The sequence below is a fragment of the Notothenia coriiceps genome, unplaced genomic scaffold, assembly GCF_000735185.1.
Source record: "Notothenia coriiceps isolate Sejong01 unplaced genomic scaffold, NC01 NC01_scaffold00014293, whole genome shotgun sequence".
Classification (NCBI taxonomy): domain Eukaryota; kingdom Metazoa; phylum Chordata; class Actinopteri; order Perciformes; family Nototheniidae; genus Notothenia; species Notothenia coriiceps.
In genome coordinates, this window is record NW_011346994.1 from 132,250 (window position 1) to 237,863 (window position 105,614).

General features: G+C 39.5%; 12 protein-coding genes and 1 long non-coding RNA gene across 20 annotated transcripts; 7 read left to right on the forward strand and 6 right to left on the reverse strand.

Annotated features, from left to right (window-relative positions):
* Positions 1–2,608: 2,608 nt before the first annotated feature.
* On the forward strand, positions 2,609–10,968 carry cilk1 (ciliogenesis associated kinase 1). The gene is made up of 14 exons (XM_010774624.1): positions 2,609–2,779; positions 4,402–4,655; positions 4,749–4,803; positions 5,947–6,068; positions 6,159–6,238; positions 6,332–6,464; positions 6,550–6,721; positions 7,187–7,354; positions 7,441–7,821; positions 8,423–8,631; positions 8,795–8,937; positions 9,240–9,356; positions 9,456–9,563; positions 10,167–10,968. The coding sequence occupies exons 2-14, from the start codon at positions 4,555–4,557 to the stop codon at positions 10,316–10,318; spliced, it is 1,941 nt and encodes a 646-aa protein (XP_010772926.1). The 5' UTR covers positions 2,609–2,779; positions 4,402–4,554; the 3' UTR covers positions 10,319–10,968.
* A 1,525-nt stretch (positions 10,969–12,493) lies between these two features.
* On the forward strand, positions 12,494–14,603 carry LOC104948425 (glutathione S-transferase 3-like). The gene is made up of 7 exons (XM_010774625.1): positions 12,494–12,576; positions 12,680–12,797; positions 12,908–12,959; positions 13,206–13,338; positions 13,426–13,561; positions 13,681–13,806; positions 14,302–14,603. The coding sequence occupies exons 2-7, from the start codon at positions 12,711–12,713 to the stop codon at positions 14,437–14,439; spliced, it is 672 nt and encodes a 223-aa protein (XP_010772927.1). The 5' UTR covers positions 12,494–12,576; positions 12,680–12,710; the 3' UTR covers positions 14,440–14,603.
* Positions 14,604–14,687: 84 nt separating this feature from the next.
* Positions 14,688–17,770, reverse strand: tmem14a (transmembrane protein 14A). Of its 2 annotated transcripts, none has more exons than XM_010774627.1 (5): positions 17,671–17,770; positions 15,780–15,862; positions 15,580–15,681; positions 15,407–15,494; positions 14,688–15,224 (listed from the first exon to the last, which is right to left on the reverse strand). In XM_010774627.1, exons 2-5 carry the CDS (start codon positions 15,853–15,855, stop codon positions 15,182–15,184), a joined length of 309 nt encoding a protein of 102 aa, XP_010772929.1. In that variant the 5' UTR covers positions 15,856–15,862; positions 17,671–17,770; the 3' UTR covers positions 14,688–15,181. The 2 variants fall into 2 exon arrangements, with proteins under 2 accessions (XP_010772929.1, XP_010772928.1); XM_010774626.1 differs by having other exon boundaries at positions 17,647–17,719.
* A 1,100-nt stretch (positions 17,771–18,870) lies between these two features.
* Positions 18,871–29,593, reverse strand: agpat5 (1-acylglycerol-3-phosphate O-acyltransferase 5 (lysophosphatidic acid acyltransferase, epsilon)). The gene is made up of 8 exons (XM_010774628.1): positions 28,825–29,593; positions 27,852–27,921; positions 27,655–27,770; positions 27,441–27,530; positions 26,529–26,619; positions 25,195–25,356; positions 22,048–22,171; positions 18,871–21,132 (listed from the first exon to the last, which is right to left on the reverse strand). The coding sequence occupies exons 1-8, from the start codon at positions 29,041–29,043 to the stop codon at positions 20,907–20,909; spliced, it is 1,098 nt and encodes a 365-aa protein (XP_010772930.1). The 5' UTR covers positions 29,044–29,593; the 3' UTR covers positions 18,871–20,906.
* A 1,331-nt stretch (positions 29,594–30,924) lies between these two features.
* Positions 30,925–63,340, reverse strand: mcph1 (microcephalin 1). The gene is made up of 13 exons (XM_010774638.1): positions 63,320–63,340; positions 62,884–63,002; positions 62,531–62,615; positions 61,999–62,110; positions 61,791–61,922; positions 61,609–61,689; positions 60,152–61,231; positions 57,305–57,426; positions 53,985–54,022; positions 53,699–53,861; positions 53,530–53,607; positions 31,440–31,677; positions 30,925–31,149 (listed from the first exon to the last, which is right to left on the reverse strand). Exons 1-13 carry the CDS (start codon positions 63,338–63,340, stop codon positions 31,037–31,039), a joined length of 2,382 nt encoding a protein of 793 aa, XP_010772940.1. The 3' UTR covers positions 30,925–31,036.
* angpt2a (angiopoietin 2a) lies at positions 35,652–47,412 on the forward strand. The gene is made up of 9 exons (XM_010774629.1): positions 35,652–36,129; positions 39,966–40,121; positions 41,168–41,289; positions 41,369–41,607; positions 41,917–42,044; positions 42,399–42,500; positions 42,923–43,089; positions 44,443–44,573; positions 46,084–47,412. The coding sequence occupies exons 1-9, from the start codon at positions 35,860–35,862 to the stop codon at positions 46,254–46,256; spliced, it is 1,488 nt and encodes a 495-aa protein (XP_010772931.1). The 5' UTR covers positions 35,652–35,859; the 3' UTR covers positions 46,257–47,412.
* A 549-nt stretch (positions 63,341–63,889) lies between the features above and the next one.
* Positions 63,890–64,380, forward strand: LOC104948430 (uncharacterized). The gene is made up of 3 exons (XR_798685.1): positions 63,890–63,955; positions 64,055–64,146; positions 64,342–64,380. It is a non-coding gene; the product is annotated as an uncharacterized lncRNA (long non-coding RNA).
* A 3,269-nt stretch (positions 64,381–67,649) lies between these two features.
* Positions 67,650–71,532, reverse strand: npy4r (neuropeptide Y receptor Y4). Its single transcript, XM_010774631.1, has 2 exons — positions 71,440–71,532; positions 67,650–69,220 (listed from the first exon to the last, which is right to left on the reverse strand). Exon 2 carries the CDS (start codon positions 69,148–69,150, stop codon positions 67,795–67,797), a length of 1,356 nt encoding a protein of 451 aa, XP_010772933.1. The 5' UTR covers positions 69,151–69,220; positions 71,440–71,532; the 3' UTR covers positions 67,650–67,794.
* A 3,252-nt stretch (positions 71,533–74,784) lies between these two features.
* On the reverse strand, positions 74,785–80,989 carry LOC104948432 (sphingomyelin synthase-related protein 1-like). 3 transcript variants are annotated; one of them, XM_010774632.1, is made up of 6 exons: positions 80,906–80,989; positions 77,537–78,195; positions 77,353–77,448; positions 77,096–77,213; positions 76,774–76,924; positions 74,785–76,210 (listed from the first exon to the last, which is right to left on the reverse strand). In XM_010774632.1, exons 2-6 carry the CDS (start codon positions 78,154–78,156, stop codon positions 75,906–75,908), a joined length of 1,290 nt encoding a protein of 429 aa, XP_010772934.1. In that variant the 5' UTR covers positions 78,157–78,195; positions 80,906–80,989; the 3' UTR covers positions 74,785–75,905. The 3 variants fall into 3 exon arrangements, with proteins under 3 accessions (XP_010772934.1, XP_010772935.1, XP_010772936.1); XM_010774633.1 differs by having other exon boundaries at positions 77,537–78,160; positions 80,906–80,984; XM_010774634.1 differs by lacking the exon at positions 80,906–80,989 and adding an exon at positions 80,382–80,614 and having other exon boundaries at positions 77,537–78,160.
* A 384-nt stretch (positions 80,990–81,373) lies between these two features.
* LOC104948437 (dual specificity protein phosphatase 13 isoform A-like) lies at positions 81,374–82,509 on the forward strand. Its single transcript, XM_010774639.1, has 3 exons — positions 81,374–81,535; positions 81,644–81,839; positions 82,388–82,509. The coding sequence occupies exons 1-3, from the start codon at positions 81,374–81,376 to the stop codon at positions 82,507–82,509; spliced, it is 480 nt and encodes a 159-aa protein (XP_010772941.1).
* A 392-nt stretch (positions 82,510–82,901) lies between these two features.
* Positions 82,902–86,884, forward strand: LOC104948433 (dual specificity protein phosphatase 13 isoform A-like). 4 transcript variants are annotated; one of them, XR_798686.1, is made up of 5 exons: positions 82,902–83,116; positions 83,282–83,499; positions 83,595–84,771; positions 84,974–85,099; positions 86,114–86,884. XR_798686.1 is itself a non-coding variant. In XM_010774635.1 (3 exons), the coding sequence occupies exons 1-3, from the start codon at positions 82,992–82,994 to the stop codon at positions 83,804–83,806; spliced, it is 555 nt and encodes a 184-aa protein (XP_010772937.1). In that variant the 5' UTR covers positions 82,902–82,991; the 3' UTR covers positions 83,807–84,930. The 4 variants fall into 4 exon arrangements, 1 of the variants encoding a protein (XP_010772937.1); XR_798687.1 differs by lacking the exon at positions 86,114–86,884 and adding an exon at positions 85,237–85,348; XR_798688.1 differs by lacking the exon at positions 86,114–86,884 and adding an exon at positions 85,321–85,335.
* A 657-nt stretch (positions 86,885–87,541) lies between these two features.
* On the forward strand, positions 87,542–90,151 carry LOC104948434 (dual specificity phosphatase DUPD1-like). Of its 2 annotated transcripts, none has more exons than XM_010774637.1 (4): positions 87,542–87,694; positions 88,470–88,660; positions 88,736–88,959; positions 89,792–90,151. In XM_010774637.1, the coding sequence occupies exons 2-4, from the start codon at positions 88,482–88,484 to the stop codon at positions 90,013–90,015; spliced, it is 627 nt and encodes a 208-aa protein (XP_010772939.1). In that variant the 5' UTR covers positions 87,542–87,694; positions 88,470–88,481; the 3' UTR covers positions 90,016–90,151. The 2 variants fall into 2 exon arrangements, with proteins under 2 accessions (XP_010772939.1, XP_010772938.1); XM_010774636.1 differs by having other exon boundaries at positions 88,473–88,660.
* Positions 90,152–90,474: 323 nt separating this feature from the next.
* On the reverse strand, positions 90,475–97,739 carry LOC104948438 (adenosine kinase-like). Its single transcript, XM_010774641.1, has 10 exons — positions 97,624–97,739; positions 95,894–95,980; positions 94,154–94,232; positions 93,848–94,023; positions 93,420–93,528; positions 93,033–93,203; positions 92,882–92,917; positions 92,680–92,791; positions 92,086–92,172; positions 90,475–91,983 (listed from the first exon to the last, which is right to left on the reverse strand). The coding sequence occupies exons 1-10, from the start codon at positions 97,737–97,739 to the stop codon at positions 91,859–91,861; spliced, it is 1,098 nt and encodes a 365-aa protein (XP_010772943.1). The 3' UTR covers positions 90,475–91,858.
* Positions 97,740–105,614: the final 7,875 nt, after the last annotated feature.

A 105,614-nucleotide genomic window follows, 5' to 3' on the forward strand; every position in this document is an offset into this window, starting at 1 on the left:
ACTTTGCATGAAACACGGATCTTTCTTGCACCTATATACTCTCCCGTTCTAAGTTAGTCTCTCACGTCGGTTGGTTTGACTCCGGACATCTGCGAAAGTAATGAACGTAACAGTACCTTTGATCGTCCTTTTGACGTTATTGCCTCGTGTGAGACGCTGCTCAATTATTCTCTGGCCGAGCAACAACACCAAAACTCTCTGTGGTCAGATCGACTCTTCCTACGTCAATCTGTTCCTAATACTGCGAGCTTTTTCGGTCAAGTTTATATCGGTCTGTCCAGGCTTCCACTACGGGAACATCCGTCGTTTGTCTGGGCCAGATCTCCTCCCCCATCTTACCCCTGTAACTACGGTATTTGGTTTCCGCTTCTGTTTTTGGGTAAGTGGGGGTTTCAGGGGGGTGAAGTTGGTTACGTGGGTAGTTGTTTTGGTATGTGTCGCGTTAGGTACGACTAAGCGGTCAGGTACGATGTCTTACTACCCTTTCACGGGACCAACGTAGACCGTACGCTGTCAAAGGGTTCGGTCCTCCACCGTACGCTAAGGTATCGTACTACCAGTTTCTCTCCATAAATGTCATTTCATAAATCAATTTCAGTTATATTGTTTCGTCACGTATGGACAGTCTTTGTCTTCAAGATACTCTACTACTGTGAGGGAAGCTAAGGAATCCGAGTCAATCTACGTACTCAAATCTGTGTATCCATATCGACTAACACTTTGATATTCTCCTGGTATTCCCAGCCTATAATTTGCATCTGTGTGCCTCGACTACAAGGGATGTCAATAATACATATGTGTCGGGTCTGTGTTATGATACTGGTAACCTGACTTCTCGGTTGTGTTCGTTCACAGTTCTCATCTCGAGCTGTCTGGGTGATAATGACCGCGCGTCGCAGCGGGGTACGAAGATGTAGAAATAGATATCTCGTCTAATGTCCTCTCAGTTGATACGGTTTACCATCTCCTTCTCATACTTATGTCTCCTACTAAAAATAGTACATACAGTTTACTGAAGTTTGCGATCGGAACGAAATTACGTCTAGTCGTTCACATGTTACGAATTTGATCAAGATGTCTTCCCGTCTGTCGTATTACCTGTTCTCAGTCTTCTCCCTTTCAGATGTGTGGCTTTTACCGAAGTGTACTGCTGTCTCTGTGCGTCGGATAGATCATGACCCCGTAGGATGTCGTCTGCTTCATCCCCCATGCAGTAGATCAGCGTGTTCACCTGGTTAGCTTCTGTGCTAAGATGGAGGTTGCTGGCCAGTCTGAACCTCTCGAACCTGCGTATCCATCGCTCCCAGTCCTGAGGCTTTGCAAAGTCGAATGCTTCAGGTGGTTGGATGGTGAACGTAGCACTCGGAGGAGCGTTAGCATTAGCCTGTAGCTGGGGAGGTTGTGGAGGCTGTGCAGCCGGTGCGGCTGCAGCTCCGTCGTCGTCTAACATCTCGCCGCCTGCAGACGTTAACTTTCCACAACCCTCTTTCCAACTTCAACCTAGCTCTTTACCGCTGCCCACGTTCTGACACCATGTCGTGGTAAGCGTAAAGTAATACAGACGGTTTAGAGCATGGTGGTTACTTTATTCAGGCTTGTACTCTCCATGTCATTTCGTAGTAGCATGACCAGTCGTGTCCACATCCGGTCTCATATATCCTGTTAGCTCTATCACAATAAAAGCATAACAGCTACCACCACATGTGCGTGCGTGCGTTCGTGTGTGTGTGTGTGTGTGTGTGTGATTAAGTGTATGGCTATGCTGCTTATAGTAGTAATTTTCGTTAAAAAAAAAAGAAGTTAATTCATCGAATCAGAACTTTTTTAATTTATGTATTTTACCTTATCTACTTAGGATAAACATTGTACCCACTGCTGTGTGTGTCAGTATGGAGCAAAGTATATACCCTACCTTGCTTATGTACAATTTTGATATAGTTTGATGTCAGATACTTTTGAGTTTTTTACACCACTACATTTCAGAGGGACATTCGAAGCATGAAAATAACCAAAACTAAAAATGAATGATCAATATAACCCCAATATTAAAATACTGCTTGTGCACTAGAGTCGACTCCTTCACTTTTAATTTGATCAGAGAACAAGAGGGTCGTACAAGAGCGTACATACTCGGTCACTTCCGGCTTTGCTTTGTGCCGAGAAATCTTTCGTATACAGTGGTATTTTTGGTACACAGTTGTTTTTGTATTATTTTCCATGTTATCATGAACAATATTCATTATGCCATGTAAGTCTACCGACTATGTTTTAGATTGTGTATGAGTCTGGGAATCCCTGTTTTGAATTGAATGTAATATTACATAAACTCTGCGAGGTAGGCATGGCCCGTATAAAGGCAGCGTGTGGACTAAAAGAAGAAAAAAAGAAAGACATGAATTGCCTTTACATATTCAAAATATTGTTTCATAGACATTAAGGTGTTCGGACCATAGACTGTATAAAGGTTCTTACCGGTTCGGACGCTGGAGAAAAGGATGCAGTGATTTATTTCAATCCCGTGTTGTGTCTTTGTTGACGGAGCTGTGATTTGTTGAAATTACACCGCAAACAATTTTTACAGCATCGCGAGATTATGATATGTTCTGTGACGAAAGGCCCTAGATGAAATTGTATTTATGTTGTGTGTGGATGCACTGGATCTTGATGCGGTTATCTGCCTTCTTTCGCTGTCAGACAGCTGATTATTCCACTAAGACAGTCGTTGAACATCGACTACAAATGATCTGCTATGTCTTGTTGTCGATTTGAAGCGAGGACGGTGAGTGCTGTCTGCTGCTTTTCGTTGTGTTTTGAATTATGAGCCCATTCAGTGCAAACAGGCCAGTTTTCTCTCCTTTAGCATTTTAATGTTGTCAGCAGCTGGGCCACCACCAGCACCATAACTCAATTAGAAGATAGCGTTAGTTGCATCATGTTTGCTACCAATAACTGCACAGAGGATTCGTGAAAGCTGAGCCTAGTTACAAAATGCAACATAACGCATTAAGCCCAAATCTTTAGATGAGTACAGTGGGAATTATATCGGATGTATACATATTTTTGTGCTTAAGTGCCGTTGCGTTAGCGTTCACTCTGCTTTACTAAACTAGGAAACACACATGCTAGTTTGTACTTTTGCTGACAGAAAATTAGGTAGTATGGTAACATGTTGGGGAAGATGTAATTGACTATATCAGAAATCTATGTGAGTCAGTAAACATCATCACTGACTATAACAGCTGCTACCATTAACTTTGATAAAGGACATTTGCACTGATAAATTTGGGCAATTTTCATCCTTATTTCTTTAAAAGATGTCATAAGGTGAGACACTTGTACTTTGTACAGAATGTATTTTGTTAGTTACCAGTTGAAGTTACTCCTGACATGTACATGTTGTGTTTGTTTAAGCTTTTTTTTCCTTCAAAAATTATGATGACCTTTAGGTGAAATTGCATCTTCTATCTTACTGAAAAGTCGACTCCTCAACTGGAGGTCTCAAGTTTCCACATCACCTTGTAAACATATGAAACTTATGAATATATGAACATTTCCCTCTTCATAAGGTGGTTTTAAAGAAACAGACAACATACGGATATCATTATGCACATTGAAGTTCATCTAAGTGATTTCACAACAAGTAAACCACATTTCTTCAGTGGAGGGGGATTGTAGTTATATAGACTATACCTCACAGGGGTGCTGGGATCGTTGCTTAAAATCCTTTATTATCCTAAATTCAGAAAAACTGTGGTCCTTTAATAACCTGCCTTCTTGGTATAAGGTGGATTTCTTGATATGTATATTTTATAATGGTTTATAAAGAGTGTTAAATAAACCTTGTAACTTAGATTGAGGCGGTCCATTTCAAATGTATTTGCACCACTAAGAAATGTTATATTAGGCAATATTGCTAAATCGACGGCAAATATTTAGGCAAATACTTACAAACCAAGAATACTATGTACAGTAATGCATAACATGAAGTTCAGGAAACATTTAGAAACAATAGGTTCATCTCAATGTCCCTCCTCGACTCCTCTCTTCTCCTCCTCCCGTACTTGACCCGGAAATCAATCAAGACACGCCATGTTGAAGGACGTCCCAATTGCTGAAATGCACACGGAGGAATCGAGGAGAGGTGAGGGAGGAGGCTTCCAGAGGAGACGAAAGGGAGGATACACGAGAGCAGACTACGCGGCAGTGTTTTCACTACTCGCGTATAAAAGCCCTGCCCCCACCTTTACAGCCTCTGCTCACTGCAGCTGATCTTACCGTTAAAGGAGGATCAGTTGGATGCATCACATGATCCTACTTTGTATAAAATGAGCCATGTACATTTGAGTTCATTTGCCTACAAAACTAACTTGTTCTTTTGTTGTCCATCCCTCACCTTCTCAGCCTGAAGGAGGCAGGTCCAGGACACCATGAGTCCTCCAGCTCTGCTCTGTTGTCACAGGAAAATCTGGCTGCATTCCGCAGCAGGAGGCAAAAGCATCTCTTCTGACCACCCAATTAATATCTTCTCCCGGATGCTGTGGCAGAACGAGCACAATGAATAGATACACCAACATCAGACAGCTCGGGGATGGCACCTACGGCTCCGTCGTCCTCGGCCGCAGTCTGGAGTCAGGAGAGCTAGTTGCCATAAAGAGGTGAATATCCCCAAAAATGTTATGTTGGCATCTTTTTTCTGTAGATATACAATATGATGTAATTTTCAATAAAATGTGAAAAATACATTTCAGAATGAAAAGAAAATTCTACTCCTGGGAAGAATGCATGAACCTTCGTGAAGTCAAGGTGAGTTTTTTTTCTACATTTTTCCACACTATTAAGGAGCAAGTGTTATGAAACAAATCTACCCTAAAACCAACCTAAAGGAAATGCCCTTTTCTTTACTTGAATATTACATTACATTACATTTAGCTGACGCTTTTATCCAAAGCGACTTACAATAAGTGCATTCGACCAACAAGATACAAACTTGAAGAAAACAGAATCATATAATTACATCAGGTTAAATCTTGTCTTATGTGGAGTTTCAGCTCCATTCTCCACATATTTGGGGTGAAATATCCCAACGCTCTGCTGTATTACTAGCTTATCTTAAAATGTATGTTTTGGAGAAGTAGAACAACCTGACAACAACAACAACAACAACAACAACAACAACAACAACTGCTGATTTTAGGTGATCTGTATACCTTCTCCCACAAAATGTGTTCTGTATTTCTCCTGAGTCTTTTATAATTAAGTACATACATTATGAACATCAAAATGTAATACCAAACATTACATTTCACAGTAGCTGTTCTGATGCAGCGACCACATGATGTTGTGTTGGGGCCCCTCCTGTTACTGTCTGTTTTGAAAATGTCAAATACTCTTTATTGTTTTTTTTCACACCATTTCATTGTGTTACTGTCTACATTTCCTCACAGCTCAAAGTCACACACCAGCTCTAAGAGTTGAAGGTGATTGTTGTGTTTTGAGCTTGGGCTCCCATCCCTCCTTTCCTAGAGCTCCACCTTAACGCAGAAAACATGTACAACACGCTGGTCCTTAGAGTCCTGCTAATTGGATCATAATCACAGCATGTCACATCAAAATCTGAGAATCCCATTGCAGCTTCTTTCCCCTTTACTTAAATGTAGCATGGTGAACCTATAGCGTCCCAGTGCATGGGAAAGGTGTATATTTCTCCACCCTGCTTTCTATTTTCCCTCTTTTAAATTGTAAGTTGAAATCCCACCTTTGCAGCATTTCTCCCCCAAACTCCATTGTGTTCTTACAATAGCCATGTTTTAACAAGAAGGGTTTGTGTCATAGTTGCAGGGCGTGCTTTTGAATGTGCTGCAGTGACCTGTGTGTTTTTTCCAGCATGGCTTTTATTTCTACTCCTTTGCATTTCTCATATTCTAACATTATCTGTTTCTCTTTCAGTCCTTAAAGAAACTCAACCATGCCAACGTGATTAAACTCAAGGAAGTCATTCGAGAAAATGATCACTTGTACTTTATATTTGAGTACATGAAGGAGAATCTATATCAGCTCATGAAAGACAGGTGTGTATATATTTTACTTGTAGCATTATTTAATCGTGTGCTTAGAGTTTTTTAACCACTGGAGTTTTCTAATTGTTCTTCTTGCTGCAGGACTCGATTGTTTCCTGAATCTGCTGTGAGAAATATAATGTTTCAGATACTACAGGGGCTTGCGTTCATTCATAAACATGGTATGTCTTATTTACGACTCTGATGCTACATTTATCCTGTGACAAATTGGACATTTTGTACAATTTGAGTAATGCAATGTTTCTTTTTTTTAGGTTTTTTTCACAGGGACATGAAACCGGAGAATCTTCTGTGCATGGGCCCGGAGCTGGTGAAAATAGCCGACTTTGGGCTTGCCCGGGAAATTAGATCTCGACCACCATACACAGACTATGTCTCCACCAGATGGTGAGTATCTCTCAGAATATATATAACACACTGTTTAATACATTATTTACTCAAGTCTGAGTACCATCTCTTGTTCTTCCACCAGGTACAGAGCCCCAGAGGTGCTCCTCAGATCCACATCCTACAACTCACCCATAGACCAGTGGGCTATCGGCTGCATCATGGCAGAGCTTTATACCCTCAGGCCTCTTTTTCCAGGCTCCAGTGAAGTAGACACCATATTCAAAGTGTGCCAAGTCTTGGGTACACCAAAGAAGGTAAGATCTTTCACATGTGTGCAGCAGAATTATAGAGCACTGTATTTGACAAACCCAGTACTGTTGAGTAATCCTTCTCACGGTAGAGATACACTTTTTTTAAAGAAAGTATACATCGGCTATTCCACTGCATTTCATAAATACATTTGAGACCAGAGGCTTTCTTTTTACTTTGACTTGTCATTTTTTTTTGGAAAAACAAAAGTTCTATGTAGTAGTAATACATTTTTTTGTACATTGACACAAACATTGTATATAAAAAGTTGACATCGTTTTAGACTACCCTACGGAATCCTCCAGATTATAATTTCCCCCATCTTGGTTTAAATCAGAGTTCAACCAAGTGCAGTCATTATTCAACTACTACTATTGTAACAGTGAATACAAAAAGGATTTTGTTTTGACATTTCTTAATCACGTTACATAAATGTGGTGTGTCAAATGGCCTGTGTCTTCTCCCTCTAGAATGATTGGCCGGAGGGATTCCATTTGGCGAGTGCTATGAATTTCCGTTGGCCTCAGTGCGTTCCCAGTAATCTGAATACTCTGATCCCAAATGCCAGCCCTGAAGCCATTCATCTGATGACAGACCTGCTCCAGTGGGATCCCAAGAAGAGACCAGCCTCTGCCCAGGTAATGTCTGACCTCCTCATAGCTTCATAGCTCAACATGCAGAATGAAAGCTGACGTTGTTTTGTTCAAACCTGGATGTCTTTCAGTCTCTCAGGTACTCATACTTCCACGTGGGCCAGGCTCTGGGCACTCCTCAGCAGATCCTGGATCAGGGCCGGCCTCAGCCAGGCCTCGTGCCGCTGCATGTCCCTTTACAGTCACAGCAGTCTCTGCAGCAGCAACCCCTGCTGCTGAAGCCGGTGCCCCCCTCCCAGCCTCCCCCCCCCAGCCAACATTGCTCCCCCTCCAGGCCCCTGCAGCAAATCCAGCCCTCCGCTGTGTCTGCGGTGGCCCAGGCGGCAGCGTACCAGCGGCACACAGAGCTGGTCCGAGTGCAGCAACAGAAGCACATCCTGAAGCAGGAGCAGAGCGGAGGAACGCCACAGAGCCATCTCCCTTACATCGTGGACAAGAGTCTCCAGAGCAAGGTGAGGCTGGAAACATAAGAGTGTGTATTTATTATATATCTGTTTCTTTTGATGGCAAACATTCCATCTCAATATCTTCAAGTGGATGAATAAATATATTAAGCCGTTGCATGGAAACATAGATTAAACCTTAGGCTAGCAATCATATAAATCTGACCTCATATACATCCCTGATAATGGCTGATTGATCTAAGGATTATATCTACTGAAAAGGGATTGGATGATATGGGATTTTGTTGTGCATCGTTATAAAAAACATAAAACAGTAAATGAATGCTGGTGAATTTCCTCTATCCAGTTAATAGTTGATATCCTTACATGAGTGAACAATAGAGCCTTATTAACTTATTTAAGATTGTATGTTTGTGTTTCACTAAGCATTTTTTATCAACAACATGTAGGTACATATGTAAATTACATTTAGAATGCTTAAGTATCATTTAAAGAGGTTGAAGCCCATTTTCACATCACCCCATGTCTACTTATTACTACATCACTTTATTTTGATGATCGTCACTTTACATTTTTTAAATGATTATCCCTTGAAAATGAAATTGTTTAAAAATCCTCCTCATGCATATGGTTGATGCCGTTCTTTTAGCAAACGAGACAGGAGTCAGAAAAAGAACACCTACTGAGCTATCAGGTGAAGCCTAAAGGGGGGCGGCGGCGCTGGGGCCACGGCACGGGACACCACAAGGGTGAAGACTGGGACGACTATGAAGAGACGGATCTGACATCCATAAGTATTCTGGGAAAAACCAACTTCTCTGCAGAGCAGTCGAGGCAGGGGGAGGACTCACTGAGCAGGTGAGGCTATGATCTGTCATCGTGCGGTACCTTTTTATAAGAGAAAGTGGCTGTGCGAATGTGCAAACTAAGAATAGAAAAGAGAGCTGAAGTGTTTACATCAGTATTACTACAAGCAGGTAACACACTACCTCTCTCTCATTTAATGCCTTCTGTGTTTCAGATATGGAAACGTTTTGGATTACAGTCGACCCAATGGAAAGGAAGATGCGCCTTTAAACCTGAAGAAGAGTTCAGCCTATCAGGAGCCTTCAAGAACCGCTTCTGCCAAACAACATTACCTGAGGCAGTCAAGATATTTACCTGGTAATATATATTTAAAGACTTCCCTCAAATAAACATCAACTGTGTCAACAAGTGCTTTACACCCAATTAAATATATGATTAATGCAGGATTTAAAAAAACTACAATTTAATTCTGATTGAGATCTGTTAAGGAAGCAATCTTAAATGCAGTCTTTACAAATGTGAACAGTATATATCACTACAAAATAGTTGGTAACCTTAAAAAGCATAAAGGTAGATTGGAATTTGTTTGTCACTTTCTTCTTTCTATTTATAATTCTTCTTGTAAAATGTGTGTGATAATCTCTTACTGTTTTTTTCAGGTATTAGCACAAAAAAGAACGTAGCCATAAATGCCAGTAAAGACTTTGCAGGAAGCCATCTTTGGGGCAACAGCAGTATTCCATTTGGAGGGACTCTGCCGAGCAGAGGCGCTCACGGTAATGTCCCAGGACCTCCTGCACTTTACTACATGGTAATCATTGCAACTTCACTAGGTTCTAATGAAATGATCTGCTTTTGTTTGATGTAAATACCAGGTACCAATACAATTCCAGGGGGATACATGCCATCGTTTTACAAAAAAGACACGGGATCTGCGGGTCACAGAGGACCTCAGGGTCCTTCAGTGGAATCAACAGCATCAAGTGAGGACACATTTCATCACTTAGAGCTCTCTGCTATAGAGTGCTGCAGGAATGGGTCCTAAAACCCATCTAAGACCCGTCTTAACAAAGGTTTACAAGTGGTGTAATAAGACTACATCGATTTTCAGGGACAATTAAACGCGATCACACCAAACTTGGGAAACTCATGTTCTTGCTAGCCTGCGTTTACAGCCAGGTTATTCGTATACTCTCAAATGTTGTAACTCACAAGCTAGATCAAGCTTTGGTAAAAGAGGCGAGCTCTAAAAATCAATGAAGTTGGAAGCGTAGTAGTGATGTTGGCAGTCGTGCGATCGGGGTGTAGTTTGTTTATAGGTTTGAACATTTCATTAAGATTATCTTGTTGAACAAATTAATAAGCAAGTAACCTTTCCTTGCCCAGACATTTTTTCTGATTTAAAACAAAAATGGAAAAAAAAATCCCTTTGGCTTTTTTGTGATGCTTCCAGTTTGGCCTACAAAACATCCTCCCTGCTGCCCTTTACATTCAGCTTTCTATGTGCCAAGTTTTCAGTGCCCTGCCACCTAACATTGCCTCTTTTTTTTTTACATTTGATTTAACCTGTTTTGATGCCGTTTTAGATTATGCAACATGGCAGTCTGGCCGGAGTCCGATGAACACCTCAACCAACGTGCCGTCACCCAACAAGAGCACCCCCGGTCTGCTGCCTCGCCCACCGACACAAACCATCCACGGGCGAACGGATTGGTCTGCCAAATATGGACACCGCTAGTGCCCTCACTACAAACTCTTTCACCTCCAAAGAGTAGGCCTAGTTGTTTTATAATATAAGTCTGTACATACATCTTACACAGCAATAACCTTTAATGTTTTTCATTATGTGTACTATGAATGTTGTGAGATGTAAAAATATCTGAGATGTAAAATGTATATTTAAATGCAAGCGGCCAAAGTTTGAGCCCAGATTTGCTCCTCAGTGTTTCATTTTGTATTTCTATATTAAAGCTACAGAGGTCACAACTTCAGTTGTGTATCAGATGTATCATTGAATGTTCACCAACCTGTATACATAATATGCATATTATAATTGTATGGAAACTTCACTGTGACCTGTGTTTGGCTGCAACTAATTACTTTGCCTTTGTACAGTTTGGTGTGTTTTCCTTTTTCCCTGCTGTTTTTTTATGATGGTAGCCTTGTCAATCAGGTTACTATTATTTGTGCATTATATGTTTTTAATAAAATGTAATGCCTTGCTCTATTTTCAATCAAACAATGCAAATGGTTGCCACAATGTACAATTCAGTTTTATTTCTGAATTAAAATGATCCAAGACAACACGTTATACCCCCTTGGCCAAAGTGAGTGTGATTATTGAATTGCCTGTTATTGAATATGATTAAACTGTTGACTGGGAAGCCATATGTCCAACTTGTGCATTTTTTCACGGTACCATGAAAGTGAATGTTTTTATTAATTAAATAAATAATGTTTTTATTTAATTCATATTTTGTACTAGATGACATATCTGGCCATTTTCCATGTCCAGCTGCTGAGCATTCCAGCCCGGGTATATTCTGGCCAGCTGTATTAATCAGAAGCAGTTTACTGTTAATGCTATACTTGCATGAATGCATTGCTTCTGGTATTCTACAGTGGGCACATCATGTAATTAATTGTATCTATCCATGTTTTGGTACATAGTGTGATTGAAAGAAGGATGTTGCAATTGAATCAACTAGCAATGCACGAGGCCCTTTATGGATAACCTCGCTGCATTTGTCCTGAAGATGGCATAAGTACATAACCCAATATTATGGTGTCAAATAAACGGTGCTGGAGATGGAAGAGGTGTGGGACATGAGGTCAAATGCTGAGATGGCACTCAGATTTTTTGCTTAACTAAAAGTAGAAGTACAAATTTATATCGGTACTTTGTTACAAATAAAAGCCTCAATTCAAAATCTTAGTATCTGCATCAAAATATACTTAAAGAACCAAAAGTAGAAGTATTCCTTATCCGTAATAGCCCATTTCAGAATCATATTGAGTAACTGGGTTACTGTAATGAATATTAATGTGTTTTTATCACAGCTGGTAGATGTAGAGCTAAATGTTCAGACTGTATATAAAATAATCTAAATCTCAAAAGTAACTAAAAGCTGATTAACTGCCGTACTTTGTCCACTCAATTGTAATTAAAAGTCATAGTAGAATATGTCCCAACAATTGTCATAATAAAGTCAAAACAAAATGTCGTGTCATACATTTGAATCAATCTATAAAAGTATTATGTTTGTATTAACCGAACAGAAGAATAAATTGAAAGTAGTACACAAATTGTAAAAGTAAGGCAGACTGCCACGTGCAGCGCCTCATTTGGATGTGTCTGACGCTTGGAGCTTAACTTCCCTACGTTTCTCCTACAAATGGGCCTTGAGCTTGTTTGGAGGTTCTAGCAGGGGAGCGCAGCTACTGGTACACCGAAGGATGGTCATCATCCGCCGGGGGAACCGTCCTCTTCCACCGAGCGCGGGGCTTCGGGAGGGACACACATGGAGCGGTGAGGGAGGAAGGGGACACCCGCCTAGCCAGCCAGATCAGCCGAATAAACCCTAGCGATCAATGGGGTGACAGATGTCGCAGCCAGATCGCCCTCACATCCAAAGAGAGTAAAAGGGGCGTGATGTATATAGAAGGGAGAAAAACGCAACCGTTTACTGTCACGGTGTAGAATATCGACATAAGCGTTTATAGTTGGTATAATAGTTCACCTTATCTTCCCATTTATGTTTATTAACTTAAAATGTACAAATACTTAAAAGTTGCTGCAAATAGTCAGTAAAAGAATAGCAGTTAGTATTTTTCCCATGATGTCTAGCGCCAACATGTAAATAGTCCGCGTTTTCATTGGCTAAAATCAACCAATGAAACGTCTTCAAATTTCGTTCCCACCATAACTTCATCATATGATGACCTATCTTAACTTTTGTTGCTCACATTTCTCCACGACATCGCTGTGGTGCACAGTTAAGATCCAACACATTACAACTCATTTTGGGTATCATTTTCCGTGCGTATTTGGATTTTGTATTACTAATGTGTGATATTAATTGTGTGTTTTTTTTTTTAGATTAATCGATCCACTCCGAAATACTATCGCCATGGCTGGGAAAGTTGTACTTCACTATTTCAATGGGAGAGGGAAAATGGAGTCAATCCGCTGGCTCTTGACTGTTGCAGAAGTGGAAGTAAGTAAAGGGTGTGTGGTGATATTAACATGAGAATATCCTTATTGATTTTAAGGAACTTCAAACCTCCTGAATATATCCTAAATATGTCATGTGATCTCTGTTTACAGTTTGATGAGGTGTTTTTGACAACTCGGGAGCAGTATCTTAAACTCCTGAGTGGTAAGTGTGTTTCCAAAATGTTGTACAAAGTTTAAATAAACCTCTTGATTCTCTCTGGCCAATTTCCAAGTCACACCTTTTAATTTACAATGAGTTTATCATGTGACTTTTACCCACTTGTTATCTTTGTTAAGGTGAATGATTCGAATGTTTTATGACCTTTTGACAAAGCTATTATAAAGCTATTATACAATATAGATTGATGTTTTACCACACGGGTGTGCCGCTGCTGTGTTTCTTTTGCAGATGGAGACCTCATGTTTCAACAGGTTCCATTGGTGAAAATGGATGGCATGAAGCTTGTTCAGACAAAGGCAATCTTAAACTACATTGCAGAGAAGCACAACCTTCATGGAAAAGATCTCAAAGACAAACTCATGTAGGGTCCATTCTTTAGAAGAGTCATTACAAGAGTCTTCTTTTACATGTGATTTTAGTTGATGAAGGTGTCAATGCTTTCCCTCAGGGTTAACACCCACTCAGAGGGAGTGATGGATCTCATGGAAATGATCATGATGTTGCCCTTTGCCGCAGATGTCAAAACAAAACTGGACAACATTCAAAATAAAGCAAAAGACCGCTACCTTCCTGTGTTTGAAAAGGTACCACCATAAGTGTGATCAAATAACAGTTCAAGCTTGGTTAAAACATTTCAAATTGGAAAATGTATCTGTTAATTTGTATAATATGAAAACTAAAGTATGCGTTGTGTACATCTCAGGCTTTGAGTGGGCCCATATACCTGGTTGGAGGTAGACTGAGCTGTGCAGATGTGCAGCTGCTCGAATGCACCCTGATGTTGGAGGAGAAGTTTGCTGATATCCTTGCCGAATTCCCCAACCTCAAGGTAAATTTTAAAAAGAAACACACTTTATAACACTGCAGGTCCTTCCTTCCTGCAGCAGTCAGGCTGTTCAACCACCACGGCCCCTGCTAGACCCCCAAACACACACAACAAAGACTATAACACCCCATTTTGTGCAATACTGCTTATGTGCAATTCATATACCATAAATAACCGTGCAATATATACTTCCACCTTTAATACTTCCACCTGGCTGCTATCTCAAAACTATACTGGTACTGGATGTGTATTTTGTAAATTGTGTAATTTCTACTTTTATTTTAAATATTCGTATGCATGCTTCCTAATTATATTAAGCTATCTTTACTTAGTGTAACAATGTACATTTCCTCCTCTGTGGGACAAATATAGGTATTCTGATTCTGAAGACTGGATTTAAGTAAAAAACAAAAAAACAAATCTTAACTAAGAAATCCCTGTAAGTTGATCATTATTATAACAACAATGCACTGATTGGTTTTTATTTGATTCCTCCAGTCTTTCCAGGGCCGGATGACCAGTATTCCCGCCGTCAGCAGGTTCCTGCAGCCCGGCAGCAAGAGGAAGCCGCAACCAGACGGTGTATACGTGAAAACCATCATGGAGGTTTTCGACATCAAATTACCATTTCTGTGAACTCTGTCCTCCTCACACAGGCAGGGAGAATGATTGATGATGCAAGGACAGCATTTTGTCCACGAGGATCGACTATATTGCAATACTTCACTAACCACCACGAACGTTAGCATTAGCTTGACTGGAATCTATGTAGTTTGCACTGAATACATATTTGACAAACATTTAATGGCTGCTGTGTTTCTTTGTTCCGTGTTCATTCAATGACAGGATTTGTATAATATCCACAGTTTACATAAAAAACGTCATTATTTTAGGATTTGTTTATTTAGTTTTTCCATGAATACAAAAATCACTAACTTATTGACAGTAAATATCATTTGAAGTTAAAGACATGGCAAGTGAACCTTCAAGAATAAATATGTTGGCGTTCCTTTTTCTGTAATCTAAAACCATGATAGTATTAGCAGCCAGCAACACCAAAGCTGTAGTGAATAGAGTTAGCCCCCTGCCAACATAAGCTCATGTACATCTGCTAATCTTAGAGCATGACATTTACATTCATGAACATATAATACAAGAAAAAGCAGTTATTTATATGACATCACCAAAGCAGACTTACTGCACTAATATACAGTATGTTTTTAATCTTAAATCTGTAAAACACCCACTGGTGACTTTGTTTCTGGTCACATGTTAGTTAAGTAATGATACCAAACAAAAGGCTTGTTTTAGTATGCTGGGAATGCTGTTCATTCTAACAAGGCTGGTCCATTGATAGAGAGAGAGTCAGTCCAGCCTGTCACATCATGAGGGATAGTAACAGCCGAAACACCATCAACAAACTGTAAGAAAGAGACAGAAAATCAAAAGGTAATACATCATTGTCTGATACTTTTACAATATAATAGTAATATTATATAAAATATAGAAAGAATATATATAAATTGTGCAATACCTAGTCCTGGTTAAACACATTTACATTAATTAATTAACTTGTTGTCATGTTTATCAAGTTGAATCACACCTTAGCCCTGACATGATGCCAGCAGGCAATATTTTCCCAGATTTCTTGTATCTCATTCCCATCAGGACCGAAAGGACTCCAGCAGTTACTGAAAGTAAGAAAAATACCATGAACTAAATTCAATACTCTGATTTATATTTCTATTTATTTGGGACATGCTCAGCTGTACTCACGCAAAGAGACCTTGATGTCCTTTGGGTCATAAGAGATGTTGAATGCACCATAAGCAGAAAACCCACCAAAAACTAAACCGGCCATCAGGGACATCACGCTGCCTACGATCACACAGAGACACACAATGATTATCAGGGCTCATGTTTTACCTGACACATACTTTTCGTAAAGATTTCTGCCAAAATGAAAAGGGTTTAACCTTTTCTCGAGTAACCCATATATCCTCCAAAGGCAATGGCGAGAGCATAGCCGAATCCAATCCAGTCCACTGCCATCTCAAAACTGGGAACAAGTGCAGTACAGGGTGAGGTACGATTAGTAATAATGTTGAATTAAGACTTTATTTATTTTATTTTATTTAATCATTTATTTGGCGGGGAAAATGGACAGTGATGAACACTTAAAACATTTAAATGTATCAAGCGTAACAGTGCCAGATTTAGCTTTGAGCTAATTTCCATCCGCAGTCCCTCACATAAAACATTTAAGAAAATTACATTTTACAAACATAGCAGAAACAAAATACATGATATGCAAAAAGTGCAAAAGAGCAAGAGCAGCATATACAAGTATTTACCACATGGCAGTACAATATAGCAGCAACGACATATAAAGTGCAAGAGAAGATAAAAGAGCTACTTAAAGTGCAAGAGGAGATACCTCTGTATTAAAGTTCATTTAGCAATGATTGCACGTCTGTTTGTTTCTCAATCATTCTTTGAGTTGACCTTTGAAGCTATTGAGAGTGGGACAATCCCGTATCTCAGTTGGGAGGCTATTCCAGAAAGAACTGCTTTTAATGGAGAGTACATTTTGTCCAAAAGTGGTCCGTCTACGGTGGACCTCACAGTCTCCTCTGGTTTCTGACCTAGTGCAGCGTCCAGTGTGTTTTTTGTGGATGAATTCCCCTAAGGGAGAGGGGGCCAGTCCATGTAAACATTTATACAAAAACACATACTTTTAAAAGACTTAAAATTGTCAAAACTCAAGAAATTGTGTTTTTCAAGGATGGTACAGTGGTGGTATGAATATGGCTTTCTGTCAAACACCTCTCTCGTACAGCTGTTCAATGGGTTTCAGGTTTGTGGCAGAAGCAAACGACCCCTTTGTAAAACAGTATTCAATGTGGGATAGAATCATACAGTGGAGGTTTGACTTTGCAGTATTGACAGTTAAGAAAGGTCTAATTTGTTTAACATTTTGCAAGTTGAATTTAACGGTATTGGATACTTTCTTATGTTTCTTAAAAGTCAAGTTTGAGTCCATTATGACTCCAAGATACTTGAAGTGGGGGACTAGTTCTATTTCTGCTCCGTTTAAAAACCATTTGGATCCTTCGATTTTGACTGGTCGTTTACTGAACATTATGCATACTGTTTTTTTTGCCTTTAACTGTAAGCAAATGTTGTTCAGCCAGTGTTGAAGCAGCAAACCAAATCAAACAATGCCAAATTAAACAGTATTTTCAGCTTATTGAATACTGAAGTTAAGACATTTTGGAGAATTAAGTCCCTGCAAACGAGCAGCAAAGCTAGGATATAGGCGTAGTAGATTTTAAAACTGGCAAGTTTATATTTTCCTAAACTTTAAACAGAAAAATAAAAACAACTCTGATTAAAAAAATAAAAATTACTATTCTTTGTTACATGTAATGTTTCAATAGAGTTCTGACATCTATTTTAGAAAGTATGTGAGGTTTAGTCTAATTGTATTTGTGATGGAAGTATTTTCAATGAAAAATAAAGAGTTATAAAATAATTGTATAATCAATATAATTCTTATTATATATATATATATCAGCAAAATAACATGTTTTTTGTTTCCTAAATGAAGGATCAAACCCGTTTTGTCAATGCAAATCACCCTTTTTTCCACTGCACAATAACACTTGAACTTTGACCCCAGATTATCTCCCCGCAGTAACTGTGACAAACCTCTAGGTGTCGCAGTGAGACTCTAAAATCACAGCAGATGAAGAAACAAACAGCTCTACACGCACGTATTTTAATAATTTACCTAAAGTGACGTACGTTTTGTTATGATATTATCTTTCCGCATTAACTCACCTGGTCATGGTAAATATTACATACCTTTAGTCGAAACAAGTGAACAGCAGCACTTAGAAACCTCCAGTCTGTGACTGCACTTCCGTGTTACTGCCACTGCCCACAACACGCATGCGCAGTTCTGTTTGTGCTGTGTTCAAAGACTTTTGATAAAGAGGGAAAAATGATACACGATTGAAAACATTACAAATCAATACCAGTAGAGGACTAGTTTGTTTAGCTATTTAGCACCACTTCCCCTAAGAGTCAATATTTGAAAGGTATCTTGCGTTATACATGTAATATTTATGGAACAGAGCATTCCTTAAGTAAAAGTGAATTTCTCGTTGGCTTGATTTGTTGTCAGTGCATGTTTTGGACTGAAATTGTTTTACTAATTGTGGAGATTAAGGTCAAATAGAAACAAATGGGGAACATTTAGTATGAATATCACATACATAAATCATGATTTCTTCAGATTTTCACTAGAAATGTTTTATACTTGTATCATCAGAGATGTTCTGAATTGTGCAGAACCAATACTGCAGACATCTTAACTTCAGTCACCTTCTGTACAAAACAAAATGTACTTACATGTAGGTAGTTGTAATCACATCGTTTTTGATCAATATGAAAATTATCATTCTTGAACTAGTCATTAAAAAAAAACTGGATTACCAACCGGGCAACTTTTACAATTGAAAAGCCCAAGATTCACAGCATACACATTTGTTAGAGAATACTTAATAATAATAGATTTATTTTGTTAGCGCTTTTACAGGTGCTCAAAGACGCTTTACAGATATAATGAAAAGAAAAGAAAGGAACAACCGATAAATATATAGTTAATATAATTAATTATTAATTCATACTTACCACCATCCACTGAAGTAGGCTACACTCTGGTCATGCATTTACTTCTTGCAAAGTAGATTTGTGTCTCAATCCAGTTGTAAAACCTAAACGATTAACATTTGGCTCATAATTTAAATTACCATTTCATTTGCACATACGTAGTATTATTTGAACACTGTGGTTCTGGTTGGTCCGTATCAATGCCCACAGTAAAACTGCATGAACTAACCAGAGTAATACACAATGCACAGTAGGCAGTCACAGTTAGTGGGGTGTGCAGGTGGGGGGTGGACATTATGGGACAAATAGAAAATGTAATCTGGTAATAATCTCTCCCTCTTGACGCTTAAACCCATTGTGCAGCAGGATTTTTTTTTTTATTCTTGCTCTGTTCATTACATTTCTAAACATAAAAAACATAGTTCAGTGTAAATAAAAGAAAGGCATGGAGTCGTGCATAAGGCATTTCCATTTTTCATTTGATGTGAAAAATGGCACCCTGGCATGTTTACCAGCACACAGAAGTAAAAAATTGTGCCAGTAGTAATCAGATATACATTTAATAATTATGTTTTCAGAATAGTAAATCAACAAGAGAAAACTTGACTCTCCCCAAAGAAAACTATTTTATTTCACTCTACCCCATTTCCAGAAATCACATACATTAAAGGATTCATCGTTTAATAATAATAATCTTCAAAAAGTGAAAATCAATGCATTCTTCAAGCAAAATAAGCCACTATGAACTGTAGACAATGTGACCGCAGGCTTCCATGCAGTCACCCGGTGGAATAGAGCCACGGTGGGCCTCCGTGAGAGAGAGGGCTGAGGACAAACTCCTCCAAAGAGAAGGCACACATTTCCAAAATCCGTTGGCATCTAAATTCTGTCTACATAGAGATTTCCTGATGAGGTACAGTCTGATCTTGTCTGGATAAAAATGACTACAAAATGGCTGACAAGAGGCATTTAAGAACGAGGAAGGATATTATTCAAGTGAGGTATCGGAACGACATGTAAAAAGTATGACCTATTGTACCATGAGAAAAACATATCAGACTAACTCTACACAAGGACGAGACAGCAAAAACATGTAAAGTGACTCGTGGAAAAATGCAATGGTTTCAGTACAGTAAACAACAACAATGGACATACAGTGCTTTAACATTACAGTGACATTTATAATACAAATGGCTTCGAGTGCACAGGAACCTGTGATATACATGGCTTTGTCAGCTTTTTGCTAGGTAGACACTTTCGTGTGAGCTGTAACATGGTATTCAAAGTAATAAATGCATATAAAAGTTATGGAACTCTGAATAAACCATTATAAAATAACTCCTTATTATGTATATAGGCCCCAAGAAAGTTTCTTTGCTGTCATCCAGGCTGGCATTAAACAAGTATTGCTCAAAATAAAACACGTGTAGAACATCATGGTAAATAACACCGGGTTTTGGCAAGGATCTACGTTTCAAGGTTAAAGCAATATTGGAACAGTTGTTTTTAAACACGCATTCTTCCATGTGAGCTCACTGTGGTGTCTGCCAGTGTTTCTGCAACAAAGACTTAAAAGAATATTTGTCAAATCAAAATCTTGGAAATAAAAATAAAAGATTTACTTTATCATATATGCATAAATGAGGCTGTTTAACAGCTACATTCATCATCAGAATATAAAACAAAGTGACGTCTCGTTAATATTTATGGTAAACAATGCAGCTGATGTTTATGAGCCCCTATAGGGGACTGCATGCTATCTATTTTTGTTTTACTCATGTAAAAATATCACTTAAAATGAGCAAAGTGCATTAAACCTCCGAACATGGGACTTGGCATAAATAACATTGCAACCAATGTCAAAGAGTCAGTGCACTTTAATAATTAATGATGCATCATCAGTAGGCTGGTGTACTGTCAGCTACATGGAGCAGCTGAACATGATCATTAAACATGTTTGGAGCCCAATTTATTCTCATATATATATATAAGTCATATTTAAAACTGGCCAATGCTTGATGGGAAAGTAAGCATGCATGAATACTAATTTGGCTAAATCTGATAAGGGGGAATTCTTTTAAGATAAGTATAAATCATTTTTTTTGTATTTGATAGTAGATTACAAGGGCTGCTCTGAGGAATCTAATACTTTTCACCATATCCACTGATTCTTTCCTTTTCCTCATTTCAGGCTGCAAATCCAAGTAACGCGAGGTAACAAGTAGCACAAAAAGCTTGATATTTCTCCGTATCTCTGTTCAACTTTAGCTCAAGGTCAATACTGAGCAAGACATGAGGGGTAAATCTCTGAGCCTCTTAGCAGTCGCTGCATCTGGAACACACCTCGTGTTGTAGCGATGCAGGGAAATGGCGAGGTCTCTCCATGGCCTTTGTGCGTCTCATGGTGGCAGCCGCTGCCTGCCTGGTTACGGGAAAGCGTTGACCCACAGCCAGCCCAGCAGAGTCCCGTACAGCCAGGTCCCCACGTACACCTTCCTGCCGCTCTCCGTCAGCAGCAGCGGCAGTGTCAGCCCCACCAAGATCACCATGGACGGGAGGGTTTTAGAAAGGCTCAGAGGAGAATGTTTGCCTTCCCCCGGGAACGTGCGTATTTTGTCTGCATCCTCCGACTCGTAGAAGTCCGTCAGCAGCCTTTGAAAAGACAGATAACTCTCTTAGGAATTCAGCACGTCTCAGAAAAGCACAAGGGTTACACAGGTTAAAGAGGAGGTTGCAGAAATGTGTCCGGGTTAGGATTTCTACAGCAGTTGCAGCACAAAAACTGCACCCAGACCCCAGTGTCACTTTGGGGGATTGATTGGTGTTGTCAATGTTGGGATCAAACTTAGCACACTGAATATATGAACAGCTTTTATTTCATTACACTTCTGTCCTTTACAGTCCATATCAATGATTTCTGGACTTTTTATGTCAAGCCCCTTGAGTAAAACAATCTTAGGGTCGCAATTATTTTTATCCTCAGATAAATCAGAGGATTATTATTTTGATTACTCAACATTTTGTGTGATAAAGACATTTGATATACCAGGTTAATGAATTCTAATGTGTTGTTTTGTCTGAACAGTCTAGAGTCAAAAGGCTTAGAAGAATTAGAAAGGCAGAACATATTCATGTTGCAACAAGAATAAGATTAAGTATTTATTCCTTTAACAAAAAGACTTAAACTATAAATAGATGTATTATATTAGCTTCAGATTCATCCAGCAACCACTTAAACTGCAATTCTATCTGCCATTAACTATTTTTGGCAAACCAACTTATATTTGAATATAATATTTAAAACACGTCCTTTGTTTGTACCAATGTTACTGGCCCCCGAATCACAGGTCTATACAAAAGGGAACTGCATATACACAGATTTAAAGAATGAGTTAGAAGACGGTATTATTTTTAGGATATGTTTTTGAAGCCGAGCTACACATCTGTGCATAACACTGGTGGTGTGCGGAAGCAAAACATGTAAAAACATAACTGCAGTTCACTTATTGATTGAATAACATGCAATTTCAAAATGATTAATTGTTCCACCCACACATACACACTTACCGGTCCTTGATTTCAAACCGCTCATGCAGCCACCTGCGGAAAAACAGTGGCTCTGGAGGAATTTCCTTTATGTCCACGCGGTCAAAGTATATGTGGACTCGGGGACATTCTTTGCACAGGAATTCTGTCAAACACAGAAAAATAAAGAGACTAAACAAAAACAGGAAAAGCCTTTCAGCAAAACGGCACGTAGAGTAAGCACTTAAAATCAACACGAGGTGACAGTGATGGAGTGGAGCTGCTGGATGTGAAGCCAAGGCACTTCGATTCCAGAGAATAAAGACCGGGCACGAGCCTGTTGGTCACTCCGGTGAACCACAGTTTGATAAGTGATTCATAGACCAATACGTATCTCATATCTAATATAACATCAGAGGAAAGGTAGAAAAGTGATTATTTGCATGAGATCAAAGTGATTCAGTTTCAGCATCACCTTATTATTTTATAGGTCTTAAAGAATGTAATCTTATTTTATTAATCTAATGTTTCAATAGCAATATTTATTTTTACATTGTTTTTCATTTGAATTATGGCCTTTTTATTTCTATTATCTTTTTATTTTAATTTCTGTTGTACCTATATGTTCACTTATGGGGTTTTATATTGTTGCATCGATTCAGTTGTCTTGTGTCTTATCTGTTGGAGAAAAATCCTAATTTATTTTATTTGTATTATCATACCTTTTACTTCCTTGTGTCTATTGACCTGTTAAAATGTTATATTTTGCTGCATGTACCTGTACAGTTCTTAACAAACAATCTGAGGGGAAATTCTTGTGATGCGTCATTTTGTAAAGCACTTTGAGCTGCATGTGTTGTATGAAAAGTGCTATCTAAATAAAGCTTTATTATTATTATAAAAGTTCCTAAAATAAATATGTATTGTATATTGAGTGTCAAGTGGAGATTTTATTCAAAGTGTCAGAGCCCTGAGCAGAGAAAGAAAAGTGTCCGAGGTCAGACATAAAAATGCAGCCAAGTGTGAACGCTCAAGGCTACACGTGAATCCCCCGAGACCTCAGAGTTCCTGTTTCCACAACATGCAATATTATCAGGAAGCCTGGCACTGCGGCCAAAAGAGGAAACCTGATCGAAGTCAGCAGCGAGAGATTGCTTCAGCGGCGGAGAGAGCGCCTCAATCAGCTGTGAACAGATTTCCATCGACCTTCAGAGGCAATATGGGCCACTTTAATAAACACTGCGCGAGACGGAGTGTGTGTGCACGGAGGATCAGGAGCAGAGACACACAAAAACAGGATTTATTTTGCAGGATCACTCTTAAAAAGAAAAATACTACACTCAGCGTCCCGACTGCAAAACAATGTTCCAAAACACTTTCAAAACAACCGCCTGGAATAAAGAAAAGGAAATCAACATGTTGCTCTGTAGCCGGAAACACTGGCTCCTGACCCAAACCTTTCTTAATAAACTCTAGTCATCAACATCTTTCAGTGGTCTGAAGACAACGAGGAGAACAAACTGCTACTGAAGTAATGCAGGGAGCTCCTTCCATCTTTTAGTTGGGCTGTCAGAAAGACTTTCATTTGGTTTAAAGTTGTAATGCGAACCAAGGGCGATAGTTTCATTTGAAGTGGGTTGAAAAAAAATGACAAAGAGCCAATCTATGATTTGTTAACCCCCATCGGCCGCAGAAATATAAATATAATGTTTGAACTTTCCCAAATATGTACCGTGGTTTTATGGTTGTTCAGAATATAATTTATTATTTAACTTAGAGAAAAGGGATTCATTTGTTACAATAGTTTAAATAATTATAATTGTTTACTTTGTTGTTCAAACACCAATCTGCTACTGGTCATACCATTAGGGTTAAAAATGCTATATTACAATAACGTAGCATTTACTGAGCCCCTTTTTCCAAAGAATTAAACGATTTTACATTTTTAACACTTCCAATTATCAAATATGGCAATGTCTTGATTTTCTTAAAGTACTATACACTTTACCAGCACATAAGTTGAAATGGTTAAACCTGATCTTAATGAAGAGAACGGTTTGTCGGATGTGAAACTCAGATGTTGCACTCATGTAGCTGCGGTGTGAACGCGTCACTTCCACTTCCTAAAATCACCTTCGCCACCACATGAGACCAGGAAGTGCGTGATGATGAGAAGAATGCTTTTCTTTCTCTCTCTTGTTTGTTAGAAACACATCGATGTTTATTCCTGCCTGAAACGGGATGTTTCTTTTTTAGACATTCAAACAGATCTCCTCTAACAACAGGGAACACAAAATAATCAAAAGTCATGTTGTTTACAGGAAGACGCTGCTGTTAATAGGTAATTTTTTCTGTGTGATTAATTACTGAGGGGTCAAACACAATGTTAGAGGAATAATGAAACGATGCCTGTGCGTCAATGGCTGCAACATCGGGAGATAAACGCAGATTAGCCGATGATGTATGATTTTGAAATCTGGTGTGAAATGCAACTTGTAACTTTATGAAGGAAATAGAAAACAATACAGCCCCTGCACTAATTCATATTATTTAGACATCATTTCCTAGTTTCCTTCACACCAAGTTGTAATGAGTAAATGACGTTCTGTTGATTCCGCCAGCACTGTAATTAACTTTAATACTAAATTAGTCAGGCGGGGCTGACAACAAGCACAGCGTGGTTCAAGCTAATTGAAGCAAAGCAATGAGCAGCATAATTCATTCCGTCTGTGAGGCAATAACATATATATGTGTTAGGAAAGTGATACCAGTAAGTTTTAAAGTAATTTCAACACTTTTAAGTATATAGTGATGATTATCTAGATTATATTGGAAATTGCTGGCCCATGTTTTGGGACTTGAGTCTGGCCTGGAATCATTTACACTTGTAATCCCCTCTGTATCCCCCTTTCAACACTGTCACTCTCAAATTAAGCTAATTTGGCTAAAGAAATCTTCTGACTGGGCAGATGAGATAGTTCTGAAGTCAACCTCCCCTGGATTTTGGCTTGTATTTACGTACTTATCACATCTGTCGGAGCCCTGAGAATACACCTTACAGAATATTTTTGAACACATTAAAGACAATTATACCCAGATCCCATAGGGAAACCATGTTAAAAGAGAGAAGGTGTTGAAAAAAACTACTTTCTATATAATGACTGTGCCAGATGCCTAAACTCTGCTTACCGGGCATCGATGGTGCAGGTCTTCTCTGACGCGAGGCGCTCAGAGTCCCCTCGTAGGCCACTGTGACGTCATAGATGGCGTCAAGGTGGTCACTCATGGCATTTAGGGCGATGTGAGAGGCTTTCATTCTGGGAGTCAGTGTGTGCTTCAGGACAGCCAGTCCTGTGGAGGGGAACAGTTATTTAATCAGATGACCTAGTCAAATGCAGATTATTTTCACAGTGTGGCTATTAAGTATGCAAATATATCATCCCACACAATAGAAGGTGCTTACCTACATCCCTTCCCTTCCAAAATACCTTTAAAATAAACACAAAAACACTTATTCTGTGTGAATGATAGTGTTTACTGCACAGTGTGTTCCTCTGTAGTCGTGGAGACACCCCCCTCTGCCCACTAATACCTCACTAATAGCAGATAATGTCATGTGCACATGTGGGCTCTCCAGAGCGATTTGTGTGGATTAATGGGGGAAGGTGATATAGAGAGACCGGCTTAATCTCTGCAGAAGAGGCAGTTTGTGAGTCAAGCTGAAACACAGCTCCCCTCAAAAAGCCCCATAATAATCTCATTGATGCCACAGACGTATTCAGCTGTCATATTATAAGGCTGTATTGAATTTACATTGCAGAAAAATCACCATTTCAAGTCAGCTGATTTCACCTCATGCTACAAAAATAACCGAGACGTCTGTTCCAAACCCATTCTTAGTGAGCAGTAAATTCTCTTTTATCGACCAGCAGCAAGTTGATTTCAAACTTTGAGCTGCACCAGCTGACTCGTCTATAAGCAGTTTTAGTGAACAAATTCCTGGCATTACACTCATAATCCTACGACAACACAAAAGCATTTGGTAGTTTTAAAGTTTATAAAGCTTGACTAAATCAATCTTAAATAAGAGTACAAAAATGTTCGCACAAAATACTTTTATGATAACAAATTCTCTACAGCTTTCCATTTTCTATACCATTCTTTAATTTGTTATGGGGCTGCCGACTAATCGATTGGTTGATCAACAGAACATCCTGGTTTTATTTTGTATTAAATTAAGTTTTAGACTGACAAACCAAAACCCCTGAAGACATCACCTTGGACCAAACAGATTTCACTCTAGAATTCAAGTAAAACAATTGTGGATAGCAGCCCTGCTCTGTCATGATTCTAATTGTTGTAACAAAGGATATAAACAGAAGCCCTCACCATGAAATTAAGACCTTTCCTAAAAACCTTTTGTATCTATCTGACGCTCATTGGTCGAAGGCTAACAAGTTACAGGCTGAGTGGGATATGCTGAATTAGTAAGCGGCAGTTAATGGCTGCTGTCATGCCGGTACCTTCTTTGGTGGCAAAAGCCTGACTGTCAGCGATAACACTCTTGAGCTCCGGATTATACCGGGTTCCTTCAGGGAAGATGACGAGGTACATCTGCAGGGAGAAAACACAGGAAATCAAAGCCCGCTCAGATTCTTATTACACTGGCCCAAATGGATTTTCTAACTTTGACAGGATTCGTTAAACGTCAAACACTGTGCTGAACTTATGATGTTTAGAAGAAAACTTTCAACACCATTTTCATCCCTGGCTCTTTTCAAATCACACACACAAATGTAATTACTTAAATCCACAAGTTGAAGAAGTGGGATTACATTTGACTGGATGTGGACCCTCTATGATTACATGTGAAAAATAAAATGGTGTGCTTGATAAGATCTGAGTTTGTTGTGCTGTATCCTTATTTTCCCACTCATTTCTTTGATGTCAGATGTGAACAATGTAAACAAAAACTTCAGCACTGTACTGAGCAGTAATTCCTTTATAGAATAATCCTTATGTTTTCATTTATAGTGTACCTTTAGGTCACAAGGAACTCTTCTGTCAGTACACACCCCTACACACAAACACACACTAATCCCCAACAGTTTAATCCCCAAAAAGTGATTAAAAACAAGCTCTCAACACAATAACACACACTTCAGTACTGCTCTCGTCTTCAGATGTTCTGTTCATACAAACTCTGAGCACTATTAAGGTCAACATCCCGAATGCAAGTAGGGTAAGAGGGAATCTTTGGAGGAAAGAATTGGGTTTGATTATTGCAGAAAGCTCTGCAGTGAATTCAAGTGGAGACGTTTTAACAAAAAGGATTGTGATGATCAGAAAAATGTAAAGCTATTCATCATTTAGGGGAAGACATGGCAGACATTGTTATGTCAATAAGCATGTAGTCCAGAGGCTAATTTACTTACTGGCGCTCCACATTTAGTCTGGGTTTGGAGCTTCTTCTTCATCGTTATTTCATTGAACTTTGCACTTCGCTTCACGTAGGCTCCTCCATGCTGAAACAAAAAGATAATTTGATGAGAGCAGCACTTGGGAATGTGATTCAACATAAGTGTACACTCTCTACATCCGTAATTCACAATGACAAATGACATTCAAATACTCACACAGTTGTATTACCTGAGAGAAATACCATCCGTACAGCGGGAGCCACTTGAGGCCGTCTTTAAGGACGTATCTGACGTGGCCAAGGGCGCTCTGCCTGATGGCAAGCATGTCCGCAATGATCCAGTCAGCTGCAAGAAAAGACATTGTTACATTTACTCCAATATGTGCTTCACACTAGACTGAGATTCTATAAGATGTAAATGTATTACCTGTACATTGGTGATTGGACAGGTAGATCACGTTCTCTTTGTTCTTTGGTATATCTCCGTATATAATAACCTACAGAAAAGGCACGTTAAAGATATTACAAATCACAGCAAAATGGTGGACTGGCATCAGTTTGAAAAATGCTTCTACATTAACATTAAGATTTCTTTCAGGGATTTGTTTCCACTTCAGACTTTTCTAAGAAACTAAACCCTCATAGACCTCAGCTTTCCAATTAACCCTAAAGACTCATTGAAACTTCTCTTCCAATCTACTAGTGCTGTCCTGACTAAAGAAATTCTTAGTCGACTTCCTTTTTTGATCATTAGGAAGATTAAGAGGGGACTGCCCTACAATCGACTATGTGGCTTCCATTCAGCAATCGGGAGGGGCAGTTTTATTACACGAAACAAAGTCAATGCTGGTTTTGTTTTGCAAACTTGAACCCACTGTAAAAGGAGTGGCAGCACAAGGGCAAAGAATGCAGAGATGATTGCAGTGCTGCAGGCACCTGGTCCATCAAGATTTAGTTTTACAGTCTCAGCAGGCAGTCCCCATCTGACTGTGTTAAGAGTTACTGCAAAAATGCACTGATCTGCATGCGGTGTGCTGTGCAGTTAGGTAGGTGATATAAAAAAAAAACGACTTATAGAACTAGGCTGACCTTAATAAGCATTATAAGCTATTTATAGGTCCTGTAATCAACAAAAGTAGCCAATAAACAGGAAAATGGCCAGATCAGACTGCAAGCTCAGCATTTCAGAGGCAGCTGTCACTTATGCCAAGGTCCTGGTTTTCTACTATCACTACACTTGTTTCCCATTGTAAAGCGTCCTTGGGTCTCTTGAAAGGCGCTATCAAAATTGAAATTATTATTATTATTAGATACTAGTGGTTTAAATTCCCCATCCTTAATAAACACAGTCCACACAGGGTGACCACAGAAGTAAAGACAGTCAATTAAGGATCACTCACCTCCACCCCTGTGTAGTTTTCAAAGAAGAAGAGGACCATGCTCTGGTACATGCAGTACAACTGGTCATCCAACCTGTGATATACCCTTGCTGGTAAGACAGTGGAAAGTAATCGCCATGCTCCCCATGACAGGATGTAAGCTGGAGCTGTCCCCAGCATGACCGTGGCTGGAAACCAGTACCGCAGCGAGTATGTGTGCACCACCAAGGAGAGCAGCATGGTCCCACCTCTGGCTCCACTAAAGTAACTGAAATGATCCCTGAAGTAGGCTGTAGGACTCACTCTGTGTTTAAGATGCAGACCCGATCAACCCCAAAGCATACCTGCCCTGACAAGTAATAGAAGAAAGTAATAAAGCTGCAGCAAGAGGAGCTAGCTGGCTAAAGCTAATGTTAACCTTGTGTGCAAAAGGGCCAAGTCGGCTTAAGCGCTAACGTCCACCCATACTGCAATACAAAAAAAACGAAGTTAACTGATACATTTTAACATTTTAGCACAAAACACAAACAGTACCTAAACCGAATATGTACAGTATAAGTTAAAAGTGTTAGATTACTAACTGTTAATTAACGTCTGAAGCCTGACAGGAAGTTTTATCAAACGCTACATTTGAATAAACTCGCTCCTCTAATATGGGTACGATAACAAAGTGTAACCCAAAAGTAAGCTTAGTTGTTAAAAAAATAATTTGTTCTATTTCCTTGCCCAGGTCTTCATCTTTATCCAGCTAGCTGTTCATAAACTAGCATCATGCAGCAAATGTCACACACGCCTCCCTACGTAATGCCACCCCCTAACATCGACGAAGCTGATTGGTCAAGCTACGTAGTGGAAGCCAGCCAATGGGCGGGGGCACGAGATGGGTATTATTGTTAAAGGGCTATAACCATACTAACAGTCTGATGCAATAATACAGTCAATGGCTATATCATACAGTCTAATTATGCTATAATACAGTCTATGGCTATAACCCATAACCATACAGTCTGATGCTATAATATAGTTAATGGCTATAGCAACTTTTCTTGTTTGTCTACAATGTATTTATAAGACTGTTATATGATTACATAAATTAATAACACAAGATAAGATAAACCCACATTAGTACCCGGAGTGAAATGTAGGAGTCATTATACACATTTATGCATACATTCATGTTATGTTATATATCGATATATTTTTATTTTATGTTCATACTCTCGTTTTACTTGTGCGATATTTTTCTTCATAGTTTTTTATGCATATTCAATCAGCCTTGTAGAATTGAGCCCTAGATTTAAGATTTCCATTGCGAAGGAATCCTATGTAATTGTTGAACATGTGAAAAAGAATAGAACTCGAACGTCAACATTTAAATGTTTTATTCTAAACTTTGAAAAAGTATTCAATCTGACACATATCACTTAGTAATGATTGCAGAAGGCGGGTAGATAGCAGAGGGTGTTGCTCAGTATAAATCAGTCATATTGTGCTGACCTGCGATAATTACTGGAATTGCCCAGATAAAGTATCTCCAAAAATGTAATGCAAAGACAAAGGGGTAAGTTATGGATTTAGATAAAACATGTATTCATTATTAACTATTCAAACCACTCTGTATGTCCTGGAGTTTGCCTAAACTATAAGCCGATTGGAAATATTTCTGCTTAAATTAGATTCATAACTTCTGTCAATCTGAAACTGTTTATTTAATATATGTAAGTATTTCTAAATCCCCTAAAGCACTTCAATGTGCCTCTGGTCTGAATGGTGCAGTCTAAACAACCATAACAAACTTGCTTCACCTTATTCTTTATGACCTTAACATACACATGCATGTATATGATAATTGTGAATCACTGAAAAAGTGAAAGCAGTGTATAAGACGTAACTAGATATTCTCAGGCAAGAGTCTGGTAACTTTAAAGTATTGAGCACGTTTTTTACTTTCCATCTGCTGCTTCCACATGACTGACAAGTGTGAGTCTACACAGTGAGACAGCAGCTTGTTCATGTGTTGCCCGTCACCAGACACAGTTACATTTATCTTGTTACATTTCAGATTTGAACCTAAAAACTAATCATGATAATCCACATTTTGATAAAGTTATTTATTAAGACACAAACATTTTTATGATGTTACAGTATGTTATTCCATAAGACTGTTAAACTGGGTCAGCAAGCATTTTAGAATCACATTGTTAAGAATGAAAAAAAATCTCAATAGTGGTTACTACTTTATGAAAAAAGGAAAATAATGAAGGATTGATGTCGGTCCAGTTTTCGATGCTTCACAGTATCTTGAAGGGTTGATATTCCTCAGAGGTAACAGGTCTCCATGGTAACCTAACCAGAGAATAAAATGGTATACAAGCTGAATATTGAGAGGACCTGGCCCTTGAACACAAGCAGGCAAGTGCACTGTAAGGTAGAAACTGTGGGCATTTGACCAGGCACTGTCTAACATTAAAAGCACTAAAAATAAACTTCACAGCTTTCACTCCAAGTCGTAGTTATCGTATGACAGCCGCTTCAAATGCATGATACTATCTGAAATAAAATCACAAACAAATGAGAGGAACAATTAATAGCAGCAGAATATAGTCATTTAGCATGTTACACAGAAATGATCTTACCCAGCACCCACTGCTCTGACAGGACCCTGCTTCCCTCTGGTTTCCTGCCGCTGTACTTCCCGATGCAGATGCCGGCCTGCCGCACAGTTTTGCACACCGTCCCTCCACAGAGCTCGATCAGCTCCTCCAGACTCTGGGTGGGTGGCTCCGAGTGCTGGGACACAAACATGGCGGGCTGGTCCTGGAACAGATCCTGCTGGTGCTCCCCGGCCGACAGGTGCCTCTGGAGACGACAGATCTGGGAAAAGAAACGTATACATTTACCCATTTGTTCATGTTTAGATTAAACCACCTGTCAGGGGGAGCTGGGTATTTACACCTGTGTGTTTCCTGCTGTGACATGTCCACATGTCTTCAGTGAAAGTAAGAATTCTTACTTAGGACAAATTCATCTACCCCGACTTTATAAAGTAGCAGTTGTGTGATGGCACACAACAATGGAAGCACACATTGTAAATTGTAAACCATCAACTAAAATGCAATGTAAGGTGCTGCTTTCAATTTAAGAAATAAACATCATATAGTAATACTTGTTCTGTATGTAAATACAAGTTATGTCAAAATAGTTCACCAATGTTACGAAGTTATTTGGGAAAACGGTTCTGTTTATTTATGCAAGAAGGCTGCACTGCTGGAGTTCTATTGGGAGTACACTCTCCAAAAGAATATCACTTTATCAGTCAACTGTGTCATGCACCTGAAAATCCTGGGGATTGGAAACTTAAACTGAGAAAGGTTGACCTTCAACTTTGACTGGAACACAGCGTTAGAGAGCATTAAGAGTTAGATCAACATCCGGCTAATTTTCCTCCAAACTCTTCTAAACAAGATTGTTCTGAAACATTGATTAATTGAGTTCAAGAAACGTTCCTCTCTTATCGTTTGAATGGATCAATGTTTTCTCCAATAAACATTCAAATAAAGCTAACCATGACATCTACCTGCATGCTGTCCTTGATGAAAAAATAAATTAAATATCGACTGAAGCCAGAAAAAAATAATTTAAAAGTCACTACAGCCACAAGTTTGAAATTGTGATTCGATCATAGGATTCAATACTGAGAGTGGCCTGAAGGTGGCTGCTAGAGATACAGCAGAGGATGTAAGAATTTGGCTTTGAGGCACATAAAAAACAAGCACAACTGAAAGGCTTAATGTATCATTACATCCAATTCAAATAGCATCTTTTGTTGGTATGTGTTATTGCTGGACTTACAACAGTTTGTTAGAGTACAATAACATTAAATAACTTCAAACCAACTATTCAGCAGTATTATAGTTGCACTTAACTTTCAATGTAGCCTCAGATTTTTTATTTAAATAATTTAAGAATCCCAGTGACGAAGACAACTCATTGCTAACTGTTCAACTCTGAGTGGCATTATTGTGATCTACCATGACAACTCATGTGCTCGATTTCATTTCCTTTGCTCACATTCTTCATGTAGCATTACGAACTCTGTCTGACTAAATGAGGGCATGTGAATCTCTTTGAGGTTGTGTTTCTTTTTGGGTTTGCTGAGTGATGCTCTGAGCTCTCACTGCAGCCCGCTCTCTATCCAGCAAGGGTCAGCTGCTAAACTGAAGGGAACAATCTGCTCTATTCTGAAGCTGAATGCCAGGAAACCAGCTTTAAGGCTTTTAGTCTTTTGTCAATGTTCACACAAGTTTCACTTTACGTTAAGTAATCAGGGATTGGTCAAAAGTTCAGAGACGGGGTCAAGTTAAGATTAACCCACATAGTGTGCTTTTAAGATAATGATTGAAAAGTATATGTAAGGTTTATTACGTAAGAAAGAGGCTTTAAGAATGAGGAGAAACAGTCCAACACAAACATGTTACAAGAGCTAATCAGAAAGTACATATACAGTAAATGAATAAACACAAAACTAAGCCTCTAAAAATCAATACGAGGATATATTTCTATGTACAGAAAATATTGTCAAGCCTTTACTGAAGTGCATATACTGTATCCACGCAGACATGGACACGGGTCTCTTATTCAGGGTCAAACAAATTGTCATGCCTACTAACTTTTAACATCAGTCTGGATTTTCCTAAATTTCATATCTAGTATAATACTGCTTAAAGATACATTATTCATGACTCACATCTGTATTAAGTATTAGTCTGTGAACTTGCTGAAGCCTGTTGTTGCATCTCTCAGTACCACAGCGCTGGATTTTTCAAATCTCTAGAGGACGGGTCATAGAGATGCCAGTTGTAGCAAGCTTTCTCTGGTAAACACTGTAAAATTGCTTTGTAAAGTGCCAGCTAAAGAATAATTGGTTTTTCAGATGGGAAATTCCACCACCTCCTGACAATTCAATCGATATATTTGCAGCCGCTAAAGGCTTACATTTCTCTTTGTTGTGCAAGAAAGGCAGAGGGCTTGTACATATTTGTAACAAATAAAGCAAGGCAAGAATTTCTCTCATCATAAAAAAATACAAAGTGTGCGCCCATTGTCTGCTCGTAGTACGACAGCATGTTTAGTGTCCTGTTTATCACCGTTGCCACTGAAGTTTGAGTGATTCCGCCTGAACACCTGAAAATGTCAATGTTTTTGGAATGACGACAAGTTCTTCCTCTTTGCTAATATGCCTTAAATATGTCACATTTCCCTTACACAGTAGCTATTATATCAGCCTACTTCCTACAATTCTGTTTCTGCGTTTCTATCCGACTGCAGATCAAAGGCTTTCCTGACACAAAATGACAAATGGGGCATTTGAGAATGAAATGCTGTAATGCCAAGGTAAATGATTATTCACTAGACAATAGCAAAGAGTGAAACCCCTGAATCAGTAGGAGATGGTCTTGGATGGAGACACATTCCTGCAGTAGAGGACACAACATCCTCCTATGGCAATGTCTTTCCTGCTCCACACACCTGCACTCTGTTCCCCACTGAGGCATGAGGGCACTCACAGAGTTAAATATTCCAATTAGAGGAAAAGACACCAAACGTTACATTTGTGCCTCAAAAAAAGTAATCATAATAAACATTTTGATATAGCTGTATCAATATCTGTTCATAAAAATCTAGTTTTCTAAAACATAACCGAGGGGCGTCTCGAACAGTTTTTTGTTCAAGCCACTGAATAACAACTTGGTAAAACAAGGATTTCAGGCATGTTTTTCCCAAAGAATGACTGAAAAATACTCTGGTTATCAACATCAGAGCTTGCCAAAAAACACTGCCTTCAATAAGTCTGGAAAACCTCCAATCTTTTCTAGGAATCTCTAGTTATAAGTCAGATGAATTACAGTATTAACAGTCACACACACCTACAATATACAGTGAAATACTTTCCCTGTGTGAAGTCCCTTTTTGTTGTGCTATTTTTAAGCTGGTGTAGACATGAATGTTTGGGACCGGATACAGAAAACACCCACGACATGCCCACATATGAAAAGCTGAGAGTTCCAATTTGACTAAGTCAAACACACTTTAAACAAATGCATTTTCTTGTTAGAGAAAAAATAACTTTCCCATAGATTTGCTGTTCTGAAGGGTCACAAGCAGATAATGCCTCATTATACTTGTGACTCAGACGAGATCATCGGAATCCACCCTAAAGCGGATGAAAAAACAACAGCAACTATTTTGTGGTCAGCGGTCAACAAGTTGCATCTGTAGTTTGTACTGATATGAGACTTTATAGAACCTGAAGGAATATCTGTGTTATAACATTTTGAACTCAAATAAAATACATAAAAGAGTTGTCAATAACATTTCAAAATGAAAAACCTTCTTCCAGAAAAAGGAAAAATAAGTAGATTTAGCTTAAAACATTGATAAAGCATACGGACAAGTTAAGAATCCGTGGAACGAGTGATTTCTTCCTTTGGATCCTCCATTCACATTTGCAAGTGTGTTTGTCCCCGGGAAACATTTCTGAATGAATGGGATGAACTCTGTTACTATCACAGAGCGTGCTGAAGGTGCACAGCTGCATCCTGAGTAGCTGTTCAGCTGAAGCAGACAAAAACATGTGTGTTGTAGAGGATATAGTGGAAGGTGTGTAGTTTTGTGCATCTGCTCCTCTGTGATGTGAAGTGAGTCCGTACTGAAAGGAATCCCCACTTCACTGCTCCTCAGTGACTGGACGGGAGAGCGGGGGGGGAGTGGTTTTGGACTCTCAGCTAATCAGAGGGGCCAGTAGTAGCTCAAACAAGTGGCTGGGGGCTGATGCAAAGCGAGCACATGCAGTCTGCCACCAGTAACCTAAAGGGAATGACACGCTACATCTCATTCTTGATGGCTTTTTGATCCTCCTCCCACTGAGAGGTAATAAAAGGAATCTGCAGACCCTCGGAGGATTGTTTACCCTTGGATGCCGCTGGAGAAAGACATCCAGTCATTGAGAGAGGATTAAGAACAAGCTAAAGACCAGACTTAGCACCCAACTCTATTATGAAGATGCTGAATGTGGACTTACTAGTTTTAAGTTTCTGCCTTGGTCTGGGGACAGGATACAGTGCTGCGGTTAAAAGAGAATATCAGATTCAAAACGGGCCGTGCAGCTACACCTTTCTGCTGCCAGAGCAGGAGAACTGCCAGACTCAGAGCAGCAGCTACTTCTATCCAGATCAGAAGGATGGACCTGTGGACGACGAGGACTCAGCTCAGAGGCTGGAACAACTGGAGAACATCATGGAGAACAACACACAGTGGCTGCTTAAGGTAGTGTCAAACCACAATATGACATGAATACATGAGACTGTGATTGCCTGGGTGCAGTTACTGAGAGAGAGTCATAGATAGAAAACTAGGTGAATGATTGAAAACAGTTTACAAGGTGAAGAGTAAGTGGACACAGCCTGGCCATAAAAAAAGACTACCAAGAAAGGCCAGGCTGTATTAACATAGAAGAGAGGTTGAGACAGACACTAGTTACCACTGTGATTATTAGTAAGATTTGAGTTTTTCTTAAATAAATCAATATGTATCCTGAGTTTATCCATCTCCCAGAACCTCGGAAAATGTAATATCCATGCTGCCTTGCACTGAGAGGAACAAGCTTTGTGGTGAATGAGTGATTGCACCTTTAAGTTGATTAGCTGCACACATTAATTGTTACTTAATATTTTGTATACTGTATTCAATATGATTGATGATATTTGCATATTGTTGTATATTCATTTCTTATCATCAATTCATTTTAATGCCTTTCTGAATTGGAAATATAAGTTTCTTATCCGACATGACAACTTTAATTGAATTGATCGTTTCAGAGGAAAAGAGGATTTGTAGGTTTCCAAGACCATTGTGATGTACAAGAAGGAAACATGTGCTAAAGATGTACCCTTGCTCTACCACAGGTGTCACTGGTGACAATTATCTCCCTTTCCAATCATCCAGAAAGGAGAAAAAAATAGGAAGCATTTTAAAGAAAATTAAACAGTTAGTATTGAGCATGAGGAAAATGTGCATTAAATGTTGACCACAAGTTTTCCACTAGAATATAATGTTATATATTTCAACAGGTAGCGCATTACTATTTTTGACATCCAAAAGAAGCTTCAACAGAAACTTGTTTTTCTAAATAATTTGGTTTTAGTTAATTAAATCACAACTTATTTTGGTTTAAGGCAATGGGCAGATTACTCAGGCTCATAATTCACTACCACAGGTTCCAAACAACATGAGTAACGTTTAACCAATACCAGAACATGTTTGAGTGATTCAATGGCAGCATTTAACACAATTGATGACAAAATCATCGTAAAATGAGCATTTTAATCAATTTACCATTTTTATGTAGTGTTTTATGTAACTAGTAAAAAACTAAATGTAATAAAAGGCCATATTTTAGTTTTTCAAAAGGTCTTTCTTATTCTTTAGGAATGTAAACTGAACTAGAAGTGGTGTAAACAGAGCGTTTAGAGTGCTGAGTGTCTGTGAAACACTTCCTTTAGTGTTAAAGGACACACTAGGGTTTGATGATTGACAAAGACTGGACACAGGTGTCCACACAAGGGATGCATACTTCCCTTTCAGTTTGCTGAGCAAATAATTGTGCGAGAGAAAGAAGTGAACGGCCTCTTGTCTCGCTCCCTCTCTTCTCCCTCTTTCTATTACTGATGAGACCTAAACAAGCAGAGCCAGACAGGACAAGATCAAATCACAGCTGGATCACACAAACCCTGTCTTGTAACATTAAACAAGCTCTGATCTGTTCAGCAGGAATAAGAGCTGCCTCACAAATCAAAGCCCGCCAGACAAGTGAACGTTTTACAAAGTCCGACAGCGCAGCAGACAAAGTGACAGGTTACATATTTCTTACACACAAAGAAGCATTGCTGATTAATCATGAAGCTTCTACTGCTGTGTCAGCGCACCACATTAATGTGCACATGGATATAAATATAGGAGAGGAGATCCCAGCTAAGGTGGGATGGTTAACGTTTCACCACACAGATGTTCTTTACTAATATTAACTTGATTCTTTGACCTAAAGAACAGATGTGATTTGTAACTATAGCAACATATAAAACAGATTCTTACTAGTAAATATTATACATCTTTTCAACATTAAACCTTTTATCCTGTACAATTCCCTCACTACCAAACACAAAACATAACTCTCCCGCAAAACTAATCAGGCCAGCAAAATAATCTGTTCAGCCCAAACTCTCCCCTCTGAACAGCACTCACTCAGTGATCAGAAAGCCACTCTGTTCAAGCAGAACCCATCTAACCAGTTACTGCCATGAGGTGCTAGAAAGTCCCACTGGCCTATTTTTTCCCTCTGTGATCATCACCCTGAATGAATGAAAATAGGCCCCTTACTCTGACCTGTCAACACGGTTCTTGTCAACAGCAGTTCCAACAGTCCGACTTTAGGTATGTTTGTGAGTGTTTTTAAAGGTGCATTGTTTGTTTGATGTTAAGCCCTTTCAAACGAAAATGACTTTTGCTTTGTAACAACCAAAAACATGTTTCTAACCAATTTCTGAATCAACAATTTGGAAGACTTTGTTTTTGTTAAAGTCTATCAGAAGTAAATATGGCCTTAATAAGTTCAGCGACCCAGAACAAATGGCTAAAAGGACGATTTAATCACTAACCGAGACAAGCTGTTAGATGTGTCAGAGAAAGCCACATTTCTTTGACAGCTAAACAATACAAATACATTCTGTAGCAGCTGAAAGCTTGCTACATTGAATGCAACCTTAATTCATAAAAAAATTATATATGGGAGTTTCAAAATAATAAAGTGTAACTTTGATTCTAAGTTCCATAGGATAAAATGTTGTCAAAGGTGTCAGCTCTCCATGACCCCTTAATTGGAATAGGTAGGTAAAGAAAAAGAGCGATTGATAATATACAACTTGATTTACTCACAGTGCCTCACTCAGGTAATAAACCTATTTTACAGTTGCTTGATTGATGGAATGGTTAAAGGTAAAGTGAGTGTAAATGACCTGATAAACAAGTTATCGCCATCTTTTCATAGGAATATGCTTTGTATATGCCATCATTTCACGTTTGCACATGCATCTACAAATTGATGCATTAACAAAAATTGTAAATGACAAACCATGGACAATTCCATCAGGCCAGATTTACGTATCAAAAATAATCACCAAATTTGTAATTTCCTAATTTCTTAGTCCCTATTTAGAGTGCGCCAGCTGATGACAGATGAGGAAAACAATGTGTTGATGAACAGTCATTCCTACTGACGCCTTTGAGGCACGGGAATAAACAACTGATTAGATCCTTGACGGTCGATGGGACATCCTGCCTGCATTTCAAATGACAGCCTTCCACCTACAACATATCCTTTTGTGTCTCCACGAACGTAAACAAACCTGACGTCATGAAAGGAAGACAAACAAAATTAGTACTAATTGCAGATGTCCCTGCTATTTTCCACAATAAAAATAATGATAAAATTGACTGTTTAAGGTTGCTGACTGATGAGTAAATACTGATAGTGATAATGCAAACTTACTGTAGATGAGAAAGATTCTCAACTGACGCTGGTTTCCGCCGGCACACTCATGTCATACCCTCGCGAAGGATGTAACTCCTCATTTAACACTTCCATCCTGTTTACGAGTCGCGTGACCTGATTGCCACTCAGGAACACCATGCAGGAAATAACTTAATGATTGGTCTTGGTCTAAAAATGGCAATACTGTAAGGTAGCTAAGAACAAATCCTGTAAAGATGAAACGTTGACCTTCCCCCCCTGAGGGCATCCATGCTCATTGTATTATTGCTATGATCAACAAGTGTCATACGGACAGGGTTAAGTCAGAGAAGGTCTTATCTGGACAGATTAATAAACCCCCTCAAATCATTTCATTGATTTAAAAGAAATACAATCCACCTAACCAACGATAAGAAAAACATATGGTTTCATTTGAAGAATACATTTCTACACTATTTAAAATAAAAAATGTATAAATGTTTACACTATTTAAAATAAAGAACAAAATAATATGTAATACAGGATTGGCCATGTACAATAATTCACTTTTTAAAATGGTCTTTTTTCTGTGCTGCAGCTGGAGAACTACATACAGGATAATATGAAGCAGGACATCGTCCAAATCCAACAGACTGCTGTACAAAACCACACAGCGACGATGATTGAAATCGGAACAAACCTGCTGAGTCAAACCGCAGAGCAAACAAGGAAACTGTCCAACGTGGAGGCACAGGTAAGGCCAAACTTCCTGCTACTTTTAACATACAACAATACACTACACTAAAAAGTGCAAACATGATACCTTTGCAACAGAACGACTTCTCAACAATATAACATGCTAAAGAAAATGTGGTGCAAGTTCTTGTTTTTTTTTGGCATACATGAGACCATTTTATGATCAAGAAAATCTATTTATTTCATGTCAAAGGTACAAACCTACGTGTGATACCTTGCTTTGAAAACGATAAAAAAAAATAAGCACAGGGAAAAACAAGAATGAATGCGTCAGTTTATTATTGTGGCTACACGTCAATGACCTTATGTGAGCCAACTGTACAGCATTTCCTGTTATTAGCACACTAGTATTCCCACAGAAAGGGTCTATCAGTTTGTCACAATCACACATCCGTCTGTTCAAAGGCATCAACAGCTCCACTGCAGACACATAGCTGGGATCCCTGTAAACAACCTGCTTTTTGCTGAGTTCAGTTCCTCCGAAGTGGGAAATTAGAGGCAAGGTCCCCAACCCCAGAGTTTAGTTCAATACATCTGTCCGTGAAAATACGTAGCTTTGAACGTTTCCCTTGTTCAGGTATGTCTGCTCTATTGGAACTCGGTCGTTCTTTCCTGTCACATTTTTTTCAAATGAACTGTTTGTTCACTTTTTAAGTGCGAACCAAGCTTTTGTTGAAGACAGAACTTGGTGTCCAAAAGGACTATTGATAAAATGCCTGTTGACAGACAAACCTTTTTAGGTTGTGGGGAAGTTTTTTTATACACCTTCTTGTATTTTTCATGTCTTTCACTTTTCTAAATCGCTACAAGTCATGTTATTATTTTCATACTATTTTCAACACAATATGGAGAAATGTCAGATACATCTGTATCATTTTGAAGTATTGTAGGATCTTGAGCACTTCTTGAAGTTGATGAAAACTACATCATCTGATAATTTCCTTTTATATTTAAAGATCTACTGATTCACGAACAAACAATTTCACAAGGTGTCTCTTAGAGACTGCCCGGCTAAACAGCTCTACCTTTTTATTTGATTTTTAGGTAATTCAACAAACAACTCGACTTGAACGGCAACTTCTTGAAAATTCCTTGTCAACTAACAAGCTGGAAAAACAACTAATTGTCCAAACAAATGATATCAGCAAGATAAATGACAAAAGCAGGTGAGGACATCAGATACTTCAATGGTCTAACAGTTTTGGGCTCAGCTTGATTCTGAACTTGTTGCCTGCTTCTCCTCAGATTTCTGGAGAAAAAGGTGGATGAGATGGAGGAGCAGAGGCAGGTGGAGCTGAAGACGCTTCGAGATGAAAAAGAGCAACTTCAGACTCTAATACTGAGGCAGACGGCCATCATAGGCCAGTTGGAGCAGCAGCTGCTCAAAGTGTCCCCTAACAACACTGCACTGCAGCTCCAGCAGCAGGAGCTACTAGACACCGTCAACAACCTCATTCGCACCATCTCTGCCGGCTCGTCTCGAGGTGAGTCCACACCTCAGGTCATCATAACCTGTTGGATGCACTCTTAAATGTGTGTTTGTAAAACACATCCATACTTGGGAACTGCCTATACATAGAGTCTGCTGTAAATCAATATGACACTGTTATCGTGCTGTGAACTTCACAAAGGCAGGCTATCTATCTTTAATTACCGCATGATTTCCTGTTAAAGCAGTAACAATGGAGCAATGAAACTGACCTATATTCTCAGTAAATTTGACCTTATCAAAGGAGGATAGTTAGATTCTGTACAATTTTGTGCCAGATTTACAAGGTTTATTTCTTCTGCAGAGAGCAAAACTGTCATGATGCAGGACACTCCTACAACGTTCATGGACTGTGCTGCTGTGTTCAAGTCAGGGAACACCCAGAGTGGAGTCTACACTCTCACTCTACCCAACACTACAATAGAGGTTAAGGTAAAGTAAGCCTGAACAACTGAGTCAGACTATGACCCACCCACATTTACACAACCCAGTGAATAAAGCCCTTGGCTTAGTGGACTGTATTGTGTTTGAGGGCGGGAAAGTTAAATTAAAATGTTCTCAGACTGTCATTAATGATGTGCATGCTTGAGCTGAAACTGTGATCTCCTTAGAAACTTTTCAGAGAATAAGACATTTCACTTTCCCTTCCCTGTATCCAACCTCACATTTGTTTTGCCCAAGCTCAAATAGGGTGGCAATGACTAATTAAAAATGAGCATGTATTCTTTACAGAGCATTTATGTTGAATTAATAATTGCAGCAACTCTTTTTTGCTTGTGTGTGAAGGCTTTCTGTGACATGGAGACAGAAGGAGGTGGGTGGACAGTACTACAAAAACGCTTTGACGGCCATGTTGACTTCCACCGTACGTGGCAAGAGTACAAAAAGGTAAAAGCTATCAAGAAGAAATATAACCTAGGCTACGGTTTTCATTCCATTTGCAAAACAATACAGAGAGCAGATTTGGTTTTGGCTTTTCACTGGAAGAGTCTTAAAAGCCTCTGGATTCTACTCTGTTAGAGGAAATACCCAATAACTGCCTGCACCAAATGGAAGATATAAGTGCCAAAAAGAGTCTCAAGTCCCCGATAAGCAATCATTGCAGAAAAATACTTTCATGCCATCTCATTTATTCTCACCACAATTCAAGCTAATTTAAACTGGCATACTTTTTTTTAAGTATCTCATTTTGAATGTGAAATTGACTGTTTGCTGTTTCGTTAATAGAGAAAGTGACCCACGAGCCTCTCCTGCAGGAGTTCAACATGAGTTCAACACGGTATGATTACATTTCTTTTATGTCTTTTCAGGGGTTTGGAGAATCTTCAGGTGAATTCTGGTTAGGAAATGAATTCGTCTCCAGAATGACAACTCAACAGTCCTACAAACTGAGGATCCAGCTGAGTGACTGGGAAGGAAACTCAGAATTCTCACAATATGATCAGTTTTCCCTCGACAGTGAAGCACAAAATTACAGGTACGTTGTACTGACTACATCACAGAACCTTGTGTGTTATTTGCTTGGTAAAAAAACTATTGAACAAGTAATTAAGGACAAAAACGCCTGTCAGCATATGAGCGTCTCTTTTAACAGTGCTTTTGAAGTCTACTAAAGCACAGCCTCAAAGCCTTGCAATTATAATAATAACAACCAAATGAATACATGTTATTGAAAACATACAGAGGAAACCCTCCTAGTTGAAAAAATAAAAGCATCTCTGAAGCACTCAGTATCCCACTGTTATTGATATATATTTTATACATAAATATCTTCCTAAAGCTAGAAGCAAATTGGCTGTAATTATCTTTTGATACAACATTTTCTATGCGCCTGAATCCATACTTCTTAATAACACTTCCTTTTCAACCCTTCTGGGTTTTTTAAGCAATTAAATGAATGGAATAATGAGGGAAATGTCTAAATATCTGGCTAATTCTCTATAAGTGTTTCTCTGACAGTGAAAATGAGACAGAGTTAATGTTCAGTCTGAACGTGCTCGTGGTGATTTTGTACGGAATAAGCTCTGGTTGTTAACTCCTAGCTAGTATTTCACAACTGTGTGTGATACAGTCCAAAGGAAAACAGAGCCCTCTGGACTGTATCATACATATTTACCTCCTGTAAACTAGCTCATGGTCATAGATGCTGACCTCCTACATCTATTCAAAAGCAAAACACATCCAAGAAATTCCTCTGGACGATGTTTCTTTTCTGTGTGACCATCTTCTTCCCTGATACTAATGCACTGGCACCAGCCCAAAGAAAATGCAATAAAACTGCTCAGTGAAAAATAGGAAATACATAAAATGTCTTGTTTCACACATTTAGTCTGCACATCTTGGCAATAACAGAACCCTCTCAGGTATTTTCTTTTCCAAACGAAAGCTGATTTCAGGAGTGGAATGGATACTTCCTTTCAATTTGACAAACAGACCTTGAAATGCTCCGGTTCAACACGGCTCTTTCTTGTCTAAAGTCCACTTGACTATGACCGATTTGGTCTCCAGTTAGTTTGCTCAGTAACTCCAAATCATTTCTACAAGGACGATGCTGCACAAATAGCATAACGCAGAAACGTTGGTTAAAAGATAAAAAATAGCTAAAATTATGAAATCAACAATCTGGTTGTAATAAAAAGCAGAAATGTTAACATAAATAAAGTAAGATGACACTTTAATGCCAATAGCAAACACTGAAATCCTAATGCCAAACCCCATTTGAGATCTGGTACAAACTATGGCCGAGGAACAGTTGGACGTTGCCTTTTGAGGAATGGCAATCACGGACTTCCTCCTCCTCTTCCTTCATTTTTCCTTTCCCATTCTACAGGATACACCTTAAAGGCTTCAGTGGAACGGCAGGCAAAATAAGCAGCATCGGGCAGCCAGGAAGTGATTTCAGTACAAAGGATGCGGACAACGACAAATGTGTTTGCAAGTGTTCACAACTGACAACAGGGGGTAAGAAACACATTTTCTTTGTAAACAACTTCTGCTTATGAATTCTTGGTCACCAGGAAATATCATAGTCACGTCGATTTTGTGATGGCACTTGTTTTCAAACAAACTCCAACGCACCCAAATATTGCCACTTCCCCCCCAAAAAAAGTTCAAGGGCATTTTAAGGGCTCCGTACTTTTGTGGCCAGGTCAAAGAGCACAATTAGCTCAGAGTTAATCACTGATCAACTCATTGGGGAATTCAGCCCCTACAATGGCTGACATTAATAGCCTGGGAAAAGAGCTTTTCCCTCTCTCCTCGTAGCTTAAAGGTCCTACTCCATTCCCTTGAAAGTGACTCCGCTGCCAGAAGTTAGTGTCCCTCTGTATAAGGGTCTGCCAAGTGAGCATGGAAGCATGAAAACCCTTTCCCTTTTTTCCCATGAGGGGTCTCTCACGGGGGACTCCATATGCACATTATGCTCAATCGTGACAGAGTGGCACTGACCCAGTAAGAAACAAAAGCTAAATCTGCCACTACAAATATAAATCTGCCTGTTTTGAATTAGCACACAATTAAATGAATGTGGTACATCTGTTTAAAACCAAATTATGTAAAACCATATCGCACACCTTAGTTTTGACTTAAAAATGTAGTTTTCAGTTTTCTTGAACAATGTTACACGAGCTACTTCCATTAACTACTATGACAGGTTAGCTATAACTGCTTAAAAAAAAAAAAAAAATCCTGATTCTTCAACATATCATCTCCTGGGAGATAAACCGCTAAGGGGTGTCTGTCCACAATAAATGAAAATCTCTGTGACAGCATCTCTACATAAGAGCAGTAGCAATTTTACTGTCATAGCCAATTAGATGCTGCCGAATGTGAAATGTCTGCCTTGACACCATGACAAATACTGCCAGTGTACTGTACTGTGTGTAATGCCACAGTTTACAAGTAGCTTCTACAGCTTGTGTGATGCCATAACATGTAATACGCTATAGAAAAGCCACGCAACCGCTATTATAGCTTGACAAATGTAATTTGATGCTTATTTGTTCTCTATTTGGCGTAGATGTTACAGTTTAACAGCCAAGATTCAGGATTAACAGGAGTGCAGGCAGTCTCAAGATGGCACAGTTTACAAACCCTGCCATCTGTATATGAATATATATATATATATAGACACATCTAAATTGCTCTGAATTGCAGTGTGCTGTTAAACTCTCATTCACTGCTTTCTAAATTCAAAAACACATTTTGAAGTGTATAAATGCACCTACAGCCACCACAACATTACTTAAAGATGGGTAGCTATTAGAATATTTCAATGTGTTCAATCACTTTTTTCAGTGGTTATGAGACAGTATAATAAACCAACAGCTTATGGCCCACTCAAATTGCCTTTTCTTAAAACAGATTTCCATATCAGACCTTAGACAGACAGAAAACTCCCTTCCCATTTTACAGAGTTGCATGCAACATCGTCTTTGAGGAAATAACGTTGAGATGTGTTTGAATGTTCTAGGTTGGTGGTTTGATGCCTGTGGTCCGTCCAATTTGAATGGGATGTATTACCAGCAGGGCCAGAACTCAAACCGCTTCAATGGAATCAAATGGTACTACTGGAAAGGCTCGGGCTACTCACTGAAGTCCACTGCCATGATGATCCGACCAGCAGACTTTACAGGCTCCCTTTGAACTGACTAACTAACTGACTTCACTAAGGTGGATCTAACTGGGAGGGAAATTCTGCCCGACAACAGCAATAAAAACCAAAAATAAACATTCTCAAGGGAACCAAAGCACTTCATGAACACATTTTTACATACTTTTGGAAAGACATATTTTGTGCATATTTATGTGTTTGAAAATTTGAATCCAATGGGTCGTTGCAAGTTGTGGAAAATGTTGTGAAATATGGACTGTCAAAATGACAAAAATATATTGAAATTACTTTTGTCTGTGATATATATAGAGAACTATACGTTTAGTAATTACCATAGACTGTATATATAACGGTAATTACACTGTGTAATAAAAGCTCTAACCACAAAGGAGAGGCCATAGTAAAATGTGACATTAATTTATCGTATGTTCTATTAATCTAAAAGATTTTATTGTAGTTTAAGCACCCATTTAAATAAGTTTTTAATAGCTACCTATCATTGTTTAAAAAAGAGACTATGGTACAACAAGCAGATAAACAACTTGCTCAAAGTGATTGTTATGTTTCTGTTAAATGCCTAAAATGTAAATGAAAATGTCAAAATGCCACAGAAAATGTTTTTCTTAAAACAACATTGTTTTTCTACTGAGAATGTATGTACATTGGTTGTTTAATTTATATGTAGATTTAATATTTAACATTATGATAGAGATTTGTTACAGATCTTAATGTTAGTTAGTTAACAATTGTATTGTACAGGAACTCTTTTAATCTAACTCTGAAGAACCTTCCCACTGCTCAAACATGATTTGTTTTTCAAGTGTTTTGTTAATGTATTTTTTATTTGTATTTATGTAATGTTTCTACTGAAGCAAAAAGAAACACGAATGGGAAAGTTGTGCTTGAAACAGAATTTCTCACCAGTAAACACTGCCTTTAGATTTCTTTGAGGGGTTGATGTTAATACCTGCTTATATATAAAGTAACACAAGTTAAATATGAAACATGACAACAAGGCAGAGAGCCTGAGAGGTAATCTAAAATCCTCCTCAGCATTGGTCCTGTTCTACACTTTAAAAACAACCCTTATGGTGAATGCATTGATCCCAATTTCGTCACCATCTTCATAACAATTTCAGCAATGTTTAATCATGTCGAGTACAAAATAAAATGTCTAAATGCTCAAAATGTTTGTTTGTTTGTAGCCTTTATTTATCCAGGTAAAAAATCCCATTGAGATCAACAATCTCTTTTACAAAGGAGACCTGCCGTACATTGCACATTACGTTACACATGTAACAAAAAACAAAAAGGACACATACAACATAATGGCAGGGGTACAATTTACAAACGTATTCACAAAGACAGGTACCAGGAGTATCAAATATCATTTCATCAAGCTGTGCTTTAAATTGATGCAGGGGAACCAAAATGCTCATTTTCAAAATGTTTTTCAGAGTGTTCCAAGCTAGAGGAGCTGCGCACATAAAAGCTTTAGTGCCTAAAACAGTCCTAGCACTTGGTACATGTAATAAAAACACATCCTGGGATCTTAGGCGATACTTGTGACTCTCTGTGATATCAGTGAGCAGATGTAAGGTGGTAGTTTACCCAGCATGGCTTTGACATCACGGTATCATCCGCATAAAAATGTAAAGTTGCTTCATCCACATTTTGACCTAAACTGTTGATATAGATGGAGAATAAAAGTGGAACTAAAACAGAACCTTGTGGTACACCATTTGAAAGGTTTAACCACTCAAAAGACAGCCCATCAAATTGAGAACATTGGGAACTTTCAGTGAGGTAGTTAAAAAACCACCCCACTGCATGGCTGGATATACCAATACTGGCCAGCCTCTGCTTCAAGATATGATGATCGACGGTATCGAAAGCTTTGGAAAGATCAATAAACAGAGCTGCACAACTCTGCTTTTTGTCTAAGATATTAGCAATATCATTCACCACTTTCATTGTTGCAGTGATGGTGCTATGTTGCTTTCTGAAATCTGACCGATGTTTACATAGTAGGTCATTGTTACTTAAAAGCAACTTTACCTGCTCACTCACTAGGCTTTCAAGAACCTTGGCCAGAACTGACAATTTAGAGATGGGCCTATAATTATTTAATAAAGTAGCCTCCCCACCTTTTAGTAGAGGAAGGACATAAGCTGACTTCCATATTTTTGGAATTGTTTTTGTGCTGAGGGAGAGGTTAAAAAGAGAAGTAAGAGGTGGTGCAATAAAATCTGCAACTATCTTTAAAAAGAAAGGTTCCAAGTTGTCCGGACGAGCAGTTTTTTTAGGATCTAACTTGGTTAAGACTTCATGAACGACTTCAATAGAAAAAGGAGAAAAACTGAAAGGGTTTTCCAAACCACGTTTTTCAGAGTCACAGACTGTGGTGTTCACAGTAGCAGAGTTAGAAACAGAATCAAACAGAGAGCCACAGGACACAAAATGCTCATTAAAACAATTTAACATGGTGGCCCTGTCCGATATAGTGCCAGATGCTGGTAAGGCAAGGAGGTAGCTCTTTGCGGATTTCACCGGTGGATAACGATTTTATGGATTTCCAAAAATGTTTTGGATTATTCAGGTTCTTTGTGGTCACTGACAGATAATAATTAGACTTAGCACTTTTGATTTGTGATGTGAAGCTATTTCTTAGCTGCCTAAAACGAAGCCATTCTACCTCTAAGCCTGATGTCCTAGCCTTTGCCCAGGCCTTGTTTCTCTCATGTAGGAGACTAGACAATTCAGCAGAAAACCAAGGATTATCTCATCCCTTCACTCTAAATTTACGCAGGGGTGCATGTCTATCAATAATTTCCATAAAACCAAGATAAAAATAAGACCATGCAGTTTCAACATCATCACACAGATGGATTTTTCCCCAATCAAAACCAATAGATCACAAAATCCTGCTCCACAAATGTTTATGTCTCTCTTAATGATAATGCGAGGTTTACCCTTTTGGACCCTTTGTGTCCCTAATTGTTGCTACAGACACAGTGATCACTCAAATCACTTAGCCAAATACATCCCACAAGATGAGTATTTATACGGGAACATAGTTAAAATGAGACTGACTGTGCAAATTTTAAGTGGATGAATCCCAAGATCCCCAACCCAGACCCTGATTTAAAGAATCAGAGAAGTAGTGATCTGACACACTCTAAAAACGAGTTTCAGTGCGACCTTTCACCTCACTTAATTAAATGCATGGGTTGCAAGATTAAAAATGTGAGTTAATTGATTTCAGATAAACATTTTGAAGTTGCAAACATTAATTTAATATAAGTTGTGTTGACCGTAATAATTTGGTAATTACTCAACTTAGATATTGTCGTGGTAATTTGAACTCATGATTTCTGGTTAAAGTCTCTTAAAACCTAAATTCAAGTTGTAGTGAAGTAAAGCCAATTGGCTTGATAACTTAATTGTTCTACACCTTCAGTGTAAGGATTCAAGTCCACTCCCACTTAACATTGCCTGGATAAGCTCACAACAGTTAAGACAAATGAAATATACAAAGGACAGTTTTAAGGTGAGGTCGATCTTTTTGGTTCATTCAAATACAGTAGATAGCCTTGTTGCACTGTATAGCAAATTGCGTTTGACCAAAATAAGCATGCCTTTCGAACTATGAAGGTAGTTCTGTGAGAGGATACAAAGTAGTAGAGGCCACTGTGAGAGTAAAATACTTTGTTACTATTGTGAGTATCCTGTTTCTTTTATTAAAAATGAATCTCGTGAAGCAGATCAAGGACATGCTTCCTTAGAGGTAAGATCGTTATTTGATTGTCATTGAATGCAAGTCTGTTTGGCAGTCCACCCATTCAGCAATATATGAATTTAGTCAATTTCTTCTTTTTTTCCTTTTTCAAAAATAGCACAATACAATGAAGTATCGCGAGAACTATAGCCATCCGGCTGCCTTGTCGTTTACCTGNAATTGCCTAATATGTTTGTTGTGGAATTAATAAAAAAAAAATGTTTTAAAGGCAAAAACATGTAAAAAAGCTAAAAAAAACTAACAATTGAATACAATATATTTGAAGCAACTTAATTTATAAATGGTTGTTCATAATGATGGTAATTAAGTACATACAACTTAAAATTCCTTTCAAATCAAGCGGTAAAACCAGTTGGAACAACTTCATTTTTGGAGTAATCAACTTAAAAACGTGTATCCCGAATGAGGGTAATTAAGTACATACAACTTAAAATTCCTTTTAAATCATGTGGTAAAACCATGGGTAAAACTAGTCAGAACAAATTCATTTTTTGAGTAATCAACTTATGTTTATGCTACCAATTTAAGTGGTAATTAAAAACACCTCTGATTGTAAAGGAAAAGCCTTCTCCCCTAACTCAAATAACTTTGTTGCTTTAAGACAATTTCATTAGAAGTTGTCTTAACTCAATAAACATCGATGCAAACTGTTGCGTTGATTTTCTTTGTTGAGCCAAGGCATTTGTTTTTAGAGTGTACTATTGGGCGGACCAGAGTTAGGTTTACATTTCCTGATAGCAATAATAATGTGATGTGAATGCGCCTGCATGGGCGGGTGTGTTAATCAGGAGTGACTCACAGCTGGGAGACTCACAGTCCTAAGCGTAGACCCCGGGGGAGGGTCTCGCCAACTGGCAAGTTACGTATATATTTATATTGCTGTATGTCTGATCTTTTAGGAGTATTTTAGAGTGTATATCAGGAGTGTCAAACTCAATTTCATCGGGGGCCACATTTATCATTAAGGTTGCACTCAAAGGGTCAGTTGTAACTTTATGTATATATATTATACATATATAAATATATATACAATTATTTATTATATTACATTATTGCCTATGCATTGGATTATTATCGGATTGGTTAATAACTTTATGATTAACTACGTCTGAAAGCAGAAGTCTAGGGCAATTCATTACAAATAATTGCAAATCTTTTCAAGTCTCCATGTCACAAAATGAGATGCATTGTGGGACATGTAGTTTATGGACAACGTGCTTCTGTAAAGCGGCATGAAACCGTATAATAAACGTATGTTATTCTTTGCAAGCTCTTGCGGGACACATAAAATGAAGTCGCGGGCAAGATTTGGCCCCCGGGCCTTGAGTTAGACACCCCTGGTGTATATGGATTGAGAAAACCAGACATCTTTTCCTCTTAATCGACACACATAAATTGTCATCTACTTTAAAATCACCAGCAGCAACGTCTGCGAAACTGTGATTTGAGCTCAAGAAGCAGTCCTGAAGAACCATCATAGCAGGCAAATAAAAAATACAAACATATTTTGCCGAACTGATTGTCTGTGACAAGGCAACCGGCAATTGTTCGCGTAACACACCCGATCCTTTGCAGGGGATGCCCACTTTGGGCGGCAGAACAGACCTGAATCCAGTAGACTTCTCAGGATGATGAGAGAACTTCTCACTGTCCAAAATAGCCAGCAGGCACAGCAGAATCACGATGAGGACCATATTCCCAGACCAGCACAGCAACCGTGATGTTTTTGGGGCAAATCCTCTACCGCACAGCAGCACAGGACAGGCAAAAGCAGGCCCCAGCCAAAAACGTGGAGGCACTCCGGTCTCTTCACGATGTCCCAAGGGTAAAACCTCCTCAGCACCGCAGCACACGACAGGTGGAAGCAGGCCTCTGCTACAGCAGAAACAGGACAGGTGGAAGGCAGGCCCAAGCCCGAAAGTGGAGCCGCTCTGGTCTCTCCGCAAAGTCCCCGGGGGAAAATCTCTCGATGTGCATTGTTTTATGATTGCTTTTAAGGACTACTAATCATTTCAAAATGTATTCCCAAGAAATAAGAAGAGCAATATCTGAATAGCTAATAGTGGGCAATATAGATCGAATATTTTATTAAGGTTTATAGTATGTACCTATTTTGTGCAATATATGTGTTGCTGACAGTCAATTTGGTGTAGATTATGAATAAGTTAGCCACCAGACTTGTTTTTGGCTAATTAAATACATAAATACAGTCGAGTAGAGCCATGAAGCAGTCATGATCAATTATTTACAATGTCCCATAATGCATAGTGGTCTAATGTAAAGAAATATAGGCATAGTTAGAGTATGACGTTTATGGACGTTTAAATGAAAAACTGCTTGACAGATTGGCCTCATGTCACTCATAGATGTCAGTGCACATTCACTGAGGCCATTTATGATTTATAAACAGAGGCATATCATTTTACATCACAAGATGTGCATTAGATGTGATTATAATTCACAAAGTGTGAATTGTCTGTTTAAACAATAGTAATGGATACATACGAATAAGATCAGTTTCTATCATTAAAGCAATCTGAAGGCATCACCATGCAACACATGGCACAGGAACTGAATAAAAGAGAAGGAATGACAAACAGCCGTGGCGACCTGAAAAATACATTTTCTGTCACAACAAAAGCCATCATGCAATTTCGTGCGGAAATGTGTCGACATTGATCTGCATCAAGACCCCATGTCTCCCCCTGCAGTGGCACGAGTGGACAGTGATTCATGTATGACGAGTTCAGGAAGAGGCGACACTCACAGCTCACACAGGATGCTTCAGGAAAAACAAGCGGACTGAAAATGGATGACTGGCAATAAAAATGTGCAGGTTTCCATGTGACTTCCTCGGCTTCGGTTTTACAAGCCTTTTTTCTCTTCAGTTTCAAAAAAGAGGTGTTGCAACGATGATGAGAAATGGAAAAATATTAATAAACTGAATAATATATTATATTTCATGGTTAAATGTATAAATAAAACATCTAATGGTTTGGTTTATGTCTCATAGTTGTATGTTTATTTTATATTATCCAAATGTAACATCCTTCCCAAACCTCCCCAGTTACTGTCAGTCACATCTTTTAATTCATGACATTTAAAAAACAAAGGCTGCCCATGTGGTACAATTATCCACACATTTGTCTGTTTGGTTGCCGAGGAAAGGAATTATATCAGTGTGGCGTAGAAGATTGATGTCATGGCAGTTTCACAAGGCAGTGGAAAATGCAATAAAGACCTAGATAGAAGACAGAAGACCTAGTGCCAAAAATGAGATGACTATATTTATTTTGTTACATTCAGAGTGGAGTGGAGCATAAACTAAATGACTTGTTTTCTGTCAATGAAAGATCATTTTAAACGATTGAGTGCCATACATTTAAAAACTCTGCTGTTTCAATGAACAAACATTTGATTGTCTGCACTACTGTAGAACATAAGTGAGGGTTGCAGCTGAACTTGTGTTCTTTAACTAGAGCTACAAATCTAGTATTGGTACTCACCTGTGCGGCTGGAAATTGTTCTGAAAGTTCATACGGTTCCTCTGGGATCCACTGCCTTTGCTCCAAACACCAGAGGATCTAATCAGACAAAAAAACAAGACATATTGTTACATTTTATCATCCTTTTAAAAATCAGGTGACGGCTTTGAAACACATAAAAGCTACATACCCATTCAAAAGACAGGATCCAGCAGCCTCGAGCTATGCCCAACAGAATATTGAGGGTCCGCCGGTGACCCCCCGACACCACATGAGTGGTGCTCTCACTAACTCGGTCAACAATGGAAAAACCACCCAGAGTCCCCACCACCTGAGCCAATGTCTGCTGCTTCCTACAAGAGGTGAGTAAACAAATGGTTAAACAATACGTATTCATTTACCCGATTTCTCACCAATGCATTAAAAGTGATAGCTGATGATATTTACATTATCTTAAGACAAATATGTGTACTCACTCAGTGGGCATGCTTGTCATAACCAAAGTTCTCATAGCCTGAAACAAAAACAAATATAAAAAACTTATGAAAGGAATAAAACATTTTCTAAACCACATATTTTTTTAACTGAATCATTATGGACTAAATCATTATGAAGACAAATCAAACCATTTCACAATATGTTCATCGAGATCAAATATTCTTTGTTTAATGCATTTATTCCTATTTCCGTTTTGTAGTAGATCTAAGGCTCATAGTGGAAGGAAACAAATATTGCGGTGTGTTCCAATATCCATATATTTGGCCAACGATGAGGTATAAGTGGAGCTATAGCTATAGAGCAGGGATTTGGCTTGCTTTGTTTCTTGGCTTGTGTTTGTAGAAGCAGATGAAAGAAAACAGGAGTGAAATATGTGAACTATAGTATGGTGAGCTTGTTTGTTGAGGTAGAAGGATCATTATTCCAAGGCCAAACAGAGCGCGCACTTTAAACCACTCTGCCGGATATTTAGCTGCGTAGCGACCAAAAAGGAAATCACACACCAAGGCCATGAGTGGAGGAAAAACATATTCAGAGTCACTAAAACGGAACTGTGAATTTGTAACCCGACAACTGAGGTGCATCCAGACACGTATTTTGGCCCCAATACAGCGAGCCATCATGGACACAAACACCTGAGCAGCAGCAGTTACAAACAGGGACTCTCGGGCCCCTTCCTGATATCTGCTGCCCCAGCTGGAAGCCGGGGGTTAAGGCCTGCTGCACACCGCCCTGCCAAAACAGTCCCACACACACATATCATCCCTTATGAGCAGGGTGGGAATTGATTGAGTTGGTCACCATCACCCTGTGACTGACATTCCTGGGTTGTCCCGACAGAAGTTTTCTTCAAAGGGAAAATGTTTAGATTTGTTAATAATCTACAACAAGGTAATCTTTCTCTAACACTACAGCACTGAAAAAAGGTGCCAAGGAAATCTGCTCAATTTAACGTCTTTCAAACCAACTCAAAATATGGGCAGCTTTTCTAAAGGTTCCTCAAAGGGGACTTATCTTTTGCAGTGAACATGTTCTGGCAGCCGCACGAAAAGCAGGCATTGAAGACTGATCTGCCCTTAATGAGCCTCTCACAAAGAGCTGGGATGAACAGCAGCGCGGCCTCTCAGATAAGAGCACTCCCAGCCCAGATAAAGGAAATTCTTCACTGTATGAGAAGGTCTCCTGCTGGATTGCTGATTCTCTGCGCTAAATGAAAATCACGCTATTTAGAACAATCGAAAAATAATGTGGATAATGGGTCTCTGCAAAGATGGAAATCAACTGAATCTGTCTGAGAGCCAATTACAATTAGCAGTTAGGAAAGTAAAAGAAAATCAGTTAACATGCTGAGGTTTTTAATCAACATTCAAACGTTTTCATGTTGTCTTCCTCACCAGAACACTTTCTATTTGATTACCTACAAACCAAGATTTTTCATTGATGGATGAGTTGATATAGAGAAATCATAAGGAGAGAATTGACAGTAGAGAGCTGACAAGGAATGAGGACAAAGTAATAGAGAATGAAATGCAACAAAGTTGGCTGCTAAAAATGTAAATAAATCATGTTTTTTTTCGTCTCAGCAATTGCACATTTGCAGTGTATTAACCCAAAGTCCAGCAATGAAATGTGATGTAGAAATGTATCATTAAATCTCATGTAATCCTAAGTATTACAGTAACTTCATTCTCTGGTTTTTCCCACGGTTTGAATTCACATCTAGCCTCTAATTTCCACTTCTTTAGAACAGATTATTTTGTTATTTGTCAGATCTTGTACGAACTTTTGGTGCAAGACTGTCCTTTCCGCTGAAATAGATTAACTCTGTTAAATGCTTTTTGACTTTTATTGACTTTATCAAATAACAAAACGTTGCTTTAAACTTCTATTATCTGTTAATTTCTTGCCAAACAGGTTTTCGTCTGGAACTTCCTCCACAAAATGTATCATTGCTGACCATCTTCACATCAAAGATTGGTGAGTCATGCAGGCGTCACCTCAGAGAACCTGTCATGTCTGAAAGTGTTCAGCTATACTGCCTCACATCCTAACATTTATTTTTTTATTTAATCGTTTATTTGGCAGGGACAATGCAGAGTGATGAACACTTAAAGGTGGGGTAGGTAATTTCTGAGAAACCAGCTCGAGTGCGCTAGAATTTTGTCAAAGCACTTAAGATATTCATTGTTATCGGGATGTTAAGAGCATTCCATGGAATATGACAAAAAGTGTATCTCAAGCCGGTTTCTCAAACTTACCTACCCCACCTTTAAAACATTAAAAATGTGTCAAGCGTAACAGTGCCAGGTTTAGCTTTGAGCTAATTTCCATCCGCAGTCACTCACATAAAACATTTAAGAAGTTTACATTCTACAAACATAGCAGAAACAAAGTGCATGATAAGCAAAAATTGCAAAAGAGCATGAGCAGCATATAGCCTACAAGTATTTACCACATGGCAGTACAATATAGCAGCTACGACATATAAAGTGCAAGAGAAGATAAAAGAGCTACCTAAAGTGCAAGAGGAGATACCCCTGTATTAAAGTGCATTTAGCGGTGATTGCACGTTTGTTTGTTTTCTCAACCATTCTTTGAGTATCATAAATCTTTTATCAAGATCATTACAAAAGCAAGAGAAAAACCATCTCTGTAATCAGGCTACAATAAAGTCAACCGTAACAGATCCCCGGGAGAGATGACGTCATGTTTGGCTTTTTCAGCCCCAGCTTGTTGAGGTTAGCAGCGTAACGAAAACAGAGGCCAGGTGCATTTCACAAGCGAGGAAGTGGTACGCTAGCATCAGAGAGGCAAACACAGGAAACCCTGAGGACCAGACACAAACTCTTGACTGGAAGCGTCAAACGCCTACGGCTATGGAAGTGTATGACCTTATGGAGGAAACACTTTAAAGGGAAAGAAACACACACACACTACTGATGTCTCGTTTTCTTCCTGAACTGCCTGTATTAACGTCAGGTCATATTCTGCAGCCATAGATGCAATAGATTTGGAAGATAAATAAAGTAAAAGCTCATGTAAATGAAGCATTAAGAAGGCTGAGTAAATGCATTTAGGTCAAAGTGAACTACATGGAATCTAGCTGGTTGTAAAGCACAACAACAAATATAAATGAGCAAATATGATATGTAATTAAGCTTAACCTTAAAAAGTCATTTTCCCACTGCTAATTCATACCCAGAACATTCTGTTTTTGCATCACCAACTATACCATAAACATAAATCATCAGTGCAAAAAGTGTATCATAATTAAACATTTAGAACAATGATTTCTTACCTTTGTGTTGTTAACCATGTTTTGGACACTTAAGCTGACTTGCTCATTGTGAGTCTCTTTGTCTTCGGGGGGGATCTTTGTTAAGACAGCTGCAACTGTACGTTCATTTCCTCTACCTATGTCTGAAAACAAGACAAACAATTCAAAACAGGAGGGGGGGGCTTGTCACTTAAGCTATCACAGAGGGGGCACTGTAATGTGTTCCTGTGTGTTAATCTCCCAAATTACCATTTACACCCAACTAAAAACCAGTAGTCTTTGAATATATATATTTGTATATATAATATCTATATGTATATTTTGTATATTATTTTATTTCTATTCTTGTTTATTTGTAGTTTTGTTTTATTGTAAAATGCCTTGTCTTTTATGCTGCTGCAACAAAAACAATTTCCCAAATTGGGATCAATAAAGTACCATCTTATCTTGTCTTAACATTGAAAAGTATAATCACTTCAGTGGGTTTCATATGTAAAAGATACACACATTTTTCAAGTCATTATTAGATATAATATCACTTTTTCATTTTTTCTCTTAGTATTACAATTGTTTCACATCAGTAATGTTTCTAAACACGGTAAAGAAGGCTTACATTTGAATTATGATCTTTGTCCAGTTTCTTAACAACTTATACTGTTAAGGTTTTTTTGGAGTCAGCATGCGTTGGGCAAGTAGCGAGGCAAGCCTTAGTGTCTGTCTATCAAATACTGACCGATAAATCAACATCGATGAGTAAATAATGCTTCAATTCATCGTATATCAGAAACCAGAGGTAATGAGGAGACATCACATATCGAACTTTGACTCTATACACATGTGTGTATACATGAAATGTATAATCTACATTTTAAACGTGGTCTTTAAAATACAGAGTATATGAAAAGGCCTCATTTATTCACATTGGAGGTATGTCTTTATTCTTCTTACGGCACCCACATATAATTATTCACCCTTTAGAACACTGAATAGGATGAATCATGATTCCCTTAAAAAGGTCCCATGTCATGGCCATTTCTACTGATCATAATTCCATTGTTGAGGTATACTAAAATAAATGCCAAGGCACACAGGGGATAGGCATCTCTGTATAGTTATGTGTATTCACTCTCTGGTCCTAAACGGCTTGTTGGAGCTCCTGCCCCCCCCCCCTCCCTGTGAGCCCAGTGGCCGTCTGCGAGACAGTAGCCGCGTTCACACCGGAGTACTTTTCCCACTTTAGTTCCGAAATGTCGCATTCACACCAAAAAGAGCCGGAACTAAAATTAGTTCATGAGAACCTTTTTACCCCCTTTTCCGTGCCTGCTAGAGAGCAGGGACTCTCATGCGGCTCTCTTGTGAGAAAAGAGCTATATTTTCTGATTGGCTAGTTCATCAGAACTAAAGAGTTCTGATGAACTAAGTTCTCATGAACCTTTGTGGGAAAAGTACTGTGGTGTGAAAGCGCCTAATGAGACACAGCGAAACCCAGCCCCAAACACACCCGCAGCCTAGCTGGGAGTTTGTGTGTGTGCCCAGGCTGAGTTCCGTGGTCTCGCTGTCTCGCAGACCCCACACCAGTGAGCCAGCTCACGCTGTCCCGCTCCTCGCAGCAGCGAGCCTCGCAACGTCCCGCCGAGTGCGTGTGTGAGGAAGTCCGTGGATTGGTCCAAACTTAACGGCCGTTACGTCACTATACCCAAGAAGTAAACAATGGAAAAAGAGAAATCTCCAACAAGGCTTTTCTGGGGCAGCATAAACAGGTATTTTCTGTGTTAGAGTTGTACTCACTACAGGGTGTACTTTGAGGGTTTTTGACTCTGCAGACCGTTTACATGCATAAAAAGTAGGGCTGCCAAGTTAACGTTATTAACGCCACTAATTATTTTAACACGATTAACGCATGTGTATTTGTTGTCCTCGGCCGCCCCGTAGTTTCAGAGCGCATCGAGTTTAAAATACCATTTACAAGCTGATGCTGACAGCCCAGCTCCTACCGTCCGCTTGCGGCAGACCACACTTCCACGTTCACCGGCAGGCACCGACTGGCCATTGGGAGGACCGGGAGGGTGTATGTGTGTGTGTGTGTGTGTGTGTGTGTGTGGCGCGAGCGAGAGAGAGAGAGAGAGAGAGAGCGAGAGAACGGGCACACCTTACGTGTACTGTTGTTGTTGTTGTTGTTGTTGTTAGCATCTGGTGTTAGCTAGCTGCGCTAACAGATATACAGTAAGGAGCTGTTTCAATGAAAACAGAGGAGTGACATTTCGCCGACAACTGCGCCGGGCACTTGACTTTATGCAGGCAGCCAGACAGTGGGACATTGTACGAAAAGTCAGCACGGATAGTGCGCGCAACATGACCGCAGCGTCCAGGCAGCTCCCGTTCGAGCATATGCCTTGAGTTACACATAGCTCCAACGATCCATCAGTGTCTCTCCACACACACACCCACCCACATTAATTTGCGATTAACTATTTTAATCGACTGATAGCCCTAGTTATAATAAACATACATACATACTGTATGTTAAATGTATATATCCGCCTTCTTTCATTTATCTTTCCATTCCCACAACAATATACATAAAGAAATGGCATATTTTGGACATAGTTCGAATGGTGACTAATCATGATTAATTAATTTTTAAACTGTGATTAATCTGATTAAACATTTTAATCGTTTCACAGCCCTAATAAAAAGCTACAAGGACACACAAGAAAAAAAAAGGAAAAGCATGACATGGGACCTTTAAGTTATTATCTAGCAAACCTTGTACAAACCTGCACCATTATAAAAATGCAGTTTATTCAGTTCATAATAATGAAGATAAAAGAGGAAAAAGTGTTCTTGTGTTCTAGCCTTACTACTCACTTTCCAAGGTATGAGGAAGGGCATTGACCTCAGAGTCTTTCTGCAGTGCTGGAATTGTGTGAGCATCTGTTGAGGTTGTTGGTTGTACAAATAAAGATGCTCTTCTCTGTTTCCCTGCATCCCTTGTCGTTGTGTTGATGCTTATAAAAGGCAAGGCGTTTTGTCTTCGTTTTTTAGCCAATAGTTTTACATCACAACTTGGACCCTCCAATGCAGGCAGAGACTCTTTAACATCCTGTTGTGGGGGGCTTTGAGGCTCACTGCTTGCAACAGACGGCAGACTTTTTCCCAGTTTCATCTTCTTTTTACTGTTGGTTTCAGATCCAAGGCCTACACTACGTCTTTGTTTTCTCTTATTTGGGACAGAGTCCAATTCAAAGGGAAGCTGAATGTCTCTCTTTACAGGTAGATAAGGCAAAGGACGGCTTTGTGATCTCTGATGGTGGTTAGCTGAGGAGAAATAGTCCTCAAACATATCATCATCATCTCTATCAGTGGAAGCTGAGGCAACATTTTTAGACTCACTGAATGGAGAGAAAGATCGTACCAAGGAAGAAAATGACGGTCTGGTTCGTTTGGGTGTTTTCTGTAACGAAGTAGGAGTTTCTTTTGAGAGTTCAAGTGCAGCATTATCTGATTTAGTTGGTGTGGAGAGGGAACTAGAAGGGATTGGAGCGTCAGAACCTAAAGGGGTTTTATTCTCTGTAAAAGATTTGGATGATTTGACATTTTGCTTTCCCTTTTCAGATTTGTTAGGTGAAGGACTAGGTGGTTTAATCTCTGATGGCCTTTTTTCTTTATGAGAGTTCTTGCTGTCAGCAGATTTCACTCCCTGGAAAGGACTTCCTACTAATTCAACAGGTTTGTATTTCTCTGTTGGATTTTTTCTGACTGAAGTCCTTCTTGTCTTTTTTTGGCTAGTCCCTTCTTTGTCCTCGAAGTCAAGACATGTCACAGGACTTATAATCCGCTTATGCACATTATGGCGTTGTTCAAGATGGTCATGGTCAGTAACCTCTATGGGTGTTCTCCCTTCTTCCTTATCAGGCGAGTAAGCAGGCTCATCATCAGACAGGTCACCTAATAGGAAAAAACAGAAATAACTAAAGGTTTTGTGCATCATTAAGCCACTCTCTGATCGTCATTTTTGGGCATTTATCAGGATTTTCTAAAGGCCCTCAATGACACCCACAATATAACCCAACCGCACGCTGCTCCAACTTCACATTGTTCTTCACTTTACAAATTGTGAAGAGACATACTTACCAAGAGGCAGATAAAGAGCTGCTCGTATTCAAAGATAAAGAGACAAAGGGGTCAAGGACACTTAGGGCTGTCGTACTATGTTTAAACGTTTTTGAACATTCAGCTCCTTATTTTAGAAGCTTAGAAATTGATCTTGGGGTTTGGAAAAAATGTAAACAGTAACAGTGAAAAGTAACGGTAAATGTTCTTACACATGAATTTGAAGACGGAAGGTGTGCTTCCAAGAGACGGCTTCAGCCCAGATGGTGGGCAGGATTCAACCATTTGTGAATCTGAAAGACAGTGAACATGAGAATTTCTGTTGTTTCAAAAGTACTCACATTTGAGAGACCATGTCATTTTATTTGCATTGAAAAACTAGCGCTGCACATACCTGTGGGTGAGATGTTTTCCCGTTTCTCTTTCATGTCTTTCAAACGCTTTGCCATATAGTCAGATCTTTTCAGTGAAGGGCTATAGAATATTCCATTCTCTTGATCAACTATTATGGGCGAATAATCTCTTTCTGTGGGTAAATACAAACAAAGGATGACGTTTTTCATTTTGCTTCTTATAGTTTCTTTAAGTGTGTAATCTCTTACCCAGAGGTTGTCTTGGAGCAATGTCTTTCATCATCTTGTCTAATTTTTTCTTCATGCGTGTGTTGTTCTCCGGTGTCCTCTCTGGAGAATCTCTTGGCTGCATGCAACGATGCTTTGGGAATCAAACACGAAAAAGGTTTTGAGTAAATAAATTCACATTTAAATACGTCAAAATCACTTTAAATGAAAAGGCCATGATATTCTGACTTTGCTTTGGAATGTTTGACACAACAGGTTTCATTAGTTGAAAGGATACAAAATAGGGGCTTCAATTTGATTCATTCAATAACACAAGCTTATTTTATGAAGAAAAGGAGAATTAGCAACTGTATGTAATGTAAACCTAGTTATAATATCATTGGATTGGATTCTTTATTATGGGTAAGTTATGTGAAGTGTAAAAAGAGATGGAACAGTATAAAGGCAAACGGTAGCTTTTGTATTGTGTATGAAAAATAAAATCAGTGACATCTGCACAATTTGACAACAGTGGTCCAGCAAAAAGATCTCATGTAAAGCTGAATCTGCTCACTCTCTTGTTCTTCAACACGGGATTGCTTTCATCATTAAAGGCTGGATACAACGTCTCATCCGCACGCACACCGTCATCGTAACATCTGGGATAAAAACACAAAAAATAGGTCATCAAGGTTTCAAGGCTTTTATTGGTCATACGTGCATAGCTAGAGTGTAGTTATGACGATGAAAATCTTAGATCACAGGCTCCTCCAACAGTGCAACACAATAAAACAGAAAAAAAATGTTAACAGATTCAAGACATGAATAAAATAAAAAACCTTTTGTAATACTTCATGACAATAAAACAAAATTAACTTAAGATTTGTTAAAATAAAAAATAAATACACAACTCTGTGTTATTCTTACCTGCCGACCCAGAGAACAGAGACGAGCTTCACATCACTTTTCTTTGCATTTCTCCATGTAGCCGGGTGACCGTTGTTGAAGACTACATGTGTGACTTGTTTATTTAATGTTTTTGGTACCTGAAAAAGAAAAGGCCTTTATATTATGCGTGTTATTAGGTCATTGGTATCGGTGAAGCTGACCAAGCAAGGAGGCAGAGGCAGAACGTCCAAATACAACCCGGTTTGGGCATTTATTCAAATCATAGACACATGATTCACAGCCCCAATTGCTGTCCACCTGAACACAGTCAGCAGCCACAAGGATCTCACACACACTACCTGTCCACTGACAGGGAAAACAGAGCCTAAATACACATACACTAATCAGGCCAATAATGCCCCTTTCACACCAACGCGTTTTCAGCTCCGACTTGGAGCTGGAGCCTGAAAAGTACCTGACTGAAGAATCTCGTCATGCCTGCATACAAGCAGTAGTGCTGAGCAAAGTGACTAGAAGGCAACCACACACTTATAAAAAGAAACACACTTTATAAAGTCAGGCAACACTAACCAGGCTTTGTGTGATTCTGTTTATTTGTACCTTCCTTTGACCATCCGTTTGCTGTTATTGATCATTGTCCACAATGATCAATAACAGCAAACGGATGGTCAAAGGAAGGTACAAATAAACAGAATCACACAAAGCCTGGTTAGTGTTGCCTGACTTTATAAAGTGTGTTTCNTATACAAATATTACAATTTTGGTTTTGACCGATGGTCAGAAAAATTCCTACAAAAAAGACAAATACGTCTCTTATTCTGTTAAAAATATACTTTGTAGAAAGGGAAAATAATCCAGAGTAGCAGCCCCAATCTCAACATTGATTGACTCCCATCAGTTTTTTGTGTTTAGCATGATGCCAGCAATTGATTTCATGTTTTGTGCTGAAAATGTGGCGCACTGAACCACATTTCTGTGGAATGCTGATATTTTATCTAAAAGAATAACATCATTTTCTGTATTGGTTTTGTGTAGGTGAATCTAATGGCACCAGTAATGACCACAGGCAATGACTCTTCAGTTCTTAAAGGTAGTGTACACTGTCTTTGTTTTACTACAGTTAATTCAAGCCAAAATGTATGAGTTATTGTGCAAATCTATAACTCAACTCTGTTCAATGTCTCTGCAGATGTTGTTGCCTATGTTGATGTTTGGTCATCAGATAAAACCGCAAACTATTCAAAACCATTCGTTCAGCAGCTGCAGGAAATGGGAGCTGAGGTGAGATAGCACGACACAACACATTTGCACTTTATTGATACTGTGGACTGACGGCTTCGGGCCTTGTAATATTGCAAATGTGGTTTAGTTTGAAAGTGTTCCCCCTCCTGTTTTGTCTGTGGCTGGCGATTGTGTTCACTTGGTCCCCTGTGTTGTCTCCTCTCCCCCCACCTGTGTCTTATATGTGGTTTCTAGCTCCGAGCTAGAGCTTTTCTGGTTCAGCTCCGGTTTCCCTTTTCTGCTCCCGCTCTGTTCACACTGCCCAGAGCCCGACTGGTGCAGCTGCTGCTGCGTCATGACGTCACCGTTTACATCGCTGATTTGCTCCCCAACGGTGCTCACAACAACCACAACAACAACGGGGGACTGCGTCGGGTCGATGATCGTGTTGCTCTTAATCACACGAAGTCAAATAAAATAAAATAACGACTTCTCCAAGCTTATGCTTTTCTCCAGAGTGCCGTGGTTCATTGTTTATTAATGTGTTTCAGCGGCATTTACCGACCGCTGCAGTGCTGGCTGCTCTTCCACGGGAGTTTATTCTCCCGTTAGCTCCGGGTTAGCTAATACTTTAGAGCGGCCTCTCTAAAGAATTCACTGTCTGACTGTCACACAAGCAGCTGATACATATCCCCAGTTCCCCTTAAGTGAATGTGTGTCAGTCTGAATTGACGCTGTTTGTCATCACAACGCTGTTATTAAAGTGTCTCTGGTATACAGGACTGTCTCAGAAAATTAGAATATTGTGATAAAGTTCTTTATTTTCTGTAATGCAATTTAAAAAAACAAAAATGTCATACATTCTGGATTCATTACAAATCAACTGAAATATTGCAAGCCTTTTATTATTTTAATATTGCTGATTATGGCATACAGCTTAAGAAAACTCAAANGCTGGCAGACAAATAGAAACATAATGGCGGGAAGCACTTCGCACGCGCACACACTTAAAATGTCCACGCGCGCCGCGCTCACATTTTGCTGGGCCCGCGTGCCTTAGCACCGCTGCTATGACTCCATCCTAGGGGAAACACTGGGTTATCATATCATGAAGTATTAGATCGAGAAAATAAAACAACTAATCACTGTATTTGTGTTTTCACAAGGGTGAACATTATTTGAGAATCAGAAATGTTTTTTTAAGCAAACGTATATAGAGAACAAGCTAAACTAAGACAAATAAGTACTCCGACATGACTAAAAATGAGTAGGATGATCATTGCCCAGTAGAATTGCAACAAACAAAGTGTTTGTATTGCACATTGCAGGTTCATTACACAAGATATTTCTGTAAATCTACCAACTACTTGTTGACTACTTCTAACCAGTGGAGATGCAGGTATTTGATCTAAAGCTGTGCTGCTACATGTTTAAACTTTAAACGAATACAACAGCACAGGAAACCGGAAGTCTGGTGTGTATGAAGACCTGCCGATAAACACGTTTGCTTTTCTGTGGGGGTCCATTATGTCTGCCGACCTTTGTCCGCATTTTAAAAACCCATTACTTCAATATTGTGGTTTTTAGTATATCTAATATCTGTAAAGTAAAGGGTAAAGTTAAAATAAGCTAGTTAAACCGCCTAAAGTGAGCTATGTAAACCATACATAGATTAATGTTAGCATCAACATCTACATTATGACATTACTGTGTAACATACACAACTTAATGGCAACATTTCAGATCAAACACCTGTGTTTCTAACCTACATAAAACATGTATTAGCTAGCATAAAGAGCTAATGTTGTTGACATGTTACTGTTGGTTTAGCTTTGTTTCGTTGCTAAATTGATGAGCTAACATACTTGGTTATTTTTAGCATTGACGCTGGTGTGGCTAACTTGGGTTAACACTTCCGTTATTTGCTGGCATACGTATTATACATACTTTTGACTAAAGGCAGTATAAAGGCATGAACACATATGTTAAGCAGTGATTGTAATAACTCCCGTGAACTTACTTTATGCGGCAGTGGAGTTTAATACGCTCAGATTCAAACTAAACTAAACTAAAATGTACATGGTTCGCGCGTGCAGTTTGTGATGCAATGCCTTCTGGGAAAAGAGCTATCATTGGTTGCTACGAAACATACGTCCCTTCCATTCCGGAAGCGATGGCCGAGGGAACATCGTAGCTTCCTGAGAAGGACCCTAAATAAGAAGTATATTTGAAACCAGGAGACGTAAGTATCGCTGCTATCTTTTTTGTCTCTTTTGAAAGAAAAATCACATAATTATGTCAAAATGACTTTATTTTCATTGATACCGTGGAAACCGTCATTAATGTGAAGTGGAATAACTGGACAAAGCTTATGTTTTTCACGTTATTTGTTAGTGTGAAAGAACAACAAACTAGAAATGTATAAGAAATATATTAAACATGTTTTAAAGTTAACATATTGCACCATCTGAACAGAGATACTTATACAACAATGAAATTGACATCAATATAATTATAATGAAAAATTAACATTAAGGAAAAAAGTGCTAGTTTGAATTGCACTTGAAACACCCTCCAACCATATATACAGTTTTATGGCATCCCAACCTCACCCCCACCCCCCCCCCACACACACAACCACGCACGCACGCACACGCACACAAACCACACGCACACACTAACTAACACATTAATAGAAGTGTAAATTGTTTAAGTGCATTCATGAGCTAAATAAAATACAAATTCTTGTTACATTATTTAAAATATTTAACACAAAGAATAAGGCATTTGAGGTATACCAATATACAGCATATGGTAGTAATTTGATTATTAAACCAGGCACATATACATGACTATATCATCATCAGTCTCACTTAAACACAGTTCTAAGCAAGCATTTGGATTAGATACACAATATGTAATCGTTATACTTTGAAGATATTTGAAAATGTAGTGCACCTCTATAAACGGTACGAAATGTAACATCCATTAGAAGTGTCTGATGGCATTTATATATATTTTAATACATCTAACCCAACTGTCTAACAATTTTGTAAAATATTACAGTTTACCTCCATGAATCGCATTAATTACAGCTTTTGTTTCACTGTAGCAACCCACACGCCTATATCAGAGCACACATGCCATAAATACAAAAGAAGTAATAAAATGTAAGAAATACAACAGCAGCACTACAAAAAAAAACACATAGGAAAGTATTGTTGGTCAACCACAAGCCTAACAGCAGCACAATCCTCTAAAACGTTACTGAATGGATGAACATATTTATAAAGCAAGATATTCCCTCATTTGGTATTTTTTTGATGTTCGTGGTGAGGCAGACGCTCTCTAAAATCACAGTTTAATTGGCACCCAACAGGACACACGTTTGATCATTTGTTATTACAAAATGGTGAAATGTTTTGATTTTATATGAACTACAATTTGTTTTTAAACGTCTGCACAGCAACAGATTAATTGGAAATTACATTCTGTTGATCTTTTTTTCGACATAAATACACTTCCTACTGCTACTGCAGATTAGGAGTAATCAACACTGTACGGCAAACATCACTTCAAACCACTGAAACAAATGTTGCTCTTTAAACCACTCAAATCTAGTGTGATGCCATAAAAGGTAGGAAAACCAACAGGAATAGGTCCTGTAATTCAGTTTATCTGTCTGTATCCTTCTAGTGCCGCAACCCTTCAGGTTGTTATATCAAAGAGAGAGTTGCTCCTGCACGTGAGAGGCACAGAGGAACGGGACACCTCCATGTGCACAGTGGACATGGGGAAACGCTCGCACTCTTCCTCTGGCGGGCTGCAGCGGCAGTGCAGGAGCACCTCTCTCACCTCCTGCCGGAAGTTGGAGTTGAGGAAGCCGTAGATGATGGGGTTGATGCAGGTAGAGGACATGGCCAGCAGGTGGCAGAGGGAGAACAGAAGGTTGTGGTGGCAGATGGGCAGAGCCTCCTGGTTCCAGTCCGACACCACGTTGAAGATGGTGAGTGGCAGCCAGCAAAGTGCAAAGGCTGTAATGAGGGCGACCAGCATGATGTTAATCCGTCGGCTGTTTGTCATGCGTTGGCTCTCTGGGGTCCTGGCACGGTCCAGCATGTCTTTGCGGTGGCGAAGGCGCACATAAACCTTAACATAACAGAGCAGGACCAACAATAGAGGACCACAGTACTGAAACAGCAGGAGCCATGTGGTGTAAGCAAGTCTGTGCTGCTGGGAAGGCCAGTGCTCCAGACAGGCCTCCATGTGCGGAGTAATGGGCGCATAAGAAAAGAGCGCGCTGTATGCATTTTTAGGTGAAGATGAGTTTTTGTATGTGAAGGAAACAGGTTGAGGTGTAGATGCATTGATATAAGGAGGGGCTTGGTGATAGAGTGGAGACTGGGGCAGCATGACATTAGTATACGGCTCACTTGTTAGCAGTTGAAAGGCCAGGAAAGGCGAGGAGGTGAAGCAGGCCAGAATCCAAATGAGAACAAGCACCGTGTAGGCCTGAGGGATGCTTGGTTTCCACCCAGAGGGGTTAATGATGAGCTGATGTCTTTCCAGAGCGATGAACACCAGCGAGAGAACAGACACGGTCACAGACACACACTGGATGAACGGCACCAGCCGGCACAACAGTGAGCCAAACACCCAATGGTCCATTAGTGTGTATATGACAGTGAAGGGGAGGCAGAAGACACACACCAGGATGTCAGAGAATGACAGGTTGCAGATGAAAATGCTGGTGACATTGACCTTCTCCCTGCGACGGGCGATGATGCAGATGAGGCCGATGTTCCCCACAAGCCCCAGCACCATTGTCATACTGTACCAGACCACCACACACGCCGTGAGGACAGGAGACATAGGGCACTGCTCATCATGCCCGAGAACAGCGAGGTCTGAGAGGAGCTGCGTCTTGTTCCCTGACCACTCCTGCACAGACTCGTGAGTGCTTCTCCCCTCCTCCCATGCTGGGGAGTATGAAGAGGTGGAGCTGTTGAAGGGCAGAGTAAGAGCTGGTGGAGAAGAATGGCTCGCATTGCCACTCAAGGACATCTCACCAAGACTTCAGTGTCACCAGCCCTCAGGATACAACCGTCCATCCCAGTCCTCTTAAAACATGCATCTGAGACAAAGAGACAGGAGGCAAAGAGGGAGACAGAAAAATACATCTTTATTCATTATTTGAAATGTAATCCCCTTCATAGCTCAAAGATGTTGTTCATGTGGAAGGTATACTGTTCTGTCATTGTGAAAGGGAGGCAAGAAATAGGCCTTTATCTTTTAGCTGAAGAGGGATTAACCATCTTAATTTAGAATTGCATCATGCTAAATTAAGATGGTGAACATGGGGATAACCTCTGAAAACACTAAACACAGTACAGCCTCAAGGAGCTACTAACATTCCTTTAATATTTGTTTATTCTAATTTAGTGTGTAGATTGTCCACAAAACCACTTGTTACACACCATATGGAAGTCGTTTTAGAGACACACCCAATACTGCAGTTCCACTTACAGTTCTTGGTCATACTTATCTCTCTATTTCTCTTCTTTACCCATCTTAAGAACTCAGACTTGTCAGTTCTCCTCCCACAAATTAACCCTCCAGTCAGGTTTCAAAACTGTACATAATAGCGTAATGACAATTAAATTACTATGCATTTATTTTTGGCATAGTCTTCGATTTTTTGAATGCACAATCAATTGTATAGTTCGTTGAAATGAAAGGACATGCCATTGTCAGAATCCTAAAATTAGATTTGAGCTTCCTTTCCTGAAACCTCTGCCATGTGCTGTGAAAACCAGCATTGCGAGAAAAAACAAGCCTGTCATTTTCCATTAACAGCACACACACACTCAGCTATCAGTCACTTCACACCGCATCATTACTAACATACTCTGTCAGTGTGTTGAGGGAACTGCAGGCAGAGTGGTACAGCCTTAATCATCCAAGTGTAATGTCACCCGTGACCAGATGTAGGAAACAGCTGTAACAGAGTATATGAACCATGAACACAAGTAGGAGAAAAAGGAGGAATGTCACATTAGAGAAATATGAGCCTGTCACCCTCCAATGATGAGCAAATCAGCAACTAGATGGGCCATTTTGATGGTCCCCTTTCAAAAAGATCGAAGCAGAATGAGAAGCACTGTGACCTGTCACTGCGCTGTGTGTGATATTATTCTTTTCAGCCTCAGCTAAGTGTCCTCCATCTCTGAGGACATAGATCTCTCTCTGAGATTGGCTTTCATTTTTTGAAGGAGACTCACCTTGATTCTGTCTTTAGTATTTTTCTGAGAGCAGTTGTGCTGTATAATGATGTATTTTCATTTTTATAACTTGCATTGTGATCAATGTTTCTCTCAAATTCTTCTGCAGTAGCTTCAAAACTGTCACACTGCATGACAATTTAATTTATTCTGTATCTGCCAAAATTCATGCTGTCTTTTTTGTGACTGGATTTCCCCTTGCAATTCCTCTTAGAATACTATTTGGTAATTTGACCGAAATGTAAAGGTGGGAATGTACACTATAAAGCCATCCTGGAGGGCATGACAAAAGGATTTGCTCGAAACGAATTTATTAGACTATAAATAAACGTCTGTGAAAATGGAAATCACAAGAGGACGCATGGCGCACATGTACTTGATTGATATAGAATCAAAGAAAAAGCCCGAATGAGTCTCGATGCAGTCACTGATTTGAAATTATTGTTATACAATATACTTCTCAAATAAGTTATTTTTATTCCAGCAAAACACCAGTGAATATTAGAACCCACTGGAATTTGAGGTTGTGCATTTATTTTGCAGAAACACACAGCAGATAATATAGCGGATAATATATCCGCAAACATTTTTTATTACATTCATACTGTTATTTTTAACATATCCAGTCAGTGGGACAATTAAAAATCTATTTTGCATGTGGAGGCGCAGTAAAGGAAGCGCTATGGGCTCAGCCCCAGATAATAACCATAATGTGATTATTCTGTGCTGGCAGTGATTATTGTGGGTGAGACCTCCCAATAAATCATTACAATTAGGACTCATGAGATGGGATGGAAATTCACACTGTGTATGAAACATTAAGTATCATTTCTATGGTTTTCATTTTTTTTTCCATTTTGAAATTAGTTGCTCTCATATTGTTCCGTGCATTCTTCAAAAACAAATGCAATTCTAGATGAAAAACAGCACACTTTCCTGTATCTGAGGACACTAAGCAAAAAGCTGACATTGGAGAAACAGCACAGCATTAGTTCTACATCTAATTAACTGAAAATCACACTGACTTTTCCTGATAAAACCGATAATTGTGTGTAAAAAATAAAGCACTCACGTGGTTGGTTGGCTGGAGTCTGGGATGCTGAGATGTCAGAGGAAACGATGCTCTGAGCAGCTGAGTCCACAGAGAGGAGAGCAGGAGAAGGAGCTGAACATCACCACCAGCAGAACATCTTTCTGTCAGAGGCGGTGGGCGAGCGCATCCCCGTGATGATTGGGCCAGAGTACCGGGCTCTGCTGTCACACAGTGGTGATTTCATTCAATTACATGCTGAAAAGGACACCTGCTGCTACAGAGACATACAGCAGGCAGGTACCATCAGGCCATTATCTCTCTTTATGTATTTTTCTTCGTTTTCTTTGTTTTATCCTCTGTCAAAGTGTCTTGAAAAACGTCATGTATTATTATTATTATTATTCAAATGTTTTGTTTTCACAATTGAATTCTGCACATTGCACATTGTAACTGCACATATTTTTTGTTTTATTATATTTACGGGTATACCTTTATTCCATCCACATTCAATACATTCAATATTGCTATATTTTAATGTTAATATCGTTTTCTTAAACTTGTTTAATTGTTTATTGTTTAAATACCTGTTTCTGATTCTGATTAGAAATGTTTCTATTGGCTACAAGCAAAAAAAATATATATAGCAGTATAATGACCTGACAACTCACAATAAGATAAAGTTCAGATGAATTATTGATTGAGCTTTAAATATAAATTCTTTACACATTTTATTAGTTATATTTATTATCTGTTCATAGTTTGCTTCCAGAACCCCATACATAATGTTTGGATTTTAATTAAAAGGATATTTGTCTAAAACCTTTTGTCAATGTCTTTGTCAATGACAACTTAAAACAGGAAAAGGAAGACAACGTTTGATTAATCTGTTTTCATTGGTTATTTACTCGATGTATACAGCATACAATAGTTGATCAAATATGAAACATCTAACAACTTGTTGGTGCGTTTAGACGAGGTTACATTCCTTTGTCGGGTCTGACTTCATCACAATCTTGGCAGTGCTGGCCTCCTTATTTACTACCAGCTCACATTCTGCAGGAATATCAATTGAGTCTGCGTCAGGGATCCTGAGAAAAAAATAAACATTACTTTTAGATGAAAATGAAATCCAAACAGACAGAAAAGAGGGAGGGAGTTGTGATGTTTCTACTCGCTAAAAGGAGGGGTGTCTTTTCTTGTGTGTAGAGCAGGGGGTTGTGTTTTTATTTTTAACTTCAAATATATAGATTTCCTTTGCAAGAGATGAGCCACTGGCAATAGGCAATACCTTTTTAACAGGCCTAAAAAGCAAGGCAAGTCAGTCAAAAAATGTTGGTTAGAGTATTGTTGTCATTATTCTTGTCATAGAAACAAACAAAAACACGCAGCAGGAATACTTTTAATGATACGCTGGGATAAAGAGCTCCCCAGGGTCCTGCCGGCAACAGAGAAACATGGACGTGTTGTAACTTGCACAAAACTCAGACAGAAAAAAGATCAAAGATTCAGGGAGACTGGACTCACATTCTTAACTAAACAACCCATCTGCTCCAATATCGTCTCTACCAGGGGATGGAGAGTGGGGAAGGACAGGTTCACAAGGGTGATAGGGGCTTTTTGGATTATAACACATGAAGGACGTAAGGTATAGCCTCATTCGCTATCGCTTCTAAGAGAGCATAGCTTGAAAATAAAAGAGACAAAACATTTTAAACAATCTTACTTGCTACAGCAGCTCATGCCCTGGCCCGTACAAGAGCAGTCAATGCAGTCTTTGGCATTCAGTGCCAACATCATGCTGCTTTCCATCCTTATCCACACACCCTTTAAATAAATAAGACCACATTCAGAGGATGTGTGGAGTCGCTTATCAAGCTCTGATAAATTTGTGGCCTTGACTAACTCTATGTGTGATAGTCTATCCAAAGCTGTGGTTTTGAAGTTTTGAGTCAGGTCTAAGAAAACACACAGCAGCTTGATGATACACAATGAACACAGACCAGTTTTTTCCAGACTGTTGTTTAATTGTGTCTCCTCTAATATTTTCATGTCCACTCACCTGTTGGAGGGTTGTTCAGGTCTTTCAGCACTCACTCCTCGAAGGAACGGTCAGAGTGACACAAGACAACCAGTCCAAGCAGACAAACGAACACATGAAAGGCTTCTCAATTCTCTAATTTCCTCTCCTCGGAGGAGTCAAGGAGGGGAAATTAGAGAATTGAGAAGCCTTTATGGAGAGAAGCCTGGGGGAGTAAAGACATCTGCAAACAACGAGTGGTCCCTGACCTTCATTATGATCCTCCTTTACATTGAAGAAAAGGGTTAATGCCTCTTTTGATTTGTAATGTTTACACAAGTTTAAAAGTGACAAAAACCCTGAAAAGGATGTCAGTGTCTGACTCTTGTAGCTGTTGTAAATAACATAAATGCATGTTTTAGGTAATTTGTATTCATCTTGTTTCCAAATGATCAAGTATACGCATTTTTTAATGAAAATGTCAATGTTTCAAGCATTACAACCATAATGCATGTCATAAGATGTATGTGATTCAGTCTGAAGAAGTTAGATTTGTAAGGATTCACATTTAACCTTGAACAAGACATATTTAGTCTTTGAGATAACTTGAAAATGTTTTCATCTTAAAAATATTTTCATTTGTTAATCATCTTAACCTTAGCAGCCCGGCACCAGCAAAGAAAATCATTTGAATTGTGCAAAGAATCCCCATTGATATTATTTACCTAAGCACTTTTTAATTTACTTGCCAATAAATATTTTTACCCCATCTAATACTACAAACAATATCTATATTGTTAAAAATATATAATCAAGAGTGCAGTAGGACTCAAATGTAATCCTTCATTAATTTAAAGCTAAACTACACGATCCAATTGTATCTACATTTTGGCCGTAAAATATTAGGTAAACTGGGACAGCACGATGTCTTTTAAATTGAATATATCCATCCATATCTTCATTGATGTAGAATCTCTTAAAATATGTTTAACCCTTATATATACAGTCTATGGTTTAACCACAATTCTACAACTAAGTATTCCAATAAAATAAATAAAGTGTCCTAATTTCCCTTTATTAAAGTATAAAATACTTACCATCCTCAGATTTGATGTGAATCGCGGTCCCAAAGAAAGGTGGATCGCGTGAGGACTCTCTAATGGAGGCTTTATATTCAGGTGCGAAACTCTGCATAACTTTATTGATAATGTTTGAATAGTGATGTGACTGTAATCAGATATTTGTTTTAAGGTGTGAGGAGAAATACGTATGAAGTTATATTGATATTAAAGGCACACCTCACTAAATCATGGCATTTTCACCACTGATAGATACTCTATGTTGTTCTTACAAAGCACAAGCAATGTGGAATTTCCTTTAATATGTCAAATTAATTTTATTCAACAAATGCAAAAGAAACACATTAGTAAAAAGCAGCCAAGGAAACAGTCAGTCTAAAATATAAAAACTGTTTTCCTCATGTGTAAACTTGTATTGCTGAGCCAAAAGGCAGAGATAGATTACTTGCATTGCAAATAAAGCAAAACAAATTGTAAACAATTATTTCAAAGATATACTTTGGATCAACCATGACGTAAACAATATACTTTCGAAACTTTGTTACCCATGAATCCAGTTTTTGTACTGTTCAGAGTTTAAAGACAATAAAGCTTAAAAAAAAATCCATCTCCACACATTTCTATAATCATTACATAATTAACAATCTGGAATAAAAACATAAAACGGTATCAAATTAGGATATTTGTCAAAAATACATTATTACATTATAATAAATGTTCAGATATTTGGTTAAGTTTAACTGGGAGGCTACAGTAGCCCAGTGATGACATATCAAATACAACAAAAAGTTCAATTAGTTAAGTGAAAAAGGGAAAAAAGTGATTGAAACAGAGCTCTCTCATTAGAGAACAGGAGGAGTTTTCCTGTTGCACAACAAAATAAGCTGTTTCTCCATTCTTAGTAGTTACAGGTGTCAAATGTCTTGCAGCAAAACAACATGTAAACTGTCACCACAACGATTCCCAAAAAAGTGCCAACTACAGTATCAACCTGCATTTCAGCTGTGTGAAGCCTCCTCTGTTTTCTACTGTAGATGTTGAGTGAAGCCAACAGCCCAAAGCACCAGTGAACCTTCCCAAAGTGGAACATGATCGATAAAAGTGATTAATCAAAGCAAAAATAAACAAAACCATCCGTACCTATAATCCAGCTCCAGTATTTATGCTAAACTAAGATAACCATATGCTGTCATCTTATTTAGCTAAAAAAACAAGAAAGCATACTGTAGGCATATTCCCAAAATGTCAAACTAGTATAAGATTAGTTACAAAATAAAAATCATTCAGTTATAGAAATGAGGGAAAAAAACTCCCACATCAAGATAGGAAGCAGCATTTTAAATACAAGTTTCTCCTTCAGGCTTTAATATAACTGTCTGTGTTCATTGCCGTAGCTGCACTTTGAAAGTCTATCCGATCATAGATTTCATGAAGGCAGGTTTGCTGAAGGGCCAGTGGTACTGGTTGGGCACAGCTCCGTTCACATTGCACTCGAAGAAGGAGAACATGGGGAACCATATGCGCGCTCTCCGGCTGTGCTGGAAGGCGCGGGTGTTTGCTAAGGTGTGGTAATAGAGGAAGAGGCGGGTGGTGATGTAGAAGGCGATAAACACGTCGATGGAGTAGTGCTCGTGAGCCGCCAGGATGAAGAAAATCCCAAACAGGTTTAACACCCAGGAGATGGTGTGGATAAGATTCCAAGATCGTGGAGTGTCTGGAAGTGAAAGCAGTCATTAAAGGATAAGTATAGTGGTATTCACATTTTTCTACAAATCCCATGAAAAGACCAAAAACAACAGTGAAATTATTCTACTAACAAGTGTTATTTTTTAAGTAAAGATGAAGCTTAAGCTGATCACCAGCAGTGTAATTTATGGTAAAACAATCTTGATGACACACTCCTGCTGGTGGAAAAACTGACTCTCACACCAAAACATATCTAATCCATGATTTAAAGTAGTCCAAAACAAAATCACTTTCTACTCTCACAATTGACGGCGTATTAATATTTGCCACATATCTCAAAAAAAACATTTAAAATGTATGCACCATGTGACGTGTTCATTCCTAGTAATGTCATACTTCTACACTAAATGTGTATTAATCCGCACCTGAATATAGTGTCCAGCAAATGCACTATTTACTCCAGTTTGAGTAATGTTGTTGGTTTAGATCTTTTTACAGGATTTGTTGACAATGGTAAACTATATAGAAATGTCAGCTTTATAATTTAACAAATGCAGCTGTACTATACTAAATAAAAGCAATATCACTCACATTCAGTTACAAAAAAGTTGAGCAATGTGATGACAACGGTGTGTCCACTGAACATGTAGTCTCCACAAGTTTGGACGCCTGTCAGAGTCATCCCAAACCCACTCCAGATCAGTAGTGCCCTCTGCATCTTTCCCCAGATATCACCGTACGTCTGAGGAGCAGAAAGATAACATTCATGGTGTGAAACACAGAGGCAGCTGTTCATCAGTTATCACAGTGGGAATGATGTGTTCAGAACAAACTGTAAGGCTGCCAATTAGCAACAACAGCTGAAAATGGCACATTTAATCTAATCTGCACATAATCTCATGCTGCTTCCCACCTTACTGGCACACTTCAGGTGCTGCCCAGGCACGGAGAGCGAGGTGACAAACATGGTGCAACATCGAAGCAAAAACACAGTTCCCATCAGAGAACACAGCCGTCTGAAGAGGATGGACCTGAAATAGAGACACATACTCATTACATGCCCAAATATATATTTGCATTGCAAACACACTGTATTTTCTCAGGTATATCTCATTACGTGTATTATAACACACAGTGCATCAGTGATGGAAAACGGGAACAGTGGACTACCTGTGTCTGTGGAGGAGTAGGATCAATATAAACATGTAACACAGGATGACGCCACAGGCTTCAGCCATTGCAAAAGCCCAAGGGATTCTGGGAACACTGTCAGAGATAGAAAACAAGTGTATTATCATGCAGATTAGATATGACGCAGGAAAAGTGAACATGAACTATGGACTTGCTCTTATACCTGTCTAGAAATATGTCAGGGAGTGGGGGGTACGTCGTCATGTCTGGGACTCGCTCATGTACGATGACCATGACGAAAGATGTGAATCCAAACACGAAAAATACGTATATGGAGCTGATGATCGTCTTCCACACCTCTGGGTCCAGCCTGCCCGACAGGTGCTGCTTACACCTCCCGTTATAGTGTGTGTGAGCTGTAGATGCTGAGCATAATGCAGATCTGTCACCGTTCCTCAGCCTCAGCTCTGTCCCATTATAAAAGCGATCCCCTCCATTACACCTCCTGTCAGCTCCATCGCAGCTCCACTCCCTCCCTGCGGTGCCCAGCAATTGCTCAGCAGGGGAGCTGTCTGCAGGACGGAGACCTAGCTCCTCCAGCTGCGCCTGGTTCCGTCTCTGGAGCCGGCGGAGGGCTATGGTGAGCCGCTTGATGTCTCCCAGGACGGTGAGGCCCAGCGGAGGCCCCCGCAGGTCGGCCTCAGTCAGAGCCAGCAGGCTGGGCCCGTCCAGGCGGTGCTGGCCACACAGCAACTCCACATACTCCCCGAAACCTCGTTCCTGCAGCCACTGGGCCACCTGCTTACAGCTCCAGGCACTCACACTGTCCTCTAACACTTCCATGACACTGCAGGTAGAGACACGTGGAGGCGATAGTCAGGGCTGTATAATTATAGAAGAACATTTGAATGCAAAACAGCCTGACAGTCACCAATTGACATTACTTTTTAATTTGCATCCTATTGATCACAATTATGTATTATTGCCCTGAATGAGCCAGAATTGTGACAAATTATTATTTTAATTCTTGATGAATCTGCTAATTGTTCTCTGGATTTAACAACGAATGAGTTGTTTGATCTTTTAAACGTCAATAAATAGCCACACAGTCCATTCAGAAGGTGACATCTTCAAATGTCGGGTCTTGATTAAAAAACAAGTTAAAGGCGAAAAGTAGAGCAAACCCTCACACTGAAAGATCAGGAACCAGCTGGCATTTTTGCTTGAAAAAAAGAGTAAATGATTCATCGTTTATCAAGATAGTTGATTAATAATCTTCTTTCAATCACACAATCAAATGATCAATTGCTACTTTCATTCATTCTTCTGGCAAAAATATATCTATTGGTCTTTCATTTTAGAACTGTTGGACAGACAAAATATAATTTAACAGATTTTGGACTTGTTAACAATTTCTTGTCCGTTCATTGAATAAATGATTATATGATAATAAATATAATTGTCCAAATTATATAAAAGTATCACATCTTAATATTTAATTTTATGAGTGAAAACACACAAAATGCACCTTTGCTTTATAAATGACTGATCAGCACTATAACACAGTCTCTAGAATGCTCTGAAGGCATGCATGTGGCAGGAATGTTAATCTATGACAGATCTGGATGCAGTTATTTGCCGTTAGCTCTACATGCTGCCGGCTTCTGAGCGTGAATACACCAACACAGTAATACATGTGTTCACATCTGTTACTGTACAGCAGAAGAGTGACTTACAGCCTAAGTAATGACACCCTGATCCACGTAAGGTAGTCCCATGTTTCGCATCATGTCTCAAACAAAAACAAACCAACAGGAATTCAATCTTGAGTATGGATATCCTCTCTGTTAAAGGTTTCAATTCATAAGAAAACAGCCACTAACCATCCAAAGCACAAGCAGTTCAATGAGTTTCTCTCCCTCAGACAGATTTAGATACTGATGAAAACCTCTTCTTTGCTTTGTCTTTTCCCCGTTCCTGCCCTTTGACCCTTTGATAAGCTGTCTGCAGCGCCCTGTCCTCCTGCCTGCTCCAAAGGTCTGCAAGCTCCACCAACACATCCGCACCGAACGTGAGCGATAGTCTACATGCTGACTGTACTGACTTCAAATGACCCATGTAAGCAGCTTTCAGTTATCAGTAATACACGAAGCAGAACTAGATGTCGTTTTTAGAACTAAAATGCTGAGATATCTATATCTCATACATAAAGGGGCCTCAGTATTACACAGTATACACAGTGTCAAACATCAGAAAATTGAGAATTATTTTTTACAATTTACAAAACTTTGAGGTGATGTCTTTAAAATTGATTTTTTTTTCGCCAAGCAGGAGTCCAAAATATCCAAAATATTCAGTTTGATTTAATGTAAAACAAGAAGAACAGCCTTTCATCACTTAAGACGTAACAATTAGTTGATTAATTGCTTACCATATGAATGAAAAACTATTTTTGATCATAGATTAAATAAAACATTTAAAATATTTGATGTTTTCAGATTTTCCAATGCAAGAATTCGATGCTTTTTGTTGTCTTAATTTATAGTAAACAGATATATAGATACATCAAAATTATAATTTGATTAATTATCAAATTAAATAGTTGCTGGTTTCAGCCCTGATCCTTTTATTTCAAAAGCTGGAACGATAAAATAAAATAAACTTGAAAAGACCAACAATATCAGATGAAATGTTAAGAATTTAGGAACATCACACAGCTTAAAGTTATATTGTAGTCTTAAAGGATATAATATGAGTTGAGGGAAACACTTGAATGTGTTTGAGTCTAATAATCAATGACAGTTTCTCTTGTCACTCCCACATTACTCATGTTTTCTGAGTAGGAGTATCACCCTAAGATTTCCAGTCACACCTGATATGACTATTGATAGCAACATCCTCTTTTGAAAGTAGCAGGAACTTAGATTTTTGTCAATGACTTAATGAATAAACTGTGTTGTATACCATTATATCAAATGGTGTCTGACTGTGAGTGAGGGATCCAAGCCGGACGACCAAAAATGTCTCATCAGCTGATATTTACATGTCTGAAACCTAAAGCAACTCACCTGGGTAGCTTCTGCTCCGTTCCCTCTGAGAGAAATAGGTTATTTTTAACTGGCCCCTAGATTTACTGGCAACATAGCTGGGTTCTCTGCCCGAGGCTTTACTTGGGGATTCATAAGTGCCATGTCAGCTTGTTTGGCTGGCTTACAGTGAGTCAGTGAGCAGTGACACACAGCTGTGACAGAGAAAGCCCTTCAGTGTGTGTGTGTGTGTGTGGGTGTGTGTGTGTGTGTGTGTGTGAGAGTGAGAGTGAGAGAGAGAGAGAGAGAGAGAGAGAGAGACACTATCTGACAAAGGGCTCATAGTCTTTTTTCCACACAGAGAACCCAAAAACAATGCTTAATTTCAGCATGAAATCAAATTGGAGCGATGAAATCCCTTTTTATTGGTAGTGTGGCAAAGTTTAAACACTTTAACATAAACAAAAGTAGAGAGACACATAGCCAAACCAGAAAAAAACAAGTAGCAGGATGTACTCTAGTAGTTTCAAACTTCTTTTACAAAATAAACAGTAGTTATCTCTTACCATAAATCCAGTGTCACTGTGCTGGCAGAAGAAGTAGAAGAGCCAAGTCTTCCATGGCCAACATGCTTCTGACAACTAAGCAACCCCAAACAGGAAGAGACATTAATAAACAACACCAGTAAAGAAGAGCTGCTGGGCTCATGCTGGGCAGCTGATCAAAGCACACTGACATCTGCTGGACACTTTTAGGTAAACTAGGATCTGTTTGCCGGTAGTGTTTCTCTAGATTTAAAGGGGGGGGGAAGCAGATGTCATGCACTATTTGGTTTGAATTTGACAGTAGTGGTTTTTAAACTATAATATAACCACATTTTCATGAGTGTGAGTGTGAATGAGAGTCTGTGCCAAACTTTCACCACCTGTGTATGACAGTCAGAGGCTGCAGCAGCCAACACAGAGGCAACACACAGCAGCAGGACTTAGTTTGAGGGAAATAAAAGAGAAGATTGCACCCTTTAAAGTTTAGAAATGGCAGAACCAATTTCTGAGGCGAGCTGTAAAGACTCTGACCTAGAAAGGGATGAAAAATGTGGGACAGAGGATCAAAAGAGGACTTGGAAGACCCAGACTCTGCAGGAGCTGGAGGAGGTTTCACATTCAGCTCCACGCTCCTGTCGCCATGGAGATGAGGTGTGGCCAAATCTGTACCTGGGGGACATGTGAGTGTCCTGTTTTATTTAAATCAACATTTGGCTGAAATTGTGCATTTATTATGTTTTGTTTGTGTCTCATGACGAGCTCGGTCTCTGGCAGCTGGGCATCACTTATGTGCTGAATGCAGCGCATGGAAAACTGTGCTGTAAGGTCAGAGATGACTTTTATGGAACCACGGTGAAATACCACGGCGTCCCAGCCAAAGACTTGCCAACATTTGACCTTTCACCTTTTTTTTACCCTGCTTCTGAGTTCATACACCAGGCTTTTACATCTGGAGGTATTGTAAGCTGCCACACGTGTGCAACTTTTACTTTTTGTCCACTGCTCAAATGGCTTGTGAATGTTTATATTTTACCTTTCACTCACTATGCTTTTGTTGTTTCGTTTTTTGGCTGGTGAGTTATGCAAACGTATCAGCCATTTGCATATTTAACAAACTTTTAGCTGATGCATGATGGTATTAGTGTGTCCTGCAGACATATTGTCAAGTGACACCACATACTGGCTGTGGTTACATGACATTTCTTTGTTTGTGTCTTTATGACGCCCAGGCCAACACACTCTCACTCCATAATCGTCCAGGAGCGACGTTTGGTCAGGGTCCCGTGGCGTGCAGTTGTGACGCTCCTAGGCTCAGATGGGAGTACACTACACGACCCAGAATCCCCAGCTATCAGGATTTGCGTCCCTTTATGAAACTGAAGGAGCCTAGGAGCGTCACAACTGCACGCCACGGGACCCTGACCAAACGTCACTCCTGGACGATTATGGAGTGAGAGTGTGTTGTCCAGGCAAGGTGTTTGTGCACTGTGCTGTGGGTGTGAGTCCTAGCCTACCTGATGATTCATCACCACCTCAGTCTTCTGTCCTCTACACGCTGTGTGCAACAGAAAGGCTGGATTTTCCCAAACAGAGGCTTTTTACGACAGCTTATAGCCCTACTCTGAAAACTGCAGGACGAAGAGTTGAATGAGCCAAAATAAAACAAAGTGCAGAGCAACCCATAGTTATAAATCTAAAGAATTGTCCTCCATTAGTCTGCAGAAGTCCCTGTTCTCATTCACACAATGCAAGACTGTCTCCATTTGTACCATTTACTGTACTGTAAGTATACACTCACCAGTTCAACTGTGTGCATCCCTCCCCTCCCTTGTCCTCTCCTGATACGACCTTTAGGAACAGAGAAAGTCCCTGTCTTTTCCAGCTAGACCTTTGGCAGCAGTGAACAGACCAATCAATGCAACAGCAACAATAATAACTACATGCACTCAGAGAGAACTCCCTGAACACAGGGAGCTAATTTTGGATGCAAGCAGGCATTCAAACAGCCACCTGCTGTGGTCTCTCACTGAGCTGCACACTCACTGCTGCTGGGGGCACGGCGGACACACACACACTCTGCTGGAGGAGCTGTCTGTGTGAGGGGAGAATGTCAGGGACCAGTCAGCCACAGGACCTGGAGCTCATTAAAGAACTAGAGCTCATCTTGGATTCCTGCACACTGGAGCTCACACCAGTGGATGAAGTCTGGCCCAACCTGTACATAGGAAATGTGTGAGTCCTGTGTGTTTAGAGTATGTTGTGGACACCTTAAACAGCTCTGCAGGAGAAAATGTACCCGTTTTATTAGCTTGTTAAAGTTTAAAATCTGCGTATCTGCATCTTAACATAATTTGATGATACTCTTTCCCTGATGTGAATGTTTTGTGTGTTTTCCAGTGCAGTGGCACAGAATAGAAAGACATTAAATAAGCTCGGCATCACTCATGTCCTGAACGCAGCACACTCCAAGCAGGGCAGCATCGGTGACCAGAGTTTTTATGGGGACTCCTGCGTTTACTTTGGCATCCCAGCAGAGGATTCAGACCGCTTCGACCTCAGTGAGAACTTCAAACCTGCAGCTGCCTTCATACATAAAGCCCTGAAGAGCAAAGATGGTACGGTGTATGAATGTGTCACGCATTGTCCCATGTCAAAGGTTTATTAAGCTGTTGTAAAAAGAATATTTCCTTTCCCATTCTCCTTCCTACAGGAAAAGTGCTGGTGCATTGCATCATGGGAATGAGTCGATCAGCCACATTGGTCCTGGCTTACTTAATGTTGCGGCAGCGTTTCATTCTGAGAGATGCTCTGAAACACATCGTCCAAAAGCGACCCATTTATCCAAACAAGAACTTTCTGTCTTTGCTCCTCAAACTGGATCAACAGCTGACATTCAAACGGAGGTTGTGTCCTCTTTTATGACACCTCTCCCTCTCTTTCTTCTCCTCCCTCATCACATTACACCTCTATTCCCATGAGATCCACTTTAATCTGTATGGAAAATAATGTAAATAATACTCCTTTTTACTTTCAAAGTTACTTTTCATGCACAGGTTTAACTTCTGGCTACAGCAGCAATGATCATGTGTTGTAAAAAGTGTATTTATTCTCTTTGTATTATTTTCATATTCAAACATTTATTCAAATGTTCCCTGCCAGAGTTGTTCTGCATGTACACAAGCTTTGTAAATATAGCTTTATGACTCAGTGTGAATAGGAATTAAAGACATTTTGTGTTATTTAATTGAAATATTCTGGCTGGTTTTAATATGGAAAAAGTGCCTTGAAGAATTCATGTGCAGTTAACTTCATGTTAATGTCACTGTTGTAGTTTATATTCATCTTAAAGAGTAAAAACACTGCTATACCTGAACTTATATATCCTTAGGTTATGTAAACCAAATGCCAAAATGCAATAAGCATAACCTACTTTTCATTATTTACGATACTGTATGATGTAAACACAAATGCAGCTGAAGTAAATACGTCACTGGGGACTGTTATTCACAGCATGGATCATATTTCTTAAAGGAGCAGAGCAGCTGGCGTTACTCTGCAACACAGAGACACATACAGCACCGGTATGTGTTACATAACAGTCTGCAGTAATGGAAACTGAGCCAGTGAGCTAATGTCAAGCTTCACAGGATAGTGCCACATTGTTGACCATAAGAATCAGACATGAATCAAAATGCTTTAGATGTGGTTTTTATTTGGGAGTTGAACTGCTGATAGATGTGGGATGATGAGCCAATGAGTGTATGATTACAGAGTTATAAAAGGAAGCAGTCATATGTGAGTGTGAGAAATAAGAACAAGCTAGGAAAAGAGTTTGCCCTGCCAAGAAGGTAGGTGAGTTCATACAGGATGACTCAGACTGAAAACAGGTTAGTTTGGGGATTGTTAGGCTTGTCTGTACAGAATGTATGGCTTTTCAAACTACAGATAATTATATTCATTATGGTTTCTAAGAAAGGTTCATTGTGAGAAGAATATTGCTATGAAACACAGAAGTGACAAGGGAACTTTGTATATAATTAAACACAGTGACGTCTTGTATGTGCTTCTTTGTGTGTGCGTTTGTGTCAGTATGTCTCTTAGAGATCCTCCGTATGAACCTCCTTCTGTCTCAGCGCTGCAGGAATTCCTGCTGGCAAACAGACGACCGACAGGACATGTCAATGAAGTCTGGCCTAACCTCTACATAGGAAACGAGTAGGTTCACACACACGTGTCAATACAAACATATCTGATCCATACAGCAGTGAATGTGTAATTGTATTTCAGGGTGGCTGCTCATGACAAGAGCACCTTCCGCAGTCTGGGTATAACACCGGCCCACATTTCTACAGAGACATGGCAGTGGATTATTATGGACGGTGTGGAGGCGGATGATGCAATAGAGTTCAAGCTCAGTCCGTTCTTTTACCCAACAGCACAATACATCTGAGCGGCACTAACCATGGGAGGCAAGTCAGTCACACTTACAGTCATGTTAGTGTGTGTGATAAGATCCACACTCTGCAACTTCAGGTACCCCTGTACATCTAAATCAATTAAATATAACTGTTCTGCCATTAAGTCTAATTTGTATTATTAGATTTTAGTCATAAATTAGGGTATTGTACTTCATTATAATGAGAGGTGTTTCTAATATTCTGTCCCCCTGACTGATGTCAACAAGGGATGACAACAAGAACACCTTATTAATGTTTCCCAGTACAACACCCCGTTTTACTATGAGCTCAGTAACAAACAATGGAATTCACACATATCTGTCAACACACACTTCACATGATGAGCTTGTTCACGGTGCGGGGCTGTAGAAGTAATTTGTACTTGTGCACCTCATAAAGTAAAACATTTGCTGCATATATCCACTGGCTTCCTGTCCATTTTAGAGTTAATTTTAAGATTGTATTGTTTGTTTTTAAATCGCTTAATGGGCTGGCCCCTCAGTACATCTCCGACCTGCTAAGGTGTACACCCCCCAAGGGCTTTTTGAGGTCGCTTGACAGCTGCGGCTGGTAGTCCCTAAAACTAAGAAAAAGACCAGGGGAGACCGAGCCTTCTCAGCGGTGGCCCCCAGGCTTTGGAACAACCTCCCCCCAATGTTAAATTGTCGCCCACTCTACAAACTTTTACATTTTAAAATGTGCTATAGAAATAAAGTGGATTGGATTGGATATGTAGTGATGAAAGAATTAACGGCAAACATTATTATCCCAGGACGGGTGTTTGTCCACTGTCTGATGGGCTTGAGCCGCTCTGCCACGTTGGTGTTGGTCTTCCTGATGATCGCTGTAGGCCTGAGCCTGCAGGAGGCAGTGGCTGCTGTCAGGCCGCAGAGAGACGTCTGTCCCAACCAAGGCTTCCTGATGCAGCTCTGCAGCCCCCACATGGGCCTGGAGACAGGGAGAGGAGAAGGCGACGGCAGGCTAAAACACTGTAAAGACACATCAACATTATGCACACATTTCTGACAGAAGTGATGCAATTTCAGGAAGCCAGCAGCAAATGTCAATCAAGTCGAGTCTGTCCATCAGAGATGAGTGATATGGTATATCACCACCAGCAGTTTGAAATGTAAATATATTACAATGAATCAGGTTGCGTGAGGTGTGTCTGCAGGTCTGCGAGATAAAGCCACACTCTGGTCCATGGGTGTAACTCACATACCTCTAGGTCAGCAACGTATCATCACAGGTCAGCAGTTCTACAACGACCTTGAGGGGGAAATGTCACGGTGTTGAAGCTGCAGACCATCTGGAGTTCAACCTCCAACCTGTCTGAAACCCTTTTGCACAGTTCAAAGACAGTGGTCAGTCTGCAAATGCGGTCGACAAGCTTAATGTAATTCCTTTTTTACATGCGGGTATAACAAGATATTGAAAAATTACACCCACTCTCTCTCCTTTTAACCAAATGTTATGTCTTGTTTCTTGTTTTGTCTTTAAGCATTACTTTAATTTTTCACCAACAGCAATAACGCATTTTCTTCTAACTTTGGTTTATTAAAACTGTCATATTATATCCTCATTTATATTTTATATGTATCTTTTTTATGTATTTATTATGATCTTAATTAGTTTGAATATATTTAATTGGTCGATATCTTTTTTGCTGAGATAAATAAACATCTCTACAAAACATAAAGAAATGTTTAAATGAAAAGCACCCAAAATAATACAATTGACAATTGAGAAATGTAAGAGTTATATTCTAATATTCTAAAAGGGTTTGCACAGTTTGAAGGAATCAGACAAAGTCTCAGTCAATTACATTATCGCTCAGCCCCAACAAGAATTAGTAGGATTTAACAACTGAATTTAAGTTTTATGTCTCCAGAAATAACTGTCCCCACACAAGTTACATTCTTAGAATGACAACAAAGCAACATGCCTCTTACCGAACTTATTTTTGTTTTCTGGCATTGTTTCTCATGATTTATTGTGTTTCTGTACAAGGCATTAGAGGTATTAAACCACATAAACAATGTAAGTGAGTATAAGTGAGTATAAGTGTGAGTGTGTGTGTGTGTGTGTGTGTGTGTGTGTGTGTGTGTGTGTGTGTGTGTGTGTGTGTGTGTGTGTCACACTGTTGAGATCAGGTGTTGTCGCCCAGCTGCCTAAAAATATCATCTTAAACACAGAGCCCAAGACAGCAGTTACTATTCCAGTCTGTATTTCTCTCTGTTGCCTCACACTCAAACAACTAATGAATACACGTCAGCTGTGGAAGAGTTGAGGGTGCTGGTCTGCAATCCTGCTCAGTAACGGATTTAAAGCTTTAAAAAGTTACAAGAAAGAGGTAAGTAATTTACTTTCTACCAGTACTTTTTAACAGCAATCACCCTGTATGAGAACATTGAACACACCATCAGTGTATTTTCCTCTTTTAACAGCCAATATCATGAGTAGATAACACACCTGATCAGCTTCAGTTCATTCTGGGACACCATTCACTGTTTACTCTAAGCTACTCAATGCAGCAAATACAACAGAAGTGTATGAAACTAAGACATTGGAGGGTCTTTACATCTTTGGAAATGGAAATAATGTTATCAATTTCTTGGTTGATATAGATGATTAACTAACTGGGGGACTCATTAAGAAAAGTGAAAAGTTAATACATTAATAAATGCATCAAAAGGTAAGGATATGTTATAGAAAAGATGGTGTCCCACATGGCGCATCTACGGAGCCCTGGAGGGTTCATAGAGAGAAAAATAAATAAAACGAGGCCACGTTTTATTAATTAGTGCGCACTAGATGTCATTCGTGTCCTCAATTTAAATAAAACGAGGCCACGCTTTATTAATTTGTGCGCACAAATTAATAAAGCTTGACCTAGTTTTATTTAAATTAAGGACACAAATTACATCAACTATAAATAAAATAATCGATCATTTTTTGTTGATTGACTTATTAATAAATTGACTAATGGTTGCAGCTCCAAGACTGTTTAACTTAGCCTACTTATGTATAAGTTACATGGACACATTTAAGTGTGAAGATAAGAATGTGTAGACTTTGTTTGGTGGTTTTGGTGAAGTTCAGGACTGTGTGTGTTGGTTTCTGGGCAGCAGAGGTGAGCTATGTCCTCCTGTGAGGTGAGGTCCAGAGGCAGGAACCCGTACGCAGCGGTGCGGGTCGACCCAGACAGTGACTACATCACCCCGGGGACTTTAGACCTGGAGCAGCTGTTCTGGACCGGCACTGGGGCTCAGTATGCACACGTTAACCTGGTGTGGCCCAGAATCTTCATCGGGGACGAGTGAGTGAACACACACAGAGATGGTTTTATGACTCTATTGATGACAGCCTCATGATCTCTGTTTCATGGGAACAGGAAAACAGCTCTGGAGCGGCCCGGCCTCAGGGACCTGGGTGTTACACATGTCCTCAATGCAGCAGAGGGAAAGTTTAATAACGTGCTGACTGGTGCTTATTACTACACTGACATGGAAATACAGTACTTCGGTGTGGAGGCTGATGACAAACCCACCTTCAACATGTCCCAGTACTTCTGCCCCTCAACACAGTTCATCCACGAAGCCCTCAGTCAGCCGCAGAGTGAGTCCTGAAAAATTAAATAAAAGATACCCTTTCAATGATATCAACGTCTATAGTGCCTGAGAAGCATACTTGTGTTATCAGTATTATGATATATGACCTTACAAGTCATTATAAAAATGTGTTCTGATTATTGTTAGAAAACATTTACAAATATTTACGAGTGCTTATAAAATTAAACAAGGCTATAAGCAGATCATAACACATTATCAGAATATTCAAGATGCATTCCAGACCAGGGCATTTAGGTTGGGCATGTCCAAAATCTTCTATCTTAATATAGATAATTTTATATCTGAATAACAATCATCAGTCAATAAAAGGTCTGTATCAAAGAGTATACAAGCCTATTTTTGTATGTTTTTTAAGTGGGATGTCAAATGAAATCCACAAATTTGGTGATGATTACTTCAACATATTAGATCCAAGACATTTGAGTTAGTATGTGCTTGTTATTATCAATAGATTGAGCTTATTCAGACTCAGAATACCTTTATTTGTCCCACAGAGGGGACATTTCCAATTTAGTTACAGCAAGAAAAGAGCCAAAGACAGCTTAATACTTCCCAAGAAGCATGCATACAGAAAATATTAAAGATAAAAAAAATGAAAATTACACAATAGTGTGTAGTGTACCATGATATAGCCTACTGTATTTCACAATATGATTCCATTGAAAGATTGAGAATGTTGATATTGAATAATCTCCCAGATCTTATGGGCATCATAGAAAGTGTTACGCAAAGCCCTTCATTGATCATTCTCTGGATAAGAGGCTTGAAAACTTCACTGTTTCTAACAAATCCATCTGTCCCAACTTGCTTTGTCCCAGACAAGGTTCTGGTGCACTGTGTGATGGGTCGCAGCAGGTCAGCGGCTCTGGTCTTGGCCTACCTGATGATGAAGCAGAGCCTGACGGTGGTGGATGCGGTGGAGCATGTGAAACAGCGGCGCTGCATCCTGCCAAACCACGGCTTCCTGAAACAGCTCAGAGCCCTGGACATCAGGTTACAAGAGGAGAGGCTGGCACAAAAAAGAGACATGCAACCACAATAGCTCACAAAGATAACAGAATGACAGATAATATCTGTGTTTACTACTTAAATGTGTCTTCTAAATCTCTCAGGTATATCAAAAATGTTCTTCAGGTTTCTTTAACAACTGTATCAGTAAAAAAATATATTTTCCACAACTGTGTCATGGGTGAAAACTTTTCTTGTACGAACAATCAGCCTGTAGCGTATGAGTACATTTAACAAGCCGTCTGTGTGTTTTCCTTTAAAAAAGCTAATATCAGTAGTTATAGACAGTTTGATCGATTTATATGAAATGTGCACAGCTTTGGGCAAATATAATAATTTGTAGACTTCGATTTTAGTTTTTGATAAGCTCAGGGACGTGTTTTTTTTCTGGGCAGCAGAAATAAAGGATTTAAATTAATTCTAATTTTAAATGATTAAATGTTGCTAGATATTAAATAAATATAGTCAAAAAATATATCAATAGGCAAAACAATTATTGTTGTATGTTTAATTTGTAAATTTCAAGCATCACATTCTAGCAGAGATGGGCAACTTGAGTACAATTGAGATCAGGAATAAATGGTCACATAAGGCTTTTTGAGTTTCAAAACAACTCCTGTAGTATTCAGAAAACATACTTCTTGCTCATCACATTTTAAGATCATGATCTATACTTGAATTCAAGGATTCAGTGCTGCGCATACCACAAACTTAGGTTTAAAAGGTCCCAATATCACAAGAGTAGCCCGAGCCTGAATTTGGCTGATGTTTCAGATTTCTTTGCCTTATTTATTTTCCATCTTTCATTGCCAGTTGCAGTGACAAAAATGTCAAAATCTGAATAAATGTAAATGATAAAAATCAAAACGGACGGTATTAAAGTTTGGTAACATATGTTATAATTTAGCTAGAGATCAACAGACACCCAGCAAGAACACAGGCCACTAACTCAGGTAGAAATTTAAGTATTGAGGGGTGAAAAGCCACTGTATAGCTCCCATCACTGGTCTGGTTTTAAAGATTCCCTGTGCAGAGAAATGTGGATTAACAGAACATCTATAGGCCTCTGAACACTTTTCCCCTAACACATGCAGAGAAAGGAAGGGAAAAAGGCACTCATTACAAGAAGCACCTGCACACTTCCACAAGTTTGATGTTGAAGGTACCTTCTGAACAGAATGTACACAATCAAGCTGATATTTAACAGTCATCACAGGTCATAGTGGGCAGAGGCTTTGACACATTTCAAAATAAAAACATTTGGTTTCATTACTGGCCTGTCAGATTCAATCTTAAAACAAGAACAAACTCATAATCAGGAATATTTCATCTTAAATAAGTCAATACTGCACATTTCAATGTAGTATACAAACTTCCATTGACAGATTTAGATTCATTAGTCCCGTTTGTGTATAGTGTGTCCTCCCATTGTGGAATAAAGCAGTGTGATTGGCGTACAGACGTTTGCAGCGTTTGATCCAAAAATGTTTTGGGGAAAATTAAACAATGTCCATGAAACTTCCTTTGTGTAAAATAAAATGATCACATTATGTGATATTTTCATGATTCCTTAAAAGGTGATTTATCTATAAAACAATTATTCATTGGCTCCTGGCTGCGTGATCCTCTAGCGGCCCCAAGTGGAGAACAGGGACAGGCACATGCCAGGAGGCACCCAACTAAATATTTGTGCGGATGAAATTATGTGCGGAAGATTTCAAATGAATAACATGGATGGGGGGCAAATTGGAAAAAAATGTGGCTACAAGAATTTGGGGAAGTATTTGTAGAAAATAGTGGGAACAAATGGGTCAGAGTTATGTTCGGCAGGGTGGGTGTGAGATTTCAGGCTGAAGGACTGAAGGATCCGGGACTCCTCATTTGAAGTCGGGTTTTTCTGGGAAGGTGCACCCTGCTCGTCTGATGATGACGTTAGCAGCGTAGTGTGCCGCCTTCACACACTGAACGAGAGGTTTCTCCTGGACTAACCCAGACAGGAAACCTGTAACAGAGAGGAGAACAACGTAAAGGTAAATCCACAACGACAAGGAAAAAAGAAGGGCAATCTAAAAATGTATCAAAAGAAAAACCGATGAAGTCTTACCTCCTACAAAGGCATCACCTGCACCGTTTGTGTCCACAATGTCCTTCGGGTCAATCTTCATTACAGGGAATGTCTCGACCTTGTCACCTGAACAGACAGAAGGAAAATGGTATGGCTGTAGGTCAACTTTAACAGAGGATAAGAAACTGATAGAAAATAGGTTAAAGGGGAAAACAAATCTATGTGAGATTGACAATTTTCTTTTCTTAGATTTTGATTCGATTCAGCACTTGGAACAAAGTGGAACAGACATTACTGACGGACAGTAGCCATACTGTTGTTCCAGACACATTTGCGTCATTAGTTTTTATTTAAAAATCACATAAAATACCAGATTTAGTGTTTTTTTTAATGCAGTTTACTTCTGTATTTGGCATGTTTTTGAGTAATAGAAAAGGCAGTTAGCATGAACCTATATAACCTGTAGTCTGGAAATTAAGAACTATTCAAAGCCTTTCAGTCAAATGTGTAGCATTAATTAACTTAACCTATGTCTTAGGTGTGCCATTATGTGTTGTCATTATTGCAATCAACTGATAAAAGTTATTAAAATATAAAAACTTTAAGGGGATAAAGACAAAAAAGGAAACTTACTGGCCATAGCAGTGTTATCCTTCCCCTGAGTCAACACTATGATCCTCTCCCTCTTTTTGTTGACTTTGGTCAAAGCCTGGGCTTTCTTGGCAATTTCCTTGATGTCCTTGGTCTACGGGCAAAATATAAATTAATGCAAATACATTTAAAAATGCAGCAATAATCATTTGCAAATGCTAAATGAGACCGTCAGTCCACTCACCTCAAATTCAAGCTCTTTAGCGAACGCTGCTGCCTCCTGAAAAACAAAAAATGTAATTTACAAAAATGAAATGTGTGCTTATATTCACACCACAGGCACATGCAGCTAATTTACAGAGCATCTGAAGAATGGACTGTAATGTCTGGCTTACTGTCTCATTGCCGAACAGCACGTCGACGTAGGGCATAACCTGCATGAGGTTATCCTTGAAGAACTGGCAGATGAAGGGCGCGGAGAGGTTCAGGCAAAACAGTTTGTTATTGTCAGACGCGTGCTTTGCCACTTTCAGGATGGACTCCAAAGAGACAGTGAGGAAGAAACCCTGTGAGCAAACGGTGACATTAGGTCAAGACTGATCTGCTTTTTATATCCTGACGGGCTCTAATGAATCACATGTTGAACAGAGAGTTCACCAGTAGTTCAGAAATGCCCCTGTGGGTTACCATGAGTACGACGTTGAGGTGACAGTTCCTGAAGGGATCTGAAATACAGTAAACGTGTACAACACACATATAGTACTATAGTAACTACTACTCACTGCAATATAGTAGACTTTAGCTTTTTCCACCAGCTCCCAGTTTTCCTCCAGGTCTAAATGCTTGTCCTTCTTATAACACTCAGCAGCAGCTAGGTTAGCTACCAGAGACCTGAGGAAAATAAAAAAAGAGATTATGAGTGAGGACATACGAGATTAGTGATTGTTACTATAAATGCAATAACTTTAAAGTTTACAGAATACCTTTATATCCAAAGCAATCAATCTGTATTGTGTCACTTTGTTGACTTCACAATCAATTGAAACAGAAAAACACTTTTTTCCACCCCTATTCCAGTCCATTTAGCTTTTGGTCTGCTGCGCATCAACAATTTTTTTTTTCTTTTTTTATGTCGAGATAAAAAAAAAGAAGTGTAATTTCAAATATTTAAAGACCTTACCCAGACCCTAAAACTATCACAATGACCCACCTGTTGTCTCCGGTGATGCAGGCAGCACAGGTCCCTGTGGGCTTTTCCTCCTGCTCGTAGTAGTGGGCGTCGATGTGAGCCTCCTCAGCCTTCTGCTTCAGGATCCCTCCAAACTTGTCGTCTTTGCCAATGCAGCCAAAGAACGTGCCGACCTTATGGGGTTCCTGGATCATCCACTATAGAAGGATACAACAGCTCTGATCAGCATCCGTCAACTAACACTACTACCAGTGGCCAACATGTACAGAAATAATTCAAGCAGCATTGATGTTTAGGACAGAAAGTGAGTTTGTGCGACTGACTGACCTGAGCGATCTTAATTGAGTTCTGTGTGGCTCCTCCAGCGTGGTACTCCACTTTGGACTTCTTCACTATCTCTTCAAATCTATGAAACAGACAAACATAGCAGGTGATGCATTTGTAAGATGTTACATGATTTCTATTTCTCCAGAAGATCTAGTGTCAAGTATACCGTTTGTTCACCTTTCTTTGGGAATGCTGGATAAGTGCTTCACAAATGCAAAGCTTCAAACCTCACCACACACAAGGTATCAATTATGGCTGAAACCAAACATAAAAACATTCTTAGCTTAGCTTAGCATAAAGGTTTGTTCAGTCAAAATTAAAACAGATGAGATATAACAAATTATTTTGTTTCAAAGGTGCTACTAGGTGGATGTTTTAAAACTTTGGACAAAATGCAAGCTAGATTTTTTCTAATGTTTTTCCAAGCTAAGCTAAGTGTCTTCTGAATGTAGCTTTATACTTCATGGGGGACATGAGTGGTATCCATCTTCTTAACTAACACTCAGTTATATAACAAATACTTATATTTCTCAAAATAAAAAATCTATTCCTTTAAATCTTATTTAATTTTTCTTTGATCTGATTACTTTTTAATATCATACTGTTTTGCATGTGATTGCTCAGTTGTAGCTTTAATAGTGTCCCCCTGTATGGGGATGGATGTGGATTCACACCCAGTAACTTATCCAGAGCTTGGTTGTGCTCTATGCAGAAGCCATATTTCCTCCACATAAATATAACAGACGCATGAATGAACACTCATTACGCATTCTGATTCTACTTGAATCATTTACGCCTGTTACGTAACACAATGATTCAAGCTGCGCTTTGATGGTCCACTTAGGGCTAAAGCGTAATTTGCCATGTTATTCAGTCTAAATATAGCAGGCAAATCATCTTACACACAGATATTTGCCTGTTTGATTTATGTGAACATCCATGCATGTCATAGGAACATAGCGACTGCTGTCAGAAGTCCTGAGACTGAGCCAGAGGCTGCAGAGGGGGAGAAATGGAGTGGGGGTGACTATTTTGTTATCTCACTGTACTTTATTGCTTTCAGTCTTTTATGTCACTTAAGTATTTACCCCTAGGGCAAGTCTCCAACATGTTAGCCCTTTACCCCAGAACAGTGAAGAAGAAAGGGCGGACTGTAACAAATAGGAAAAAGACTGGCAGGAAGTTGGAAATCAAGAGTAATAATCTTCCCTTAAATAAATAAATAAATAAATAATATATTGGAATGTAAATGCCTTGAGTGGTCGAATAAAAGTTAGCTCTTTTCTTTTTATTCATATTTGTCAAATGTTATTCATAGACTAAATATGTAAATCTTACATTGTAAGAAAGCACTGTTGATAATGTAAAACCTGTGTAGATTTAGTCATTTCAGTCCTGTCTCTCTCATACAGTCACACACTGCTCTCTTATCTCCCGCTGTCAAATGTTGTTTTTTTTTACTCCCGCTTCAGAGGGACTGGGAGGTGATGTGTCCTGCTTTGCTATTGGCTCAGACTGTCTGTCTGTGATGGATCTGCTGCGCTGCCATTGGACGTCTTTAGAAATATGGAGGTCAATAGTGGTGGTTTCTGGTGTGCGCCTGTTTTGACTAGTCCACACCAGAACAGACAGGAACAAACTTGATGTGAATTCAGACCTTTCCCCTTTCTCGCTACAGAAACTAGAAAAAAGCACAACCTTGACTTCAAAGAGACATTTTGCAATACAGGAGATACTAACAGTTCTTTGTGTTTGTCTTCTGCCAGGATCTGGTCATTGGGTTTCAGAGTGTACCTACGAATAAAGAAAGGAGAAAAAAAGAGGCATTAGTTTCTCTAAGTAATCAGAATAGCATGCATTGAAGACACAATGGTGGTGCTGCCAATTGGCTTGTTCCCTAAAACGGAAAATGTGAATTAAGGTGCACCGAGTCCACATCAATTTGTTGGACAATAAAGCTAAACAGAGTCTAGTTTCCTCGAAACCCACAGGTAAATTGGGGATTAAGGGGCATCTTTACTGTATGAGACTGAATTAGAACGGGTTGGTTTGTTTAGCTCTAATCCTGGAGTTTACGCAAGGGGTTGGAGAGCGGAGTCTGAGCTGCAACCCAAAGGAGCCCTTAGCCCTGGTCAGCTCAGTGTGACAGAGCTCGGACAGACCAGAACAAACTGCTGCTCAGAAACTACATGCTTTGGCTCGCACCTTTTTCCCTTTTTCCATGCACCACGGTTTGCTGAAAACCCAAATTCGGTTTTTGCATGAGCACCAGAAACTCAAAAAGGAGGGTTTTTTGTCCTTTGCCATCTGCAAGTGTTAGAAATGTGATTGAACTACAATGGTAAAAAAATAAAAAAATATGTAAACATGATGAAACAGGGAGAGGCATCATCTGTTTTTTTAGAACAGTCCAATATGTATTACCTCACTGAAATGTATTATGACTCATTCATTTATGGATATATTAAAGAAAGCATCTGTTGATGCTGATTAGTCAGATCTGTTTTCTGTTCTCTTTTATAACCGTTAAACCTATCTCTTTTAGGCTGCATCTAAACGAAGACGAAACAAATTCGATATCAAAAAAGTCTTCCGTCTACACGGTATCGGCTCAAGAAGCGTGTCCGTCCACACGAGACCGCTCGACCCGCTGTAGTACATATGCCGGGCCTGTAAGTGGCGCTGTACTTCCGCCACAAAATTCACCAAAAGCAGTAAAAAGACCCCCCGAGCATGGTTGCCCTTCTGTTTATTCTCCACGATGATTTAGCAACATGTAGTTCATGTAGTTCGCCATGTCCACTTGTTGCTGATGGTTGTGGTAGAGGAGCTGTAGATTATGCACTAACATCTGTAGCATGGTCAGTAGCAGATAGTTAGATAGATAAATAGATAGATAGATAGCAACGACACAACCCCACCCGTCGCCTCAGGTCTGCTGAAGCTAACCTACTGCAGCCCATCAGGACAAAGCTCCGGACCTGGGGTGACAGGGCCTTCGCAGCAGCTTCTCCCACACTCTGGAACTCCCTCCCCAGCCACGTCAGATCCGCCAACACTCTCACATCATTCAAACAATCCCTCAAAACTCACCTTTTCCTCTTGCTTCAAATCTATAACTAACCCTTCCCTTTTTTCCTCCCTAGCTCGCAATTTCACTTTTGTTGTAATTTGTTTTACTGCTTGTAAGCGCTTGAGCACCAGGAAAACGCTTTATAATATGTAATATTATTTATTATTATTATATTAATATTAGTAGAAACTGACCATGCACAGCAGTGAGCAGCCAGAGTTGTTTGCGAAAAACACATCAGCAATGACCGGGTGAGAGAGCAGAAGTGGGAGGGCGGAGGCTATGGCGTGTCGTTATCAGGAAAAAATATATCGGTAAATAGGAACGTACACACGGAAGCCGTTTGGGGCCCCAGAGCGGTTACTCTGCAGACCTACCCCCTTGGGGGAACCGTTACCGTTTGAGGGCTCCGGTTCCGCTGGTTCCGTTGCGGCCTCGTGTGGACGAACCGTCCCTCATACGATCGATGAAACTGTAGCAGATACAACCTTTGGTCCGTGCTGGACGGGCCATGTCAGTCCTCATTGGAGTGGACCTCTGGACACAGGACGTCTGTATTACGCCCTTGATCGAAGTGCGACTAAGGATTAAATATATTAAAAATAAATNTGTTGCTGATGGTTGTGGTAGAGGAGCTGTAGATTATGCACTAACATCTGTAGCATGGTCAGTAGCAGTAGCTACTGACAGTAGCTACTGACCATGCTACAGCAGTGAGCAGCAGAGGTGGGGAGAGGTGGGGCTATGGCTTCATCGTTATCAGGAAAATGATCGTATAGGACGTACACACGGAGCCGTTTGGCCCCCCAGAGCGTTCTGTCCGCAGATCTATCCACCTTGCGGTTCCGTTACGGCCTCGTGTGAACGAACAGGCTATATGAAAGAGAAAAGTAACGGATACAACCCGTTTAGTTCCTGTGTAAACAGCACCTTAGTCTTTGTTCAGCTGATTTCTTTCAACATTGTTCTTCCCACCTTAACTCAAGAGGTATTCAAACTGCAGCCGCCACTTAACAAACAAGTGGTAAACTTGGAATCAATTTCAATTTCAGGTTTTAATAACAGTTTTGATGTATTCAGTAACTTAGTTAATTGGACGTAGGCCGTATTCCAGCTTTTCAAAAACTGAATTTAAGGATGAAGAGGTAGAATTGTAGGTAGCAGCCTTTCCACAAGCTGAGTGATGTCTGACTTGCATAAAAAACTGTTTATGAGAAGACTAAACAAAAAAAGTCCATTAGCATTGTTTGACTAATAAGTCAAACATGCTTTCCCAGTTTGCAGTTTTAGTGAGAAATTGTTATAAAATATGAGTGGTTATGTGTGTGTGTTCTGTTAATCTGATGGCGTTCATTGTGCGCACACAGAAAGCCAAGGGCAAGATGGCTTGGCCCATTCAAAGAAAACCAGACACCCACCCTTCCTTTCGCCCCCTCTAATCCACCACCCTTTCCTTTTGTTACTGCCTTCTCCTCCCATGCAGAGCCTCAACAAAACTTTAGGGACATCTGGTATGAGGGGGGCTACAGAAGGGTGGGCACTGGGGGAATAGAAAGGAGGAGAAGGGGAAGGGGGACAAGTGTGTTGGGAGGTACACTCAGCTGCCCCGAGGGGTGGGAGGTGAGAGATGTGGGTCGCAAAGAAACATGTGTATGCAGGATAGCGGGGGTTGTTGTCATAGAGGGGAAAAAGGGAAGTGGGCTAGCTAAAGAGGAGCAGGCAGATAATTGATGGATGGAAGTAATTGTGTGTAATGCAAGCAAGGAAACATGGGCCTCTGGGAGGTAGAGAGATGGAGAGGGAGCCAGTGAATAGGACTAGTGAAAGGAGGGGGGGGGGGTAAAGTGAGGGTGGAGAATAATGCAGAGAGGGAGTGTGCAAGAAATAGGAGGCTAGGGAGAAAGAGAAATGAGGAGTGAACGAAGAAGGTACAGAAAAGAGAGGAGACTGGGAGTGAGGGAGGAAAGCAGAGGAGGAGGAAAGGGAGGGGCCCGGCTGTTCTGTTGCATCACCCAGCACTAGTCGGGGTTAAAAAGGAGTAACTACCTGCCTGTCAGGCTGATTGTGCATCCCTATGCATCAGGGGATACACGTCCTGGTTTATGAGTGATGGCGTGGAATCACTATGTGGGCCATTTAACCACAGAAAATGGCTGCCTGTGCATCTCTGGGAATACAAGCAACACTGCCGTAGGGCTGCACGATTTGGGGAAATAATCTAATTGAACATTTTCCAACAGATATTGCGATTGTGATTCGATTTGCAATATTTGTTTTTTAGCGACATATGCCATATCTCCGGCTAGGAAGGTTGTATCAATGTGCTCTCGTCTCTAGCATCCCCGCAGCCCGAGCTACGAGTGAAAGAACTAAACTTATATGATACTTCCGTTGGGTTGCTTTAAATTCAAGCTTCAGTTTAAGATTCACCCTGTAATAGATGTAAAACATGTGATGGAGCATTACTAACCTGACTCAGATGGTTTGTTTCACCAAACCATCTAGGAAAGCTCCATTGGAAGCCATTTGGAAAAGTATTTCAAAAATACTTGGCAGGTGATTGGATCAATCTGTCTATCACCTACTATCATGGGCCACTTAGTATTTTTGAAATACTTTTCCAAATGGCTTCCAATGGAGCTTTCCTAGANGATCAGCAGAGCTGCCTGCACTGAGTGTGTGTGTGAGGAAGTCCGTGGATTGGTCAATTTGGACCAATCAGCGGGGGCTTAACGTAACGGCTCCGCGGACGTAACTTAACGGCTCCACGGATTGGTCCATTTGGTTCCGGGTAACGCATGACATCTTGCGGTACCCGGAAGAATCAATGGACAGTGACGTATCTCCAACGAGGCGTTTTGGGGAGGTATTTTCTGTGTTTTACTCGCTACAGGGTGTACTTTGAGGGTTTTGACTCTGCAGACCGTTTACATGCATAAAAACCTTCATAACACACAAGGGGACGGGTAATAACCGGAAAAGCATGACATGGGACCTTTAACTCACAATGTTTAAAGTATTATGCATAATTAAGTCATAATGACTTAAGTGCAATGTACCTATTAGTAATCTGCAGTGAACCGCTTCAACACGTGTATTTCGGTTTATTCACGGCATTCATGTTGTTATTCTACAGTATTGTTGTTTTATAGTTATTTGATCATGTAAACAACCCAATTTGTGTTCTTTGAAATTGAAAAGGATATTGCATTGTGTTTGTTACTTTATTTGGAAGGAGAGTTAGCGCTGTTGACAGGAAGTTGTTGAAACAACGTGACGGAGATTAACGGAGATAAAGTCATATCTGCATATAAAGACGGAGAAAGTAAACAATAACGTTTATGGTTAAGTGTTAGCACCCCCCGAAGAGGCACAAGCTCTTACGTTGGTATTGGAGTTTTCAATAAATTCAATTTGGCAGCCGGAGTGCAGCCAAAAAAAACGAAATATCTGAATAACGAAATTGAAACCCGAATAGTACTCCAACGAACTAATATTCGGATATTCGGGTACAGCCCTACTGGCCAGTTAGGCATATCTCCTCTGGCATCATCTCTCTCTAGTCCCTGGCACAGCCATCACCCTTGGCAGTTGGCAAGCCGTGCGACAGCCATCTTGGTGATTGCAGAATTGGGAGCACCCGTGTGTGTTTAAAAGACAGTTTGGCTGTAGTTTAGAAAGCCACTAAACCCCAATCTGCTCTTTCCTATTTTTGCCCTTATGGTATATCCCTGGAGGGCACTGGTTCAAATTCATTAGCGCTCCTTTATCTCCATCAAAAAGGGAGACCCTCTGCTTTCCATCTACCTCCTGTTTTTAAGCTGCAAGCCCCCAATCCTGCCCCCCAGCCGCCGCCCGCTCTTCTTCTTCTCCCTCTGTCTCTCTCTCTCTCTTCTTCAAACTGTTTCTGTCTCTCCCTTGTTTGCCCCGACAATAACCCAAGGGCAGAAATGCTGGGGCTGTAAACAGCAACCCCCGTTTCCATGCCAGACCTGCTTTGTCTTCCCGTCCGTCCCTGTGTTTTAGACTCACCTCCACCCTATTGAGTACAGATTGGGGGGCTGTTAGATGACAAATGTTATTGGGCAAGCCTTGGGGGGAGATGGATTTATCTCCAGATACTCCCTTCCCATCACATTGGCTATAAGACTGAGTCACAGCAGAAGACAATATCTTACAATGAGCATAGACTAAACACTGCAGATTTTGATTCTGCTAAAGGACACTCACTGGGCATACTTGGCAATGCTGTGATATGATATATTAACTACAGCCAAATATCCTGCGCTTCTGATAAACTGTATTTAAGAATAATTACTTATTGTTTGTGCATTTGGAACTGTGCTTGGTTTTGTCAAGTATCGCTTCTTGAGACTCTCCTATATCCAGGTATATGGTGTATGAAGTGCATTATTCTTTTAGTTCCTACTTGGGAGCATCAAGCTGCAAGCATAATTTCACCGGCGCTGGCTCCCGCTTCCCTGTGTCAACTCTATCTCCCTGTATCAGCGACAAATAGACAGATTCTGATAACAACCTTATTTGCCTCGTTTAAAAAAAACATGTGCTTACTGCTTCTCTGCTTACCCAATTCCCTCTTTCACTGGATGGACTAACAGGTGATTGCTTACGTTTTCACTTCATACTGGAAGGAATAACAAACTCTAATTTTCACAAGACTTGTGGCTTTTGATGATAATTGACTTCATAGTTACAAGACCGTCTCTCAATCTTCTAACCGTGAATCCTAAATTGGGGTATAAACTGAACTGACTCCTGTGTTAAGTTACACACCCATAAAACATGCCATTTGGGACATGTTTCATAGGCGAGGCCAGTAACATGTCATGCTGATGAACAGGGTAACCGTGACCCTTTCACAGCAGGGGGTTGATGAGACCCAGTAATAACCCGGTTGACCTGCCATTTCTGAAAAATATGCCAAATCAGCTGCCCTATTTTTTAGTGACCACCCGGTCAACACAACTTTACAGCCAAATATGCGATAAATAATGCATATTTTATATTACAAGACTTGGAAGGGACCATTTTTAATTCCAACATATTTCAAATTAGTTCTCCTATGATTTATAAACAGTTACTATACTTACTTTTGTTACAAACCACTAAAAACATTGACAATCCACAAAAATATGAAGTGGTTTCGTGGCAAAGACAATTTTCCCATTTATATAAAAACCAGATTGAAAAAAATCAAACCCTTAAAACATTATTCTTCCATTGATTTTGTCCATAAACAAAGGGTGACAAGGGAGGAAGGCCCCCACCCTCGGGTAGTGCTAATCTCCCAAAACGTGGCTGGTATCTCTGATTGCTATGTTGTCGTTCTTACCCCAGCCTCCGTCACTTTTTAATCAGGATTATCTTCCCTGACACCGAGATTCAAGAGTTAATTAGGGGTCCAGCCATTGCAGTTGATGGAGCCCTTTTGGAATAGCAAGGATTATTTTAATTCTTCTTTGCTCTAATTTGTTTTGTTGTCAGTCTGTTCAACCTATAGCACTCAATCAGGCAAGACTTCAGAGATCAAAAAACGTCACGGTAGCACACTGACAACCATTTTGATGCGTTGCTCAATATGTCCGCACAACAAAGCATACATAACTAGTGTGTGGGCTTTGGTGTGTATTGAGCATATCCACTTACATTCACAACCAACTATTGTAAAGCAGTTTTTCACATTTATTTTCCTCAGAAAAAAATAACAAAATTCTGGGAAACAACTAAATCTTTAACTTCTCACAAAAGAAAAGAAAAACGACAGGTTGCCCACTCTGTGTCCTGTCAGCTGGAATACAGTGCAGAGTGCCTGTCTCCATTTACATACAAATGTCACCTTCTATCTTCCCAGGGGCTGGGGAAGGTTTTACTCTCTCCACTGTAATGCGCTTGACAAACCTTTCTTCCCCATCTGGGAGACAAGCCTGTGATGCACAGTGAGAAAGCTAGAAGGAACTCAATAAAATTTGCCTCTGGTGCCTGTCTCCTTTTTTATTTTACGCGCCACGCTGTAATTTGTGTATCCAGCCTCGAATACATAGGCTTTGTTGCCATTTCACTGAAATTTGAAAAAGAAGCCCAGCCTGCAGGAGCTGTAATTACTGCGGAGGTCTTATGATTGGACTTTTCTTATGCTGGGGAAATTATTAATACAAAATGAATGATCGCAGTGAGCCAGACTGCAAACGAGGAGGGAACAGTACAAATGAAAACAACACCTACAAACAGTCTGACAACGAGCATCTTGTAATAAGGGAGATGATGGCATCATCTGCATACAAAGTAACCATCAGAGCCCAACATGGCAGTAGGGCTGAACGATTAATCGATTTTAAATCGAAATCGCGATCTGAAATTATGCAATTATCAAATCGCAAAGCCTGCGATTTTTTAATTTTTAATTTTGTTATTCTTTAAAAACAAAAAATGTGTTTATATAGTTTTTGTATTTCTTTGTTTTTCTTGTGTGTCAGTCATCCACACCAATCATAAGTGCTGTGCTCCACATGTACCAGTGATTGTTAACCAATCAGAAGTGGCCCATGATAGTAGGTGATAGACAGATTGATCCAATCACCTGCCAAGTATTTTTGAAATATTTTTCCAAATGGCTTCCAATGGAGCTTTCCTAGATGCTTTGGTGAAACAAACCAACTGAGTCACGTTAGTAATGCTCCATCACATGTTTTACATCTATTACAGGGTGAATATTAAACTGAAGCTTGACTTTAAAGCAACCCAACGGAAGTTTCATGTAAGTTTAGTTCTTTCACTCGTAGCTCGGGCTGCGGGCGTGCTAGAGACGGGAGCATGTTGATGCGACCTTCCTAGCCGGAGATATGGCCGCATTTCACAATAAACTTCCGTTGGGTCGCTTAAAAACAAATGTCGCAAATCGAATCGCAATATTTGTCAGAAAAATTGCAATTAGATTTTTTAACAAAATCGTGTATCCCTAGATCAACCAGCTACTCAATACACTGAATATAATCTCTCCCCTAACAAGTGAAAACACAACATGGACACTGAAGGACAGAAAGAGGAGCTCAGTTTAAGCTTCATGCCTTTCCCACTTCAGGAACCTAAGAAACGGTAACAGACGTCTCCAGAATATTTTTGTAGAAACACAAAGCAGAACCTGGATATCTTTTTTAAAGGTTCTTTAAAAATGTAGGTTTTCAGAAGCTCTGGGTTACGGGCCAAACACCATTCAAGTGCCAGAGCTCATTATCAAGTATCCTATTTTATAGGATAAATCATTGGGTTCAAAGTAGGGCTGCACAGTATGAGGAAACGTTACCGCAATATATAGTATACAACAGTCTCTCACAATTTATCGTGCAAGCAGAAGCTGCGATGACAAAAAACACACATATACAGTACATATATTTATATACCGATTTTTTCATGAAATGGTTTCACCATGTATACAGGACTGTCTCAGAAAATTAGAATATTGTGATAAAGTTCTTTATTTTCTGTAATGCAATTAAAAAAACAAAAATGTCATACATTCTGGATTCATTACAAATCAACTGAAATATTGCAAGCCTTTTATTATTTTAATATTGCTGATTATGGCATACAGCTTAAGAAAACTAAAAAATCCTATCTCAAAAAATTAGAATAGTTCCTCAGACCAAGTAAAAAAAAAAGATTTATAACAGCAAAACACAATCAAACATTTGAAAATGTCCATTAATGCACTCAGTACTTGGTTGGGAATCCTTTTGCACGGATTACTGCATCAATGCGGCGTGGCATGGAGGCAATCAGCCTGTGGCATTGCTGAGGTGTTATGGATGCCCAGGATGCTTCAATAGCGGCCTTTAGCTCATTAGCATTGTTGGGTCGTGGTGTCTTTCAGCTTCTTCTTCACAATACCCCACATATTCTCTATGGGGTTCAGGTCAGGGGAATTTGCAGGCCAATCGAGGAGGGTAATGCCATGGTCAGTACACCAGTTACTGGTGGTTTTGGCACTGTGGGCAGGTGCCAGATCATGCTGGAAAATGAATTCCTCATCTCCATAGAGCTTTTCAGCAGACGGAAGCATGTAGTGCTCTAAAATCTCTTGGTACACAGCTGCATTTACTCTGGGCTTGATGAAACACAGTGGACCAACACCAGCAGCTGACATGGCTCCCCAAACCATCGCTGACTGTGGGAACTTCACACTGGATTTCAAGCAACTTGGATTTTGCTCCTCTCCAGCCTTTCTCCAGACTCTGGCGCCTTGACTTCCAAATGAAATACAAAACTTGCTTTCGTCTGAAAAGAGGACTTTGGACCACTGTGCAACTGTCCAGTGCTTCTTTTCCTTAGCCCAAGTCAGACGCCTCTTCCGTTGTCTTGAGTTCAGAAGTG

Coding starts and splice junctions, on each gene's coding strand:
- cilk1 (XM_010774624.1), top strand. CDS start 4,555: ATGAATAGATACACCAACATCAGACAGCTCGGGGATGGCACCTACGGC. Junction 4,804..5,946: donor TGAACCTTCGTGAAGTCAAG/GTGAGTTTTTTT, acceptor TTTCTCTTTCAG/TCCTTAAAGAAACTCAACCA. Junction 6,465..6,549: donor GACTATGTCTCCACCAGATG/GTGAGTATCTCT, acceptor TTCTTCCACCAG/GTACAGAGCCCCAGAGGTGC.
- LOC104948425 (XM_010774625.1), top strand. CDS start 12,711: ATGGCTGGGAAAGTTGTACTTCACTATTTCAATGGGAGAGGGAAAATG. Junction 12,798..12,907: donor TGACTGTTGCAGAAGTGGAA/GTAAGTAAAGGG, acceptor CTCTGTTTACAG/TTTGATGAGGTGTTTTTGAC. Junction 13,807..14,301: donor CCGAATTCCCCAACCTCAAG/GTAAATTTTAAA, acceptor TGATTCCTCCAG/TCTTTCCAGGGCCGGATGAC.
- tmem14a (XM_010774626.1), bottom strand. Junction 15,682..15,779: donor TATGGGTTACTCGAGAAAAG/GTTAAACCCTTT, acceptor GTGTGATCGTAG/GCAGCGTGATGTCCCTGATG. Junction 15,225..15,406: donor GGCATCATGTCAGGGCTAAG/GTGTGATTCAAC, acceptor TCTTTCTTACAG/TTTGTTGATGGTGTTTCGGC.
- agpat5 (XM_010774628.1), bottom strand. CDS start 29,043: ATGCTGCTCTCCTTGGTGGTGCACACATACTCGCTGCGGTACTGGTTT. Junction 26,620..27,440: donor AGACTAAATGTGGAGCGCCA/GTAAGTAAATTA, acceptor TTCTCCCTGCAG/ATGTACCTCGTCATCTTCCC. Junction 21,133..22,047: donor CGGTTTGAAATCAAGGACCG/GTAAGTGTGTAT, acceptor GTCTTTTCAAAG/GCTGCTGACGGACTTCTACG.
- angpt2a (XM_010774629.1), top strand. CDS start 35,860: ATGAAGATGCTGAATGTGGACTTACTAGTTTTAAGTTTCTGCCTTGGT. Junction 36,130..39,965: donor ACACACAGTGGCTGCTTAAG/GTAGTGTCAAAC, acceptor TCTGTGCTGCAG/CTGGAGAACTACATACAGGA. Junction 41,290..41,368: donor AAGATAAATGACAAAAGCAG/GTGAGGACATCA, acceptor GCTTCTCCTCAG/ATTTCTGGAGAAAAAGGTGG.
- mcph1 (XM_010774638.1), bottom strand. CDS start 63,340: ATGACGAGATTCTTCAGTCAG. Junction 61,923..61,998: donor TGCTCCAAGACAACCTCTGG/GTAAGAGATTAC, acceptor ATTTACCCACAG/AAAGAGATTATTCGCCCATA. Junction 31,678..53,529: donor AACAATTTCCAGCCGCACAG/GTGAGTACCAAT, acceptor TTCTTTTCCCAG/ATCTGTCGTCTCCAGAGGCA.
- npy4r (XM_010774631.1), bottom strand. CDS start 69,150: ATGTCCTTGAGTGGCAATGCGAGCCATTCTTCTCCACCAGCTCTTACT.
- LOC104948432 (XM_010774632.1), bottom strand. CDS start 78,156: ATGGAAGTGTTAGAGGACAGTGTGAGTGCCTGGAGCTGTAAGCAGGTG. Junction 77,449..77,536: donor CCTGACATATTTCTAGACAG/GTATAAGAGCAA, acceptor TATCTCTGACAG/TGTTCCCAGAATCCCTTGGG. Junction 77,214..77,352: donor CTACTCCTCCACAGACACAG/GTAGTCCACTGT, acceptor TCTCTATTTCAG/GTCCATCCTCTTCAGACGGC.
- LOC104948437 (XM_010774639.1), top strand. CDS start 81,374: ATGGCAGAACCAATTTCTGAGGCGAGCTGTAAAGACTCTGACCTAGAA. Junction 81,536..81,643: donor CCTGTCGCCATGGAGATGAG/GTGTGGCCAAAT, acceptor TCTCATGACGAG/CTCGGTCTCTGGCAGCTGGG. Junction 81,840..82,387: donor CCAGGCTTTTACATCTGGAG/GTATTGTAAGCT, acceptor TGTGGGTGTGAG/TCCTAGCCTACCTGATGATT.
- LOC104948433 (XM_010774635.1), top strand. CDS start 82,992: ATGTCAGGGACCAGTCAGCCACAGGACCTGGAGCTCATTAAAGAACTA. Junction 83,117..83,281: donor AACCTGTACATAGGAAATGT/GTGAGTCCTGTG, acceptor TGTGTTTTCCAG/TGCAGTGGCACAGAATAGAA. Junction 83,500..83,594: donor AGCCCTGAAGAGCAAAGATG/GTACGGTGTATG, acceptor TCCTTCCTACAG/GAAAAGTGCTGGTGCATTGC.
- LOC104948434 (XM_010774637.1), top strand. CDS start 88,482: ATGTCCTCCTGTGAGGTGAGGTCCAGAGGCAGGAACCCGTACGCAGCG. Junction 88,661..88,735: donor AGAATCTTCATCGGGGACGA/GTGAGTGAACAC, acceptor TCATGGGAACAG/GAAAACAGCTCTGGAGCGGC. Junction 88,960..89,791: donor AGCCCTCAGTCAGCCGCAGA/GTGAGTCCTGAA, acceptor GCTTTGTCCCAG/ACAAGGTTCTGGTGCACTGT.
- LOC104948438 (XM_010774641.1), bottom strand. CDS start 97,739: ATGGCCCGTCCAGCACGGACCAAAGGTTGTATCTGCTACAGTTTCATC. Junction 94,024..94,153: donor ACTCAATTAAGATCGCTCAG/GTCAGTCAGTCG, acceptor ATCCTTCTATAG/TGGATGATCCAGGAACCCCA. Junction 91,984..92,085: donor AGGTGATGCCTTTGTAGGAG/GTAAGACTTCAT, acceptor TCTCTGTTACAG/GTTTCCTGTCTGGGTTAGTC.